This window comes from Marmota marmota, unplaced genomic scaffold (assembly GCF_001458135.2).
Source record: "Marmota marmota marmota unplaced genomic scaffold, marMar, whole genome shotgun sequence".
NCBI classification, from domain to species: domain Eukaryota; kingdom Metazoa; phylum Chordata; class Mammalia; order Rodentia; family Sciuridae; genus Marmota; species Marmota marmota.
The window spans coordinates 11,233,556-11,377,734 of record NW_026000196.1 but is presented as its reverse complement, the minus strand read 5'-3'; positions in this window follow the sequence as shown (position 1 = coordinate 11,377,734).

The window sequence follows — 144,179 nt, the reverse complement described above, 5'->3', positions numbered from 1 at the left end:
TCAATCCTCACAGCCATATGACCACGGGGATGCACTGTGCTCTAGCTACACCTTTCAGTTCTTATTCTTTCTAAAACTGAAATCCCAGGTCTCTCTTCCCGAAGTGAAAGGGGAGATACTGGGGAACAAAATTGACCAAATTATGTTGTTATGTTGTGTGCACACATGAAGGAATATATAGCAATGAATCCCATCATTACATATAATTATAATGTGTCAATAAACATTTTTTAAATATAAAGAAAAAAAGTGATTCATTCCAAACCCAAAATGCTTCCATGTAATTTTTTTCTAGACATTTCAAAGTAATTCTGAAAAAAAAAAAAAAAAAAAAAAAAAAAACCTTTTACAACACCATGGTGTCCTGCTCTTGATGTCGTTATTTATAACAAAGGTGTGGAACCATTGCCTCTTGAAGTCAAAGAAAGTTGCCTGAGAGTGTGTTAGGTGGGGAAAGGGGGATAGGTAGAATAAAATAAAACTCCAATGGCCTAACTCAAGGACTGTAATTGGGTGAGCTTTCAGATCACAGCAAGATAGCAAATACTCAGTCTCCAAAGCAGTTTTTCAATGTTTTTTTGTGTTAAAGCAATGCACCTGGGGATTTTTCTTTTTGACTGCAACGAGATCAAATCTAGTTCAAGCAGTGGGTAATTCTAGCATTTTCAAACACACGGGACATTTTCTCACCTCCACAACAATATCTAAAGTAGATACACCACAGGTAGAAATGGCTCTAGTGCTCAGTGGGTGTCATTAGAGACTTCCAGCTACTTCCAAACACAGTTTCAAAGCAGCAACTGTAAACCATGCAACATAAAGTTTCTAGCTCTGCTTTTAAGTTGCTTTCTATTTGTTGTTATTGTTGAAGCCAAAAGTCTGCAATAAATCACTTTTGTTCTTGATCTGGCTTCTGTTCAACTGAGAAAAGACATATAATCATATGCTGTGTTGGTATTCAGGGTAAAACCTTGAAAAAAGACCTTTGATAACAGTGACTGAGCAAGAGGAAGCAGCTGAGTGTAATTAGGCCAGCATCCTTGTGCTTTCTGCTTGTTCAGACTGTATGCGAACCATGGCCACCTCCCTGAGGATGACAGTCCTCTCCTGACTACCCTGGTCATTTCCATGGGCTCTCTGGCTACCTGTAGAATCACCGTACTTAATGGTGTTTTATCCAAACACTAGAAAAGACTTCATGTATGTTGCTATGGTTTGGATATGAGATGTCCCCAAAAGCTCATGTGTATTAGATAACACACAAAGGTTCAAAGGTAAAATGATTAGATTATGAGAGCTATAGCCTAACAGTGGATTAATCCACTTGAACGGATTAACTTGAGTGTGAGTGGAGGAAGCAGGTCGCTGGGGGTACACCTTGGGGTTTACACTATTTTTCTCTAACTCTTTCTCTGCTTTCTGGCTGCAATGAGCAGAGCTGTTTTCTTCTGCCACACCCTTCTACTGTGATGTTCTGCCTCACTTGAGGCCCACAGCTGTGGAGTCAGTAAACTCCAAACTGAACCTCTGAAGCCATGAGCCAAAATAAACTTTTCTTCCTCTAAGTTGTTTTTGTTAGATTTTTTTTGATCACAGGGACAAAAGCTGACCAAAATGTATGTTAAGTCATAAAATCTCAGGCACAAAAGAATGAATTGCCTTCAAACACCATCTTCGTGGGAACGTTTTAAACAAAGGATGAGTTGGAGGCAACAGTGTTTGGCCCACCCGCTCCCTCATTGCAGGAAAGGGCAGTACAAACAGTCCCTATAAAGAGGATGGACAACGATTGGGGGTCCAAAGAGCTGGCTCTGCCACTCGTCACCTTTGTTTTCTCGGCAAGTAACCTCCCCTCTCTGAGACTCAGTCTTGTATGTGTGAATTCTAATCATAAAATAATAATGACAACCATGCCCTGAGCATAGGTGTGAAATGATGTTTCAGGCATTTTGCTCAAAGTACCTCTTCCAACTTTAAAAGCAACCCTATGAAAGGAGTGTCCTTATTGCCAATTTCCAAATGTGGAAACTGAGGCTCAAAAAGATGGAACAGTTTGCCCAAGTCATATAGGTAGCACGTGTGGAAAGAGGATTTGAACCCTTGTCTGTTTTCTAAACTCATATTCTCTCCAAAAGTAATGTTGTCCTTCTAGAAATATTCTTCTGGGTAGTCAAGAGAATCATTTGAGAGAAGCTATAAAAACTGCCTTAAATGTGCAACGTGAGTGTCACACAGCACTGTACAGTGTGTTTCATTTAACAAGGTGTCAAAAATGGTCAGGGAAAGGAGGAAGGAAGGAAGTTTCCTGTAAGTAGAAAAAGAAGTCGAGACAAAGGTTATTTAGAGTCGTCTGGGATTCCATGGATGAGTAAATAATCGCTGTCATGGGTTTCGTACAGGGTGATTTATAATTCTAGAATTCAGAATCTTATAAGAGGAAGAAAAGTTCAAAGAGACAGCCGTGGTGGTCCAATGCCAGGTACTGCCATGGGAGATGGTTTCAGGCACAGTGCCCTGGGATAACCCCACAGAACCATGCACCCTGCACCCCTGCCCAGCTTCCTGGATGATACTCTTTGGGGGCAATCCCATAATATGATTCCATAATTGTAATGAGCCAGAGCCAGAAGGGAAACCCTTCTTTCATGCAAAATTAGCCCTGACTCATGCCCAAATTTTAAGCTCATCAACCTCAATAATTGGCCCTCAGCTTCTGCTCCAAAGAATGTGACCTTCAGGAGACAAATTACAGGGTTACAGGATTTCCCAGCCATAAACATCCAGTCAATCGCTCCTTATAGGTGTTTTCCTCTCCTCCTGTGGAGAACTGTTAGAAGTCTTCATATGGTTAAGAGACTATTTTTAGGGGCTCTGCTCCTCTCTACAGTGTGCCCAGTGGACGGGGGGGAAACATACACGCTGTGCTTTCTTTTATTTTAATCTGATGTTCTTCCCCAACAGCTGACTCTGAACAGATGCCTTTGTCATTACTAAAGCCTTTGTTCCTTTCTTTCCCTGACTTTGTTAGTTTGGACTTAATTGATTATCAATCCTGTTTGTCCCTTCCACTTGAAATGTAAGTCACCTAATCACCAAAGAGATTAGCTTTTTCTTAGAATTTGACTACCCAAGTAGTGTGTATGTGTTTGTGTGTCAGAGTGTTCAAATAGTCATATATAAAAATTTATACAGATGTGACATATATATACACATAGCAAAAACTAACAAATCTGTCATATATATATATATATATATATATATATAAACAATACTGTGAATTTCACCTTTATGTATATACATAATGCACTAATTTAAAAAAAACTATAGCCAGATGTGATGGTGCATGCCTTTTATCCCAGTGGTTTGGAGACTGAGGCAGGAGGATCACAAGTACAAAGATAGCCTCAGCAACTCAGCAAGGCCTTAGCAACTTAGTGAGACCCTATCTCAAAATAAAAAATAAAAAAGGGCTGGGGATATTACTCAATGGTTAAGCACCCCTGAATTCAATCTCTGGTATGAAAAAAAAACTGTAACTAGAAGAAAGACTAGTAGAGCAGAGGTAAGGGAACAGAGAGAGCAATGCGGGGAGAGAAAGAGGAAGTACTCGAGACTGAATTGGAGCAAATTATATTCCATGCTTATATAATTATGTTAAAATGAACCCAACATTATGTTCAACTATAATGGACTGATTTTTAAAAAAGAGTGATTCCTCTTCATTGTGAGGAAAATTGTATATATTCTTAATTCCTCTTTAAGAAATTTGTGTTTGTCTGCATCTGTGAGTATGTAATATTTTAATTGACATTTTTAGATCAATCCACAGAAAACAATTGATCAGAGCATATAGATATTTACCTGCTTCTCACTACAAACTATGAACGCCCCCCAACCAGAGGAGGACATTTCTTATAACTGATGAACCTACTTGATTATATCATTATCATCCCAGTCGATAGTTTATATTAGGTTTTACTCTTGGTGTTGTATATGCTATGGGTTTAGACAAATGTATACCTGCATATACCATTACAAACTTTAAAAAATAATAGCAGGAGTCATTTGGCCATGGTGGTCCCAACTCTCTGACAGAGGAGCTGGAATGTTTCAACAATGCTATTCTATGTCATGCAGGAATAAGACTAACTACAGAGATAAAAGAAAGAAACTTAAATGTACCAAGTTCAAAATGCAAACCTCCAAAACCAGAAATAGAAGATTGAGATTATTTGTCAAAAATAATCTGGAAAGGAGCAGTGTCTGAGAGCAAGAAGGAAAGTTAAGTAAGAAAATAAAAAATACTGAGGCTGGCTAAGCTACAGATTCTTTTCTCAGTTTTATTGTGTAGCTGAAATAAGGTTTTTGTTTAAGAATTGACAGTTTTTTGAAGGCAGGGGCTGAACCCATGTCTGGGTCCTAAGATTTATTAGTACTCATATGAACTAAAATAAGCATGTGTCTTGTAGGAAATCCAGAAAGTCAGAAAGGAGAGAATGGAAAGAAAGTATTAGGAAGAGACTTCCAGAATTGAAGAAAGATATGAATTCTTTGTTTGTTTGTTTATGTTTGTTTGTTGGGGGATACCAGGGATTGAATTCTGGGGCACTCAACCACTGAGCCATATCCCCAGCCCTATTTTGTATTTTATTTAGAGACAGGATCTCACTGAGTTGTTCAGTGCCTCACCATTGCTGAGGCTCCCAATCCTCTTACTTCAGTCTTCATAGCTGCTGGGATTATAAGCATGTTCCACACGCCCAGCAAGATATGAATTCTTACACTGAAAATATAAAAAAAATTCTTATCCTGAAAATAAATTAAAATGAAATTATGCCTCAAAACAGAATAGTGAAATTATAGAAAATACAAAACAAAGAGAATTTTGAAAGTAACCAGAGAGGAAAAAGCAGAAGACTTTAAAGAAGCCAAACTGATTCCACCACAGTGATGTTACCTTTAATATGCTGAGGGTCAATCTAGATGTGATACCATCCAGTACCATTCAAGTAAAAGAATATGATGAAGAAATATTCTTCAACATATGAAGAAAGCAGGGAATGTCCCATGGAAGCAGGGGCTTTTCTTTCTTTTTCCCCACTACAACTGATATTTGTTGAAAGAAGAAAAGAATGAGCTACTAAAGGATTGCAAAACATAATTAATTTTGGTATAAAGCTGCTTCCATACATGTAGTAAGATTGGCCTAAGGGTTTCTCCATATACAGTGAACAGTAACCTAACTTGATATGGAAACAGACTGTAACCTACTCTTATAACAAGTGGCCAAGTCCCAGCCAATCACCGCAGCTGAGTTGTACTCCAGCACAGCTAACTGTTCAAACCAGGTTCAAACAAGGCAAACGCCAAACTGCAACCAATCAAGCTGCATCTGAACCTCACTTATGCTCTCTATATGCCACTTCCTTTTCTCTGCTATATATACAACGTGCATATGTACTGGAGCATCCAGAACCATTTTTGGTTCCAACTGCTGCCTGATTAGATAAAAATAAAGCTAATTAAGATCTACAGAATTAGATTTGATGTAATTTTCCCTTCTAATTGAAAGTGCTGCTGCTATAATTGGATCTGAATGCCCCCAAAGATCCAGGTGTTAAAGGCTTGGTATCCAACCCACAGTGCTGTTAGGGGGTGGCAGAACCGTTAGGGGGTAGAGCCTAAGGAGAGAAAGTTAGGTCACTGGGGGCATAAGAGAATATTAGGACACTAGCCCCTTCTTCTCTCTCTTTTTGCTTCCCAGCTGCTATGAGGCAATCAGCTTCTTCCACCATGTGCTCCCAACTCTCCCACCATGATGTGCTGCCTCAACAGGGCCAACCTACCATGAATTAAAATCTCTGAGACAAAATAAACCTTTCTTTTTTTTAAAGTTTTTTTCTCAGCTATTTGTAACATCAATGGGAAGTTGAGTAACAAAACTTCAGTAACATGGAAAATGAACCCAGAAAGATAGATAGTTGTGGGTAACAAAAGTAAACAAAAGGATGGGTGAACATATGGGAAATCCAAATTACAATACCCCATAAAAATCAACAACAATGATAATAAAGCACTAATCATGGCAATCCAAAATGTGGAACCACAAATTATTGGATAGAAATGACATATTGGACTGGGATTGTGGCTCAGCAGTAGAGTGCTCACCTAGCATGTGCAAAACTCTGGGTTCAATCCTCAGCACCACATAAAAATAAATAAGTAAAATAAAGGTATTGTGCCCAACTACAACTAAAAAATAAATATAAAAAAAAAAGAAGTGACATAAAAGTTGAAAAAGTGTGATGAAAGTAAACTGGGCTGGGCTTCTTCTATGTCAAGGAAAATGATTGCGACATTGATCACTTGGTATCCTCTTGGTCATGTATTCTTGTTAAAAATCAAGAGACATACAAAGTGAAATAAACCAGTCCCCAAAACCAAAGGCTGAATATTCTCTGTGATATGCGGATGCTAACACACAATGGGGGCGGGGAGGGAGGTGGCAGAGCAGGAATAGAAATTCATTGGATTAGACAAAAGGAAATGAAGGAAAGAGAGGCGTGGTGGGAATATGAAGGACAGTAGAATGAAGCAGGTATAACTTTCCTGTGCTTATATATGAATACACAACCAGTGTAACTCCACATCATGTACAACCACAAGAATGGGAAGTTATACTTCATGTATATATATTATGTCAAAACACATTCTACTGTCATGTATAACTAAAAAGAACAAATAAAAAAAAATTTTAAAATCAAGGGATAGTTGGGCATGGTAGCTCGCACCTGTAATCCTAGACTCTTGGGAGACTGAGACAGGAGGATTGCAAGTTCAAAGCTATCCTCAGCAATTGAGCAAGGCCCTAAGCAACCTGGCAAGACCTTATCCAAAAATTTAAAAAAAGAGCTGGAATGTGTCTCCATGGTTAAGCATGCTGGGTCAATCCCTGGTATTAAATATATATATATCAAGGGACACTAAACTAACAGAACAGAAGGCATAATTTTCAAACTAGTAGAAAGAAAAGGAAAGAACCAGAAACACTGAAGCTGTGCAGTAGACCAGAAAAGGAGGAGAAAGGGAAGCAGAAGGAACAGAAGCAGAGTAAATAATAGAACACAAAAAGTACAAGATGGAAACAAATCAAAATGTATCACAAATGCAAATGTGAGTAGATAAAACTATGGCAGAACAATTGAGAACATTGTAGTGCTTACTGAGGATAGCAGATAATAATTACATTGGTGCCTCACAGTAAAGTGGTTGCTCCAGATTGTTACCATTTTTAGGTATCCCCCCCCCCACCACTCCAGTATATTTTTGCTTCCAACAGCCAGCACTTTCTCAAAGGACAGCTCCTAAGGCTACTGGAGCCACTCTGTGACCTGGATGAAGAGGCCAGGTACTCATTGATGGGCAGGACCTAGACTATGCCACCAACAACTCCCAGGCTGGTAGGTAGGATGACACTGCATGGCTTACACTCCAGAGGATCAGTTTGACACTCTCCCAACTTTGCCCCAGATTGCACCCTTCCTTGGCTTTCTTATTTTGCTCCCCAATTTTGCCCAACTGTTTGAAATTTCAGGGTTTCCCTCTAAGCACACCTTGAAGAAGCATTTGTATATAAAGCATCAACTCTGGGGCATGCCTTGGGGGAAACCCAACCTAAGACTTTGCACATTCACTAAATAAAGAATTTTATATTACTCCCAGAACGAGCCCCTACCATAGTGTTCAATGTAAATAACACATTTTAATAGTATTAATGGTTTTAATGCAAAATAAAAACATATTTAATTGGGAAGGAAGAAAAATTCCAAACTATTTTTGTAGTTAGCTTAGCTAACAGATATTGGCTTTTGCAAAAGACCCTTCCTTCTCATGGTCTTACTCTAAACATAAGTTCCATAATATGATTTTGGTTAAGAAAGACGTTCTGCTACTGGCTGAAGTCTTTCTCAGTGCTTACTAGTACCCGCTTGCCATTTGAAAGAAAATTTCAGTACCTTAGGAGGTGGCGTCCAAACCACAAGAATGTTCCCACACTGAGTCACTTAGCTACTAGAACATTAGTATTTTAGAGTTTTGGAACTTTTTTCCCTTCAATATCCTTAGAAGTCTGCCTTGAATTGTGTAATCAATTGATGATTGTACATAAAACTGTTAACATGTTTTTAAGGGTAATCATATGGCATTTTTAATACCTTTATCTTAAAGCCTCCTTCTAATAACCATTACAAACTTTATTTTTGTGGTGCATACAATGTTTTTAAATAAATTATCATTGTGCATTCATTATCTTCTTTTCCATAAAAAGAAAATTGACATTGTAGGATATTAAGTATGGATTTTTATTGAAACTATATTTTACTATACTTAAGGAATATTTTGCATATAGTGAAATATACAGGTCTAAATGATACAATTTAATACAGCTTTGATGAATGCATTTACCTATGTAACCAATGTAAGATACAGGGCATTTCTGTCACACCAGAAATTTTCTTCATTTACCTTCCAACAATATTCAGCATCCAATGGTAACCACTGCTGTCATGCCTTTCTTTGCTGGAACAGAAATTCTGCTTTAGAATGTCATGGAAATTGAACCAAACATTATGTACTCTTGTATCTGATTTCTTTTGCCTGGTATACTGTTTTGGAGATTCATCTATATTGCTTTACATATTAGTAGTTTATTACTTTTTTGCTACCAAGCAGGATTCATTGAAGGACTATCTCACATGTGCTTATCTATTCTGGTATGGATGGGCATTTGGGCTGTTTCTTGGTTTGGGTTACTGTGAATTATGCAGCTTTGACCCTTCCTGTATAGGTCTTTTTGTTGACATATGATTCTTAGAACAAAGAGAATGTTGCATTTCATTAAAACGAAAAGTTAGACCCTGTGAAAGACATAGTTAAGAGAATGACAAAACAAGCCACATAATGGGAGAAAATATTTGCAGATCATATTTTTGATAGAATTTTTAACATCACATATGCTTTTATTTCTCTTGGGCAATACAAGTATTACAGTATACATACTTGAAGTATGATATAAATAGATAAATTTAACTTGATAAGAAGTTGTCCAACAGTATTACAAAGTGTACTTTGTACCACTTTAAACTCCCATAGGAAGTTCATGAGAGGTCCTCTAACTCCAGATCCTTGCCAACACTTGATATTCCCAGTCATTTTAATTTTAGCCTTCTCGTGGGTATATAGTAATATGTTATGGGAGTTCTAAATTGCATTTCCCCAATGATTACTGATGCTAAGCCACATTTTTGTGCTTAATTGACATTTGGGAGGAAACATCAATTCAAGTCTTTTATCCATTTTTAGTGGTATTTTCTATCATTTTATTTTTGCATGGTGGGAATTCTTTATATATTCTAGATTACAAGTTCTTTGTTAAATATATGATATGCTAATATTTTCTCCCATTATGTGGCTTATCTTGTCATTCTCTTAACCCTGTCTTTTACAGAGCAGAGTTTCAGTTTTAATGAAATCCAACATTCCATTTAATTTTTCTTTTTGGCTGCTGCTTTTTATGTTCTAAGAAACTTTATCTACCCCCAAGGTTGCAATGATTTTTTTTAATCATTTTGTTTTCTTCCAGAAAATGTATAGTATTAGCTTATATATTTTTGTTCAGATGGTCTACAATCCATTTCAAATCTATTGTATATGTTGTAAAGCAGAAGTCAAGCCTATTTTTTCTATATAAATATCCAGTTATTCCCACATCATTTGTTAAAAAGAATTCTTTTTTTTAATAAATTCCTTTGGCATAGCACCTCTGTCAAAAATCGATTGACTGTGTATGTTTGGGTATATTTCTGGGTTTTCTAATCTGTTCCATAGATCTGTCAATTCTTTTGGCAATTCTATACCATTTTGATTTCTATAGCTTTATAATAAGTCTTGGAATGAAACTGTGTAAATCCTTCAACATTGTTCTTTGTAAAAATTATTTTGGCTATGATAGAATCTTTGACTTCATATAAAATTTAAATCAGCTTGTAAATTTCTACAAAAATGCTTTATTGGGTTGTGTAAAACTTATAAATTAATTTAGAAGGAAATGACATTTTAACAGTATTAAGTCTTCCTTTTTACTTAATACTACTCTAAAAATAAATAAATAAAGCACCTGTAGTTTAAAATTTGAAATAGGAAGTAGAGGTGGGTGGAAAGCTTCCTAACTTTTAGTAGAAATTTTATTACTTGCTCAAAAAGTCACTTCCTAAATGCTCCTAAAGCATTAAAGGGAACTAATTAGAGATCATTGCCAAGAAACTGTAAATGTCTCAGGATTTTCAGTCTGGATCCACACCTTAACCTGTTTTTTTCATTTAGCAACTATTTATTAAGTGCCTGCCATGTGTCAGGCATCACTCTTGGCACAGAGAGCACCAGTATGACTAAAACAGACAAAAATCCCTGCCTTCATGAAGCTCACAATTTTTAGTAAATAATTTCCAACACTTCTATGCTTAAAACCACTGGAAGGGTCCCCAATACACCTGCATTATTCCAGATGTTGTTGAGCATTACATATTACATGTAATGCAACACAAAAGTTAAAACGGATAACAAGACTTGTGTGTATATGTAAATATATATTTTTAATTATGTATATAATTAATTTAAAATATAATCACATAATTAATTATAATTAATTTAATTAATTAAAATATATATTTACATTCACATATATGTGTATATATGTATTTATACATATAGATGTAAAGAATCATCTCTAAACTCACTGATTTATGATTTAAAAATAGGGACATATTTGATCTTAGCTCCTTGTGGAAGGACAGGGCTTAAGCTTAAGAAGGAACGAAAGTAATGTCCAGAAGCCACTGGTCTCCATCTTTTCACTGTTTCTGTGTAGAAAACCCACACTTATTAACATACAAACACTGCTTTTTTACTACTGGACAAGTACTGTTTGCACAACTGCTTTTTTTTAGGTGAATTAAAATAAATATAAAAAAGGAAGGAGCTTTTGACATGAGTAGTAAATCAAAAAAGGAGGAGGTCAGGAAGAGGATAAGGAAAGATGTGAGTGAGCTGAGAGCCAGGCATCAGCAAGAATCAGAACTGTTCTGACTTCAAATATCTTTCAGGTACAGACCCTCTGTTGAACAACACATATCTTTCCCTGATTCCTGAATACTGATTTCTTTTTTTTATTTTTATTTTTTTTTCCTATTCTCTTCCTAGTTTGCTATTTAGTAGCCTGGTGTGAAATAACTGTTTGGTCATTGCATATGCATTTCAGAGCATCTGATCTTCAACCTTTGTAGAAAAACACATTTCCATTATAAATGTGTTTGCATCTTCTGGTGCAGAGGAAGCGGTGGGTAGAGGGAAGGCGATACAAAAGAAAGGTCATCCTGGGGGAAATACAGCCACCCTGCACTTGCATATCTGTGCAGCTAATGAGCTCAGATTCAAACCCAGCAATGTATTTTGTGCCTTCTAGAAATGAAAAGGAAAGATACACCTATATATATATGAAAATTATGCACCAAGAATCCACTAATGACCACATATTTATAATCTGGAAAAGATAGGATTATCAAAATCTTAAGTCTCTCTGGCACTAGAAACTCACATATGTTTTAAATGGAAAATATTAATCTATTTCTAATACATTGGCTTTAAACTTTCTAATTTTAATGAGACTGTGAGCTCAGGCTGATTGATTTAGTAATATAATATACTTAGGCTCCAATTTTTAATAATTCATTGCTTATTGCAAGGGATCCTTTTTGGGTAATCCCACCCCATTCTCATCATCACCTCATTACTGCTGGGTTCTTCGCATCAATTCCTTATTCATTCCACATGCAGAAATTAATGAACAACTCAGAACATCTTTTATTTTCTTTAGGGGGAAATAGTGACTTTGGCAGGAAATGGGTATGAGCAAATGGAATGACAGTCTAGAGCAAAGTAGCCCTTTTCTGTGTGGGATAAGAGACCAGAAGATGATTCATGAAATGTCTCAGACTGGAACTTCCAGAGCAGGGAAGCCTTCCAAGGGCCAAAAGGGAGGAAACTTGTGACCTTTCCTCTAGTTCCAAAATACAGAAGTTAAAGTAGACAATTAGACAAGAAGTAGAGACCGGACCATCTTGGGAGCTTGATGCAAATTTGCAGTAAAGTTTAGGGGGAGAGCAGTGTTTTCTCCCATGACACAATGATGCCTATTCTATTTGGGGATAATGAAAAAGACATCACATCCGTTACATAAAACCATCCAGGGATGACAAAGCAAATCACAGAGCAGGCCAAACACATTTTGCTGAGGCAATGTCTGTGGATCTCTAGCTCCCTTCAGTGATCCTCTGGGAAATCAAGACGGAAGATGGAAACACATCCAACATACTTAGAGCTACAAAATTAGCAATGAAGATTCTTGGAAAAGACCTTGAGGTCATCTGGTCCAACCTTCTAATTTTACATATTTGTTGAACAAATAAGGCATAGAAAAGAGAAGTGACCAGCTTAGTATCCAACTAAGTCACTGGCAAAATTGTGTCTAGAAACAACCCAGGTCTCTGATTGACAGCACCATGATGCTGTCCCCTTGGGCCCCTGCCCACTCCAGTGCCAAAGAGGAACATGAGCTTTAACAGAAAAAAGAAAAAAAAATACTTTATTAAGATATAATTCACAGGACTGGGAATATAGCTCAGTGGTACCGCACTTGCCTAGCATGTGCAAGGCCCTGGGTTTAATCCCCAGCACTGAAAAAAAAATCTCTCTATATATACATATACATGTGATATATATGTATAATATATACATATATGTGTGGTTGTTATATTATATATATAAAATATAGCAGAAATTTCACCTATGGTGAGCACACAGTTCAATGGTTTTCTTCTGAATATTTGTTATCCCCAAAGGAAACACTGTACCATTATCACTCCAACCCTTACAAATACTTGACACTAAACAAGCACTATTCTGCTTTGTTTCTCTATAGATTTGCTCCTTCTTGACAGCTCATATAAGGGAAATCATACGGCATGTGGGTTTTGTAACTGGTGTCTTTTACCTGGCACATTTTCAAGGTTCATCTGTGCGGTAGCCTTCATCACTACTTCAATCTTTCATGCAGGTGAATAATATTCCATTGTATGGTTCTACTGCATTTTATATTTCCATTCATCAGTTGTTGAACAATTGCGTTGTTTTTCCCTTTCTAATTCTTATTTAAAAGGCTGCTATGAGCATCTTGTACAAGTTTTTGTGTAAAGTATATTTCAATTTCTCTTGGGTACCTACCTAAGAGTACAATTGCTGGGTCAAATGATAATTTTACATTTGATCTTTTGAAGCACTGGACTATTTTGCAGAGAGACTGAAGCATTTTCCATCCCCACCAGGAATATATGAGGATTCTGATTTCTCCACCTTTGCTAGCCTATGGTTTTATCTGTTCTTTTTATCATAACCGTCCTAGCAGATGTGAAATAGTATGTCAATATGGTTTTGGGATTTTGTTTCTTTAATGGCCAATAATGCTGAGCATCTTTTCGTGTCCCCTCTGACCCTTTTTATACTTTCTTTGGAAAAAGATGTATTCAAGTTTATTGTTGTTGGGGGTTTGGGGTTTTTTGTTTTGTTTTGCTTTGCTTTGCTTTTTGTTTTGTACCAAGGATTGAACCCAGGGGTGTTTAGCCACTGATCCACATCCTCAGCCTTTTTTTTTTTTTTTTATAAATGAAGGAAGGAATGAACGAATGAACAAACAAATTTACAGGCAATCATAACTTGTGCAAAGTAGACCATGTTCCTTTATGTATCCATAATTTATATGCAATTGAAGCTATAAAAATCCTGTTCTTTTTTTTTTTATTGTGGGTTGTTCAAAACATTACAAATTTCTTGATATATCATATTCCACACTTTGATTCAAGTGGGTTATGAACTCCCACCTTCACCCCATACACAGATTGCAGAATCACATCAGTTACACATCCATTGATTTACATATTGCCATACTAGTGTCTGTTGTGCTCCGCTGCCTTTCCCATCCTCCACCCTCCCCCCTCCCCACCTCTCCCCTCCCCTCCCCTCCTCTCTCTCTACCCCCTCCACTGTATAACCCTGAGGGTCTCCTTCCATTACCATGCAATTTCCCTTCTCTCTCCCTTTCCCTCCCACCTCTCATCCCTGTTAAATGTTAATCTTCTTCTCCTGCTCTTCGTCCCTACTCTGATCTTAGTTACTCTCCTTATATCAAAGAAGACATTTGGCATTTGTTTTTTAGGGATTGGCTAGCTTCACTTAGCATAATCTGCTCTAATGCCATCCATTTCCCTGCAAATTCTATGATTTTGTCATTTTTTAATGCAGAGTAATACTCCATTGTGTATAAATGCCACATTTTTTTATCCATTCGTCTATTGAAGGGCATCTAGGTTGGTTCCACAGTCTTGCTATTGTGAACTGTGCTGCTATGAACATCGATGTAGCAGTGTCTCAGCCTTTTTTTAAATTGTTTTTTTTTTTATTTTGAGACAGGTTTCCATTAAGTTGCTTGGGGGCTTGTTAGGTTGTTGAGGCTGGCTTTGAACTTTCAGTCCTCCTGCCTCAGCACCGCCACACCTGGCTCCTTGGCCCATTTCTTGATTGGAGTATTTGTCTTTTTATTTTTTAGTTGCTCGTGTTTTCTGTGTATCCAGACATCTGATTTACAACTCTCTTATTAGATATCTGATTTGCAAATATTTTCTCTCCATCTGTGAATTGTATTTTCACTTTCTTCAGTGTCCTTTGATTCATAAAAGTTTTAAATTTTAACCAAGTAGGATGAGTTTTGTGTTGTTGCTTGTGCTTTGGGGTAATATCTAAGAAAGTGTTTCCTAAACCACAGTCATGAAGATTTACTGTCATGTTTCTCTAAAAATTTCATAACATTAGTTTTGAGTCTTTGATTTATTTGAGTATTTTCCCCACTGTGGAACTGGGGATTGTACTCATAGCACTTTACCCCTGAGCTGCATCCCCAACTTCTTTGTTGTTTGAGACAAGGTGTTGCCAATTTGATGAGGCTCTCTCTAAATTGCTGAGGCTTGCCTTGAACTTGCTATCCTTCTACCTCTGTTGCCCTCGTCACTGGGATCACAGGTGTCCACCACAGTGCCCAGCTTGAGCTAAATTTTGCATATGGTGGGAAATATGGGTCCCACTTCATGCTTTTACACACATACATCCAGTTGTCTAGACATGGTTCGGTGAAAAAAAAAATTATTCTTTTCTATTGACTTTGTCACCCTGATTGAAAACTGGTTGGTCACAGATGCACAGGCTTATTTATGGCCTCTCAATTTTATTTTATTGATCTATAAATCCGTCCTTATGCCAGAACCACACAACCTTATTATTGTAGCTTTATAGTAAAATTTGAAGTTGGGATGTGCAAATCATCCAATTTGGTTTTTCTTTTTAAGTGTTTTCTAGGTATTCTAGACCCTTGAATTGCCTTATTTTCAGATCAGCTTGCCAATTTCTGCAAAGAAGCCAGTTAGGATATTGCGAAGGATGATATTGAATATGTAGAGCATGAGTTCTTGATAAAATGTTATTAAAATGAAATAATAGGGACAATAGTATATAAATCTCTTTTATTTTTTCAGACATTATTGACCCTTTCTTATTTGAGTAGTAAAATCTCAGGATTTGTAATCTAATAAGAGAGGAAAGGGAGCTAACCAGTCCTGTTACTCCCACTACCTACTGGTCCCCATGGTTGGGCCTTTTAGGTAAGTTTTGCCCACTGGATTCTCATGATCATCCTGTGAGAGGCAGTGTTATCGCCACCTTACCCCAAGGCTTCAAAGTTCAGAAAAGTGAGATGACATACTCAAATCGCCACAGCTAGCAAAAGAAGCCATATTTTAACCCATACCAAGGCTTTTCCGACATGCCCAAGGGCTGAAGAAACTTCTGTTACTTCTGACAAAAGCCAACATCCTAAAGGTACTTTAAGGATCCCCTTTTGCTGACCCATAGAATGATCTTCCTGGGAAAGAATATAAAAGAAACTTTTGAATCTTTTCAAGAGCACATTAGTGAAATGGTCCCCAGTTTTTACCTCCTAAAGAATATGATGTATACTTGAGTCAATTTCATTGCATTCAAGAAGTCTTCAGAAAATTCAACCATGAATGTTGTATTTTACTTTGGCATTTGCAGCCTGCATTTGTAACCATCAATAGTTGTTTCCCAGAAGAATTTATGCACTCCTTGAAGTTAAAAAGGCTAATTACATGTCTTTAGGCTCCAGAAGAGAAATCTATGATAAGATGATCTAAATGGAAATGAATAATATTTTTTAAATGCTTCATTAATAAATGAGTTCGGAAACCTGTAGGTTAAACAAAAGCAATCAAGTTTCTTTATTCTAAGACTTCTTCTTTCACGTAAGGTTCATGCAATTCTAGAATAAGCAGAGATTCTCAAACATGTTAGATACTCATGAATGGGCCTTCTCATGGAACCAGAATATCATAGAACACAAATGACTTTACATTTCACTAGTAATATTTACCCTGAATAAGTCTAATGTTCACCACTTCCTTCCCCCAGTCCTACCATCACCATCACCATCCAAATTTGTAAAGAGAAGCATACCACAAATACCCATTTTAAAAAGTACGTAAATATTTAGATGACTTCACTTCAAATGCCCCATATGTTGTTATATTATGAAGAGTGCTACATATTTTATATTACATAATAAATTCGACCTGAAAGCTAATGTTAAGAGAAGGTTCACCTCTTCACCCAAATGTGTGCCATTCCTTTTATACTAAAAGTTATATCACACAGTTTTCACTTTTGCCTTGATTCCTAGGAATCTAATCTAAGTCACAGTCCATAATATAGTACATACTGGACTCTACGGCATTTATATTCAGTCTTTATAAAATTATATTCATAGTTCTGTTTTTGCTTTTCCTATAGTGTTCTGACTTTAGATTCTATCTCAAAATCTTATTTGTAGTTGGGGCAAAGGGTTATGATTAACAAATTAACAAGTAATTTATATCAAAACAAAATTACATTTATATCCATTTTTAATCACTTCACTGGATGAAAACTTTTGTACATACTCTTAAAACTTGTGAAGGCTGGGTTTGACATCCTGTGTATTCAACAAAGACTTGTATAGTCACGAAAAGTATTTGGAAAGGTCTTGGGAGGAGATGCAGATCTAAGGCATACCTCAGTCCAGCTCAAACTCAGTTACAATGACAGGCTGCACTTCTGTAGAGACCCACCATATGGACAAAGAAACTATTGGCCCAACAAAATAAAAGCAAAATCCAAACCAAAAAACAGCAATGGTCTTAAACGTAGCTCCCAGTCAACAGTCACAGGGCATATCAAATCACAAGCATGACTTTAGTGGTGCTTGTGAGTCAGACAGGCAACTTTTAGAGTTAGTTTGTAGGATGAGTCACAGTTAATTCATTCAACAACGATTAATGTTCCTCTAGAACAAAACTAAAGATGCCACTAAGTGAGTAGATTGATTAATAAGTAAATTAACATGCTATATCCGAAAGCAGTGCATGTTCGGTCTTGTTCCTCAAAATGAGGGTTTGAACTAGACTTTTTAAAAAATTTCTGACTGGAGAGACTTCTGAATACATAAAAGCAACATTTGATCTTGATATGTTCAAAGTTGTCTTTAATGAGTGAAATATTTTTTCAATCCTAATGCCAGGATGTAGAGCCACTTTGGGGGCATCAATGTTGTATGTAGAGAACAGAATTTTTTTTAAGAAAACACATTCATATTAAGGAAGAATAAAAATTCATAGAAGATAAAATGCCCGAAAAGGCACAATTAATTTTTTCTTTTGAGACAGAGTCCTCAGGCTGGTCTCTAATTCCTGGGCTCAAGTGATCCTCCTGCCTCAGTCTGCAGGGACTACAGATGTGCATTACCAGACCAGGCAACACAATTTTTAAAGTTCCTGTGCTGACCAATGCTTGCCTTTATCCGCCTCACCATGGTTAAGTTCCTTAGAACTCATGGAAGCATTTTTAAAATAAACGGAGCTGTATCATGCCTTAGAATCCACAATTTCTTACCCAAATCTGACCAAAACCTGTGTTCTGTCCTTCAACCCTTGGACCAAGGAGTAAAGAGCCCTGCAGACTGGCTGAACCAAACAGAGATGTCTGGTTCCCAAAGATTGGTCAGGTCCAGGAGTATCCAGTTAGGACTTGTGACACAGAAAATTTAAAAAAACTGAACAATGTTAGGAGCAAAAGTTAGAGAGCATTAACAGTTTCTAGTCGTAGAGCAGGATTGAAAAGGTTTTTGTTGTAAGGGAACAAGATGGACCATGAGTGTGTGTGGTCTGCAGCGAGAAGAGAGGTGCCGTAGAGAGGATGAGAGGGGTCCAACACGCAGGCTCCATCACAAGTCCTGACTGCTGTTTAAACTGTCTTCGGTCCTAGGTCACATTTAGAACCATTGATGGGATAGGGGTTATTGTTTGGTTTATGCAGGGGCATGGGGCGATCTTGGTTTTCCAAGCTGACTTTAGAGATTTCTCTCCATTCTTCAGTAGCTGTGGTCAGTGAGTCCATTGAATCCCTGCTGCACTCATTACATCCTTGCTGCACCCTCTCCTCACTGTAACTACAATGAAAATCCTCCTGGATTATATAGCCTGCCAGTATAACTTATGGATGAGTCAAACCAGTAAAGCAAGGCAAAAACCCCAGAAACCATTTTTTTTAATATAGCCTTTTCTTACTATATCAAAAGTTAGATAGGTGCAGGCACCGACTTCCTCACAAGACCCCTAAAGCTGAAGAAATAAAACTGAGAATCAATAAGTGGGATACCATCAAATTAAAAAGTTCTGCACAGCAAAGGAAATGATTGAGAAGTGAAGAATAGGGAAACGTCTTTGCCCAGCAATTCCTCTGACTGAAAACTTATATCCAGAATATATAAAGAATTCAAAAACCTTAACACTAAAAAAGAGCAAAAGAACTAAACAAACTTCTCAAAAGAAGAAACACAAATGGCCAACAAATATATGAAAAAATGATCAATATCTTTAGCAATTAGGGAAATGCAAATGAAAACTAGACTAAAATTTCATCTCACTCCAGTCAGAATGGCAATGATCAGAATATGAACAATAATAAATTCTGGAGAGGTTGTGGGAGGACAGGTATATTTGTACATTGTTGGTGGGACTACAGACTAGTACAACCACCCTGGAAAGCAGTATGGAGATTCGTCAGAAACCTAGGGATGGTACCATCATATGACCCAGCTATCCTACTCCTTGGTACCTTCTCTAAGATTTAAAGTCAGCAAACTACAGTAATACATCCCCCTCAATATTTACAGAAGCACAATTCACAATAGCTAAATTATAGAATCAACCCAGATGCCTGTAAATAGATGAATAGATTAAAAAATTGTGGTTTATATGCACAATGAAGTTTTTACTCAGCCATAAAGAAGAATAAAATAATGGCATTTGCTGGTAAATGAATGGAAATGGAGAAAATCATGCTAAGTGAAATAAGTCAGACTCAGAAAATCAAGGGTTGAATGTTTTCTGTCACACGTGGAAGCTAGTGCAAAATAAGGGAAATAAGGCAGTGGGGGAGGGGATAGGATATTATAAAGACCTAGGGACATCAGTGGAGTACATGTAAGAGAATGAAAGGGAGGGAGGGAAGGAGGGAAAGGTAAAGAAGTATAAAAGAACTATGGAATGAATCTAACAAAACCAGGTTAGGTACATACATAAATGTACCACAGGAAATTTCACCTTTATGTATATTTACAACGTACCCATTAAAAATGGGTAAGGAAGATCAGCAGTATAGAGAAAAGAAAGAAGGGGAGAGAGGAGGGGAGGAAAATGGGGGAATGGGGGTTGAAATCAAATTCCTTTTCCTTGAAATTTTGTCCAAAGGAGTCCAAATACTATATATAATTATAATGCTCTAATAAAATGTGTCTATGCTTTAAAACTGTTACAAAATTTTGTCATGAATATATTTTAACATACAAATAATGAAGTTGGAAAACTATTTTCCCTGTGAACAACAGATAAGAAGTAATATCTAAACAATGCAAGACACCTTTACCAACTGATGAGAAAAACAACTGAATAGGAAAATTAACAAAGAATATGAATAGTAAGTTATAGAATGGGCAAATCCAAATGGTAATTCTATGAAAACAACACAAACCATTTTTTTTTAATATTTATCTTTTTAGTTGTAGTTAGACACTATACCTTTATTTTTATTTTATTTTATTTTTATGTGATTTGAGGATCAAACCTAGGGCCTGGCACATGCTAGGTGAGTGCTCTGCTGCTGACCCACAAGCCCAGCCCCAACATAAACCTTTTAACAACTCAGAAAGTGCTAAAGTGAGATGGTCTAGAGGTATGGTTCAGTGAAAGAGTGTTTATCTAGCATGCATGAGGCCCTGGGTTCAATCCCCAGGACAATCAAAAAAAATTAAAAATAAATTTTAAAGTAATACTGACATAACACACTCATTCATTTGACAAAACTTATTTTTTAAAAGTTAATGTTTATTGACATTATTATTCAAATATATGGGAAGGGCCATGCTGATATACATTGCTAATTAAAATGTAAAAAATGTAGATTTTTTTCTTTTTTTCGAAAAATAACCAAGGGGGGAAAATCCATTAAAATTTAAAAAGACCTAAAAATCTGACTTCTGTTTTTCTATTATAGAGAACTCAAAACACTAAAATATACATGCTTGCACACAAAGGCATATCAAAGGCATAGAGACAAAGTGAAGGTCCATAAATAAGAAGATAGTTCAATTAATTATGGCATTTCTGTGTCATTATTATAAAACCACTAAGAAGAACAAATTAGAACTAAACCAATTCACCCAAAAAGATTTATATAGGACATAGTTGGATGAGCTAGGCATAGTGAAAGATGTTCTTCAGCAGAATCCTTTTATTTCCTTGTGAAGGTAACAGTGACACATTTTGCCCACACTCATTTCTTGTAATGAGAACATGCAGTATTCGTCTGTGTCTGGCTTATCCCACTTCACATAGTGTCTTAGAGGTTCACTCACATTGTCATCAATGACAGCTTTCTCTCTTTGTGATGACTGAGTAATATTCTATTCTGTTTGCCACATTTTTGTTTCAATTCATCTGTCAACGAACGCTCACTTTGGTTGTTGATATACCGTGGCTACTGCGAATAGTGACGCAAGGAACATGGACTGCAGACATTGCTTCTATATAGAGGTTTTCTTTCCTCTGGACACGTATCCAGAAGAGGGATTGCTGGACCAAGTGAGAGTGCTAATTTTAGCTAATAATGTTTCCCACGATGGCTGTCCCAATTTCCATTGCCACAATAATGCATGAAAGTTTTCATTTTTCTATGCTTTCTGCCAAAACTATCTTTTTTTTTTTTGTCTGTTTATTTGTTTTACAGTACTAGCAAGAGAACTGACGTGCTTGTGCATGCTAGGAAAGCACCTCATCCCTGAGCTAGTTCCACAGCCCTATGTATGTATGTACGTATGTATGTATGTATGTACGTATTTTTTATTAGGCAGAGTCTCACTAGATTGCCAAGCTGGTTTGGGGATTTTTGTTTGTTTGTTTTTATTGGTTCTTTTTAGTTATACACGATAGTAGAGTCATTTTGACATAATAATAACAGCAGGGAATATATCATATTCTAGTCTAGAGATACCCCAGTATCTCTCCTTCCCCTTCAAGTTCCTCACCCCCTGCTCCCTTCCCTCTATTGATCTTTCTGCCACTTACCTATAGTTTTTTTTTTCTTTAATTAATTTCTTGTGGAGTTATAAATGGTAAGAGTCACTGTGGTATGTTCATGTATGTACATAGGAAAGTCATGTCAGATTCATTCCATTGTCTTTCCTTCTCACATCCCCTATTTTTCTTTGTCTAATCCACCAAACTTCTACTCTTCCCCTCATCACCCCCCATTGCAGGTTAGCTTTAACCTATCAGTGAAAACATTCAGCCTTTGATTTTGAGGGATTGGATTATTTCAAAATTAGCATGATAATCTCCAGATTCATCCATTTACTGGCAAAAGTCATAAAGTCATTCTTTTTATGGCTGAGTAATATTCCATTGTGTATATATACCACATTTTCTTTATCCATTCACCTATTGAAGGGCACCTAGGTTGGTTCTATAGCTTAGCTATTGTGAATTCAGCTGCTATAAACATTGCTGTGGCTGTATCACTATAGCATGCTGATTTTAACTCCTTCAGATGTATACTGAGGAATGGGATAATTGGCTGAAATGGTGGTTCCATTTCTACTTTTTAAAAGAATCTCCATACTGCTTTCCAGAGTGGTTGCACCAATTTTCAGTTCCACCAGCAACGTATTTCTCCATGTCCTTTTCTCCACAACCCCACCAACATTTATTATTACTTGTATTCTTGATAATTGCCGTTCTAACTGGAGTGAGATGAACTCTCAGTGTAGTTTTAATTTGTATTTATTTAATTACTAGAGATGTTGAACATTTTTCATATATTTGTTGACCATTTGTATTTCTTCTTTTGAGAAGTGTCTGTTCAGTTTCTTTGACCATTTATTTATGGGGTTATTTGGGTTTTTTACTGCTAAGTTTTTTGAGTTCTTTATATATCCTGGGTATTAATGCTTGGCAAAGATTTTCTCCCATTCTGTAGACTCTCTCTTCACATTCTTCCTTGTTTTCTTTGCTATAAAGAAGCTTTTAAGTTTGAATCCATTACATTTTTTTTAAAATTTGTGATTTTAATTCTTGAGCTTTAGGAGTCTTGTAAAGGAAGTCAATGCCTGTGCCATTATGTTGGAGTATTGGGCCTATCTTTTCTTCCAGTAGGCACAGGGTTTCTGGTCCACTTTGAGTTGAGTTTTGTGCAGGGCGAGACAGACATTCAATTTCATTCTGCTGTATAGATTTCCCTTTTCCCAGAACCATTTGTTAAAGAGGATATGTTTCCCTTAATGTATATTTTTTGTCACTTTTGTCAAATATGAGATAACTGTGTTCATATGAGTTTGTCTCTGTGTCTTTGATTCTGTTCCATTGGTTTTCATGCCTGATTTGGTGTTAATACCATACTGCTCTTAATACTATAGCTCTGTAGTATAATTTAATATCTGGTATTTTGATGCTTCATGCTTTGCTTTTCTCACTAAGGATTGCTTTGGATATTCTGGGTCTCTTATTTTTCCATATAAAATTTTTTTTTAATATTTATTTATTTTTTTAGTTATCGGCAGACACAACAACTTTGTTGGTATGTGGTGCTGAGGATCGAACCCGGGCCGCACGCATGCCAGGCGAGCACGCTACCGCTTGAGCCACATCCCCAACCCCGTCCATATAAATTTCATGATTTTTTTTTTAATGAAGAATTGCATTGAATCTGTATAACACTTTTTGAGTTTTTCCAACTTCCAAGGTCTTTTCAGTTTCCTTTCTTTAGTTTTCTACAGTTTTCATTGTAAAAGTCCTTCACCTCTTTTCTTAGATTGTTTTCCAAGTGTTTAATTTTTTAAGACTATTATGAATGGAATGGTTTTCTGTAATTTCTCTTAGCAAATTCATCTTGTAGTATAGAAATACGATTGAGTTATAGTCAACACCTGTATCCTGCTACTTTGCTTAATTGATTTATGAGATCTAAAAGTTTTCTGGTGGAAAACTTTTTTTTTTTTTTTTGGTCTTCTAAATATAGGATTAAGTCATTAGCGATCAGAGACAGTTTGAGCACTTCTTTTCCTATTCAGATTCCTTTAATTTCCTTCACATTTATCTGGGCCCAGATGCATTTGTCTCTTTATCAAAGGGAAACTCTTTCCCTGAAGCTTACCCACCTCCTACTACCACCTCCCTTACCACCAGCATCATGGTCAGACACATACAAGAGCTAAGAGAAAAAGAAAGTTCTGGTATAACCTCACTGCCTCTGGCTCATTCTCCTGGTTCCTGATTGTCTTTGGTTTGCAAATCTCACAGTCTTTATTCTTCTACATTTCCTGTCCTTCTGACTTCAGGCACCAGCACCACATAAAGAGGTGGTAGCCACATGCAAATTTTTTAACCTGCTCTAACCATTGCAAAAGGTTATAATGAAATCATTGTTTATTATATATGTATATATTGCACAGTTCTGCTTTTTTAATCAAATTCTGTTTGATGCTTCACTCAAAATAAGAGGAAGGGAAATTAAACATTTCCTGAGATAGAATTGTTTAATATCCAAAAAAAAATTATTTTGAATAAAAAATGTGAGACTATAGGAAAAAATCATATATTGTTAAAGCAATGAAATTAAAATACAGCAATACAGAGAGGAATTTTATAACATCTAGTGAAATTACATATACCTTTACTCTATTTAGAAATAGTCCTATGAATACACTGGAAAGAATATAAAATGATTTATGCCCAGGCCTACTTCATTGAGGAAAAAATTGAATAACACATGATTTGCAATAATCTAGATGTGCATCAGTGGGGAACTATTTGAAAAATTTTTTAAATCCCAATAAAGGAATAGTATGGAACTGTCAAAGAGTGTTATGGTTTAAATATGAGTTTTCCCCAAAAAACTATGATGTATGAGACAGTGCATGAAAGTTTAGAAGTGAAATGAGTGTGTTATGACAGCCTTAGTCTAATTAATGCATTAATCCACTGGTATGGATTAACTGGTCATAATTATAGACAGGTAGCTTTAGGGGCATGACTCTGGGGTTTGTATTTTGTCCCTGGTGAGCAGAGCTCATTCTCTTCTGCTTCCTGTTGCCATGTTCTGAGCTCCTCTCCTCCGTCATGTCCTTCTGACTTGATGTTCTGCCTCATCTTGGAACCAGAGGTAAGGAGTCAGCCATCTATGAACTGAACCTCTGAAACCATGAGCCAAAATAAAAATTTTCTCCTCTACATTGTTCTTGCTAGGTCATTTGGTCACAGTAATGAAAAAGTTCACTAAAACAAAAAGAAAACTAGGTATAACTCCATATATTAGTAGATTTTACTACTATAATGTAAATATAGTAGAAAGTGGAAAATGTACCAATATTTATCTAAGAGTGAGGAATATACACTTATATACACATATGCATACATATGTATACATACATATATTAATACACACCCATAGATATAGATAATTGTATTTCATTCACTGGTGGAAAGAGAAGACAGCATTTTGTAAATTTTATCTATGGGAAAAGAAGGATACAAGAAACAAAGATAGAAGCTACACTTCTCTGAAAATCTTTTGATTTGATTTTGAAACCATAACATTATTTAATATAACTATAGAACCAATTTACATTTAAAAAGTTATACCTAGAAATTAAATGCAAACTAATATAAAAGTAGCTAATAAATAAAAATATTGAGTTAGGAACAGAACCATGCAGAGAAAAACTATTCCAGTCAAAACACAGTGATTATAAGTATCCAGTACTGCTGTGATACTCCAAGGAAAAAAGCATTTTTCTTTAATCTGAAACAATTTTTTTTAATGTTACTGCACTGTAGCCATACATAATAGCAAGGTTCATTTCAACGTATTTATAAATGCATAGAACATAGTTTTCTCTATATCAATCCCTGATATCCCCTTCATTTCCCTCTCCCACCCCCTGCCCCCTGATTTCTTTCCTCTACTCTTGCTTTTCCTTCTACTTATTTATTTTTTAATTGGAGAATTATCATTTTAAATAAAATTGGAATGCATTGTGATATATTCATATATGCATATAGCATAATTTGGTCAATTTTATTCCCGATTTTCTTCTTGTTTTCCTTCCCTGCTTTCTCATCTTTGTTCCCCTGCTTCCACTCTACTCCTTTCCCTTCCATTTTCATGAGATCATCTTCTTTATTCCTTTTTTTTTCTTTCTAAATTCTGCATATGAAAGCAAATATCTAAACCTTGACCTTCTAAGTCTGACTTATTTCACTTAACATGATGTTTTCCAGCTGCATCCATTTACCAGCAAATGCCATAATCTCATTCTTCTTTACAACTGAGTAGAACTCTACTGTATATATACACCACATTATCTTTATACATTTGTCTGTTTAAGGGGAACTAGCTAGTTCTATAATTTGGCTATTGTGGATCATGCTGCTATAAACACTGGCATGCATGTAGAACTGTACTTATGCTCATTTTAAATATTATTAGTAAATATCATGAACTGGGATAGCTGGGTCATGTGGCAATTCCATTCCTACTTTTCTGAGGAATTTCCATGATGCTTTCTTTAGTAGTTGTACTAATTCACAATCCCAGTGTTAAAATGTTCATTTTCTCTACATCCTCTCTAGAACTTACTATTATTTGCATTCTTGATGGCAACCATTCTAACTCGAATGAGGTGAAATTTCAGTGTGATTTTGATTTGCATTTTCCTGATTTTTAAGGATGTTGAACTTTTTTTCATATATTTTTTGGCCATTTGTATTTCTTCTCTCAAGAAATATATCTATAGATCTTTTGCCCATTTATTGAGTGAATTATTCATTCTTTAGAGCTAAGTTTTTTGAGTTCCTTATGTATTTTAATTATTAATTGATTGTAGACTGTAGGAAGAGTAACTAGAAAAGAATTTTTCCCATTCTGCAGGATCCCCCCTCCCTGCTCTGAATTGTTTCCTCAGCCATGCAGAAGTTTTTAATTTAATATCATCCTACTTGCTAATTCTTGGCTTTGTTTCTTGAGCTTTAATTGTCTAAATAATGATGTCAATGCCAGGCTCATTACGTTGCATGTTGTCCCTTTGTTTTCTTCTAATAGTTTCAATGATTCTGTTTTAATTTCTAGGACTTTGATCCACTTTGAGTTTTGTTATTGTTGTTGTTGTTTGTTTGTTTTTAATGCAAGGTGAGAGAAAAGGATCTAGTTTCATGTGTCTACATATGCATATCCAGTTTTCCCAGTGCCATTCACTAAACAGTTTATTTTTTCTTCAACATATATTTTTAGAACCTTTGTCAAATATCAGAATGGCTGTAAGTACGTGTCTCTGTGTCCTCTGGTCTATTCTACTGGTCTTCACGTCTGTTTTCATGCCAATACCATACTGTTCATACTGTTTTCTGACTAGAGCTCTGTAGTTAAATTAGAGATCTGGTATTTTAATGCCTCCAGCCTTGCTCTTCTTGCTCAGAATGACTTTGGCAATTCTTGGTCTTTTATTCTTCCATATGAAGATTAGGAATGTTTTCTCTAGTTCTATGAAGAATGGCCTTAGCATTGAATCTCTAGATTGCTTTAGATAATTTGGCCATTTTGATGGTATTAATTCTACCTTTCCATGAACGTGGTAGGTGTTTCCATCTTCTAAGATCTTCAATTTCACCCTTCACTATTTTATAACTTTCATTATAGAGGTTTTCACCTCTTGTTAGATATATATTTTTTTAGCCTATTATGAATGGAATATAGTTTTCTTGATTTCTTTATCTCTGAATTAATTATTGTATAGGAGAGTTATTGATTTTTGTGAGTTTATCTTGTACCCTGCAACTTCACTGAATTTGTTTTTTAGCTCTAGAAGATTTTCTAAAGAAGTGTTTTAGAAGATGGGAGGGGAGGGGAGGGGGGGATAATAGAGGATGGGAAAGGTAGCAGAATACAACAGTCACTAATATGGCATCATGTAAAAAATGTGGATGTGTAACCGATGTGATTCTGCAATCTGTAATTGGGGTAAAAATGGGAGTTCATAACCCACTTGAATCTAATGTATGAAATATGATATGTCAAGAGCTTTGTAATGTTTTGAACGACCAATAAAAAAAAGAAGTGTTTTATTTTTTGTTTGTTTGGTTTTTTTTTTTTTAGGGGGGGGGGGCAAGTATTTCTTTCTCCTGCCTGATTACTCTGGCTAAATATTTAAGAATTGTATTGAATAGAAGAGGAAAATGTGGACATTCTTGCTTGTCCCTGATTTTAGAAGAAATGTTTTCAGGTTTTCCCCTTTCAGTAAGATGTTTGTTTGGGGTTTATGGTATATGGCCTTTATGATATTGAAATATATATCTTCTATCACTAATTTCTTCAGAGCTTTTAAAATTAATGTATACTGACTTTTATCAAAGATTTTTCTGTATCTATTGAGATAATTATGTGGTTTTTTTTTCCTTAATTCTATTTATGTGATGAACTTATTGATTTGCAAATGTTGAACCAAACTTACATTCCTGGAATAAACCAATATGATCACCATATACAATCCTTGGAGGGAAAGGGGGAAACACCGTGCCTGCCCTCAAGGAGCTCACAGTCTAGCGAAGATGGCAGATGTGCCAGCTCACGTGGGACCTGCCTGGTGGGCTGGCACCTGGCCAAGAGGAGGCAAGGAGGGAGGAAAGTTCTTTGCTCTGTTTAGGCAAGACCTCTTTGAGGAGTGGGCAGTACCTCTAATGAAGTAGGGGATAAAATAATTATCTGAGTTGAAATTTCTGTGCATCATTTGCAGTATTGGTGCTAGGTGCTCTAGGATTTGAGGCACACTTTCCACTGAGGAGTGTTAGGGTGATGGCTAAGAAGTGATTTCACCTGATTCCTCAAGGTAGAGGGTGCCTGATGAGGAGACCAGGGCACTGTGATTTAGCTCATCAAGAAAGGAATGAGTGGAGAGTGGAGAGAAATAGCCAGTTCCTCTTCTGAATTGTTCCTTTTTGATCTAGAATCCCCCATTTCCTGTTTCAGGAGGATTGCATTTTTTTTTTAAGTAGAGAGCTACTTAGGAATCTGTGGGAGCTGCTTCAGGCCAAATTTGCAGACCACTTCTGGCTGTCTCGTGACTACTTTACAACAGGCATTTCCATGTCCACATCTTTCCCACACTTTTCATTTTATGAGATCCAGAAAAGGATGAGACTGTTTTTTCTCAAAACAATTCAGCTAAGAAAGGCCTCTAGAGGACATGAGGACCAAGCCTTCCGTTTTACAGGTGAGGATACTGAGGCACATCTATGAGGCCCCCTGGACTTGGGCAAGCTTGGGCAAGGATCAGATAGAGCTGGGACTCAGAGGGTGGCCCTTTCAACACCCTGTCCAGATTATTTTTCCAAGGCTGGGCAAGTTGCTGAACATGAGTCTTGTGCTTGAGTCTGTTAACACTGTCTGTGGGTGGGGTGGCCATGTGGATGGGGCCCTCCTGTCCAGGCCAGCTATGCTGAGAGCTGGGTAAACAACCAGGTGACTGAAATCTGAGGCAGGACGGTAAGGTCTGAAAGAAAATCAGCGCTGGTGATGTGTACCCATATGCTCAAATGCTCATAGTTCACACACACAGCCCATGGCTGGCCCGCAACAGCAGACGGTAATTTGCCTAATATCTACAGCTCCACTGAGTCACAAGTGAGCCCCCATCTCTGAGCACCTCTACTTGGCTTCACCATTTAGGGCGTGTTCCTACAAGATAATGCTGTCTTCCTATTCTACACTGGACCCCAGGTAGACATTTGATCCCAAGGGCAAGGAAGGTATTAGTGGCCACAAGTGCCCAGAGTCTCTCTATGAAGAATTTCATTTGAGAACTGCAAAGACTAGGTCAGGCTGCTGTGTTCTATGAGGGTAGAGATCACGCCATGACCTCTCTAAGACTGCAAATGTGGGGACAGAGAGCCACAGAAAATCACAGATGTCCCAAGGAGAAGGGAGCTGAAGTGCTGGACACAGGTCACCTGATAGAAGACCTGTAAGCCACGCCAGGAGGGCACGGGATGAAGGAGCTGAGGCTGCTTTTCCCATTTCTGTTCTCTGTTCTGTGATAGTCTCCTTTTCTGAGTGAAACCAAGTCCTCGTTGGCCAGTGCTCATCTGGCTGGTTTTTGGTTTTCTTTTTATACAGCTGTGCTATGCTTCTCCAAGGCAAGTGCCCTTGCCTGGGGATATATCCCAGTAACCCGAGTCCTCTGAATGGCATAGTGGGGTTAACCGTCCTGGATCCCAAGGCATTTGCAGGACCACAGTGCCAGCCAGTGATCCAACTCACTGCACAGACCTCCCCCAGGAGAGCTCCTGGCCTGCTGAGGCCCATTTCTGTCAAGAAGCCTCATCAGCCAATGGACAGTTGGCCCAATCATTATGAGCTGTCATGAGAAGACAGGGGTGTCTCAGGCAAAATGCTCTCCCTATTTCCCTTCATTTTAGAAAAAAATCAAGGCACTTGTGCAAGACTCTAATAGGTGGGGGCTGTCAGGAAGACTGCTATTTAAATGGCCAGAGAGATGCTATCGCCAATTTTATGTTGCTTATCAGGGAGAGAGGCCTATTATGGCTAGGCAGAGAGGACAGCAAGAATGGGAATTTGTAGCAGATCCAGCAGCTTGGACCAATAAGTCCCATGGGGTTTACATCTGCAAACAGTGGTACTTCAACTTCTTCTCCTATTTGTATTCCTTTAATTTTCTTCTCTTGCCAGGCTGCTCTAGCTAAAAATTTCAAGAACTTATTTGAATAGATTGTTGATGGTGGACATCCTTGTCTTCTTCCTGGTTTATTTTGACAGTTTTTTAAAAAATTTGCTCTGATGTTGGTTATGGTTTTGTCACATATCACCTTTATAACATTCAGTTACATCCCTTCTATCCCTAGTTTCTTCAGTGTTAAACATCAATGACAAAGACATCAATGGGTTCTAAATGTTGTCAGTCTTTTTATTCATCTATTGAGGTGTATTTTACTCAGTCATGGTATATAATCTTCTTAATATGTTTTTGGATGCAGTTTGCCAATATTTTCTCAATGATTCTTATATCTATGTTCATCAGGTATATTGGTCTGTAGTTTTCTTTCTTTGATGTGTCTTTTTCTGGTTTTGGTACCAGTGTGATACTGGTTTCTTAGAATATGTTTGGGAGTGCTTCCACCCTTTCTATTTCATGGAATAATTTGAGGAGGATTGGTGTTAGTTCTTCTTTAAAGATCTGGTAAAAATTTAGCTAGGATCCATCTGACTCTGAGGGTTTTTGTTGTTATTGGAAGACTTTTTATTATTACTTCAATCTCATTGCTTGATATTGATCTGCTTAGGTTTTCTATATCCTCTTGCTTCATTTTGGGTAGGTCAAAAGTTTCTAGAAAATTGACTATATTTTCTATATTTTCCAATTTATTGACTGATACTGTTTTCTGCAACTATATCCTTGTTAGCTATAGAGGAGTTGCTATTTAAAGACTCTTTCATATATTTGGTAGACCATAGCATTAGTAGTTATTTGGATGTCATTGAGAATCTGAATTCTTGACATGTCAGAAAAGAGATTGAGATGTAAAATTGATGTAATTGAGTAGAGATTCTATTCTTAAATTTGAACTGAAATGTTAAAATGAATTTATCGCTTACTTTGTCTTTGAAAATATATCTTCTAGATCTATCCTAGAAGTAATAATCAACTCAGTAGTATTACTCAGACTGTGGAATGTGGCAAAACTGTCATTAACTGAGAACCACAGTGCCAGCCAGTGATCAAGAACATAAGAGAGAAGACAAAAATTACCAGTCTCATGAAGAGAGTGCTGTCATAGCTACAGATTATAAAAATATTAAAATAATGAGAATGAAATATTATGAACAACATATGCCAATAAACTCAGCATCTTAAGTTTAAAAAGAAATCCTTGAAAGACACAAACTATAAACATTCATTCAGAAAGAAACAGGTAACCTAAATCTCCCTGTATCAGTAGATCTCAGTCAGGAAAATTTTGCCTACCAAGAGAACTTTGGCTATTTCTGGACACACTTTTTGTTCTCACAGCTGGGAGTGGGACCACTGGCATCCACTAAGTAGAGCCCAGCAGTGCTCATTACCAAACTTCTACAGACAGAATGGTCTCCAAAAACAGGAAATATTTGGCCCAAAATGTCGATAGTGTAAAAGTTGAGAAGTCTCATACTATATCCATTAAATAAATTGAATTCATAATTAAAATCTTCTGACAAAGAAAACCCTAAGTCCATTTGTGAATTCACTAGTTAATTATAGCAAACATTTTAAAAATACCAATTCTACACTAACTAGTTCAGAAAATTAAAAGGGAAGGCATTCTACCCAATAAATTCTCTGAGGCCAGCATTAATCTACTACCAAAACCCAACAAAGACATTATGAAAGAAAGAAAGAGAGAGAGAAAGAGAGAGAGTTGGATGGATGGATGGATGGAGGGAGGGAGAGAGAAAAACCACAGGCCAATATTCCCCACAAACACAGATGCCAATTTTTGAAATATCAGTAAGTCAAATCCAACAATATATAATAAATCACAATATCCCATGATATAGTGGGATTTAGACTAATTCAAGAATGCAAGTTTCCTTTAGGATTCTAAAATCCATCAGTGTAATTCATAATATTAAAAGACTAATGCCTTTAGGATTAGAAAAACTGTAGGATCATCTCAATAGATACAAAAGAAGCATCTGACAAAAACTAATTTATTTCTGATTTTTTTAAAAAAAAAAAAAGCTCTCAGTAAACTAGAATAGAGGGGGAGATGATCGACCTGATAAAGGATATCTTCAGAAACTGTGACTCACATCTTACATGATGAGGAAAGACTAAGTGCCTTATCCTAACATCATGAATAAGTTCAGCCTTCTATACCTACCACTCCAGTTCAACCAAAGGGCAGGAGTTATAGTCTCTGAAACAAGACTGCATAAGTGAAAAGTGAATTCCACCTACATCAATACATAAAAGATGTCAAGACTGAAAAGAAAACAAAATTGTCATCATATCTAGATTACATAATTCTCTATGAATAAAATCCTAAAAGCTTCTACAACTAATAAGTGAGTCATAGTTTGCAGGATAGAATGTCAACATACAAAAGTCAGTTGCATTTCTCAATACTAGTAGCAAATAATCAGAAACTGAAACTAATCTCAAATGTCCAATTTTGATAGTATCCAATCATTAGAGATTGAATGTATCAAAATATATAAAAGATTTATATATTGACAGTCTCAATTATATATTGACAGTACTGAGATATTAGATAAGATATAAACAAATGGAGAGAGATATCAGGGTGGATTTTTTGAGAAAATTACAAGCTAACTATAAAATTGATATGATATTAAACAAAGGCATTGGAAATTTATAATGCAAAAAACCTAGAACAAACTAAACAACTCTGAAAACAAGAAAAATCATTGAAAACTATCACAAACGGATTTTTAGACTTACTAGAAAGGTACAGTAATTAAGATAGTATGATAATGGTACAAAGATAAACAAATAGATCAGTGAGGGCTATAGATGATACAGGACTATAGCCACACCTATGAAATTAATTGGTTATCAACAAAAATGCAAAGGCAACTCAATGGAGAAAGGAACCTTTTCAACACATCATGGTAAAGCAACTGTAAACTACATGCATAAAGAAAAAAACAAAACTGTTAAGGTGTCCACCATTTATTAGCCATCAAGGAAAAATGCCAAAACCCTAGTATGAGTTTAATCTGAACTATTTCTTAAAAGCACTAATTCTACTTTTATTTCCAAATGATCAGAAATAACAAGCTCCTTCCAAAGATGACATAAACTATTCTTTTCTTGTCCTGAATTGAATATCAGTATTTCTGATGGATGAGAGAAAGTTAAATCTATTTTGATAGAGAGAAGAAAACTAAAAATCAATGTCTCCAAATGTTCTGGATTGTATCTTCCAAAGTTTGAGGGAATTTTTTTAAAACTTCTAACTCCTCTAAGGTTATTTTTACACAGATGTAAGTTTCCCTTCTATTAAAGAATTATTTTTAACTATTTCTCATGCTATTCTTAATCTATTCTTTGCCATTGTCATAAATCAATAGCTTTACTGAGGACACCGTATATCCAACGATTACATTGAACATTTCCTGCTCAGACATACCCAAATGTAAAACTGTAACATACCACGAAACTGTTAACCATCCCAAAGAGACTTCTAGTTTATGGAGATTTTAAACAGCAATTTCCATTAAAAGTAGCAGATGGAAACTGTGTTTCAACATAATGTCACTAAAGCATTACCCTAGAATTAGTTTAGCAATGATTTTTGGTCCACATGCAAGATGTAAAACACATTACTGCAAATCACTATGTACTATGTCTTTTAGTTTCCTGTTCTAATTAATTAAAATACATGACTTATTAATTCAAGACAATTAAATAATAAACTTAGGTAAAGAACTACATGTGCATTTTGTAGTCATATTAGTGTTATAGGTCTTGCTAGTCCAAAACTAACCAAGTTCCTGTTAATAATGACTCCTTCCTAGAAAAAGATTTAAAATTATTCTGTCTACCTCCTACTCATCCTAGCTCTGCACAGAGATATTCTTTGTAGTTGATGAATAGACCCTCTTCTTGATTATGACTCTTGCAAATTTGCTTAAACACAGAGATATGAAGACATGAACTCATTTCTTTCATAATTTTATTTTGTATGTCAGTTTTCTCCAATAGACACTTAAAACCACTCTGAAATCTCAACTGTTATTTGTAATCACACTCTCCAATCCTATAATAATCCCTACCACCTCTTAATTGCCTTCTTTGGGCCAAATGGCCACAATAAACCTGAAAATGTTGTTTTTTTAAATAAGGACAAATATCAGGCACAGTGGCACATGCCTGTAATCCCAGAGATTTGGGAGTCTGAGGAAGGCAGATTGCAAGTTCAAAGCCAGCCTCAGCAACACAGTGAGTATCTTTTTCTTTATTTTTCAGAATAAAGTGGAATGTGACTCAGTGGTGAAGCACCCCTGAGTTCCATTCTGGAAATAAATAAATAATAAATAAATAAATAAGGTAAATTTCTAGAGTACTCAATTCCATGTTCACTCAGCAATAATTGGCAAAGCTAAAATTCTGACCTTTGTCCACCTGGATTTAAACCCTATGCTCCATCTTCTACATTCATATCTACTTTCTTTCCACTCCCTATGCATCTTAACAGAAGTATCACCACTTTGACTTTCTTTGATAATCTCATCATGTAGCTCACATATTCTCTTTTTAATCTGGCTCTTCCTATCATCATCACTACCAACACCCCCACCAAGATTGCCCCAACGTCATCACAACACTATGATCCCGACTGACAATCCATCAGACAGGCCAGATCATAGTTTCTGGGTCACCATCTCAGATGAAATTTGGATGAACGCATCAGAAACCTTGGCTGAAATTTGCTTTAGCAATGAGGATGTGTGTCACCACGCACCCACTCTGTGCAGTGGTAGTGTGGGTCCAGACACAACACACCAGGCTGAAGCCCATTGCTTTTTGTGCTCTCCTCTGTGGGTAGTGACTGTAGCACTTCCAGGTACCATGCTCACATTTCAAGAATGTTGGGTCTCCTTTTCTTTTAAACAAAAAGAATTTGCTAGAGTAGCCCTTCCAGCAAACATCATTTCCTTCACATCTCACCACCAACAACCAAGTGACATAACCTCCAGAAATCATTCACCAGCAAGGGGAACAGAATTGCTGTGAGTAGCTTAAACCAGTTCTTCTCTAAGTGTGGGCTGAAATATAAGTTTAGGCTGCTGTTCCACTATATGTTGCAAATTAACTACAAAGTACAGAGCTGGCACCAGAAATGTCACTAAGCACACCATAGAGTTCAGCTGATATTTTTTTCTCTAGGTAGACTTTCTTGATGGAGGAATCCATGAGTTGAATAATATTCTGATGTAACCCCCTTATCCCATTACAGATCAGCACCTTGAGTAGCTCTAAGACTAATTTAACCATGCTCTCCCAAGAGCTTGGGAAGGATTCATGTTTTTTCAATAGCAGGAGGCAGGAGGGGACACTTTAAGAAAACTAAGGTTCTCTTGGGCAGGAAGGAAGATGGGATATGCTGTTCACAAGTAGCCTCTCTCCCTCCTCCACACTCAGGGAAACAGATCTACATCTTCCCCAGAAGCTCTAGTGGTTTCTAATTCCTTTGGCCCGTCAGCTCCTTTATGAAAATACTTAACCCCACACCTTGACCCAATCAGCTGCTTGGTAATCCCACTCAGCTTTGGACATTTGCATCATCTTTTACCATAGATATGTAGCTATTACCTATGGAAACAATGGAGTTTCCAGTGCAAACTATGCTTTCAAGTCCCCATTTCTGTATGACTCTTTCACTGCCTTCAAATATGCAATGGACAGAACTGTCTTAAAACCTAAATACAGAAAACTTTAGATGATCACATTGCCTCCCCTCCCAAACACATTTGCATCCCTTCTTTCATTGCCATATTTATTTTTATTTTTTTAGTTGTAATTGTCAGTACCTTTATTTTTTATTTATTTTTTTATGTGGTGCTGAGGATCAAACCCAGGGCCTCTCACGCACTAGGCAAGCACTCTACCGCTGAGCCACAACCCCAGCCCCTCACTGACATATTTCTAAAGCTGGAAGTCTATTATCTTCTCTTTATTTCATCATCTTTAAACTTCTCACCTCTGGAAATCGGGTTTGCATCCCTACCACCCCACTAAAAATGAACTTCCAAATGCCATAAAACTCCTAATGATCAAATCCAAGTAATTTTCTAATTCTTGGGGTACTATTTACTGCCTTTCCTATTCACTCATCTTTTATAAAATTATAAATTCTTCATCAGATCCTGAGATTTTTGTTTCTGCAAAGCAGTATATGTGCTTGATGGAAGTTTATCCACAGTGTTGAAGAAAGAAAAATGAAATACCTTCTGAAACTCAGTCTACAAATTGATCACACACAGACTTTGAGTAGAGACAAGCAATGGCCCATTGCAATGGTTTCACCATTAATAAAGGTGATATTTTGTTTTATATCTTCCTTCTAAGGTTATCTTATTTCTTACTTGGTTCAAAATCCAGGAAAAGCATATTTTGTGACCTGACCATACCATTGTAGAATATGTGCATGTTGGCCTGGATGAAATTTACCTTTTCCTATTAGGAAATAGGATTCTTTATGCAAATCAATACTGCTAGCAAATACAGTAGTTGTTTAACCTACACATTCATACACAGAGAGAAATTAGGTTAAGAACATTCACCTCTGAGTAATGATTTTAATTACAAATGAATTTTTTTCCTCATTAACTAGACCAAGTAAGAGTTCTCTTTGGCAACACCTACTATATTATTTTAGCAGTTGGTCAGACATATTGTTTTTAATTGGAAGCAATAAAACTATTTTCATTAAAAAGGGAGGAGGAAGAGAGATTCTATAAATTAGATTCATATTCTCCCTCATAACAATGAATCATTAAGATGTTATTTAGGCTCTTCTAATTTCTTCCCCTGCTTAATTAATGTTGATCTCAACCCCCCACCCAATTCTCCTGTGGAAAGTAAAGCAGCTTGTTGTGTTACCAAAAGCACAATTTAAACATAGCTCATGATATATAAAGCCAAACAAAGCCAGCTCAGCTCCTCCAGGATTCCTTTGAAACCCTGGCCCACAACCAACATATTCTCCAGCAAGAAGAAAACTGTTTCACAGTATGCTTAATTACTTGTTCTTTCTTAGCTCCTAAATAATAAAAGTCAATAATCAGAGATGTACAATAATAATTTGAAACTCATGTAGGGACAAGCAGGTTAAAAGCCACTGGTCCAGGTTACATATTAATGTAAAAGAGAACAGGTTCATGATAAGATGGTCCATAGCATTAATTAATAGCTGAAAATGCAATAATCAAGGACACATTTCAATGCTTTATGACTAAAATTTACATGTTAATGATCATATAGAGAATCATAGTAATTGTTGGGAATAAAGACACTGTACTACAGAAGAAAAAGGGAATTATCTGACTTCTGAGGTTTCAAAGACAGCTTATAGGTCAAAGAGGGCCATTACTGCATGTTTCACAGATCATTTCCAAGTGCATTCTATGTATCATGATCATAAACTCAAGTACCCCTAGGATCAAGTAGGTAACAAAAATAAATGACCCTAGTCCCAGGTAACCAGTTCACTTACTTGCCCTCTAAATTTGCAATGTGGGTGAATTACAAAATTTTGGAAGTTCTGTGCAAAATGAAAATGTAATACTTCTTATTCATAATATAAGGGGGAAAAGACATTAACACTACTAAAATAAAAAGCTTCTTTCTATCTCTCTGCTTCCTCTCTGACTCTGTCTACCTCTCCCACACACCACCAACACCACTTGTCAGCGTACTTTTTATTTGTTTTGAATATTGTGCTTCTACAAGCACAGAGATGTTCTTCATGTGAGTGCAGATCCTGTGGTGTATCACCTAAAATTAAAGTTCATTGTGTTTCCTCAGCATCTTGAGTCCAGAGGTTCTCAACTGGACCTAAGCACAAGTCCCCACTATACACACACACACTACACACACAGACACACACACACCTCTTCTTGTAGATAAGGTCTTCTAGCCAAACAACCCTCTTTATATTAGGACATGACACAGGGTAATGTGTGAGGAGCAAGGTTTACTACCCTGCTAGCCCATAGCTGTATTCAAACAAACCCATGGCATCCCTCTGCAGAAACCTGGAATCACCACATCCTCCTCTGACCACAAAGCCTGTCTCTCATAGTGACTGCTTATTTTCTCTGTTCCAAAGTACAACTTCTGCTTATTCCTGCATGGCCGGTGATTTCCTCCCCCTTGAAGTTGTGAGTATATGTGGCTAATAAACAACTTTTGAGTTTAGTTGTAGTGTCTAGTGTCATGTTTACATTATCCCCATAATTCCAGGATGGAAATCTCTCTCTCCAACAAGGTGAGGATCAGGTGAAAGGTAGGTCTCTCACAGGTCCACATGCATGCCTGTGCACTTGCGATGCATGGTTCACTAACTTCCAGGATTCCTTCCTGCAAGCTGCAGAGCCAGCACACATGTCCCAACCAAGGGGAGAAAGTTGAACCAGCATTGTCTCTTACTGTAATCCTACCAACTCAAGACATGGCAAATGGGCAACTCCCATGTTTATTGAAATCTTTAAGTCAAGATATGCTAGGTACCCAGATTGGGGACAGATGAGGGTCTCATCCCTGACAAGTCACTCTCCAAATGCACCTGGGCACTGCCAGCCCAGTGTGGAGACAGTCATCTTCATGCTCTGCTCTGAAATGCTACAGAATATGTGGGTTAAGCCCTGACCACCCCTTCATCTATGCCTAGGCCCCTACTAAGGGGAGTGGCAGCAGACCCATAGAACCTGGGGTGACACATATAATGGATGAGATAGAGGCAGGGAGGTGTGGAAACAGGATCTGCTGTGTATCAAAGCTCTGAACCTGTTCATCCTCTACTGTCCCATCAGACTTCACTTATAAAACACAAATCCAGAGATCAAAATTATTAACAATTTTAAGACAACAACGATAGTTCATTAATCCTTAAGTAGGAAGCCAGGTCTATGAAGTTGGCTCTGGATCTCAAACATTTGACATACCAAGAGGCCATGTTCTTCGTTGTCTATGTTTATGTCTGTTCCTGACACATCATTTGTGCTGCACCTAGAAATCCTCTTCTATAAACTTGCAATCCCCTTAAAAGCTTCAATACCCAGACAACTTTTTCACCCTTACTGAATTTAACAGCATCATAATTTATGTTCATCCAAATGAATTTTGAATAAAACTTGTCAAATAAATGAACCTGTTAAAATTTTTAGTAATTTCATTTTCACTTTGGCTCATAGTTTCTTAATGGGGTTATTTCATAAGAATGTCTTAAATTAAGTCCTTTTGCACAGACTCAATTGATTTTGCACATTAAACACCAAGGAACACGTTTCATATCCATAAAGAAATTTGCTCTTTCCGTTTCCTGCTTCAAATATGGCCTCCTCTCAATGTATCTTCTACTATTCCTGTTTTTATATGCATGGGTACAGAAAATATTTCAACTTCCCGTTCATTCTCTACATGGAAATAGCACTACGAGCATGGTTGTTCATGGTCACTAACATCAGCCTCTGCATTAAGGGGACAGTTGGTATGGGGAGCTAGAGCCACCATTGTTCAGCTCCAAATTACCACCACGTAGAAATCTGGACCCAGGGTTTCTAGAGCTTATGAATTTTCAAGAAATTTTGATAATAAAGATTAATACAGGAAAACAAAATTGTAAATGCGAGTGACAGATTTTTATTTTTAATATTTAAGTGCTGGGTTGGTCTACACAGGGAAGACCAAATAAAACACACTTGTTATGGAGGCTCTTGGCCCACTTACAGGTTATGTTGGAGTCATGGTGAAACAAATTGCTTGCCCTCAGTGACTCCATCTTGTGGAAACATTTTGTGGGCAGGAGCACATAAGGAGAGAGTTACATGAGGTTAAGGAAATTGCTGCACGCAGCAACAATAGGTTTAAAAAGTTGCTGCACACAGCAACCACGTTCCACGCAGCAAAGATTTATCTAAGTTCTGTAAACAGAATGCCCCCAAATGATAGAACACTGCCCCAGAGAAAAAGTTTGTTAGATACAGAATATTAACATATTGGACTGATAATAATAGAGTTCCTGCACGCTGGCACATAGGGTTGTTTGCTGATGATAATAAAAGGATGAGGAGCAGAACTCAAGGAGCCTGACTTTTCATCTTATCTCTAGTTCCATGTTTTTTTATTCATTCCTCCTAATAAAAGAAGGAGCCTATCAGCCTGGGACTTTACTTCATCTTAGGTGATGTTCCCTGACATACACCCCAGCTTCAAACAACTCTATCTCCGTGTCTTTCATTTGCTGCATCCAGGGTTCAGATGGTCTGACCCGGCAACTTAAAAGCAGCATGCGCCTGCTGACCACCACTTGGTGGTGTCCTATGTGAAGGAAGACTGCTGCTCTCATAATAAACCTGTTCATTGCACTGCCTGACATGTGCCATGTCACCCTGTCATCATCTATAAGTCTGCCTATCTCCTTCCGCCAACTAAAGTGCACGTCTGCCCCTGGTAGAAAGGGCCGGTCATTCCAGGTGCCACAGGATTACCTATTAAGTGATCTAAATTCCGTTGACTTTTTCCCAGACACAACTACTTCCCAGGCACGAAGGAAAACCAAATCATAATGGAACTTGTACTCTACAAATAAATCTTTCCTTTTAAAGACTTTTGTGTATATCCTCAGTGAGACTTTAAACTCTCTAAGTTCTTTTTAAAATCACATCTATCAGCAGCAGAGGGTCAGACATGGGGACTTTATTCTGCAGATCTGGGTCCTCTGAAAGGAAATACATTAAAGAGCACCCTGGAATTTTGGAGGAAATCCCTCCACTATTCTTTGAGTTTCTTATTTATATAAGACATACATAGTATTTTACAAGATGACGAAGACTGTATGTCCATATTTGGTCTCCTGGACCTTTAAACAAGTCAAAATCCTCTGGATATGCCTCACTCTATGCTATCAACAACCACTACATCCAAGATTGTCAAATCACCTTCTGCCCTGCTCCATTACATTGGGCACAAACCATTAACTCTAATCTTTCCTTCAACAGACATTAATTGAGGACCTAATATGAACCAGGCACTGTGTGAGTTGAGGGGAGAAGGTTACAAGTCCGAATAAACCTTGTCTCTCCTCTCAAGTTACTCTCAGGTGAAAGAAAGATCATCCTAGCAACTTTTCAGTCCAGGAATACCTTCTTACAGGAGAATCAACTCCATCTCTCTATCCTCCTCAATTCTTTTTCTAACATCAACTCCTGTCAACTTCCAGAATACCATAATATGACAAGTTTGGACCAACTTAGAGTGTATTTTTTTCATGGGTTTACACTGTCCTTGTTGTCTCAGAATATGGTACCACATGGACCCTCATGGGTGTGCCCTTATTAAAGACTCCCTACCTTTATTCCATCTAGACTCTCCCTCATCCGTGGGAATCACCAATTATGGTACCTATGAACACCCATGCCTGGATTGCTCTGACACCTAAGTTATTTTTATTTATTCTGGCTGTAGTCACCAAAATAATCCAATCAGTCCATATCAATGACCACTCTGCATGTCTGATGATAATATTAGATACCTTTTAATGACATTTGCTCCACCTGCACTCTGTGCTGAACTCGTTGCCAACATGACCTCTAAAGCAGTCCTCACACATACACATACAGTGTCAGTTTGTCATTTCCACACATGCTTAAACCCTTATGGTACTTGGCAAGAAGTCATTTCAGGAAACCTGAGTTATAACACCAACCCTTGTTTGGCATTCATTCACACTGTGGATACTTTATTTAGGACACTAAATCTTGGTTCTCACATACTTACAGGTTCCCTTACCTTGAGGATCTCAGATGTGGCTCTTTCATGTTATGTTCAGGTCATAGGAGCGCTCAGTACCAGCTCAGAATCTCTCTGCCTCACCCTCACGTACCATTTCTATGAAACTGCAGCCACATCATCCTGCTGGCCTGGGGCACTCTGCTATGTGATGCCCGCAGAATTCCAATACGGGGAGAGCACAGGCCATAGGACACCAGTGCTCTCCCCTCCCCCCATCTTTTACTTTTGACTGCCTTCCTCAATCTACCTGCCCCATCTTCCTCCAGGTGACAAAGTTACAGGGTTTCTCTGCATGACCCTGTAAACACCTCACCGTAGCTTCTGCCCTTGTGTTGACTGAGCTCCTCTTTCACATGGTGGAAGAGCTTTCTATCATTTCCTCTGAGTAGAATAGAATATGTCCTTGAACTTTATATTTGCTTCTTTCTCTATTGTGTCTTGGTTCTTAATATGTTAGGAATATGAATGGAAATGATTCTCTTAAGCTTTTTATTATTATAACTATTAATATTTATTAATTGTACAAATTAGTGGATTTCAGCATGTCATTTTGATACATACATGTGTCATGCTTTGATCACATCTACCCCCTGATTGCCCTCTCTTGCTCTCTCTTGCTCTCCCCCCGTCTCTCTCCCCTGCTCCCTCCTTTTTGTTGATGCTGTTGTTTTTTGCTTGTTTGTTTGTTTGTCTCCACATACAAAAGAAACCTGTTTCTAGGCTGTTTCACTTAATGTGATTTCCTCCAGTTCCATCCATTTTCCTACAAATAACATGATTTCATTCTTCTTTATGGCTGAGTAACACTCCTTTATGTACAGATATAACTTTTTGTCCATTCATCAGTTGATGGACACCTGGACTGATTCCATATAGAGACTATTGTGAGTAGTGCCACAATAAATATGGGTGTGCAGTTTTATCCTTTGTAGGCCGACTACAATTCCATTAGGTGTATACCCAAGAAGGTGATCACTGGATCATATGGTACCTTTATTTTTACTTTTTTGAGAAACCTCCATGCTGTTTTGCATAGTGGCTATATTAATTTACATTCCCATCAACAATACATAAGGGAATTAACAATCATTTTCTCTTTCAACAAATTCTAGCTTTCCATGCAGCCTCAAGAAAATCCATCTGATACTCAAATGGAGCACTGATCTCTTTGATCTAAGTGTCCCTGAAGAAATGAATGTCTTAAGTAGATAAGTTGCCCTTTGGACAACATAATACATAGAGAATAACAATACACTGGTATAATATATTTTTTAAATATCCCAGGGTCACTAACACTCATAGAAAAAAAAAGAGATTGAAGCAACATTTATTCTTTTCTGTCTCAAAAAAAATGATCAGAATAAAATATTTGGGGGACTAAAAAACATGGAGTTCATTGCCTACCAGAATTCCAGGAGGGAGAAGGAGAAAATAGACGTGGATTTCCCACCATGCAGCAATTACTTCTGCTCACACTCTGCTACGTTCTCTGCATCATTCTTTCATTTTTTGCCTGAACACCATTATTCTAACATGAGGCACAAAGGCAATGATTTTTTTTAATTAATTTTTTTTAATTTTAATGATTGATAAAGCCGTTTATTGTTTCTTTAACACTTAGGTCATGCTTGTTAAGTAATATTTAGTCATTTGTGGCTAGTGATGACGAACCAAACTCTTGGATAATGGTTCTCTGGAATTGTGTCTTCACTTTCTAGCAGGAATTGTGTTAAAAAATCATCTTCAGTGTTTGCATTTTAATGTATTTTATTGAATTTGCATTAGAATATAATATGGAGACCCTCTCTGACCTCCACAGGATTAAATTAAACGTCTTGCTCACATGACTCTGCTAATAAGTGGTGTGATCATAATACAACCCATATTGTTACTCTACTTATAATCAGTGTTCCTAACCACTGGGCTAGACAGACTCCAAGATGAGGCTTCTTCTTACAGTGCTTGGACAACAAGATAGTTTTCTTCCCTCTCAGAGTCCTGATAACACAACGCAATCTATGACTGAATACAGTACACCCTGAGCCTGTGCCTTTCCTAGTCACGTCCCTCAAGGCACATCCCCCACCATGAAGCCCATTATTTCTGGCCATCATTTCTGAAAATCCCAACTTCCAGATCAGGTATCACTAGACAAAGAATGATCTATTCCAAAGATGTCCTGAGCAAGAAGAACCTTTGGGACAGAGCCTCATCCAGTACTATCATCAGTTCAGGAATCTCTGCAACAGGTCCCCAGGACCCTTCTGAGGCAACATTCAAGGTATTCAGTGGTGAGTCTTTGAGTCTTACATTCAATGTGTCAATTCATTTTATTTTTTCACTATATCCTTCTCTTATTTAACTTGCTCTTATTCCTAATACCATACTCTAAAAAACTGCCTAAAGCTTTTCTTAAAATGAGGCAGTAGACATTTATCAGAACAGTCTAGACTGCTCTTAACAAACCCTAATAACTAAAAACTGAATGTTAGAATAAGAAACCAACAACTAGTTTATAATGTCCCTACCTTTTGGGCCAAATGCCATTACTTCTCCTTATAAAGCCTAGACCCCTCCTCAGCTGGGAACAGGACAGAGCCCATGGGGACAATGACGGGAGACTGAGCAGAACATGTGGAGATGGCAGGAAGAGACTTCCAGTGGACTTAGACTGACCGTCCCATGGCTAAATCTGTATTCCTATTTATTGGCCTATCAATGCAGTTTCCTTCTGGGAACAGGAATATCAAAATTCCCACATTTCTCAATGTCAACAAATTTGACCTATATCTAGCCTCTAGGAAGCAGCTTGGGTTGTTAGAAAGACAAGAAGTTTGAAACTAAATCACAATATCAGTGCCTGCTGGTCATGAGACTTTACACAGTTACTTTTCAAACCTTATGTTAATTCAATTGCAAATTGAGAGAGCACTGCATCCTTCCAAGGTGATCATAAAGAGCAACTGTACAAGAACCTGGATCTGTGTAGAGACTGGATAAAGTAGACAAGTGTGTCCATCTGCTCTTCTATTGTCATTCCTTACAATCTGCCCAAGCTCTGCCTTGTAGATGTGGACAGATCAACTTATTACTAATTTGATCCTTTACACTGCCAGGTTCCATGTCTCCTCAATTTCCATGTATCAAAAGAATAAAGTCATAATCTTTATCACTATAAAGATAAACATGTCTCTGTATATGCACATCTTTATGATCACATTGTGCCAAATGGACTGACCAGGTTAAACTCTTTATGCATTAACAGAGGATGAAGGCAATTATGTGGTTTGGCATTCTCTGAACATGAGCTAGCCTTCAAGCCAGAGCCTTCAAATTCTGTTACAGGACCTACCACATGCTGGCACTTTCAATATACTCCCTCATCTATACCAACTGCGAGCTTAAAAAACTGATTTTACATTCCTAGGCATGGAGGACCTTCATATCTTGCATCAAGAATACAGCAGTTTGGGAGGTCCAATGCAGATCTCATTGGGGCAAATGACTGTTCATTTAAAAATATGCTACATGAAGCTCCATAATTGAAAACAGTAGAGCAGTCTTCAAATGCATTGTTATACTAATCGATGCCTAAGGAGGAGCTGCTTAGAAAATAAAATTAGAACCACCCTGCACTTAAGGAATTCACTAAGTACATTCCTGTTAGGATAAACTATGAGAAAAGATATTGGCACCATCACACATAAAAAATGTGCAGGCAATAAGAATTCCTACCCTGCACTATTTGTTGAGAGATTCATTTGGAGAGATTCAAACGTAAATCTCACATCAAATTTGGTCTTTGCAGAATTTGTTGTTGAAATTTCTTTTTGCTGTGCATGCTAAGTTCACTTCATATCCATGAAATGTCCTAGATTAGGACATAAAAAAATGGTTCTTGAATTTTAATTTAGCAGAACTCTATATTAATAAGTTTATATAAATCCTGTTAAGGAGAGGTTGAATGCAAGCTTTTGTGTTGAAATACACCTCCCTTGTGTTGAAATGCACACTACCAACTGGAGTATTAAATGATGAAAGATTCATTCACCACTTCATGTGAGTGTTCACCTTGGACAGTGAGTTTGATGGCCAGAGAGCAAACAAATAGGTTATCTTCAGAACCTGAAGATGGCCAATGGTTTGCATCTGTGATAAAAGTTTAGAGAGATGGGCCAGAAAGGCAGAGAGTGGATGAGACCAAGACTCATACTGGGAGGTGAAAAGAGATACCAAGCAAGATAGGTCTGAAGCCAGTTCCCTAAGTCCCTGGAGACAGAACACAAGAGGAAATCACTGTGGCTGTCAGAAACTCTTCAGGCTGGCATCTCCTAGCTGGAGCAGTGCATGCCCATGGCTCCTAATGGTGCTGCCTCCAATAAGGCATCCTGAAAGTTACATCATGCTCATGCTCTGCATGAGCTGTGAACAAGGTGACTGTGAAATATTGCCCTCTGGTCAGCACTATCCAAATATGTCACCTCCAACAGTCCTTAGATTGCTCTTCATTTTATTTGGTTTGTTAGGTTCTATTAGATTTATCGACCAAACTCCTCCAGAGTTCCTCTTTCAGCCACAATTCTTATCACAGCTTGCCCAGATTGTAGTTTATTTGTGACCAAGACAACCTGACTTCTGTTCTGGTCTATATTTCCCCAAGACCTTCAATTCTAATTACATTATTTTTCTTTTTTATAAACTCATAGTATAAAATCTATAGTCCACTTCTGGTGATGAGTTGATGCTGATGTGGATAAGATGCTCTGGGCCTAGCATTGATGCAGGTACCAGGGAAATCAAGAAAAGGGCAAAGTTTCTTTCCACAGATTTACTCATGTTTATGAAATGATATCCAGTTTCATCTCCTGCCATTTAACCCCTTTTCACAGAACATTCTTGCCACAGCATATCAATCCATGCTCTTTGAACACTTCCTGCTTCCTATCATTCCTCTGCCCATTAAATGCCTACTCATTCTTCAATAACCCAATCTAATCCAAAAATTTTTTGGATACAAATTTTCTCAATCTCTAAACAGAATTTTCTCTATGTGTGTACCTAGAGCACTTTGCACTTCTCTTTATTTACTGATTCATTTAATTGCAAATATTTCCTTTATAAATCTCTCTCTTCTTCTGGACATCATTAGTTTCTCAAGTACAGCAGTCATATTCTATCCATATTGCCATTGCTCAGGAACTAACAGCACTGACATACATTGGGCATAAAAAATTAGTTTTGAAAACCAATTTGCTTATTAATGCAAGAACACAGACAAAGTTTGGAAATTCAGATTTCAATTTGACACAAAATAACTACACAAACATCTTTATTCCACATAGCATATTGAATAAATATTACAGATGAAATGCTAGGGAACCCCCCCCCAAACATCTGGGGAATCAGCAGGGAGCTCAGTGTGAAGAATGTACCAATCTCATTTCTAAATCACTTGAAAGAACTCTCTCTATGACATAAATAAATTATTTCCTCAAGAAACATTCAAATCTTAAGTCAAATTCTTATCAGCAAAATCATCTATTTCTGGCTCCTTAAACTGTTCACTAGCTTGGCACAAAATTGACTGTACTAGATAATTTTTCCTCTTCTAATTAAAGATACATCTCAGGGATGTGGGGGATGGCTTCAGCTTTGCTTCATCTCCCGCACCACTCAGCAACATCCCCAGCAATGAGGAGTTGGGTATCAGAGACTGAGAGAAAGTCAATAACTGACAGCCAGGAAAGTATCAGAGGCATTGATCACCTCATCAGCCTTAGGAGTAGAGACAAAGCCACAGAATTCCATGTCACATTAACTGATATCACTGCTTCTGCTGGAAGGCAGGAATATGTTAAATAACTTCAAGTTAGAAATGAGGAAGGGATTTTTTTTTAGAGAGAGAGAATTTTTTAATATTTATATTTTAGTTTTCAGTGGACAACATCTTTATTTTATTTTTATGTGGTGCTGAGGATCGAACCCAGCGCCCCGTGCATGCCAGGTGAGCATGCTACCGCTTGAGCCACATCCCCAGCCCAAGGAAGAGATTTTAAGGCAATTTCATCTAACCCAGAGTTTCTTAACCTCAGTGCTGCGGACATTTGGATGGAGTAATTTTCTACCCTGTGTACTGGGGGGTGTTTAACAGCATCCCTGGCCTCTGTGCCTGTAGCAGCCCCCAGCTGTGGTCAACGAATATCTCCAAATGTTGTCAGATGTCCCCTGGGGTGGGGGATGGGGCAAAAGGAACCCTGTATGAGGATCACTGATCTCACCAACCACACACAAATAAAAATGCCACTAGAGCTGGAGTGATGGCTTAGTGGCAGAGTGTTTGCCTGACACTTGTGAGGCACTGGGTTCGAACCTCAGCACCACATAAAAATAAATAAAATAAAGGTATTGTGTCTGTCTACATCCAAAAAAAAATTATAACTTGAAAAAAAATTGCTTCTAATGCCAGTACAGAAAGTTGCCCTTCAAATGTTTTGATAATGACAAAACGTAGAATACTGTCCAATTCGGGTTTAGACAAAAGATATTGTCACCTCATCCTGGGGGAATGCTAAACCCCACTGAAAGAAAGAACATGGGAAAACTTGGACACGACCTTGGCGGAGGCCTATTTTGGGTGGGAAGTCCAGGCAATCTGCCATGCCAGGAGGCCCCCCCTTGCTTGATATTCATGGAACACATGTTACCGCTTGCTCTGATGCCAAGTCAGAAGCAAATAACTGGTGATTTCTGTTTTAAACATGTAACAAAATTCAAAGGAATGTTTTTTCCTGAAAAAGCAGGCTGCAAATATCCCTGACATACAAATAAAAGCGCTCACTCTCTGTGCCAGGGCTCAGCCCTCCCTAGTTCTACTCCACCTGAAATCAGAGGCAACTAGAAAAAAGGTCAAGTTACTGTTCATGCAACAGGAAGAAAAATATATATTTAAAATAGGCTCTTAATATAACCTTTTTAAACCCTAATTTCCTCACTTCTAAAATTATACGACTTACTTTATAGATAAAAATTAAATTAAGACATCGTATATGAAGGCATTCATTGGTGCATGGTAACTATGCAATAATTGTGTAACCAATTTGAGTATTTTTTAAAATCAGTTTCTCGGTGTTATAGTAGAATTCACATTAGAATTTATGCCTACCTCCCATTGCTTATTAAACAATCAAGAGGGTAAAGATAGAAAAACTGAAAGAACTGAGACACTAATCACTTGTTAATGTATATGATACGAAAGGTATCGAGCAAACATTTCATACAAAATAATCTTCTAATACCAACTCCATAAAATTTAATTAGTATTGAATGCTAAGTTGGTGGTTGGCCTCTTGGTATTTCCTCTCCTAAAATCACTTAACTTATAAGGTGTGTGTTATGTTAAAGAATGGCAATTTTATATTTTATCTGTTTATTAATCTCCTATCCCTAAACCCACAGCAAAGGGTAATTATGTTACAAGATTTATAATAGAAAAATAGAAAAATCAAAAACAAGAAAAAATGAAAACAGATCAAATATGAGAATCAAAGGGACTGGAATTTTCTTTTTTACTTCAGAATGATAAAAATCTTCCTAACTTTAAAATTACAAAATGAAAGTGTGTGCTTAAATAAAACATTTGTAAAATATAGAAGTCATCAATAAAAAATTAATCTCTAGGCCTAGATTCCACTGATGTTATTTTAAAGTATGTAATCAATGAATGGCAATTTTAAGCATTCAATAAATATCACAAGGTTCCCTTCCACAAACTGTTGGCACTCAACAAATTATGAAAAACAAATCAAAATGAGGCCCGGACCTGCCAACTCCTAATGCACAGAAAAATCTAATAAAAATAATAATGTTAAATAGCTATTTTTTTAAGCCACGGCAGGTGGCAAGCCAAGCGTTGCTCTCTGTAGGTGTTTTGGTGTTTTATGATGTGTATATTGTGATCTTATCCCTGAAGACAACTTTTGTTATCCCCATGTTCCCAACAAGGACACTGAGGCTGAAAGATAGTCAGTAACTTGCCTACACCTTAGTGGAGCCAGGACTAGAACCCAGGTACTCTGACTGCAGAGTTTGTGTTCCCATCCACCAGGAATTCCGCCTCAGTAGACTGGATAATGGATGGAAAGAGATGGGGAGATTCTCCTAACCAAGTTAGCACTGAGACAATAACTTCAACCAGTTGCCATAGTTTGAATGTGTTCCTCAAGGGTATGTGGGGTGGGAACTTGGTCTCCATATAACAATATTGGGAAGTAAGACCTATGCAAAATATCAGGTGATTTGGTGCAGCCCTCAGAAGGAATTGATGTGCTTCTCATGGGATTCCAGTGAGTTCCTAAAAGAAGGTTGCTATAAAAAGTGAGCCTGTTCCCTACCTAGTTTCTGGCATCTTCTCTCACCATGTTGTGTCTCCCTCTTATATATGATTCCACCTTGAAGTGACACAGCCAGAGGCACTCTCACCATAGCCAGTACCATGCTGTTTGGACTATTACCCTCCAAATTTTTTAGCTAAATAAACCTCTTTTCTTTATAAGTTTCTCAACCTCAGGTATTTTGTTTTAGTAGCAGAAAATGGACTAATAAGCCCATCCTGTGACTAACACACCAGACCACTTAATGATGATGCAGAATTTAGTGCCTAAAAAATTAGTCTCATGCTGGTCCCAGGTAGTGAAAATGCAAGTCATGAAACATGGCTCCCTATAAGTAAATATACCATCCTCAAAGAGAACTTAGCAAGTAGGAAAATCAAAATGAATCCTTTGTCCAGAAGATTCTTCTCTGTTGGAGATTTTTAAGTAAGTCTATCTCAAGGATAGACTTCAGGAAGTGGATGGCCACTATAATATTATATAGAGAATTTGCTGTGCATCAGGATTCAGAATCTTTGGCAACAGAAACATAGAGCACCATGTTCAATGCAAAGAAGAATGTGAGTCAGGAGCCTATTAAGGCCAAGGGCGGAGGAAACTACTCAGTGGTAAAGTGCATGAGGCCATGGGTTCCATCCCCAGAACCACTGTGGGGGAAAAAAAAAAATCACTTTTAAGACTAGAATCCAGTGGAATCTAATTTTAAAGGAGCATAATTTCCATAACCAACCCCAAAGCAATACAAATATCAATATAGTCGTACACTGTATTCAGAATGGCCAAAATCTAGGGGTGAGTATTTCAATGTCTTCAATTTAGCCCAGACTTTTATCAAAACATCCACTAGATGACTAGCAGGCACCATTACAAGTGCCAGAAATTCTCATGTCAATGAAGTTCCTGCCTTCACAACTTATTATGGGATTTATATGCAAGTAAATATTAACAGTAAAATAATAAAGAATGATAAATATTACTGTAAAAGTATGAATAACATTAAAAGAAATTAGAAAAGGGTATGATAATTAATTAATCCTGTCATGAAAGCATAAAAAGTTCCAGATGCAAAGGCGCTGCCTGGCAACTGAGTAACAGCACAGCCTACAGACGTGCCTGAGAGGGGTAGACGGTCCTACCTTCCCAGGAAAGAAACATGGGAAGGAGAGGCCAGATGCTGTCTGTACCTGGCATGCGGGCTGAAGCAAAGGTACAAGGCAACCACTCAGTCTTTTAAATACCCCGTAGAGAATAAGGAGAAGCACCAGACAGCATAATGCCAAGAATGAGGAGGAGCCTGTTCTAGTTAGAATGAGCAGTCTGAAAGCAGAAAGGAGACTCCAAGGGAGCCAGAGGGTGTGAGAAAAGCAAGACCATTACCATCCTCCAAAAGAGGTAAGCCTCTGGGCACTACAAATAAACAAGTAGAGAATTCTGAAGTCACTGGAAGATACAAATCAGGGAGGAAAGGGGGTCATCCATAAAGGAAACTGGGTGCTATCTGGCCCAATGAGAAGTGCCCCAATATTTCTACACCTAGGAAGTGTTCACATGCCTGGATATGTCTTATGGGGACACTATATTAATTCCAGGAACGCTTTTATGTCACAACATTGGAGAAGGGCATTAGCACTCAGGAGCATCAGTGCTCTGGGAGGCACTACATTGGGCATTTTGCACTTTTTGCACATGGAATATTCCAGGAGCTCCTTGGTGTTCTTGCCCAGTGACGAGGCTGGCCATCCACTTCTTGTATGTGCTGGCCCAGGGGATCCATCAAGAACAGCCTCACATTGCTCTGTTTCTCTCACCCAGCAACAAAATGAATCACTCTTTTTGTGACATCAGCCCTACAGATCAATTCACTGAATTAAAACAGGTCCCACTAGAACAAAACACAAGCCGAGGGTTTCAGATCTCTTTTCCTCCCACTGGTTCGCCCAGATCAAAAACTACTCCAGGATTGCTAAGGAGAACAGCTCAGACTCCCTCCTCCCTTCCCCTACCCCCAGCATCACTTTGAGATTGAATAAGGCCAGACTGCCCTTGGGGACAGGCGCGATGCTCCTGAAATGTCAGAAGTAACACTGCAAGCCTCCGACCCTCCACTGCATTCTGTGCCCTGGGTATCGATTTCAGACACTGTTACAGGAGCAAGACTGAAAGCGTGTGCTTTTGCAGCTTGTCGGGCACTGGGGCCAACCTTTGATATGGGACTTCACACCAGCAGCCTCCTGTCTGGAGCCTGTGAAAACAGAGCCAGGCCTTCCAAGGCTTGTTTCCTCACTCCCTGAGATTCGATCAATGACACAGCCAGACAACATTTTCATTACTGTGACAAGAGTACTTTGGAGTGCTCTGGACAGGAAAAAAAAAAAAAAAAAATGGAGAGCCTGGGCCATTGGTGTGCACAAGATCCAAACAGAATGAAAATGTCAGCGTGCTCTGACAACTCCATCTTTGGTACCATTTTGGGATCTATTTCGAGAAAGGCTGAATTCACTCCACAGACATGTATTATACATCGTGGTAGGCTTTGGGGTGGGGAAGAGAAAAAAATGAATAAGAGAATTCCCAGCCTCAAAGAAATCTGCAATCTAGGAAGGTAAATGGATATGGATACCAATGCTAGCAGAAAGCAATCAAAGTGGGTGAAGAAATAAGAAATGGAGGATCTGGTCTGACCTACTTTTTGTGCTCTGGGGTGAGTAAACATTTTCATTTTGGTCCCAGATGCATTATCAAAGGAGAGAATATTAGGATTAGAGAGGATGTTACTGTTCTGCCACCCTACAGACAGTGAAATGTTAATATCAAACAAGATGCTGAACCTTAAGCTCATTATCAGATAGATCATCCACCTGAGTATTCTCCCCACATTTTAAATAGAAATGATATTTGAGTGGTTAGATTAATTCCAGTGCATTTTTAGAACCCCGTGCATTGAATTCAAGATGGTTTCGCAGGCCATCTTTTTATGAAAAGGCACACACTGTGAGAATCAAGTAACCTACAAATAGGAATGTGGTCCCTGAGCACAGAGGCTGTCTGATAATGAAAGTGACCTTGAGGTTTCTCTCTTCAACCTCAGAGAACCACAGGAAGAAAGAAGCAAAACTAATGGTGAAAATAAAGTAAGACAGGTGTTTAAAATGTCTAAAACGCTATCTATTTTTAATGATCTCGGATGCCAGAAACCCAAGGTAGGAAGGTCAAGTTTAAAAATAGCCGGTGGGCCTTTATATGGTACCATATTTCACAAAGTTTCTAAACTTTCCTATGTCAATTTTCATCATGTCTTAAGAATATTAGTGGCCTCAGTGCTTGAGATTAGACAGAGAACAAGGAGAAGGAATACTTAGGGGAAGACATATAACCAGAGATGACAGAACATAAGCTCAATATGGATTCACTCAGTAAAGGGAGTCAAGGTCAACCTGCACATTGGCAGGACAATCTCAGGCCAGATACCCATGCATTCATTTCATTCAACCAACAGAACTTTACTAAAGCCCTAATATTCACCAGGTACCAAGCCAGGTAGTTGAGATTCCAGAAGCTTGTCTCCTGCTAGGATCATGTTAGGAATGCCTACTGATTTCAAACTGTGGATAAAAACCATTTCACAAATATGTGCAGGAGCTTCCCAGGTAAAGAAAGTAGAGGAAGGGTCTTCCCAATGAGGATCAAGGGTGTGTGGAGGGGCCAGGCAGGAGGGAGGAGCTGGTACCATGTCTCTGGGAGGAATATGCTATGAGCAGAAGATCTGACTCCATACCACAAAATAAGGCACCAATAACAAGATCTTGGCAGCTCTGCCAAGGACTTTAGGCTTAATTCACTCAACAGTAGGAGTGCTTTCAGATACCAGAGAATGAAGCACTGTAGTCCTCCAGGATGGGCTGAGTTTTGAGTGGACCTTGACCTTAGCAGAGCATACAGCATCCCTATAATGCCACATCTAGGTTTCATTTTTCCATGTATTTATTCGATAAATTTGCATCACTCCCTGCTCAATGTCAGGTTCTCTGGAAGGACTTACAGGAGAGTTGGGAGGATAAATAATAGTCATTGTAATTCATCAGAAAATCCCCATTTCAGGGACCCTTGACCTAGCCCAGAAAAAGGAGTCCACTCCTCAGAAAGTTGATGCTGTGAAGTTCTTGTCTGTGTCTCACTAGGCAAACCTTACTTGGTTGTAGGCCAAGCTAGCCCAGTAGCCAACCTCCCACTAACCAGGGTTGCCAGTTAGAGTTACTGCATCTCCCACAGATGTGCACCCCTGCCTCAATGCATACTGATGGGAAGCAGTGCAAGTCCTTCTGCGTGTGACAGATCTAATTCCAGAGTCACCCTTTCCCCTGTCAATCTAGAGCAACCTTGGAAGCTTGTCCATAAAACTCTAATTGGAAAGGGAAACAAACACATTTCATCCAAAGGAAATCACAGGGCTGTGACTGAAATCCATCATTTTTGTCAGCTGAGGGAAAATTCAAGTGCAGCTCCTGTATATAATTATCTATCACGTCTTGAATACAAAATTACAACCTTCACAATTTAGAAACATTCCACACACAAACATCATAATAATATAAAAGGATAGTTGGACAATAGATTCCATAAATAAAATAGATACATAGGAGAGGGAATTTTAAAATTTTTTTCATTTTGATACGCATACTACAAATTTGTAATCATCCTTAGAACAGGATTTTTATATTAGATTTCTTTTCTTATGATAACAAAATATCTCCCACTGTCACAGACTCACTCAAAAATTACCAGGGACAGAGAAAAATAACAGACTTAAGAATCAAGATGTATGCATTATTTCTTAGATTCTGTAACAAACTACTTTTTGAAGACAAATTGATTAATCCATGCTTAATGTTCTCATCTGTAAAACACGCACAGTGATGTCTACTCCACTGAACTTCCAGGCTACTGCAAAACCACTATATTTAAAATTAAGAAGTTTGAGTTTGGATTTGCTACTAACTTGAAAATGACTTTTGGGTAAATCACATAAACTCACTGAGACAAGGTAATTCACCACTGAAGGGACCCTAATTCCACCACCTCATAAATTTGTCCTGAGAGTTAAGGAGAATAAGACAAAGTGAGTGATAAACCACAACTACTTATCATAGCAAAAAGTATTATTACTCAAGATAAATGAAGATCACGAGTAGGATCTTGCAACTCTAGTACTTTGAGAAGCACGTAATGCTTCAGGTTGCTATTGAATTTTCTATGCAGCCAATCATGCTGTGTATATTTTTCACAACCTCTAGAACACTTTAGAACTACCTCCTTCTATCACCAGTGAGCAGAAGACTGGAAGATCCCAAGCAGGAGAAAGTCTAAACCTCTCCAGCTGCAGTGCCCTGAAAGCATCTTAGGAAGACTGGATAACACTAAGCCTCAGCAACTGAGGAGCAATGGCCCAGGACTATGTCTATGCTAGGAAAGGGGAATGGAAGAATAAGGAGCTCCTTTTTTTTATGACTCAATAGCAAAAAGTGTTTCACATCATCTTCACCCTGCTGTAACCAAGCAAATTTAGGGGTCAGGCCAGGATTCACTCAACAAGAAGCAGATAGAATCTTTCTAGGCTAATGACACAAGATAGATATTAAACTTCAGAGTAGTATTTGGTGAAGTTTCAGTTCCCATACACAAGATGTGAATCTCTGTCACTGTTAAGGTTTGGATCTAGAATGTTCCTCTAAAGCTCATGTGTTGAAAGAATAGCTCCCAATGCAGCAAGATTCAGAGGAGGGGCTTTTAGGCAATGGTTGGATTATGAGGCTTGGACTTCATCAGTGGATTAATCCATTTGATGGAATAAATGATATCTGAATGGAATTCTGGGAGGTAGGACCTAGCTAGAGAGGACCCAAGAAGTATTTATCTTGTTTCTGGCCCCTTCCCTCGGTCCCCTCTCTTCCTGGCCATAGTTTAGCAGTTTTCTTCTGCCCCATACTCTTCTGACACACCATGACATTCTGCCTCAACTTAGGCTAAAACAAATGGCACCAGCCACCATGGGCTGAAACCTCTGAAACCATGAGCCCAAAATAAACTTTTCCTCCTCTAGGTTGTTCTTGTCAGGGATTTTGGTCACGATGATGAAAAACTGACTAACACAGCCACCCTCAATCCATTAGATATTCAAATGTACTCAACCTTCTCCAAATTGACCCACTGATCCACAGCACAGTTGGCCAAAATAAGAGAAAACGTGTTGTACCCACATCCATGAATATCCCAGCATGCCAGATGTGTTGACCGGGATCAGTAGAAATGGCCCCATCATGTTTCCCCTTTGACCTTACTTGGAGCAGTGTATGTGTACATCTGCGATACCCCATGCCAACCCAAAGCACGGGGATGCGGGAATGGATTTCACAGTTGAAAATCCCCAAGGTGACTTTTATGGCTCTGCTATAGTAGTTCCTTTTTTAAAGGTCAAGATTTACATATTTATTTTGACTGGTGCTACTTGGTCTAATCCTCAGTAGGAGAAGGAGAAGGAGGAGGAGGAGGAGGAGGAGGAGGAGGAGGAGGAGGAGGAAGAGGAGAGGAGGAGGAAGAGGAGAAAAGGAAAATTTTTAAAAAAGAAAGAAACTGACACAAATACATTAATCCTTTGCAAATGAAATCTACAACTCATTTTGAGAAATCTCCCATGAGGAACTGGATTTGATTTTGTTGAAAGGGAGAAGAAAGAGTGACATTTCAGTTCAGCTCCAGGCACCCAGGGGGCCAAAGAGCAAGTCCCACAGAAGAACATCTGGTTGGTGAACACAAAGATACACAACACCTGAAGGCTCCCCAAGTGTTTACCAGATAAGGGGTTGTCCATTATCCATACAAAATATGTTTTGGGGCTGGAAACAGGTGGTTGATGCCAAGAAAGCCTGTAGTGATAACACAGCCTGTTTTTCTTGGAATCCTCCCCATCCTAGCATGGGCAGCCCAAGCTGAGCCAAGTCAGTGCTGGAACATTCTTCCTTCTAGCGCCTCTTTGCTGAAACCTCTGCAAGTCTGGAGCTGGAGAATGAGAAAAGGGCGTTGGAGGATGATAGTGCAGGAATGACTGCTGGACTCTGGGATATGGCTGTGATATTATTTATTCCTCTGTGTTGATTCTCTGGCAGAACTTTTTCATTTCTTAGTCTCTGGAAGGAGTTGCACGTATCAAAAACAACACCAAAACAAGACATTTGCACACCCACACTTACAGGAAACCTTACCCCAGGGGCCAGAGTTCTTCTGAAGGAACAAGGAGGCCTGCCGTGCACAGCTCAGCCTTTGGCAGCTGTGGTTGTCAGCTCTCAGCACAATTTATTGTGTCCTTCTTTGAAGCACTTTTGGCTGAGAATAAAGCATCCCCAAAGAGACCCAGCTGAAGGCAGCGTGACAGTGCTGTGGCGAGGAGTTCCCACCATGAGTCAAGCCTTCTCATGGCTGAGGGTGGGGGACAGACCAAGCACCACCCCAGTCACCACCCTGAGTCAAACTGCAGCAAGACTCTATAGGCACCATGAACACCATTGGCTTGAGGACAACTTAAAGCCTAGAATGGAAAGGGGAGAAAAGGTGTGTGGAAAAACAACAGCACTCACAGGTGAGTCCCCAGCTTTAAGCCAGTCTCAAGGATTAGCTTTTCACATGCCTTTCCTGCTATGATTCCCAAACAACCCCAATCTCCTTATTTTGTGGGCTAGAGAAAGGAAGAACTGTCCCACGGTCAAGGTACTTCACCAAATGGCAAAGCTGGGGTTTCAACCCAGGTCTGCCTGGCTCTTCTCTACCACATCACACAGTCTGCAGAATGGAAGGCTAACATGCCTTGATATCTCTTCCGCCTCTAAATGTGTTCCAAAAGACCCAGCGTGGTGCTGGGTTGCTTGTGTGTTTGTTTCTCAGATGGCGGAAGCTGGTCTTCCTCCCCTCCTGTGAACCTTGTTATCTCACTCTGAGAACAGGAAGATAGTTAAAAAAATATGGAGAGTGTGCCGGACTGGAAATAGGAAGGGCCGCAGCCAGTCTTTCCTCTGTGCTATGGTCCTCAGTTCACACTTGGCTCGAAGAAAAGAGTCGAAATACGGGAAAGGACGTTTCCTGTATTTTTTAAGGATGCACAACTTCTCTCTAGAAAATGAGAGAAACCAATCAATAAGGACAGAGGAAATGAAGTAAAGCATGGCTACGGAAAGAACACATGGATATGTGTTTGTGGGGGATGTGAAGGATGGAAGGGCCCAGAGGTGCCAAATAATCAAATTACATTACATAAACCAGAGTCACCAAGAATCCACCAGGCCTTGAATTGGCTACCCTTTGGGAATAGCCATTTTGACTCACCTGTCTTCTGTTTAAAAACACAAGATAAAAGCCAGCAAATAACTGTTAAGTTAGAGCTGCAACCAAGCACATGTACCTGCAAGGCTCACAAAAATAAATGTGAGCGTCTGCTTTATGATCTTCCACCTGTTATTAACTCTGGTCCTCTTCATAACCCTGGCAGAGAACATTGATGTGTGTGTGAAGGGCAAGGCAGGCTTCATGAATGTTGCCTAATACAGGATTCAGAGTGTGGTTCTTCCACCCTGCTTGTACTCTACCCTAGGTGTATTGATCATCTTCTCTCTCCTCTTGCTTCTCACCGTGTGTTTTAGGCAATCTACTAAATAATATTGTCTGAACACCTTGATCAGGTACTTACTTGAGCCTTTCACATTCCCTGACTTCTGTAATAGACTGCTTGGTAATGCACCTGGAGGGCACCTTTGCATGAAGGTGATTTCCCTCTTGGCACATGACCTTCAAGACTCAGCCTACCTTTAGCATTTTGTGATTTTTGGTCCTCAAAAGAGAACACATATTGGTGGAATGATTCAGTGCCAAAGAAAACCAAGTAAACTTGAGAAGATTAATATGATTTTTTAAGACAATATTTATGAATTACTTTGTCATTGGAATTTGTATTAATTTAGTTAAAATTTGTACAGTGTACTTTGAAAGTTAGCCTGCAGTCAATATTTTCACCATTCTCAAAGTCCTCTTATCCTGTAGAACCTCTGTGAGTGTCACTCTAAACCTTAAAACGTTCTCAGAACAGATACGATTACTCTTGAGTTTAAAAGTAAGTAAACTGTTCAAGCAAGTAGCATGAATTGCTTAAAGCTAGGTTGCTTTTAAAAGATGAGTCTAGATGTAGAATACTAAACAAACATTCTTTCCACTATACCAAGTATACATGAAAACACATGTAGATTCCTAAGCATATGTAGTAAAAATTGAAAGAGAGAGAAGAGATAGGAAAGGAGAAACAGAAAGAACTAAGGTGGGTAATGGATGATGCACTATGTATTTTACATATATGGTGTATATATATGCACACACACACTCTCACTTGAAGTCATATTTTCTATCCAACAGTGTTGTATGTGTTTTATGCACAGCATTTTTTTTCTTCAAGATGCTAGGAGATGCTGTCATTTCATCATTGATTGACAAATGGGAGATTCAGGAATATTTCTTCAGTAATATGCCTGATGATAAGTAGAAAACCCATATTGCCATCCTAGGTCTGCTGACCCAAAGACCTATCTTCTAACATGAAATCATTGTAATTATTATTATCATACCTATTCATTATCTATAAACTTTTTGACTATTTCAATGTTTCAGGCAGAGTTTAGCCTTCTACATACACTATCTTAGTTTTTCTTCAGGGGATCCTCAAGAAGTCTCTGCAACAAAATGTCTCTTTCCCCAAGAATGAGAAGTTCATGTGTGAACTATAAATGCAAGGTTTACACATTTACAATGTGCAGTGAAGAGCAATGAAAATATACTGCCGAGATGGGAATGGCCTTTGTGTTAATCAGCTTTTCATCACTGTGACCAAAATACCTGACATAAACAACTTAGAAGAGGAAGGCTTTATTTTAGCTCACATTTTTAGAGATTTTGGTTCATGGTACACTGGCTCCAAGGCAGAAACACCATGGCGAATGAGCATGGAGGAGGAGATCTGCTCAGTTCAAAATATCAGGAAACCAGAGATTGGGGAAAGGGCCAAGACAAGAAATACCATTCCAATATTACTCCACTCAAAAAGAAAGAAGGAAATACCATTCCAGGGCATGCCCCAGTTACCTACTCTTCCAACCATGCTCCTCTGCCTACAGTGTTCACCACCTCCCATCGGTTCCTTTAGCCATCATTGGATTAATCCACTGGGGAGGTCAGAGCCTTCAAGATCCAATCACTTCCCATAAGCCCCACCTCTGAACATTGCTTCACTGGAACCAAGCCTTCAATGCCTGAGACTAGAGAACATTCCAGATCCAAGTCATAGCAGTCTTAACTTTTGATGTTGCCTTCTAATCTCTTCCAAACTGGGATAAGAAAGGAAAGCTATGAACCCAGTGATTAGGACTTCCCTTGGCAGAATCAATTAGGAAAGGAAGGCACTGCACCAGGCACAGTGACACAGGCCTGTAATCCTAGCAGCTTAGGAGGTTGAGACAGGAGAATTGAAAGCTCAAAGCCAGCCTCAGCAAAAGCAGTGAGACCTTGTTTCTAAATAAAATACAAGATGTACTGAGGATGTGGCTGAGTGGGCAAGTACCCCTCAAATGTTCAATACCTGGTACCAAAGAAAAAGAAGACCAAAGGCAGTGTGTGAGCCTTAGCTGGATTACAATTCTTACCAATCATACATGAAAAGACATGAATATGGACTAGGTATTAGATAACATTAAAGAATAATTGGGTTTTTATTTTGTAAGGTATGATAATGTTACTGTGAATATATATCTTTAATTATTAGTGGAGCATACATCCAAAGAGAGTTCGTTATACATAAAATTCATAATTTTTTTCATTTGTTCTGAATACTTTAGAAAAAAATGAAACATAGCCAAAGAAAATGCTAATAGTTGTTCCCTCTAGTTGATGGAACATAGTTGTCCATCATAATATTCACTCTATACTAATTCTACTTTGGTGTGTTTGAAATTTTTATAGTAAAACAGAAAAAAAAAAAGTAGCCAAAGAGGCTTGAAGAGAAAAGCAGGAAGGAAGCCTTGAGGGTTCCTTAAAAAGACAAGGAAAGGGATAAAAACAAGAAAAGAACTCTCTGGAGTAGAGGGGCTTAGTCTGGAGTGAAGTCGGAGAATAAGAAGGATGTAAATGTTATTGTGGGTTTATCATTTCATTGCATCTCACCATCACCCCTTGGGGTGCACATAATTGTGCTCAAGTACACCAAGGCTCAGGGAACTAAAGGCCCTGGCCTGAGATGCCACAGGACCCTGAGTCAAAAGGGATGAGTGGTGAGGGGACTAGAGAAACCTGTTGGGCAGGGGCTTTGGACCCAAAGGAACTTATATAAAAGCAACATCTGGTTTCCCTTCATATTAATCTTCATTTGAAGGTAGAGTACTATAGTTTAAATATCTATGAAAATCCAAGGTTTAAAGAACTAAAAATGAATGCATTAGCTTGAAAGACTTCATCCAAAGGTTACTGAAAAGAAAACAAAAGATGAGTCACAAATGAGAATGCCCCAAAAGGTGCTTTGCAAATTTTCTAAACCTATACCAACCACAACCTCACTGCAATTACCCCCAGGATTTCAGATAGTACATGCAGTTTCTGTCCAGAAAGTCCCTGACATTGCAATAATTTTTTTTTAATTTGAAATCACAAGAGAAATGGGGATGAGATGGAGGTGGGAAGAGGAATGGTCATTTAACTGGGCAAGGACACATCTTGGTGTGGTCTTTGAGGAAGATGCTAACCCAAAATGCAACAGCACTGGAATGATGGTCTCATATTGAGGGACCTTCTAGTTCTGTGCAAAGTGATCTTTTAATAAGGGTTGGAGGTTACCCTGATTTCCTTTCTCCACTAGGAAAATCGATTCTTATATTTTCCTTGAGCCAGATGTACAGCTCTATGCCAAGGCTTCCTGTGTAAGTTTTCATTAAATTTGATTAGCACCCCATCCACCACAACTGGAGCGCTCTCAGAAACTTGAAAAATAGAAGGTTGGGTTTATGTTTCAGTTGAATGCCTTGCCCACTGTGTGGCCTTGGGCCAAAAGGTGACCTACTTGTGTCCTGATAAGTCGAACTAGATGGAAAGTTGAATTAAAAGCAGGAACCTCACTGAAAACAGATGCTCTAGTTTGTTTGTTTTTTTGTTTTTGTTTTTTCTTTTTTTGTAAATAAGTTGGGAGTCCAAGGGGAGAAAGGAGTGATCAGTACCTTTGAATATTCAAGAGCAGCTCCAAGCTGAGGAGCAGAGTGTTTATTTGAACCTTTTGCATCATGGCCACTAGAGGTAGGTTTGCTGTGGTCAACCTGGCTGCCTGCTGAGGAGACCTGGAGCAAAGCACTTGGCACCATTAGGTTGTGGAGACCCTTTGCATGCACTATTGGACCATGCTTGGCCTCCTGTTACATAACTTAGCACTTGAACTAGAGCTCCCTTGGGCATCATATTTGTTAAAATATCCCCTCTTTGAGACATTACCGGTTTCAGACTGTAAATGGCAAGCCCCCTTCTCCATGTATGTTTTTGGCCAGAGCCTTCATTGCTACAAAGCATCTAATGTGTAGGATTTACATTCATTCCCCACTAGAATGTAAGCCCCTTGAGGAAAAGTACTTTTGTCCACTTTCTGAGCTGCTATATCCCCAGTGCCAGGGACAGTGCTAAAAACTGGTTTGTTTCCTCTGGCCTTGAAAGTTGGGAAAAGTGAGATCAAGGAACACAGGGAATCTGTTAGTGAGATTAATAAACCGTTGCTCCAAGCAATCTTTAAATAAGCAGAATGCATCACACCAAGGGCTTTAAGTGTGGAAGAGTGAGATGACAGAATGCTCCTGATAACATAGCAACTGACCCATGAAAGGTCAATCACTCCTGCTTTGTCCTTGTCTCCAGGATCAACACCTTCCTATCCATCTCTACCCTGGGACCAGGAGGAGCTTTCTAAAACACAAACCTGACTTCCTTTTTCCCCTAGTTCTGCTCACCCCCTGCATGAGAAACACCAAATGCCACAGAAGGCTCTTCTTGATCTGCCCCATCCACACTTTCTGCCCTCTTCCCTGGCCCTGCCTCCGTAGTAGCCCACGTGCTGGCCATACACTCTTCTGCACTTTGCTGGACATGTCCTCAGAAACATTGGTCTCTGCTCTTCCCTTCCCAAAACGCCTTCCTCAGCTGGCCAACAATTTTGGTTTACACCGCTGAGCTCCGCACCATCTGCTTTCTGAATTCTTTCTGATTTATTGCTCCCCTGTTCCCCCCAGAGGTCCCTCATGCATCTGGGGCAAAACTCTGTGATACTGTGCTGCATTGTATTGTAATCACTTGGATATTCCTCTTCCCTGCTAAAGGGGAAGAGTCCCAAGGACATTAAGAGAGACTTATTTCCTTGGCCAATCCAGGGCCAGAAAAGATCCCATAGGAAAAAAATCCTCTGTAACTATTGAATGAGTGAAAAATCAACTCTGTGTCCTTTTTCAGATTTAACTGGTTTCAATTGCCTTTGCCCCATGCGTGTGTGTGTGTGTGTGTGTGTGTGTGTGTGTGAGAGAGAGAGAGAGAGAGAGAATGGGAATTTAACCCAGGGGCACTTTGCCACTGAGCTACATCCCTAACTGGGTTGTTTGGGTTTGTTTTTTGTTTGTTTGTTTTGTTTTTGTTTTTGTTTATTTGTTTTTTACTTTGATAGAGGGTCTCACTCTTTTGCTTTCAGGCCTCACTAAATTGCCCAGACTAACCTTGAAGTTATCTCCTGCCTAGGCCTCCAGAGTTGGGATTACAGGGGTGGGCCACCACCTCCAGCTACAGATCCTTTTTGCATATCAAATGGACAATTTAAAAAACCATGTAATACTGAAAAACAGCTCTTCCTCTGTCTGAGGTTCCATCTGTGTGACAGTCTGTGGTTCTGTAATTCTGAGATACAAAATTAAGATTAGCAATCTGAATCTCTTGAGCAGAAAGGGCTAAATCAGGCAGGTGCTTGGGTGACCAAGGTGTCCTACTGGAAAGTGTGAGTGTAAAGGTAAGAGAAGAGGAGGGAGGGTGAGGCAGGGCACAGCAAAGGAGAGAAGGAAGCAGCCCCACACACAAGAGCCCAGGGGAAATCAAGGCCTATGGGGGGCTTGAACTTTACCTCCACTCCTGCCTCTTGTTCCCTTGGGCTCTAGGGCCTCCTGGTGTCTTCCACAGTTGCCCCCTAGCCATCGCCACTAGAGCCCAACTCTTTTTAAGAGCAGAAGGTATGTGCTTCCCGCCTACCTGCAAGATGGGCTTTCCATTAAGAATCAGCCCCTTTGGGCTTTCTTGGAGCATGAAATAGTACTGAATCAGAACTTCATGAGTCTTACAAGTATCCACAAGATTCTTCATGACTCCTTTTGTCATGCCTGGCAAATGCACATATTGCAACATGTTTTTAAAAGCTGGCCTTTGTTTCCAGATTGAGGGCTGCAGAGAGAGGGGAGAAACACTTTCATGCACTAATTTTCTTCAAGGTAGGAAGAACAATTTAGAAACAAATGGATGGATTTTACTTTTCAAATGGAATACACTGAAGAAAGATTTGTTTTCCTTCAGCCTGTGGGGCTCAGGCTCTGAGAAGAATTAGCAATTAGGCATTTGCTCATCATTGCCTTGAAAAACTCGCCTTTGAGAAGAAAGCAAGGCAAGTTCCTAAGAGGGGGCAGCTAAGGAAGGCAGTGTGCCGATTCAGAGGAGCAGGAGCTAACTCAGAGCCTGGGGTTGGGGGCCTTTGCCTTGTCAGACCCTCAAATCTTCCCCATTCCCTGCTTTCATTGCTTCCTGCCCAGCCTGCTGCCATTCCCGTGACAAAACATGGTCTTCTCCTGCCTCCCTGAGAGTGAGCTTTCCCCTGTGTGGCTCCCCTGCTGCTTAAACAATGGGTCCAAGAGCCGTGTGGGCAGGGACTGCGTGTTTCTTTAGTCAACCGTGTGCATTGGCCCCAGCACCCAGCCAATGGAGCAGAGCAGGCACTCAGGAAACGTCTGTTGAAGGATAAGAGCCAGGCTGCATGGTTTTCTTTGTGAGTCCTGATCCCTTCGCCTCGTTTCTAAGCCAAGGAAAGGTAGGCCAACACCCCCAGAGTGTACTCTTCAAAATGCCTTTGCAATTGTTATCAACCAATTGACTGTGAAAAAGAGTAGATTCCCATGACTGTAGAAAAGAGCGGGGACTTGCTTGGACAGCGGGCTCAGCAAACCCACTGGTAGTGATGGAGCAATCCACAGAATGCCCATCCTAGGGAACTAGGTGGGGAAAAGATTACTAGTACCTTAGTCATTTTCTTTATTCAAGGTGGGAGCTTTGTTTGGGCTGGTTTGACTCATTGATCTTCCCTAGAGATCATATCTCTTACTTTCAAAACATCCAGTGTTTTCAAACCTCTTTTACCTATTCATCTCCTTTTTTTTTTTTTTTTTTTTTTTTTGGCATGTGGTTTAACCTTCTATTAAGATTTCATCAAGATGTTTGACAGAATATGCTTCATGCATAAAATCCTTCAACTCTTTATTCTGAGGGAAATGAAATCAGAAGTTATCCTTGAAATAAGGTCTAATATTCCATATGGATGTAGAATTATACACACACACACACACACACACGTATACACACACATCTGGAATAAGATCACAAAAAAAAAGAAAAAAAAGATATAGATAAACTCTCCCAGGCATCCATTAAAAAAAGAGATATTTGTAATTATTTCTTTTTAGAATAAATTTGTGTGCTCACCAATCTATAAATATACTAAACTCCATAGAATTGTATACTTTAAATAAATTGTGTGGTGTGGGAATTGCACCCCCCCAAAAAATTGCTGACTCAACAACAACAACAAAAAACTTATCATAATAATAGTAGAACTATTATACAATTGTTTTTAAAAGTTAAGCAATTCTAACAACCACTTCTATAATATTACGATAGTAATAATATTACAGGGTAAATACAATATCACTAGTTAGAAAGGGAAATATTTGAAAAGATGATAACTTTTTATCTTTTGATGTAGTTTTACTGTTTCAGTAATAATCTTCTTAAAATGTTCCATTGAAATAAAGAATGAATTTTCTGTGTATAATTATGCAACACCAATTATTATATTATTGTTGCGATTTTATTTAGTTAAGCCTACATGCTCATTATAGATACTTTTAGTGGAAAAGGGACCCTCTCTGTTAACCAGGTTGGTTAAGCTTAGTTAACTTTGGTTGGCTGCCCTTGTTATCCCCATAGCAATCTATTATACCCATAGCAATCTATTCCAATAAAACATTGCAAAGAACTACAACAAAAAATATTTGTACAGTACCACTTCTAAACATAGACATGAGAAAACAACCTAGGTAGGTATGTAAATACACATAGATATATAATAGAAAAATTACAAATGGTATATGATGTAACCTTTGGATTTTTTCTTTTTTTTTAATCTTTTAATTAATTTATTTATTTTTATGTGGTGCTGAGGATCGAACCCAGCACCCCGCACATGCCAGGTGAGCGCTCCACCACTAAGCCACAACCCCAGCCCAAATTTTTTCCATTTTTACAAAACAAAATCAATCAAATATCTACTATGATCACAACCCTTTTAAATAGTGTGATGGTTTAAAAGGTAGGTTGGTGCATTATTTGAAATTTCTCCCTTTTTAAATAAAACTGGAAATCAACTCTGTCCCCCTTGAGTGTGGGTGGATCTAGTGAATAGAATATGGTAGAAGTAATGGGTGTCAGTTCTGATCCACTGTAGGGTTTCAATCTCTCTCTCTTTTTCTTATCTTTTTTTTTTAAGAGAGAGAGAGAGAAAATTTTTTAATATTTATTTTTTTAGTTTTCGGCGGACACAACATCTTTGTTTGTATGTGGTGCTGAGGATCGAACCCGGGCCACACACATGCCAGGCAAGCGCGCTACCGCTTGAGCCACATCCCCAGCCCATAGGGTTTCAATTCTTTCTCTGTTTCTCCCTCCTTCTCTCTCTCATCAAAGAGGGAAGCTACCTGCTATGTTGTGAGGATACTCAGGTGTCCTGTGGAGAGACCAATGTGGTGAGGAGCCCAGGCTGGCCAGCAACCACATGCATAAGCTTGGAAGCTGGTCTTCTGAGGGAGGCTGGTGACAGACACCTGAGCTGTCTAGGAAGCAGAGCCTTCCCTGGTTGTGCCTTCAGATGACTGTCACCATGGCTAGCAGTTCCACTGCAACCTCATGAGTGAGACTGATTCAGAACCACTCAGTTACGCTACTCTAAAGCTCTTAACTTTATGAAATCATAAAGACATGCGCAGTATCCCATATAGGGCCTTACACATAAAAGGTTTTGCAGAATTCACTATTTTGCACATCAAGAGAACCATAAACAAAAGGTGCATCTGAGCAGTTGGTTGGATCAATAAGCTGTGGAGGGCCTGCCCAACCCACTCACATTCACTGGGTTCATAGGTACCACAACCCTTATGGCAATTTCTTCTTCAGAGAAAGCATTCTGCTAACTTGCTCTTACTAGAGTTAATTTGTCACTGCTGAAGAAAGTTTACATGGACTCAAAATTCGTGTCCTCGTCTGTGAGCCTTAAGATTTTTTTTTTAAATCCTCAAATTATTTTCACAATAGGCAAGAAATGGAAACAACCTGAGTGTCCACTAACTGATGAATGGATTAAAAAATGTACACAATGGAATACTATTCAGCCATTAAAAAAATGCAAACTATCAAGGCACAGCAGCACACACTTGTAATCCCAGTGACTCAGGAGGCTGAGGCAGGAGAATAGACAGATCACAAGTTCAAAGCCAGCCTCAGCAACTTAGTAAGGCCCTAGGAAACTTACTGAGACTCTGTCTCAAAATAAAAAATAAAAATGGCTGGAGATATGGTTCAGTGGTTAAGCACCCTTGGGTTCTGACCCTGGTACCAAAAATGGGAATGCAATCTCGTCATTTGCAACAATAAGGATGTAATAACGGAAGATAATTATGGTAAGTAAAATAAGCACTGCATACTCTCATTCATATTTAGAATCTAAAAATGTTGATTGCCCACAATTTGAGCACAGAATGGTGGTTACCAGAGACTGAGGAGAATAGGGAGGAAGAGACAGAAAGGGAGAGTCCACAGGTGGGTATTAAGTTTCGGTTAGATAGGAGCAAGCAGCTCTGCTATGGCATCGCAGTCAGGTGACTGTAAAGAACAATAATGTATTATAAATTTTAAGAAGCTACAAGCAAGGTCTTTGAGAGTTTTCACCATAAAGGAATTATTACTATTTTAATAAATAGATACATTTAACATGATTTAGACATGATGTAATGTGTACATGTATCAAAACATCACATGGCACCCATTAATATGTATGATTTTGTATTTTTATATATCAGAAAGAAAAACTGAAAAAAAAAAAATCTTCAAATTATGAATGTTCATTTTGCTCCTATCTAAAAATCAGTGTCTGAATTTAGGAATGTGTATTTCCAGGCCTTCCAAAGCAAAGGAACAATACCAACGGGCACCCAAAGTGTGCTAAAGAAATAACTGGATGGACACTGCGGCTGATTAACTGGGTGCTCCCTGGACTTCCAGGTCACCGGGGCTAATTATTCTTAAACACCAATTTGCGTTTAATCCCAGTGTGAATCATGTCACTCCAAAGGTGGTATGTGCTAATAATGGGACATTTATCCCATTTCATCTTTCAAGGCAAAGGACCTTTTCGGTTTTTAATTAAAGATATAAAAAAAAAAGATGAAAGTAGGTGAACCTGGCTGAATCAGGGAGCGTGTTTTCAAAGAATCAGCTATGCTCCTCTGACTCCTTTTCTGGCTGCAGAGTAGAGCAACTGTGACCATCATGGCACTGCCAGGAGGATGGGCTGCAGCATCTCCCAGGACATACCTGAGGAAGAAGGCTGTCACATGGAGCAGTGATGGCAGCTCACTGTGCATTCTGTCCCCTGGACAACTGGTGACTTGAGCCCAGTGTGTACGCAGGTTTGACCCTTCTCAATAAGGGAAAAGGAAAGGAATTATAAACTTCCAAACAAAGGTAAGCTTTGATTTTGGAAGTCTAGCAAATGAGCTGCTCATTAAGACAGACAGGATTGATACCACTTGAGTCAAATCAATTCAACTCATTGGCTAGACTTCGCTTTAAGCAAAACAGAAAAGAACATACTGGAAAGAAAGTTGCTTAGAGAGTCAGTCACCTCAGGTTCTCATCCTGTGTCCATCACGTACCAGCCCCATGAAGTTAGCCAATTCTCTTGCTCAAACAGCTGGGAAACGATTGATAGGTCCAAATCTTGTGATCATTTCTATTTTCTTTGATAGGAATCTGGTTTTAATCCTCAAACTTTGGATGTCTATTTCCTACCTAAAATTGATCATTGAATTTCAAAGGGTGTGACTCCAGTGTTTAGTTGCCTTCTCTGTGAACTAAAAGGATTGTACTTGTCCAGTGGTATTTAATTATGAATTAATAATTAATCAAATCTCCTAAAAATATTGTCATGGTTTGGATTTGAGGTGTGCCCCCAAAAGCTCGTGTGTTAAGCAATGCAAGAAGGTTTGGAGGAAAAATGATGGGGTTATGGGGGCCTTAACCTAATCAGTGAATTAATCCCTGAAGGGATTAACTGGGTGGTGACTGGAGGCAGAGGGGGTACGTTTCCTTGGGGTTAGGGATATGGGTTATATATATTTGATACATTTGTATCTGGCAAGTGAAGTCTCTATCTCTATCTCTATCTCTCTCCTCCTGATCATCATGTGAGCTACTTCCCTCTGCCATATTCTTTCTCAATGATGTCCTGCCTCACCACAATCCCTTAGGAATGGAGCTGGCCTTCTATGAACTAAGACTTCTGAAACTGTGATCCCTTACATAAACTTTTCCTCCTCTACAGTTGTTCTGGTTGGGTCGTTTTAGTCACAGCAGNGTGTTTATTTCGAGCTAGCTCGGTCCTCCGCAGGCACACACAGCAACTGGTGACGCTGAGAGGCCCCAGCCCAGGGTTTGCAGCAGTTTTATACATTCTTTGGAGAAGGCAGGGACTTCACATACATCATAGCATCTCTTAGCAAATCATCACACACCGCGGGAAAATCAAATAACAACTCTAAAACATGATTAGCACATTCACTGGCGGGAACAAGTTGGGGAGGGGTGATTGGTTACTACAAGAGGGGGATTCATTTGAACTCATTGGTTTAAGCCAAGAGGGGTGTTCATGCTGAACTACATGGTTTCCCAACACGTTATCAACCACCATAAACTACTGGGAGGGTCATCTGGCATCCCAGGTATTTCCCTGTCTCATGCTGATTGGTGGCTGCTAGGGGGTTACTATGGGTCTCCACCTAGCCTGACTGAGTCAGGGACACCTGGCGCAGCAGATCTCTCCTATTATTTGTAGATAAACAACTTAGCAGGGTGGGAATGTGCCTAGGAGTGCTCTGTGGGTCTTTCCAAGGACAAAGGTCATGTCCCTTCCTTGGACAGGCTTTGCTCTGAGGTAGAGGCTGGTTTTTCACTATAATCAAAATCCTCTGTAGGTTTTTGCCTTAGTGCCATGGGGTTGCTATAACAGTGGACCATAAACTGGATGTCTTCAATGCAGAAATTTATTCTCAATTCTGAAGGGAACAAATCCAAAATTAAGGTGTTTTCAGGGTTGGTTCTTTCCGGGAACACGAGGGAAGATCTCTTCCAGGTTCTCTCCTTGGCAGCTTCTCCCTATGTCTCTTCACCTCCTCATCCTCTGTTTATTTGTCTCAGAGTCCAAATCTCGTCTTTTTATAGGTATTGGTTTAGGGCCATCTTAATGACTTCACCTTAACCTGATCACCTCTGTAAAGATCCTAGTCTAAATAAAGTCTCACTATGAGTATTTGAAGCTAGAATTTCAATGTATTTGAGGAATCAGGAGTAAAATTCAACCAATATAGCCCTTCTGTATAACAATTTGAAGCAGCCATACTAAAAATTAGAGACACCTCATAAAGATAGTGTTAAAAATAATCACCATAATGCTGAAAAGCAATTTATTATGGAGATCACTAATTCCTTCAGATTCCCCCCCCCAAAAAAAAACTATAAAAAATAAAATAGAATAAAAAGGGGCCACATGCCTAAGTGCCTAATCACCCTCGTGCCCAAATCTCCCTGTTGAACTTCAGCCCTTATGACTCCATGGCCTTTTCTCTCTTGCTTCTATTGTCTTAGACCAAATTTGTCTAAATTAGACTTGTGTTTAAAGTAAACCAGAGGGTTTGATTACTGCTAGGCACATCCACCAAAGAAGAGTGCTTTTAGAATCAGGGTAGGTGAATCAGGTGTGAATCTCACTATGCAGCCCATGAAGCCAAAAAGAACAAGTTCACCCATGAGGATACACTCAGAGAATGGTTAGGATGTCACATCTGGACTGAGAGGCGAGGGGCTAGCCCAGGGGCTGAGCCAAGTTCAATGGTCAGAGAAGGACACAAACAAATGATAAGATCACCAATATCCAAAGACTAGAGTATAAATAGTTTTAATAGGAAACACCGAGTTTTACAAAGCTACCCTATTACCCATTCACACTCCCATCCACAGTGTCTTGACAGTCCCAGATGGAGCTATAAACCTGGAAGCAAGTTGCCTTGAGCATCTTGGTGTGTTTGATCCAATCTCATGGGTCCATCTGAAGGGATGAAGAAACTTGGAATACACCAATTGACTCCACATGGAGCTATTTTCTAATCTATTTTCTGATGGTCAGGCTATTCCCTCCTATAAGAACACTGGGTGGAGTAGAGTTAGTTGAATATGCTAATAGGGAAGCAAAAGCTAAGAAAACAGCAACTGAATATCAAGCTGGACTCTGCCAGATTGGCCAGCCCATTGGATCTGGCTAATGGGCTTCAGGATCAGAAGGACTGACCAGGGGTCAGCTTTACATTGTACATAAATACAGATGCCTCTGGATACCTTCTTTTGGGGAAGTCCTACTGAGTCAGGTATTTCTCAGACATCTACTTCCTCCTCCGTGCGCAGCCATTTAACAACAGTCTGCAAGTGCCTCTGTTTGAAATACCAAAGTTCTATAGGAAAAGTGCCTGGGAAGCAAGAAAAGTGCTCTTGATTCTCTCAGGAACCAATTTATCTGTGCAACAAGGACTCAGGCTCTTCACTTTTACCTGTGAATGGCCAGTGGGTGGCTAAAATCAGGATTAAAGCCTTGGCTTCTCTGCCTCCATCTTGCATCAGCATCCTGTGCCACTAGTCACCTAAGATTCCAGGAACAAATCTGATAAACCCCTCCACCCAGGGCAGCAACAACTTTCTTATCAGGGACAAGCCTCCACCTGACCAATCCTAAGATAATGATGGACAGATCATACCCCATCAAGATCACCTGATTGGGTAGCTGTGAAAAGCCTCCAGCTGTGCAAACCCTCCAACCCTTGCTTTCATTCCCCTTTCAATAAAACCTCAAAGTCATTGTCAGCCTCCCCAAGACAGGCTAAGGACATAGGTGCCCTTGTCTTCCTGACCTGGCTGCACTGGTTAAAGTTCCTTTTGTGCTTTTCACCATTCCCTGTTCTGTTTGACTTTGGGTGTCAAGGGCCAGACCTGGTCTGTTGGATCCCCAAAGTCAGGTCTCTACCCTAGGACTCTGGGAACATCAGCACACACCAGGAAACATATTCCCTTCCTGTCTATTATGAAATCAAATGAAAGGTGAAAAACAAGACCAAGTCTTTAAAAAAAAAAAATCGCTAACCCTAAGTAACCTTGCTTACTCCTCAAAGACAAATCAGAATACATCAAAAGTAGCTACGCGTCCAAAATACTAGTTTGCTGAAAAAGAGGGCAGCAGGAGAACACACTTAACAATATATTTATTAAACAATATGTCAAACCACAAAATTGCCACAATTTAAAAAATCTTAATTGACATTATTTTCAACCCTAGAATGGGGCAGTGCTTCATTTCATAAAACAGAACAAGTGTTCCAAGAGCCAAGCAGAGGAGGCTGGCTCTATAGACAGAAAAGGGCTGAAGAAGGTAAAAAAAAAAAAAAAAAAAAAAAAANGTTTAAATTCTTAAAAATTACAGAGAGACTCAAAAGAAATTTTGTTTCTCTGTATTATAACCTATCATTATTTATCATATAAAAAATTAGAACAAAAATATTTATTTTAATACCAAATAATAATTCAGTTACATTAACATAAACATTTTTTAAATGATATTTCCCAAAACAAATAAAAAAGTCTTGAATAAAGAGTGACACTTAAAATTTTGCAAATCACTTTACTGCTGCCTTTAATAGATGACAGCTGCAGTGTCAGACCTGTTTCTGTAGCCAAGCTCTTGCTTTGGTTGAAGTTTACAAAGAAAATCTGGCTTTGCCCAGATATAAAGTTGGAAAACAGAGGAATATATTACTAGGTTTTATGGTTAACTGTGGACATTCTTTCAATACTACCACAAAATTCAATAAGTAGTGGTCTCTTTTGTTTAATATTTTTTAGTTATAGTTGGACACAATACCTTTATTTTATTTATTTTTATGTGGTGCTGAGGATCGAACCCAGTGCCTTGCATGTGCCAGGCAAGTGCTCTACCGCTGAACCACAACCCCAGCCTCTGTGGTGGTTTCGGAATCTGAAATCCTATCAATGAACTTTTTTCCGTTATATTAAACAATCTGCTATATTAAAATCCATCAGTCAAAAACTGAAACAAAAGCACTCACTGCTCCATCTTGTACTTCAAATGGATCTTTTTACCCATGCTTGATTTTGTAACATGATGCACTGGTCATCTGGAAGATGAGGTAAATCTCCAAACCACATTTCATGTAATATTAAAAAGCTACATGCAGTGATGTCACCATTAATCTCATTAGAAAAATCAAATCCCAATACTTAAAAATTAGGTAGACCTGCTCTGAATCCTAGTTTAGCTATAAAACCTTAGTTAAGTCACTGAAATTTTCCATGCTTTTACAAACATAGATAATGCCTATTTAGTAAGATTATTTAGCATGGCATATGATTGTTCAGTAAATAAAATTAATGAGGGCTGGGGATGTGGCTCAAGCGGTAGCGCGCTCGCCTGGCATGCGTGCGGCCTGGGTTCGATCCTCAGCACCACATACAAACAAAGATGTTGTGCCTGCCGCAAACTAAAAAATAAATAAATAAATATTTAAAAAAATAAATAAATAAAATAAAATAAAATTAATGATATGTAGTTCATTAAATAGGAGTAACTATAGCCAGCTCAGCACAAACAATGGTGACTATATTCCAACAAATGAAAGCTCAGTTACAATCACATAAATGAATCTTACTTTCAAATGCACAAGCACATGGTTATTAATGCAGGAGAAATACATACTATACATGAAGCACTGTAATTATCTCACTATTCTTCAGCTTTTCCAGTTATAATCATTACTTTTAACCACTTACGAGGGGTTGGTCAGTTTTACTTTTCTTGCACCTCAACTTCCCCTCCAGTGAAGTAAGGATAATAGCAGTCAACATTTACTAAGGATTTACTATGCACCTGGTATTATTCCAAGAATTTCACAAGTATTAACACACTTAATCCCTCAGCATAGGTTTGTTAACACGACTGCTATCCCCACTCTACAGATAAGCAAAGCACTGGAAGTTAGAGAGCTTCACCTCTTTTGGAACATGAAGTCTATGGATAACAAACTCTAGTGCTATTCTGACAACAATCTTTCTGATACTGAAGCAATCAGAGAAAAACAGATAGAATGAAGGTAAAGAAAAACAGACTGGGAAAGATCTAATTTGTTTGAGCCCCTAAATCCAGCTATCTTGGAGACTGGAATACCCTAGGCCTTGCAGTTATAATGCTTAATCCATTTCCTTCCTTATAGCCACTTTTTATTGGGTTTCTCTCCTTTACAACTATTGAGATTCTTCTTCCTTTTACTAATGCACAAATATCAACGGTCTTGAAAAGCTTTAAATTTTAATCTGCCCATCATAAGCACCTTATATATTTAAGAGAAGGATATTTAAAATAGGTATGATACGATAATCAAATTAAATTTCTTAAATTTTGAAGCCACTCACTCATTAAGCAAGCCATTTGAATTACTAAATTACTGAACTGAAATTACTAAATTACTAAAGCCAACTTGAATTACTAAAACATGTGCTCTGCTCTGCCTCCCTGTCCTCCTTCAGTGGCTCCTTGGCAATAGTATCTTCTCTACCCAAAAAGAGTTACATATCAAGGTCATTACCAAGTCAGAAAAGTATTAAACACAAGCAGATATACTTGTGTGAAGAAGAAACATGGAAATATAATAGAGGCCATGAATATTCTGAGGTACTTACTTTTTATAAGAGTTAGTCTTGAAGGCAGAACTAATGATCATTTTGAAATATAGAGGGAAAACTTTGTTATCAGGTACATTGAGAAATACAGAGTGAACATAAATTCAGTTAATTAAAGAGTTAATCTATGAACTGCAGTCTCTTATTAATTCATTTCTGGAGTTTATAGGGTAGTGTTTAAACATTAGTTCGTTATTTTTAAAAAATGAACTCAGAAAAAATGGACATGCCTTTATCTCCTTTTCTTTCACTTGAAAACATATATATATTTTATACATTATTTATTTATTTATTTATTTATTTATTTACTTACTTATTTACTTATTTTTGAGTGTGTGTGTGTGTGTGTATCTCCAAATGAAATGAACTCCAACAATCTCAGTGTGAGCTCAGTGACTATGTAGTTCCCATTAGCTTGGTACTGGGACCCATTACAAGTCCTGAAAATTTAGACTTGTAATAATCTCAGAAAGGCTGGTACTTAAAGCTCTCAGATTACTGAAGTGCCAAATAAAAACAGTCCTTAATTTAGTTACCTCTTATTTAATCCTATCAAAAAGCAAAAAATTCAATATTCATTTTTTTCAAATCCAACATTTAGTAAACATCCAATGTGTATCCACTCTGAGAATACTAAATACGTAAAATATAAAACCTGATGCTTCAAGAAATTCATTTTCTAGGATCTAAGAAGGAAAGGTTCCCAAATAAAATGTAATATAATTAGTAAAGGCTGAAATACAACTATGAAAACAAGAGAGTCCAGAAATAAACTACACTTATATGGTGTCAACTGATTTTTCAAGGAAGGTGCCAACCTGAATGGAAAGAGACCAGTGAGTACAAGATGGTAAGCAGAATTACAATAGTCTCTACCTGAGAAATTATGACAAACCTAAAGCAACATAATTCACACACTTCATGAAGCAAAACAGGTAAGGAACATGGGTGGGCTAATGGGAAATTTACCCTCAGGATCAGAATCTGGCTGTGGTACAGGAGATGGCAGGAGGGCATAAACTATTCTTTGACCCTATGAGAATGCCAAGGGAACTCTCTGACACTATTGATCCATGGAAAGGAATCCTCCATAGCTGGACATCTTCCTGGTAAATTCTGGGGAACTGGGGTGCCCAGACCTGCACCTGAGAGGATGCTGTGTTGTCTCCAGCTTAGTATAACTAAATATTATAACTTGGAGTTACACCTACTAGCTTCTTTCTTACAGTTTTATCTGCTCCTTTTGAGAGAACCACGGTTACAGAATTATTCTCAAGTTGAAATGATTCTCATAAGCGAGCCTCTGCCCCCAACTACTGTGCTCCTACCAATGTTTCTTCTTTTGGTATTGGGGATTGAACCCAGGATATACTGAGGTATATCCTCATTCTTTTTATTTTTTTTTTTTTTTTTTTTGTACCAAGGATGAACTCAGGGGGCACTGTTTCAGTCAGCTTTGTCACTATGTGACTAAAAGATCTGACCGGAACAATCGTAGAGGAGGAAAAGCTTATTTGTGGGTTCATGGTTTCAGAGGTCTTAGTTTATAGAAAGCTGGCTCCATTCCTTAGGGCTTGAGGGGAGGCAGAATATCATGGCAGGAGAGTGTGGCAGAGAGAAGTAGCTCATATGATGATCAGAAAGCAGAGAGAGACACAGAGAGAGAGAGAGAGAGAGAGAGAGAGAGAGAGAGAATCCACTTGCAAGATTCAAATACCCCATAGCCACACTTCCAATGAATCACTTTCTCCATCTACACCCCACCTCCTGTTACCACTTAGTTAATCCCTATCAGGGAATTAATTCACTGATTAGATTAAGGCCATAACACAATCATTTCTCCTCCAAACCTTCTTGCATTGTCTCACACATGAGTTTTGGGGGATACCTCACATCCAAACCATAATTTTCTGCCCCTGGCCCCCAAAAGCTCACACTCATCTGACAATGCAAAATACATTTAATCCATTCCCAAGAGTCCACATAGTCTCAACAGTTCCAATATTGCTTAAAATTCAAATCCAAAATCTTCTTTAGAGACTCAAGGCAATCTCACATTGTAAGCTCCTATAAAATTAAAAGCAATTTTAATTTTATAGGAGCTTACAATGTGAGATTGTATAATGATACAGAGTAAATATTTCCATTCACAAAATTAGGGGCATAGAAAGAAGGAATAGGACCACAGCAAGACCAATATCCAGCTGGGCAAACAAGTTCTGTGGCTCCATGTTCAGCATCTGGTACACATGGCATCATGATATTCTCTCCAAAGGGCTTGCAGCCCAAGTGGCCTTTCAGTTGGCTTGTCTCTCTGCTCAATTCTTGCAGCTTTCCTAGAATGACATCCCACATTACTGGCATTTCTTAATCTTAGGGGTCTCCACTGCAGGTTGGGCTTCCTCCTCACATCTCCACACCTTGACTTCTCAGGGGGTGCCCACAGGGACTCCAACCCTGCAGCATGTGGTGTTTAAATTAAAGTTGGGGGAGAGGTCAAATAAGTAAATAAACAAGTTGTTTTCCAAATGGGTGAGTGATACAGAAGACCAAGCAGCGTGGTGTGGTGAAGTGATGGGAGGGCTACAGGGTTGGGAGAGAGAGGGGCTACTTTAAACCCTGATGTCAAAAAGGACACTTTTAGGAAGCAGCAGACCAAAGCCTAACTGTAAGAGTCAAATACATGGACAGATCTGAGGCCACGTGATCCATACAAAGAGGATCATATCCAAACACCTTGTGGCAACAACAAGCTCATTATTTCCCAAGAAAAGAAAGCAATTCAGCCTGGCTGGAAGAAGAAGAAGAAAGAGCCATGTTATGAATATCAGGAGCAGAAAAATAAAATTGGGTCTTGGATACCCAGAACGTGCAAAGCAACTACCCTCCTGAACTGGGAAAGACCATCTCCCAGGCAAGTAACAACCACAGAGGGCTGTGTAGGAAAGTGAGGTGCCAGGTGCCTGACCACACCCTGAGCTGCTGTAATCCTTACTCACTCTAATAGCTGCTTTTAGCTGAGCACCATCCAAATCACTTAGCAGGCACCATCTCACTAATTCTTTCTAAAGTCCGAAGAGATAGGTTGCGATTTCCAGTTTACAGATGTTGTGAACACTGAGAATTAAAGAGGGTGAGTGGTAGACCAGAGCCACATAGCTCCCAAATAGCAGAAACAAGGTTCTAGGCCAGGCTGAGCTGTCACTACAGAGCTCTCATTTTATCAGATTATACCATGACCCTTCTGCCCAGCCACTAGCTGGGAACACGTGCTCTAAGGATCCCACTCCCAATCCCATTCATAGGGGACAAGTCACAGCACCTCCCCACACAGGACCTCTGGCAACATCGGGGCAATGCCTGGGTTTCCCCACCCCCTAGCCTTGCCTTTTCGGATCCACGTACCTTAAAGCACCTGAAGAGTTGCTGGAGACACCACGATGTTTCCCAGCCCAGGTCACTACTCGTATCTTCTAGCTCTTTCATTAACCTATGAAGTATCCATAACTTAATACAATCAATGACATAATTTTCAGAAATTGTGGTTCTTTCTTAGTATTCACCACCTATGAAAGGCACCACCTGGGAATCAGTTCACCTTGCTGGGGGACTTTATCTCCCTCACCACCGCTGGAAACAACGAAAGCCCAGTTCCTGGACATTGATAAAAGGAATATCTGTTGTCTCTTGAAAACTTATTCTCCATGAAATGGAAATCATAGCACCTGTCTCATCCATTGGATGAGGCGACTCGAGATCATAGATATTAGATGGCTTTGTAGCCTCTAAAATTGTGTGGAAGCAGCCAGGCAATGTCACATAAGCTACGTGAAAACTATCACCTGGTAACAAAGTTCTGTTGCTACCTCCCTGATCTGAAGCCATGAATCAGAGATAACACCCAGGAGAACACTGATTAGTAGTTGTGGCTTCCAGTCCATTACTGAAACCAATGCCTTTAGAGTCAACCAGAGAGATGTGAGCAATTGTAAATGTGAGGTGAATGGATTCTTTTTATTTTTTATTTTTTTTACTTGAAATTGACAGATTAGGAGCCCTGCACAATTTTAAAATAACCCCCCCCCAAAAAAAAATTTTCTCTTTTATGTTACTACTTGTTTTCCTAGTCAAAAGGTATTCAGTTGTGAAGAATAGAAAGAGAAGCATTTGGCAGAACACAGGGGCATATTGTGACCTCAATCCCCAGAAGACACATAGGCCTTATGAGAGATCTGAGGTCATTGGACAAATAATTTTCTCTACCTCTTTTTCCTTGGGGGAGTCACTTGAATTGTCATATCCTCCAATTTCTTCTCTTAAAATGCCCCCTTCCCTCTTTTTTTTCCTCCTTCCTCTACGTCTCCTTGGGTGCCAGTTGCTTTTTAGAGCAGCTCTGTGCTATGCCCAGGAATACGCCAGTCCCGTTATTTGTTCTCAGGGCATCCTGCACCCAATTTTCTTGACATTTATTTCCACAATTGTGTGTCTGTCTCCCCCACTAGACTAGCCTCCATGGGGCATCTGGTATCCCTCACTCACCTTCCCAGCTGCAGTACCAACCCAAGTGACTACTGTGCTCAGCACCAGCCCCATTGATTACCATTCTCAGAGAACCAATCAAAAGCACATGAGGGAAAGAAGGGTAAAGGTGCTACAGAAGTAGTAACAGGAGCCTGAGAAGCCTGCATGGTCCTCTGAGGTTAAGTCCTGTAAAATTGATCCCCATTAGGGACAGGCCAACATGCAAACCCCACCTGTGTTCAGTCCACCATCCCACTGTCAGGCTGAACTGGCAGAGTGTCAGTGCTCCCTTAGCTGCAGGTTTCTGGCCTTTAAACAGCACTCACCTGGTAAGCACACAACATCCTCACTTACCAAGCGCTTGTGGTCTGGAATATAGCAAGCTACAGAAGTGACACATACATGCAGTGGGAGGGGTCCAGGCAGGAGCCTCATTCTAAAACATAAGTCCTTGTTCTCAATGCAAGGGTCCAGTTTGCCTGGTGCCTTTGAATCCAAAGTTTGGCAGCTGCAATCTGAGGCAAAGAGTAAGGTTAGTCCCTGAAATCAGCACACATGGGTTCTTGTCCTTGCTTTGCCATTTCCTGGCTCAGTGATCACATCCAAGTCTCTTCCAGACTCCAAACCTTAGCTGTCACTAATAAAATAATAATACAAGTCACAAGTTACATCTAATTTTTTTCTAAAACTCAAATGGATGCTATTTCACCTTCCATTTTAAAGATTAAGATGCTGAGCTCTGTGATATGAAGTAACTTGCTAAGGGTCACATATTTAAAAAGAAAATGAGCCAAGTTTCAAGTTAAGGGGAGCTGCCCTCTGAAGTCCAGGCTCTTTCATTGAAAATGCATTGCCTCCCTTATAAAGCCCCATTGATTACTGTTCTCAGAGAACCAAAAACACATGCAGGAAAGAAGGGTAAAGGTGCTACAGAAGTAGTAACAGGAGCCTGAGAAGCCTGCATGGTCCTCTGGGGTCAAATCCTGTGAAACTGATCCCCAGTTACGGACAGGCCAACATGCAACCCCCACCTGTGTACAGCCCACCATCCCACTGTCAGGCTGAACTGGCAGAGTGTCAGTGCTCCCTTAGCTGCAGGTCCCTGACCTTTAAAGAGCATTCAACTGCAAGGCATGCAGACATCCTTCCTCAGACTTTCCCTGCCCGACAGATTGCCCCAGGACTCTGTACAAACGGGACGGCAGTCAGTCCTTGCAAAGTGCCACGTTGCTGTGGCAGCCACACAAACTGCTCCACCTCCCATTTCTCTTCATCTAGAATTCATTATGTCTCTTTCCATGAAAGAGAAACCAATAGCTGCCCTTGACAGCTGTTTTCTCCAGGGTCATTCCCTCCATCCACCCAGCTAGCTACCCTTTCTTTGGGGATTTGAGCGATGTAATGTTATCACTATCAATTTCATTCAATCCTTCCAGTGTAGTCTATGGGGACTGGGGAGGCAGCCAAGGCAAGTGGCATTAACTCTTTATGCACTGTGCAAGCCAGAGAGGGAGGGGAAAGGACATAGAGAGCAAGTTTAAAAAAAAATAAAAACTTGCTAGTACAAAGAAGTAGAAGTAGACTGTGGAAAGTAGACAAGAAAGAAAGAATGACCAGCAACTAACTTAGTGTTCAAATGAACTTGGACCAGACCCTGTTCCAACACTGGATTCAATGGGCAGCTCACACAGTACACACCTCAGATGGGATGGATGCTCAGTTACCAACATTCAAAAGGCCAATATACCAGAAAAACACTTGTCAAAGAGGGAATCTATACCTTTCTACCTCTATAAAGCTCAACCTAACCATTTCACTGTGGATAGACCTCAGAGAAAACTCAGACCCATTTGAATGGTAGAAAGGATTCTTATACCAGGAAATATTAGGCAGTGGTTAGAGAAGGCAGACTCAAGTTTTCTGAGAATTGACTGAAATGACTGGCATTTGTCAAGCAGGTTCATTCAACAAGACTGAAAAGCAAATACAATGATCCCCATTTCTTTGAATGGGTAAATAGTTTCTTGGAATTTCAGCCACTTGTCAAAGGCCATGCAGCTCAGAAGTAGAGAAGCTAAGATTAAAATAAAGGGTGAGACAAGTGATTCTCATTGGGAGCAATTTCTCCTCCAGGAAAACGTGGCAATGTCTGGAGATATTTTTCATTATCAATGTTGAGGTGCTGAGACTTGTATCCAGTGGGTAGAGGCCGGGGATGCTGTTAAACATCCTGAGACACACAAAACAAACCTGCACAGTAAAAATACTTCCCATCCCCACCTATCAGTAGTGTCAATGGGTTGTAATGACCCTGAGCCCAGGAGGCTGCGAGGAAGCAAACCAAAGGCAAATACAAATTATTCAAAATTACTCAAAATTCCATGTGATGTTTCATCATTTCTGATCAGGGCCTTGGTGCCCCACAAATCTAATGAGATGTAGGGAGAAGAGAATTTCCAAGACTTTTGTTAGCTATTCTGATGCAGAATTGTACTGATTTGTCTGGTTGAAACCTTGCGGCCCAAGCTCCAAGTGTGGCTTTGAGATTTCGTCCCAAAGTTCTTTGTGGGGCTGCATGAGATTCACTGAACATGCCAGAAACATCTTTTAAATAGTGACTGAAAAAGAAAAGCTGCCTCACTAAAAATAAGGAAGGAAGGAGGGAGGGTAGGAAGGAAGGAAGGAAGGAAGGAAGGAAGGAAGGAAGGAAGGAAGGAAACAATTCAGGTGCACCAAACTGCATCCAGAACTCTTCTAAAAACATCTGTGCTTCATCAGACCCAGAGGGCTTGAGTCAGCTGGGTGTTTATCCAGGTTCTTGTTCTGTGACAGAACATCCCCCACACAGGTCCAGAAGCAACAAGGGGATTTCCTCCCATTCTTGGAGAAAACACTCTATTTAAATACCAAGGGGAAAAAAACAAAAAACAAAAAACACCTGGAAACAGAGTAGGGTTTGAGATAAGGACTTCTCACCCACATGCCTGGAAATGAAAGGCCCTATATAGTTAGGAGGTAAAATGGGAAACATATTTGGTGGGGGTGGGGGAAGGGACTGGAGAGCTTAACCACCAAGCCACAATCCAACCTTTCTAGTTTTTGAGACAGGGTCTTGCTAAGTTGCCTAGGGCCTCACTAATTTGCTGAGGCTGGCTTTGAACTTGGAAATGTATTTTTTATGAACTAATTTTATCTAATCATTTCCCTGCCCCAAACCCCACTAAGCACTTGCTAAAGTCAAAACAAGACCCGTGGCTAGTGGGGCCCTTCCTGGTTTGACTCTATGCAGGCTCTCCCAGCTCCTTCGAGGCAAAGTCCCCCATTTCTGCCTCTGTGGCTTTGGCCATGCCGTGCCTTCTCTCTGGAAGGTCCCCTGAAACCAAAGAGCCCCACTGTTCTGACCCTTGGTATGGCTTCATCAGCATCCCTATAGCACTGAGTTTTCCTTCTGTAGTCACTCCATGGAGCTGTGAGCTTGGCTCCCTACCTGAAGCTTCCCTAGCTCACAGGCAGAGCCCACCTCATAAACTTTTGCACCCAATGCTAGTGGACAGCAGAGTCTCTCCAGTAAGAGGGAGGGGGGATGAAGAAAAGACAGTTGCAAATTGTCATGAGTGGTGATAGATACCAGAGAACAAACTGGATGACACCTCTAAGTTAGGTCAAGAGGCATAGGAGCCGGAAAGCTTAGGTTATCTCAGACCTCAGTGATGTCGTTACCCTGTGCCTGTGACTTAATCTCTCCAAACCTCATTTTCCTTATCTGCAAAATGGGGAGATGAAAAACAGTACCTATCTGGAAGGATTCCTGTGAGGATCACCGAGATAATGTATGCAAAGCATTTCATTAACACCAGGCCAAGAGAAAACATTCTTGGGTGGGGAGGCTCCTTCTTTGGTAAAGATGACACTGAGACTGAGAGCAGGCATTTTACTTTAGTTAGACAGAAACAATCTACAGAATTAAACTGATGTGTCTCCATCTCCTGAGGAGAAGGGAGAAATTGAGTTCAGCCTTCTCTCTGTGGTCATACAAGAAAGTGATAATAAGTGACCACATATGGGGGTTAGCTTCTTGGCTTCAATTCAACAGCAAAACAATAACCAAATAAGACAGCCAGACAAACACAGAACAGAATGAGTCTAGCTCATTGCAGCAACTTGACGTTGACTTCATGATCTTCTTCCCAGCCAGATGGTGTGCTCTAGGGAGAGTCCGAACTCTGGGGAGAGAGAGCGTGGCTACAATATGCCCTCAATAACCAACTGCTGGTTGAGGGGAAGAGGAGGTACCATCTATTTTCTAGTGTCTGCGATTCAAATGGTAGCAATGATTGGTGCAAGAGGGAGAGGCTACATGCCTCAAAAATTGGCATGATCTTCTGTGCTGCGGGAAATGCAGCTTTATTTTTTAAAAATATCGATTGATATTTTTTTAGCCATTATCAATTTCCCCTGAAAATGGGGATCTGATTTTCTATAGTAGAAGTGATCATTTTAGGCAGAACTACAAGATGCCTTTCATCTCAAGAGTAAGAGCTTCTGCTGGAATCATGCTGCCCCTTTATCTCTCCACCAACCCCCACCGCCTTCCTCTCCTCAGCCGCCCCTTTCAGCTCTTTAGGAGACCTGCCCTCATCCCCTTCTCAGGTCTCCACTGCTCTGGGGAGGCAGAGAGCTGTAACCAGACCTGGTGTGTGATGGTATCAGCAGCCCCTGGTGACTGGCACTTTGACTAAAAGCCTCCTGTTCCTCTGCACAGTGATTGAGTTTCCCTCCCCTGGCACAGACCTCCCTTCCTTTCAGAGGCAGCATTAGGGCCAAGGGGCTGCCACTCACCCTCACCCATCGCCTGCAGAACCAGCTAACATGAATCTGCATTCTAGTCTGAGTTAGGAAGTCTCCCCCAGTTGGGCAGATAGTTCTGTTAGCTCTAGGTAAGATGGGAGGCCATATCCAGAGACCCATGGGCAATGGAATTTTCTCCCCTCTGGGAGACCTGTTGAAAAGTGGGGAGTGGGATTGAGGTAACACTTGACACCACCAATAAAATCTGGGCAGTGCCGAAGGAGATCCTGAGAGATGGGAGTCTGAAAGCAGGAAGCTGAGCAAATGCAAAGCCAATTTCCTGCCCTCAATGAATGGTGATAAAGGTGGACAGGAGATTAGGACAATCAAAAGAATTGGAGGACTAAATGTAGACTCTTAAAAAAAAAAGCACAAATATACCTAATGAGACTCTAAATGCTGATAATCAGCAGCGAAAGAGAGAGGGCAGTATTAAGCAATCCAAAGCTTTGCTTGCAACCTTTGTACACAGACTCCAAAAAACTCCCTTCTCTTGAGGTAATGCTTACATCTCTCCCCCAACCCCCCATATCCCTGTGCTAATTGACTTGTCACTCATCCTATGCAGTGACTTTAAAAAGATGACTTAGCAGAGCTAATCACTCCATGAATGACTCCAGAAGGACTCCACTGACCAAAGGCAGTTGAGAGGCCATCAGATCCAATTTCAACAGAAAACTTGGCCATTGCATGAACCCACATGTCTTCATTTAATTTCTAAATAATAATAAATTTAGAGTTTACCCCTCCAAGGAGAAAGGAAGGGTTAGCGTTTATTGCTATCATACTATATGTTTGGCACCTCCCAAACATCCCCTCATAGAATCCATACACTGCCTACAGGGTAGTTTCACTCTTCCCATTTACTAAAAATCCTAAACTGGAAGTCCTGGCCTTGCCTGGACTTTGGTAAAGATGACACTGAGACTGAGAGCAGGCATTTTACTTTAGTTAATAAAGTAAAATGTAATGTAATCTTCCTATCTCACCCCTAAATCCACCAGTCACCACATCCTGTCACTTTTACTTTCTAAGTAATTCTGGACTTTATTCCACCCTTGCTCAACATCTAACTTGTATCGACATTTCAAAACAGTGTAATTATCATCTCTTCCAAGGGGCCCAGATAAAGCCAAACTCTGTCCTCTTTTCAACCACATCACCTTATTATCTTTATTGTAATGCACTATACTCTTTTTAAAATGTTTCTGTCTCCTCAAATAGATGGCCAACAGTTTGCAGGCTCAGCTTATGTTACATGCCCCAGAGTGTAGCTCTCTGTCCAGCACAGGTGGAGTGAATGAGGAAAATATCACTCAAAGAGGTTAGCAACTCTGGGCACCCAGATTGACCTGCTGCAAAGCCACCATGTTTCTGTCGACAGTTAGCATATTGTTAGACCTCCAGCTTGTATTGGCTACTAGAGATTCTGCAGTTCAGGTGATATATAAGTGTCCCCTAAGGAGGCAAATTGCAATCTCAAGCGTATGTTTCTATAGAATGAGTATAATGGATCGATGCTTCAGTTTTACTTTACAAATTCCGTTCAGCAACATCATAGCTTAGAAAATTTTTTCATATACTATCCTAGAAAAGTAATCATCCTTGATTCTGAGTTTCAAGTGATTCATTCATAGAATTTTAGATCCCAAAGTGTTTGATAAGTATTACTTGTCTAATGTTCATAAAAATCCTATGAAGTGATAAATATGATCATCATTCCCGTTTCAAATCCATTCTTTCTGTGATCCTGGAAAGTTTCCAAACCAACCAAAAAATGGCAAGCAGTTCTTTCAGAGACAGGAAGTATGTAGATATATGAAAGATCAGGATAAGAAATAAACTTAAGAAATGGCCCAGCTGCCATTGAGTATAATAAAAGGAGGCAAACAGGAACTCCCTGATCTATGGCAGAACACCTGCAATATAAATCCAAACCAACAACCATTATTTGGTCATTTAATTAGGATTAACCCCTTACTAAATGCTACAAGTAAAAGCAGGCACAAAGTTCAAACTATAGGCGGCTGATGCTTTCAATGCAACTGTGTTAACCGAAGCCTGTGCTTTTGGAAATGGGCAAAATAAAGATATTTTTCAAATATATATAAGTTTCAGTTATCTTAGTGCCTAGAAAATCAATGACTGTTTATATTTAATAAATCACCATTCTTAGGTAATCTATTAGTCTATCAAAAGAAAGAAACTAATAAATACATACGTTTATCCTAGGAATGCAAGGAAGTTCCAAGTTTTAGAAATTTATCTGTGCAACTCTGTACATTAATTAACAAAATTTAATTTATTAACATAATAAAGGACAAAACCATATTATCATCTATAACTGGTGGGAAAGTATGTGATAAGTTCAAACACAAACTTTGGATATCTGTGTGTATATTTTTAAGCAGCTTATATTTTGAAAACTGAAGAAGAAATTCTTCTAAACCTGATAAATGCACAAACCCATCATCACTATTACAAAATAATTAAACATTTAAACTCTGAATTAGATATCTAAAAGATGTGAAGCCATGGTCAAACTCCTTAACCTCTCTTTACTTCAATTTCATTATCTGGAAGATAGGTATTATGAGAAATGGATAAAGCAAATATTTCATTGAGTTACTATTCTATAAGCACCAGTATCTCTATAAATATGTAGCAGACAATACACCTAATGCTAAAACCTTAGAAAATTTTTCATTAAATTTGGAGATAAGATTATTATCAATTTATAATCATTTATTATATACAATTATCATTTATTGCCCCATTGAATGTAATACTGGTGGTGGACCTAACCAAAGCAATAAAACAAGAAAAAGAAAAAGAAGAAGAAGAAGAAGAAGAGCTATAAGTAATGGAAAGGAGTTGACAAAATAGGACCAAAAGCCTTGGAAAATGGACTATGTGTGTTTAGTCAAGCACAAATGGCTTTCTTAGGCCTTTTGACCACATTGAAAATGATTTACTTACCCAAACTGGTATTCCATAAGGAATTTTCTTCCCATAAACTGGTCACAGCTGGCAGTTGGCCTGGAAAGTCTATGAAGCAATTCACAAATGGATGGGGTGACCAATTAATGAACAACAACATTGTGAGAAAGCATGTATCCTCACCCAGAAATGATTTATATCCATGTTAATTTTACCAAATAGGGCTGATTTTGTGAGACTGCTATGGCAAAACTTAATTGTGGTCTTTGTGGTTTTTATTACTATTTTCTCATGGCCAGGATTCTCTGAATAAGAAGAAAACTGACTAATCCCAAGGCACAATTTGTTCAAGATTGGACAGGTTAAAGATTACTATCGTTTCGTACCCAAGCAAGTAGGTGGATGTTGCTTCATATTGGTATCTTGAAGCTCCTCTCCTTGAAAAGTAAGTTCCATTGCTAGGGTACCATTAAGCCCTCAAATCAGATGGAATCTGGAATTTCTAAAAACTGATCTATAAACTCCAATTATAGAAAATATATGTCATATGGCAAAATGACATAAATGAAAAGTGATTTTGTAACATTTATAGATGTATAGCTATGTTAAACCTTAAATTTTAATTAGTTACATAATAAGTTAAATAAAGCTTTTAATTATAGACTTAATAAAAAAACATGTAGACAAAAAGTATTTGGGAAAGAATAACTTGAAACCCTTAATAATAACAGGGATTGGTTGGCCAAAGGAAAAAAAAAAGTAAATTTGATTCAAAACAAATGAGATACATAGCTCAATGCATCTTTCAGTACCTGTAAAAAACTGTTAAGAGATGGTGGATAAGAAAGGAAGAAAGGAAAGAACCATAGCTCAGTTAGAGGATTTCCAAAAATTCATGAAGATTTCCATCCTTATTGAATGATTCGCTGTCTTAGATCAGCAGTGTGTTAGCATGCTCCATTTTGGGTATTAAACTTTTGATAGAAATTACAATAAAATACCTTTGGAAATATTTGACAGAGAAGCTATGGCAAGGGGGCAGATTTTGTGGAAAATGTTGGCAGCTGGTCTGTACCTTACTATTCCAGCTTCTTCAGAATAGTTTGACCCTTAGTGCAATGAGTTATATATATAAAACCTGATGTGTGTGTGTGTGTGTGTGTGTGTGTGTGTGTGTGTGTGTGTATATATCCTGATATAGACCTATTGACCAGATATTTCCTATTGACCATATTAAATTTGTTTCTCTGAAGAACTCTGAATAATACAGTCAGGTTTTTGCAAAATCATCCCTAAATAGATGAGGACTTTCCAGGGATCCATTTGTACTGATTTCTGATCAGGGAATGTTCTGTCTCAATCTATTTTCTTTTTTTGTCCATTGATCACTTCCATTTTATGTACTTTAACCCCACTATAGAATAGGAACTAATCACTTATTCTTTCAGGGGTTACACATCAAAATAATATTTAAACTGAGAGAATCCTCCTCACCATCCTCCTGCCCTCTCCTGCCCCTAACTCCCTGTCCCACTGCCTTCCTGTGTGTTGACATGGTTTGTATTCATATCATCTTCTTACCAAAATATATCCTGTGGGTTAACTGGGGACACTGGAAACTATGTGTGAGTATCCTAGACCCAGGTACTTATGCAATGGAATAGTATGATTAGAAATTGATTAAATAAGAGATACAAGAATCATAAAATAATCAATACCTATGTACCCACTTTCAAGTTTAAGAAAATCAACAATAGTCTCTGAAGTATCTTTTGGTCCCTTGAGATAACATACATTCTTTTCTCATCAAAGGTAACCACTGTTCTAAATTTTGCTTTCTGTAGTTTCACCATATTGTTTACACATACATTGTTTTGATTTTTTGTTTACTTTCAATAATGTGAGGTATTCTATTACTTGCTCTTTCTTAGCTCAAACTTATTTTTTTGGTTTCAACCAGTCGGTTACATGCAAGTACATTTTGAGTTCTAAAATAAGCCATTGCGCTACTGTGCATACTTATCTATTCTGTTACTAGTGGACGTTAGAATTATTTTTAGCTTTTGTTATTATCACCTCTGCTGTTTTGAACATTTTTTAGATCACTTTGAGTACACATGCAAAATTTCTGGCTTAACTGCTTTTCTGCTATTATTTTGGGGTGTTTTAGTATTTTCTTTTTGTATTCCACAAGATACTGTTTTCTTACATGGTCAAAACTTATATTACTCCACAATATTTTAGTACTTTTAATTTGTCATCTGGGATAATTCTCTAGCTACCCAAGTTGAACTATCAACATTTTACTTTATGAGCCAGGTGTGGTGATGCATGCCTGCAATGACTGCAGAGGTTGAGACAGGAGGATCACAAGTTCAAAGCCAGCCTCAGCAACTTAGTGAGACCCTTTCTCTAAATAAAACATTTTTTAAAAGGGGGTAGGGATGTCACTCAGTGGTAGAGTGCCTCTGTGTTCAATCCCTGGTACCTAAAAAAAAAAATTTCTTACTTTATGAACAGTCTAATGGAGGGATAAAAAACAACCAAACTCTGTTTTTGTGAAGATCTTGTTACTTAGTTGTCCCCATTTATGAAAGATATTTTTGTTGAGTCTGTAATTCTAGATTGACAATTACTTTCTCACAGCCCACAATATTAGATCTTGAAAGTTTTATGTCTGTTTGTATGCCTCTTAAAGTAATCAATTGATTTTCATATTCTTCTTTGAGATCTCCTTGTCTTTATTAATATCCAAATGTTCTATGGTTTTTCTAGATGTATATTTGTCTTTTTCTATTCAGGATTCATTTGACATCTCAAGTCTAAGGATTGATGTCTTTCAGTGTCCTTGAAAATTATCAACCACTTCCTATTCAAATGTTGCTAGCCCCCTGATTTTTCTTCTTTTAAAAATCAAATGAATGAGACATATACTGGAAAATTTGCAAATCCTTTGTGTATTTGTATGTGTGTGTATAAAAGTGTGTACACATACATACATGTATACATAAAAAATGTATGTATATATGTCTATATATTTATTATGTATATACCTAAGCCTATCATATTTTTAAACATATTTATTGTTCTCACACCATTCTGGATAATTTATTCAGATCAATGTTCTGGTATAACAAATTATCCCTTCAAATATGTTTGGTGAGCTGGGGATATAGCTCAGTTGGTAGAGTGCTTGTCTTGCATGCACAAGGCCCTGGGTTCAATCCCCAGTACCACACACAAAAAAATGACACAACTTATAAAAAAAAAATGTTTGGTACTAGTTAACCTATACATTTTTAAATCAGCATCAATGAGGTATAACTTACATACAATAATACTCACCAATTTTGTGGGTATATTTCAACAAGTTTTGGCAAATGTACATACACTGTTGTACAACCACATCATGAGAGAATATGTGTCAATCACCACCAAAATGTTGCGCTGTAGCACTGAGCAATTAATTTTATACTCCATTCCTGACCACTCATATGTAATTTTGCTCTGGCTAGAATATCACATACAGGAAATGCTACGATATAAATTCTTTCATGTCTGTATTCTCTTACTTAGCACAATGCAGTACCTTCAGCATTCATCCATGCTATTGCATATCAGCAGTACCTCCTCTCTTACTGATAAGGAATATTACAAAATATTCATCCTTTCAGTAGTTGATGATCATTTGGGTTGTTTATGTTCCAGCTATTATAAAACAGCTATTATGAATATTTGAGTACAAGTATTGTGCAAATACACATTTTCATTTCCATTGTGCAAACTTTTCCAAAATATCTATACCATTTTAAATTCCCATTTATTTAAAATTCATGCAGAATGTCATGTATGAAAATTCTAATTGCTGTATATACTTTCCAACATCACAGTCATCAGTCTTTTATAATTTTACCCATTCTAATAATATGCAATGGTATTTCATTTCATTATGGTTTGGTTTTGTATTTTCCTATTTGGGTTTGCATATGCTTGTTGGTCAATCGTACCTTTTAGTGAAATATGTATTCAAAACCTTTGTTTCAATCAGTTGCTTGTCTTTTTACTATTATTATTAATTTTGTTTTTGTGGTTGTTTGAGGACTGAACCCAGGGCCACTTAACCACAGAGCCACATCCCCAGCCCTTTTTTGCACTTTAGAGTTAGATCTCACTGAGTTGCTTAGGGCCTCGATTAGTTGCTGAGGCTGGCTTTGAACTCATGACCCTCCTGCCTCAGCCTCCCAAGCCACTGGGATCATAGACATGTGCCACCACACCTGGTTTGTCTTCTTATAATTGAGTGGTAAATGTTCTTTATATGTTCTAGATACAAGTACTTTATTGGATATCTGTTTTACTTATATTTTCTCCAAGTCTATTGCTTCTTTTCATTTTTCTTGACACTTTATTTTAGAATAAAATGTTTAATTTTGATTAAGAATGGTTTTTTACTTTTAAAGTTCTGTGTTTTGTGTACAAACCATGAAATCTTTGCCTAAGTTTTGGTCACAAAACTATCTGCTGTTTTTGACGGATGTTTTATATTTTTAGCCCTTACATTCAGCTCTGTTTTCCATTTTGAGTTAATTCTGTACACAACATGAGGTAAGAGCCAAGATTCTTTTTTACATGCCGTCACCCAATGGTTCAAGCAAGAGCTATTGAAAATCTGACCCTTTCTCATTTAAATTACATGGGCATCTCTGTAAAAAATTAACTGACCAAGTACAAGTGGGTCTATTTCCAAACTCCCTATTGTGCTTCATTGATCTATTTTTTTATCCTAATGTAAACAAACACACTGTTTTAACTACTATAGATTTATAATAAGTCCTTAAATGAGATCATGAAAGTCCTCCAAATATGCTCTTCTTTTTCATAATTATCTTTGTGTATTCTAGGTTTTTCACATTTCCATGTAAACTTTAGAATTATTTTCTCAGTTTCTTTTGAAAGAAAAGCCTGCAGACATTTTGACTAGGACTGCAATAACATATAGACCAAATTTGGGGAAACTGATATGTTAGCAATATTGATTTTTCCAATCCATGAACAAATGGTTTGTCTTTGCATTTATTTAGTTCTCCTTTCATTATTCTCAGTAATATTTTGTCATTTTTAGTGTACAGGTATTGCATACTTTTAAAAATTCACTGCTGAGTAGTTTATATTTTGATAAATTTTTAATGTTTTTTTAAAAATTTGCATATCTGATTGTTCATTGCTGGTCTACAGAAATATAATTGAGGTTTTGAGGGATTTTCTTGTTTTGTTTTGGTATTCTGTCTTTGTTTCAAGAGATGGTGCTGAATTTACTTATTAATTCTAGTAATTTCCTTGTAAGTTCCCTAGGGTTTTCTACATATGCAATTATATATTCTGCAAATAGCCAATTATATTTTTTATTTTCAATCTGTGTGTCTTTTCTTCACTTACTGTATTGGCAGTACAGAATAATGTTGAGTAAAAGTGGTAGTGAGAATGAATACAATAGCCCATTAAGAGAAGGAAATCATTCTTTCAACATTGATATGATGATAGCTGGAGGGTTTTACTATATTAAGGAAATTTCCTTCTATTACTAGTTTTCTGAGAACTTTTGTCATGAAGAGACAGTAGATGTTTATTTAAATAAACATTTTAATTTAGAAATGTCTCAATTCTTTTTTCAGTATATATTCAGGTGAATTTTTACGTCTGTTAATATGGTGAATTAAAATATGATTTTTGAATGTTAAACCAACTATGAATTCCTGGCATGAATTTACTGTGATCATGATATGTTATTCTGTTGACATATTATTAGATTTGATTTGCTAAAATTTGTTAAGGTTATTTGCGTTTCTATCCATGAGGTACATTAGTTAGCAATTTACTTTCTTGTAATAAATTTGTATTGATTGGTCTGTAGTTCATTTTCTTGTAAATAATTTGTATTATTATGCTATCAAAATAATCTTGGCCTCATAAAACAATGTTTTTCCTCCTTTATAAATGCTGTAGAGATTATGTATTTCTTAAATGTTAAACAGAATTAACAGAAATCATCTGGACCTAAAATGTTGCATATGGGAATGTTTATGACTATTTCAGTTTCTTAAGTACATATGTGGCTATTTATTTCTTCTAGGGTAGATTCTGGTAGTTTGTGTCTAATAATTTTTCCTTTTCATCCAAGTTGTTTAATATTGGCATTAAATTGTCCCTGGTATTCTTTTTTAATTCTTTTACGATTTGTAGGTTTTCTATCAAGATTCTATTACTTCAGGTATGAATCTTTGTCATTTAATTTTTTTCTTAGTCAATCTGGCTTGACTTCTGTCAGTGTTACTATTCTTTTCAATGAGCCAGCTTTGTCTGGTATTGATTTTTTTTAGACTTATTCCTTCTTTTTACCTTTTAAAAGAACCAGATTTGAATTTTTCTGATTTTTCTCTATTGCTTTTCTGTTTCCTGTGTCATACATTTCTGCTTTTATCTTTAGTATTTCCTTTCTTCTGCTGGCTTTGGTTTTCATATGTTCTTCTATTGCTGTTTTTAAGTGAAAACTTAGACCTTTAAGATCTTTTATTATTTTATAATATCAATAAGTTATTAGGGCTTCCATAACAAAGTACCAGAGACTGGAAACTCAAACAACAGAAATTTATTTTCTCATAATTCATAATGCTAGAAATTTGAGAACAAGCTTATCAGCAGGGTTGGTTGATATCTTCTGAGAACTCTCCCAGGCTTGTAGGTAGCCATCGTCTCTGTTTCTCTGCATGGTCTTTCTTCTGTGTGTGTTTATGCCCTAATGTCCTCTTTTTACAAGCATGCCAGTCATATTGGATTAGAGCCCTTCCTGAGGACCTCAGTTTAACTCCATTACCTCATTAAAAACACTACTTTCTATTACAGTCACATTCTGAGGCATAGGGGTTAAGGACTTCAAAGACAGGAATTTGAGAGGATGAAATGCAGCCAATAATAGTAACTATGCATTCTCCTGAAACATTATTTTGGCTGTATACAACAAATTTTAGTATGTAAGGTTTTTTTATTCTGCTGGAAATTTTTCAAACTTGGTGATTTGCTCCTTGACTTATAATTTATTTAGAATTATATATTTGAAGATTTTTTCGTATATTTCATATATTTTTCATTTTTGTAGGCAGAGAATATGCTTTGTTAATTTTAGTATCTTAAATCTATTCAGATTTGCTTTATTCAGTATTATATCTTCTTTGATGTTTCCTTTACACTGGAAATGAATGTGCCTCTTCTCATTTGGAGATTTATAAATAACAATCATATATATCAGTTACTAGAATTGTTCAAATCTTTTTTATCCTTATTGATTTCCTGTGTATTCCTAAATTACTGAGAGCAGTGTTGAAAGCTCCAGCAATGATTGGTTTTTGGGGGGGTTTTTTGTCCATTTTTTCTCCTTTCAGTTCTAATACTTTTATGTATGAAAAGTATTTGAAGCTTTCATCTTGGAACTGTTATATTATCATGATAAAATAACAACGTATTAAATAAGAAATGCCCCTTTTCGGGCTGGGGATGTGGCTCAAGCAGTAATGCACTCGACTGGCATGCGCAGGGCACTGGGTTCGATCCTCAGCACCACATAAAAATAAAATAAAGATGTTGTGTCCACCAAAAACTGAAAAATAAATATTAAAAAATTCTCTCTATATATAAAAAAAGAAAAAGAAATGCCCCTTTTCATTGTTGGTAATAGTCTCTCTTCTGACTTCTGCTTTTTCTGATATTGCCAGTTCAACTAGTTTGATTAGTGTTTGCACGCCATGTTTTTCCAACCTTTTGTATTTAAATTATCTGTATAATATTTGTACTTTTCCTCTAAAATGACAGAGTTGTAGATTGCTTTGTTAATTCAATTAATTCAATACTCTCTGTTGTCTGGGAAGTTTATGTCATTTAGAAGTCTTGTAATTATTAATAATTAGGTTTAAATATATCATCTTGTTTTCTATTTATTCTGTGTATTTTGTTCCTTTCTTACTCTTTTCTTGCCTTTTTTGCATTTTGAATTGCATTTTTATCTCCACTTTCAGTTTATTAGCTTTGCTTTCTTCATTTACTTTTTTGGTTGCGGTATGGTTTACAATTATTCAGCAATAAAAGAGAATAAAATCATGGCATTTGCAGGTAAATGGATGGAGTTAAAGAAGATAATGCTAAGTGAAGTTAGCCAATCCCTAAAAACCAAATGCTGAATGTTTTCTTTGATATAAGGAGGTGATTCATAGTGGGATAGGAATCGGGAGCATGGGAGGAATAGACGAACTCTAGATAGGGCAGAGGGGTTGGAGGGAAAGGGAGGGGGCATGGGGTTATTAATGATGGTGGAATGTGATGATCATTATTTTCCAAAGTACAGGTATGAAGACACAAATTGGTGTGAATATACTATGTATGCAACCAGAGGTATGAAAAATTGTGCTCTCTCTATATAGTAAGAATTGTTATACATTCTGCTGTCATATAAATAAAAAATTCACATAAACTTAAATAAAAATAAATATAAGAAAAAAAGTCCACCTTTAACTTATCATTGTATTTCTTTATATGACATTGTAACACATCACTTGTTATGTAAAAACTTTACAACTGTATGTTTTTGCCTTTTCTATTATGCTATTACCGTCTCATCTTTGACTTTGACATACATTATACACCTAATAATAAATATATTGTGATGATTTTTCTTTAAACAATTTTAAATTAGTACTATTTTTCTTTATTTCCATGACTAGCACAGCTAAACCAGCAGGTTCTGGCAAGGGTGACGGGAGATTAGAAAAAATAAAGAGTCAACACATGCAGATCTTGAAGATGAAGCTGGGGTCAGATGGAGCGCTGCTCTCTGATGGAGAAGCAGGTCTAAAGAATTACACCAGAAATCTGTATTTTATATATTTCTAAATCAGACTAAAGACTATGCAAGCATTATTCTTTGTAGTCATAAAAGTTACATAGCTAGCAATAGTATGCAGCTATTTCCTCAGTTACATTCTACAGTTGCAATGTGCAATGTTAGGAGCATTGTGCAGCTCTCAAGAAAGTCCATTGTTTAAAGTTACTAATTTGGGGGCAGATTCAGGAGCAGTGGAACTGGTTAAACATTGTGCTTATCTTAGCAAGAAAGTTCCTTCATTCCCATGATCTGCTGTGCCTGAGAATAAGGTCGAGGTTGATAAGACTCTAGCATGGAGGACATTTCCATAGCAACTGGGCATCCTATACCTTTGCACAGAAACTTTCCCAGTCACCAAGTATGCCACAGCCCTGAAGTCATCAGGGACCCCAATCTCAGACACTAGTCTCCCAGTCACTTTCACTGCTTTTCACACTTTATAGTTTGTCCCTTTCCTGGCCTCTTGTTCTGGGACTCCAGTTTACTTATTTGTATTGTTTAGTACTTTCATACCTAACATTAATTCTCTGCTCATTGATGTAGGAATATAATTTTTTTCTTCTGTGTACTGGTCATTTTCCCTAGTTTTTAATGCTACCTGTTCACGTTTACTGCTTTTTAATTCTGCAATGTCTAAATTTCTGTTAATTCCATCCAGTGTATTATTTTTCCTTTTATTGTTTTAATTTTTATTAATTATTTACCACATTTTCTTTATCCATTCATCTATTGAGGGACACCTAGGTTGGATCCATAGTCCAGCTATTATGAATTGAGCTGCTATAAACATTGTTTTTATTAGTTATACATGATAATAGAATGGATTCATGCACTTTGATATATCATACATAGATGGGATATAATTTCATTTTTCTGAGTGTACATGTTGCAGAATCACATTGGTCATGTAGTCACATATATACATGCAGTAATAATGTCTGTTTCATTCTATCTTTTCTATCTCCACATCCCACTCCTTCCTTCCCATCACTTCCCTCTACCTAATCTAAGGTAACACTATTCTTCCCTAGTGCTCCCTGACTTATTGTGAATTAGTATCCACGTATTAGAGAAAACATTGGGCCTTTGGTTTTTGTGGGTTTTACTTAACATGATATTCTCCAACTCCAACAATTTACTGGAAAATTCCATAATTTCACTCTTCGTTAAAGCTGAGTAATATTCTACTGAGTATATGTACCACATTTTCTTTATCCATTCATCTGTTGAGGGACACCTAGGTTGGATCATTGGATCAATAGTCTAGCTATTGTGAATTGAGCCACTATAAACATTGATGTGGCTGTATCACTGTAGTATGCTGATTTTAAGTCCTTTGGGGTATAAACCAAGGAGTGGGATAGCTGGGTCAAATGGTGGTTCCATTCCCAGTTTTCTGAGGAATCTCCATACTGCTTTCCATAGTGGTTGCACAACTTTGCAGTCCCACCAGCAATGTATGAGTGTACCCTTTTTCACCACATCCTGGCCAACATTGATTGCCTATATTCTTGATAATTGCCATTCTGATAGGAGTAAGATGAAATCTTAGAGCATTTTTTATTTGCATTTCTCTAATTTCTAGAGATGTTGAACAATTTTTCATATATTTGTTGATCAGTTGTATTTCTTCTTCTGTGAAGTGCCTGTTCAGTTCCTTAGCCCTTTTATTGATTGGGTTATTCTTTTTTTTTTTTTAGTTCTTTATATATCCTAAAAATTAATTCTTTATTCAAGGTGCAAGTGGTAAAGATTTCCTCCCAATCCGTAGGCTCTCTCCTCACAGTATTGATTGTTTCCTTTGCTGAGAAGAAGATTTTAAATTTGAATCCATCCCATTTATTGCTTCTTAATTTTACTTCTTGCTCTTTAGGAGTCTTGTTAAGGAAGCCAGATCCTAGGCTGATGTGGTGAAGATTTGGGCCTATTTTTTCTTCTATGGGGTGCAGGGTCTCTGTTCTAGTGCCTAAGTCTTTGGTCCAATTTGAGTTGATTTTTACGCAGAGTGAGAGAGGTTTAATTATATTTTGCTACATATGGATTTCCAGTTTTGCCAGCATGACTTGTTGAATAGGCTATCTTTTCTCTAGTGAATGGTTTTGGCTCCCTTGTCTAATGTGAGATAACTGTATTTATGTGGGTTTGTCACTGTGTCCCCTATTCTGTACCATTGGTCTGCATGCTTATTTTGGTGCCAATACCATGCCGTTTTTGTTACTATAGCTCTGTAGGATTGTTTAAAGTCTGGTATTGTGATACTTCCTGCTTCACTTTTCTTGCTAAGGATTGCTTAAGCTATTCTGGGTCTCTTATTTTCCAAATAAATTTCATGATTGTTTTTCTATTTCTATAAAGAATGTCATTCGGATTTTAATAGAAATTGCATTAAATCTGTATAATGCTTTTGGTAGTATGGCCATTTTGACAAGATTAATTCTGCCTCAGGAGCATGGGAGATCTTTCCATCACCTGAGGTTTTCTTTAATTTCTTTCTTTAGTGTTCTGTATTTTTCATTGTAGAGGTCTTTCACCTCTTTTGTTAGATTGATTCCCAGGTATTTTGTTCGTTTGTTTGTTTGTTTGAGCTATTGTGAATGTAGTAGTTTTTCTAATTTCTCTTTCAGTGGATTCATTGCTGATGTATAGGAATGCATTTGATATATGGGTATTAATTCTATATTCTGCTGCTTTGCTGAATTCACTTATTAGTTCTAGAAGTTTTCTGGTGGAATTTTTTGAATTTTCTAGATATAGAATCATGTCATCAACAAATAGTGATGGTTTGAGTTCTTTACCTATTTGTATCCCTTTAATTTCTTTCTTTTGTCTAATTCCTATGGCTAGAGTTTCAAGGATGATATTGAATAGAAGTGATGAAAGACAACATCCTTGTCTTGTTCCAGTTTTTAGCAGAAATGCTTTCAATTTTTCTCCATTTAGAATGATGTTGGGGGCTGGGGTTGTGGCTCAATGGTAGAGTGCTCACCTAGCACATACGAGGCCCTGAGTTCGATCCTCAGCATCACATAAAAATAAATAAATACATAACATTCTATGTATTTATCTATGTATTTATTTATTTCTATGTATTTATTCTATGTATTTATCTTTATGCTGGCCTTGGGTTTAGCATATATCACTTTTACAATGTTGAGGTATGTTCCTACTATCCCTAGTTTTTCTAGTGTTTTGAACATAAAGGTGTACTGAATTTTGTCAAATGCTTTTCCTACATCTATTGAGATGATCACACGATACTTGTTTTTAAGTCTATTAATATGATGAATTATTTTTATTGATTTCTGTATGTTGAACCAACCCTGCATCCCTGGGATGAATCCTACTTGATTGTGGTGCACTCTTTTTAATATATTTTTGTATGTGACTTGCCAGAATTTTATTGAGAATTTTTGCATCTATGTTCATCTGGGATGTTGGCCTGAAGTTTTCTTTCCTTGATGTGTCTTTGTATAGTTTTGGTATCAGAGTGGTATTAGCCTCATAGAATGAGTTTGGAAGGGTTCCCTCCTTTTCTATTTCATGTAATACTTTGAGGAATATTGGTGTTAATTCTTCTTTGAAATTCTTGTATAACTCAGCTGAGAATCCATAAGGTCCTGGGCTTTTCTTGGTTGCTAGGCTTTTGATGGTGTTCTTTATTTCATTACTTGATATTAATCTGTTTAAATCATGTATGAACTCCGCATTCAGTTTGGGTAGGTTATATGACTCTAGAAATTTGTTGATGTCTTTGATATTTTATTAGAGTATAAATTTTCAAAATAGTTTTTAATTATCTTCTGTATTTCAGATATGTATGTTGATACTTTTTCTTCATCTTGATTTTTAAAATTTGAGTTTTCTCTTTTTTCCTTAGTCGTGCTATTTATTTTTTCAAAGAACCAGCTTTTTTTTTCAATTGTTTCTTTTGTTTCAATTTCATTAATCTCAGCTCTGATTTTAATTATTTCCTGTCTTCTACTGCTTTTGGTATTGATTTGTTCTTTTTCTAGGGCTTTGAGATACAGTGTTAGGTCATTTATTTATTGAATTTCTATTCTTTTAATGAATGCCCTCAATGCAATAAATTTTCCTCTTAGTACTGCCTTCATAGTGTCCCAAAGATTTTGATATGTTTTATCAGTGTTCTCATTTACCTCTAAATTTTTTTTTCATCCTTGATTTCTTCTACTATATATTCATCATTCAGTTGTGTATTATTTAGTCTCCATTTGTTACAGTTGCTTCTGTTTTTTATTTTATTGTTGATATCTAATTTCATGGTTTGATAGATTGCAGGGTATTTTCTCTGGGTTTTGTTTTTTTGTTTGTTGTTTTGTATTTTCTAAGAGTTGCTCTGTGGCACAAGATATGGTCTATTTAATATCTAAAATATTAATATCTAAAAAATCTCTATTTTTAGAGAAGGAACCATGTACTGCTGCGAAGAAAGTATATTTGCTCATTGATGAATGAAATATTCTATATATGTCTGTTAAGTCTAAATTATTGATTGTATTATTTAGTTCTATATTTTCCTTATTTAGTTTTTGTTTGGAAGATCTGTACAGTATTGAGAGAGGTGTGTTAAAGTCACCCAGTATTATTGAATTGTGGTCTATTTGACTCTTGAAATTGAGAAGGGTTGTTTGATGTACATAAATGCTCCATTGTTTGGGGCATAAATATTTATAATTGTTATGTCCTGCTTATATGTAGTTCCCTTAATGTCCTCCCTGAAATGTCCTTCTTTGTCTCTTCTGATTAACTTTGGTTTGAAGTCTACTTTATCTGAGATGTGAATGGAATCCCCTGTTTGTTTACTCAATCCATATGAGCGATAATTTTTTTCCCATCCTTTCACCTTCAGCCTGTGGATGTCTTTGCCCATGAGGTGAGTCTCTTGAAGATAGCATATTGTTGGGTCCTTGCTTTTTAACCCAATCTACTAGTCTATGTCTTTTGATTGATGAGTTTAGGCTGTTAACATTCAAGGTTAATATTGAGATATGATTTGTATTCCCTGTCATTCTGATTTATTTCTGGTTTGTGATTTGTCTTAGTTTCTCATTTGGTTGAATGTCTCTTTAGTGTAGATCCTCCTTTGCTGGTTTTCACTTTTTTCCCCCACTTTATCCTCATGCTATATTTTGTTGAGAATGCTCTGTAGTATAGGCTTTCTAGTTGTGAATTCTTTTAATTTTTGTTTATCATGGAAGGTTTTAATTTCATCTTCAAATCTGAAACTTAATTTTACTAGATATAAAATTCTTGGTTGGCATCTGTTTCCTTTCAGAGCTTGAAATATATTATTCAAGGTCCTCCTAGCTTTGAGGGTGTGGGTTGAGAAACTAGTTAAGATCTGATTTGGTTTTCCCCTATACATAATTTGATTTTTTTTTCTCACAGCCTTTAAGATTTTTATCTTTATTCTGTGTGTTAGTCATTCTCATTATAATGTGCCTTGGTGTGGATCTGCTGCAATTTTGTACATTTGAGGTCCTGTAAGCCTCTTGAATTTGATTTTCCATTCTATTCTTTAGATTTGGGAAATTCTCTGCTATTATATCATCGAAAAGTTTGTGCATTCCTTTGGTTTGTATCTCTGCTCCTTCATCTATTCTGATAACTCTTAAATTTGGTCTTTTCATATTACCCCATAATTCTTGGATGTTCTGTTCATGGTTTCTTACCATCCTCCCTAGATGTTCAACTCTACTTTCAAGATTATATATTTTGTTTTTCATTGTCTGAGGTTCTGTCTTCCAAGTGGTCTAGTCTGTTGGTGATGCTTTCTATTGAATTTATAATTTGGTTTACTGATTCCTTCATTTTGAGGATTTCTAGTTTTTTTGGTTTTTTGTTTTTGTTTTTGTTTTTTCATGATCTCTAACTCTTTATTGAAGTGGTCTTTCACTTCCTGTATTTTTTTTTTATTTCCCTCCTTATACTATCCTTTACTTCACATATCAGTTTAACTATATACAATCTGACTTCCTTCTTGGACATTTCTTCTACTGTGTTATCAGTGGCTTCTGTTGTTGAAGCATCTTGGTTTGTTTGGGGTGCTTTATTCCTTTTTATTTTCCATGTTGTTAGTGTGTTTTCCCATCTAAAAGTATGGACCTAAGACAGCATAAATTCTGCCCTATAGATCTATATTGATATATACCAATATCAACAGCACCCAGTGTACACAATACATAGCCTTAAACCTAAAAGCTCCCACTAAGGTGTCTACTGCTTTCTTGCATTAAACTAAAATGATGAGTTCAATAACTATCTATAGTACAAAGAGAATATTTGTTAAAACAATTTACAATTTCAAATGGTGGATGAGAGAACAGAGGTAGTATAGTATGCAATACTCATGAGGGAGGAAGAGAGAAGCTAGAAATAAAAATTCACAGGAAGAGTGAAATAGGAGATTGGCTATTGGTTGAAGAAATGTTAGAAAGAAAATCCAAGAAAATAGACGAGAGAGGAAGAATACAAACAAAGAAAAAAAACTAAAGACATAATATAACAAAAATGCAAAACACCATTCATATATCATTGACCTCCACACACATAAAAAACATCCTGTTCCAAATATGGTAGAGAGATTAGTGAATCAAAAAATAAAATAAATCTTGCTGGAAAGTCAAACTGTCTCTTTCAGTTTTCAACAGTTTCTCAGTCCTGTCTCTGATGTCTCTTGGGATCACCAAACCCAGATCAGCCCTTGCAAACCCAATCTCTATCCCACTGATCTGGGCTTCAGATACCTCAGGCTCGGCCATGCTGCAGTCCCAAGATCTCAGTGCTGCTCCTATTGCAGAGAGGCCACCAGGAATACACTCATGCAAAGGAGCAACCCTGAGATGCAGCAGTAAGACAAGGGCCACCAGCACTCTCAGCAGGAAGATCCCAGGCTCCTCCAAACTTCAGGCTCTCCCACACCGGATCTGCAGGTCCCAGCTGGAGCCCCAGACAGAGGGTCTTGTGGTGGTAAACCTGCTGGCATCCAGGCCCCAGACCCTGGCTGGTGTCCCAAAATGTGTGCAGCCACATGCAACCAAACCTGGAGTCTCCCCCAAAGCAGTCCTCTGGGCCGTGGTAGCAGCAGTAGTGGGTGGTGGTTGTTGGCAGCAGGCAGTGTGTCAACAATAGCAGCAATTGCAGCAACAGCTGCAGGTGCAACCATGGGGGCAGTGTCACCAGGCAATCTCTGGGAGTCAGCAGCAGTGTCGGCTTCAGTTGCATCCAAGCAGCACTCAAAAAGAAGACCTCCAGGCAACCTCAGGCTGGCAGCAATGGAATCACTTTTTTTGTTTGTTAAGTTTCACAAAATTATTTTTTTGTATTTCTCACAATATGCTAATTTTTCCTATACTTTTCTTGGATATATGAAGAGTATTTATAGCACCTATTTTTAAATGTCCTTTTTGCTGTTTTTATCATCTTTGTCATTGTCAGTGAGTTTTACTTTTGTTAGGCACACATTTTCCTGATTCTTACATGTCTGGTCATTTTTGTTTCGGTGCCAGACATTGTAAATCTTAAATTTTGGGGTGCTTTTTTTTTTTTACTCAGTGTGTAATTTAATTCTGACACACATGGTAGATTATTTGGAATCAGCTGAATCTTCTCAAGTCTGGCTTTCAGGCTTTATTAGCAAGGGTTCTGAGTAGCCATTAGTCCAGGGCTACTTCAGACCCATATTTAAGGTGACACCCTTCTGAGGATTTTATCTGAGGCCTCAAGTGTTGTGCTTTCCACTCCTGTCAGTAGAAACTGAGGATGCCACCCCAAAGTGCTGACTAGTCTGAATTGAAGGCACTTGGGAATCAGCACACAGTGACAGAGGCCTTCTCTGAGGTTTCTTTATCTGACTAAATGACAGATCTGCCAAAAAGGGAGATGATTGTCACAGAGCCTCTCCCCTGGGGAGCTCACCAACCAGGAAAGATGGTGCACAGAGAAAGAGCCTGGGGATGGAAACATCGCCCAGGTCGCCTCTGCTGCAAATGGCACCTGTTCTGACAGTTCTGCATTGAGACAGTTTTTATATCTGACAGAATTTCTATCTACACAGGACAACTTTTATTCCCTCCTCTCATCCTTCCATAGCTTCTCCTTGCTGCCTCTCCAAGGCCCTCAAGCTCCTACTACCTCTTATAGCCCATAATGTTACTTAAGCTTCCAGATCTCACTGAGTTTGAAGATATTCACTTTTTTCTCTGATCCACCTGTGCTTGTGATAAATGTATATAAGTTTTCTTTATCTGTCTACTGCCCATTTATTTCATAGTCAGACCTTCAGAGGGTGCAGGAAAAGTCTTCACTCTCCCCTACAAAACCAAATTATTAGAATTTCTATTGAGCCTTGATAATTATTCTGCTCATTTCCAGTAGTTCTTCCTCCCTGGCCCTTTGGGTAATTTTAAGCATGCACAGACATTTAGCACTTAACCAAAATTTTATGGGGTCTTCTCTGCAGTTCTCCAGAGATCTTTCTATAAATGCTACTGCTTATTCTGTTACTCTATTCATACATTCTAGCCATTTGGCCTGCTCGGTGTCTTATCTCTTATCTGCTTAACACCGTAAGAGAACTGGCCTTAATTTAAGTCCCTTTTCCCTGCACTGTAGCCTGGAAATTGCCCATGGGATGCAAGCTTGTAACAGTCACAGGGCTCATTTGGTTTGTTGCTCTTGCATATGAATTCAGTCTTTACCTGCCTGAAGTCCTGCTTCTAAAACTGTTTTCATATATTTTGCCTAATTTTCTAGTTGATTCAGGAAAAGCATAAAACAATGGAATCACTTCCTGTCACTCAAATTTGATCAAAAGGAAAAATTTGTTACCATTGAGTTTTAAATTCCAATAATTTCTCATGTCTGGAATATTTGTTTGGTTCCTTTACAAATGTTCTTTACTCAGGTTCAGATTGTGCTTTTACATTTTGAAGCTTATTTAAAAAAATTTTTATGCAACTGAAAATATCAGTATCTGAAGCCTTCAAGGATTTGATGTTTCTCTGTATTAGTAACCTTCACTTAAGGTTGCTTGTTGTCTTGTATGCTTTGTGATTTATTTCTATTTTATTTATTGAACAGCTTATTTTTATCTGAGACTTAAATTCTTTGAGAATGAGGATGAAGTCTTTCAGTAGTAATAGAGCAGTTTTTACTTTGACAGGCGAATGTAGAAATTACCAGTCCACAATCCCTTAAAACTAAATTCTTAAATTGAGATTTTTGTGGGCCTCTCAGATGGCAAGTGTCGGGACAGCAAACAAAAGCACCAGTTTTTTGTACAATTTCTCAGGAAATATTAGTATATCAATTCAATTCCAAGTTTTAGTCCGACAATTATCTTTTCAATCCCCTGCAGTTCTTAAACAATGCAATTCTTTAAAATATTTTTTATTTTTTAGGTGTAGTTGGACACAACACAATGCCTTTATTTTTATGTGGTACTGAGGATCCAACCCGGGTCCGCCTGTGCTAGGGAAGCACTCTACAGCTCTACTGCTGAGCCACAATCCCAGCCCCAACATTGCAATTCTTTTGAGTCCCAGTTATATGGAGTAAGTCTGCTATTCAAATCCCTCCCTTTCATTGACCTTGGACATTGAATCCCACAAAATGTGAGACCATACAAGCAGTGGCCTAAGCAATACCTCAAAACAAAAGCTAGAAAATGGCTCCATTGACCGCACTCCATGTTTGCATTAGTGTCCTTTAATGTCTTATCCTATAAGCATTTAGGAATTTTTAAAGAGTCAGTCTAGGTACAGAGTTCATCATACTGGCAAAAACCAAATATCACTTTGTTGTTACTTTGGACTGCAGTGCGTATAGTCACTGGTCTTAGCTCTCTATGTCAGGTAACTTGTGTCTATATTTATATACCTTATTCTCATATAGACTCTTCTCTGTTCCTGGACTATCTTTATTTGTTCATTGATCCATCCTGAAATTCTTAACAACAGTCCAACACTGTGCTGTTCTAGTTACTGTATCACTGGGATCACTTCCTGTCACTCAAGTTTGACTACTTGACTATTCTGCTACTTACTCCTTTCCTATTTGCCTTTTTCTCAGCGTAAATTCAGTGCTGATCCTTCCAGGGATGTTTAGATGAAGCAGAAAGAGAAGGAAAAGAGGAAAGTTCCTACCTACCTGGCACCACCAGAGGCTGCCCACACTTTCTGGGCTTGGCAGACGCTTCCGCCTGTTTCTTCTGCTGGCACACTCCCAGGGTCCCCTGAACCATCGCCAGGATCTCTCTCCCTTTCTTTGTGGTGATCAGTACTTGTATGGCCATTGCTCTTTCTGTAGTCCCTTTCAGCTTTCCTCTGTGGAGTTCAATTGGCCTTCACAAGGGATGCTCAGACAACCCCATGATTGGCTTCACACATGGCACACCTCTTGTCCAGAGAAATGCATTCTTTGCTTCCCACACACTCCAGCAGCGTTTGTCATGCAGAGCAGCCACCTGGCATCTCATCCATCCACAACCTGGCAAGCTCACTTCTTGTCCTTGACTCAGGTAAAAACAAGGCACTAGATGACTCTGTCCCCTATTGACAATGACATTATGATGCAATGCTGTCTACATGGTTTTGTTGTTCCCAAACTTTGCTTTCAAAAAATTTCCCTTCAAAATCTCTCTCCAGACTCACTTATACCCTTGATGTGAGTGAGGGGTTGTAACCAGTTGTAGATCAGCCACTTTAAACCTCGTTCACGATGGTCAGTGTGTGGAATAGCTCTTTTCACTCAGGTGGGTCCCTGAGTGAAAATTATGTCAGTCCCCTTGAGAGGGATGCATCTCGTGTGCCAACTGAGACCCAGATCACTTAAACTGTAACTATGTCTCCCCTGAGAAACCCCAGGCTCTCAGTACAGTGGCCTCCAACATCCCCCCCTCAGAGCCTCCTCACCACAGCTCCCATCATCCTTCAACCCTGATGCTGAGTCTGCCCCATTAACCACAGCCTTTCTACAGACAGCCTGCCCCAGTTCCCATATGTACGACCACTGCCCCTTCCTCACCTTCATAGTCATACGACTGGCAGGCAAGTCCACCTCTGGAACTCCTGCGTCCTTCGTGAAAGTCGCCAAAAGCATTCTGAGCCTCTCCTAGAGGGAATTCACGTCCAGTCCCATCACCAAATGGCCTTCCTTTCAATGGTACTTTCCTCCCATGTGACCAAGTGAATGACCTTCCCTATAGAGGACACTCACGTGGTATCCCATCAAATGCTAAAGTTGACTGAAGTTCCTGGGCTCCCAAGGACTTACTGACCTCACACACCACATAATCCAGTTCTCTGGACCCCAAGATGAACAGAAACACGACAACAGTACCTCTTGTTCCTGTAGGCTCAGGCGTGGGGGCTCACCCTCGGAGAAGGTAGAGGCTTCTACCAGATTTACTGTTAGCTCCTTTTCATACTGGGCTTTTTAAAAGTGGAATGGTTTTTAAAGGACCAGAGAGTTCCCATCATAACCCCCACACGTCCTTGGCCTTAAAAAAGAGAACTAGATATCCTTTGCCACAGGGCATGTTTCTGACACATTATCTATCTTTAGATCAAGGTTGATCATTTATAAAGCACAGGTGTGTCATGGCAGGTAAGCAGCCCTCAGGTTAGTTTGTTAAAAATGGAATACAGGATGAGATGATTTCCATGGTACTTCCCAGTCTAAAATCTAATGATCTGATGATCCTAAATAATTTTCCTTTTGGTCTTTACCTTTTGGGTGATGAGATACAATAAACATTGGCAAGGAGTTGAAAGAGGATAGGTGGACATTCAAAGGAGAGGCTGTGAGTTCTGTCATCTCCTTTGGGATCTTTTTGGAGTTGGAAGTTCTCAATCATGTTGTTCATTGATCTTCACTCAACTGTGAGGATGTAGCTGGAAATTCTGAGGACACATCTGGTCTTCAAACTCTCTTTTACTTTCCAGTGGTTTCTAGAGACTCCTTGGTGTTGGAGAAAGTTGGTAATGTCAACAGCAAAGCAGGGAAATCACCTCCCAGCCATGCTCCTGGGAGGCCACCTGCCTTCCCTAGATAGGTCCAGATGGAACTTAATTAGGATTCAAAAAAGTTAATGTAAAATCCAAATTGATGTTTCTCCTATCGCCCAATGGATGAGGTGCTGTGAGTAAAAATTAAATGGCAATAAACAAGATTGCTTTCCCTTAGACTGACAGAGATCATAGTGGGATGGGGGCGTTGCAGGGGACACGTGGGGCTGGGAGGAAGTGAAGCTCTTCGCCTCCCAAGGTTTCCTCCCTTGGCTACCCAAATCTCCTCTTGTCATCCTTAGGAATGTTTTTAAAACACACATTTACAAACACATTTTCCTAAAGCAAACACATTTTTTAAATAGTCTGGATTTCTTTCATACTCTGTGGCCAGAGACCCATGAGACTGGAGTCCACAACCACCGGGTACTCCTGGCGACTCAAGGATTCCCCTAGAGGTTGAGGTAGTTCTGTCGGCTCAGTTGGCTTATTCCAAATCATAGTGTTTAAAGTGGGAGCCCACAGAACCCCTATTTACAAACCCTTCAGTAAAAGGTCCACAAACATAGTATAGAAATGGAGCAATCTTCATATTCTCAAGGTACGCATTGCTATTCCTCAGGTCACCAACATCAGTCCATAAAGGGAGGGGTCCACTGGATGGATCCTCTTAGGGAAAAGCTGGGTGACAAAACATCATCTCCAGTGCAAACACACAAAGACATTTGAAACTCCCTCCTACCTTCACCTGCTTCTGGCTTCCTCTGGCAGAAACACTAAGACACCGTGAATCAAGGAAAAAAATGCCTTTACTAGGACCTCAGACCTTACCCTTGCTTTAAAATAAAGGCACATGCCTCCTGTTTTTCTAGCAAATTACAAAACAGGTAAAGTTGAAACCAAAGGGAATGTAAAACACAACCAACAACCAATCGGTTGGTAAATTGAGTACCATTTAGTATTTTTTTCCAACTTACAAAGTTAAATTGGGAAAACAACCAGAGCTCATGCATGCTTATAACCTCATGAAATGAATTTCCTTAGCATTATTTAAGGAAGGTAGGAACAGATTTTAGCTACCTCCCTGGCTGCCCAGTGTTACCTAATCAGGGATCTGGGCTCCAACTATGCACTACAATGGGCAGCGGCCACTCTATTGCGCAGCTGATAACTTAGGAGTGGTCATAATGGCCTTCTAACCCCTAAGCCCATGTTCATCTTGCTACCTCCATTTGGAGACTGAACATCACAGTAAACAAAAGCCCAGTATTGGTTGGTGTATGGAAGATGTGACATGGGAATAGAATCCATAGCAGTAAAATTCCATGGAAGACACACAACGGGTAGTAATGTAAGACCAAGTCTGAGTAGCAATGTAAGACCAAGACTGAAGCTTATCATGTATCTAGTCAAAGTAATAGAAATGCAGGTCTGAGAGGACATCTCACAGCAGCATTAAAGAACCTGCTACATCCACATCCACTGTTATGTACAAATATAACGCACACACATACACAAAAATGTGGAAAATTAAAAAAAAAAAAACTCGGTACAAACCACAAAGCTGATACTACCTGACTTAACCTAAACTCAGCTATAAAAACAATCAAGGCATTGTTCATTGGCAAATGCTGAGTTTCCACATATTTCTGGGGGATGGAGGAGGCACACACAAAAATACTAGGTCTCTAAACACAGACGCATATACGTGTGTTCTCAGAGTTCGGTGCACAGCAGTTCAGAATCATTTGAGCTTGTTTTGACAAGCTTTGGCATAGGACATGCTCTGATTTTTGAAGCATTATGTATCCCTGAGTTGAAATGAGTTGAAACAGTAGGTTCAAATACTCAATGACTGTGAAGTCAAAGAACAGAATCTGAGTTACCTCCCACTATAAACTGAATGTTTGTGTCCCTCTCCACCTCATGATTTATATGTTAGAACCCTGATTACCAATGTGATGGTATAGAAGGTAGAATCTATGAAAGACAAGCAATAGGGATGGAGTCCTCTTGAGTGGGATTAGTGTCCTCATAAGAAGAGACATGAGAGAGATGACCTCCTTCTATACCAGGCAAGGACACAGAGAGAAGGTGATTGTCTATAAGCCAGGAAGCAGATCCTCATCAGCCACCAAATCTGCTGGCACCTTGACCTTGAACTTCCCAGCTCCAGGTTATTAAAAAAAAAAAAAAAAGTTTGTTGCTTAAACCACTCTGACTGTGGGATTTTGTTATAGTAGTCCCCATTGACTAAAACTGGTACCATGAAGCAAGACATTGTAGCAACAAATACCTAATAATATGCAAGCAGTTTTGGAATAGGGCAATGAGTTGTTATGGTTAAATATGAGGTATCCCCCAAAAGCTCGTGTATGAGAAAAATGCAATAAAATTCAGAGGTGAATATTGAGTTATGAGAGTCCTGGCCTAATCATTGCCTCAATCCCCTTCTACCATGATATTCTGCCTCACCTCTGGCACAGAGAAATGGAGTTGTCCATCTAAAACTGAGACCTCTGAAACTGTGAGCACCAAATAACCTTTTTCTCCTCTAAAATTGTTCCTGTCAGGTCTTTTGGTTACAGCAGTGAAAAAGTTGACTAAAACATGGGTAGAGGTCAGAAGAGCTTCGAGGTGCTGTGAGAAAGAGCTAATGTGGCCAAGTAGGGACTGCTGAAAGCAATCGAGGAAAGGGCTGAGAATCAAAGAGCCATAGAGAAAGCGTCTTCTCATCTCCCAGAATGTGGATATACCCATGGATGATAAAGACCATTCTGACAAAGCCTCATAAGGAAATGATGGACATGGTATTGGACAATGTCAAAGCCCATGCCTATTATAAAGTGGCAAAGACTCAGCTGAATTATCTTTGTACTCTAATATTTTGTGGAAGGTAGAACTTGCATGTAATGAAACCAGACATTTAGTGGAGGAGACTTCTAAATTATTGAAGGAGCACTGGATTTCTCTGGACCAGGTATAGACAAAGGCAAGAAGGGAAAAATGAGCTCAAGAAGGAATTGCTAAGCAAAGAGGAACCAGAACTTACAGAATATTCTCAGCTAGTCCATACTGTAGAAAGTGAGAGCACATGTTCTCAAGACTTCAAAGACTTCATCTGTTTTGTTCACACGCTGGTTTTTAGCACTTGGAATTGTGCCTGGCCTGCCCCCAAGCAGGCACTGGGGAAAAAGTGATGAGTTCATTTCTGTATCAATCACTGCATGATTTACATTTTCCTCACTGATTTGGAAATGCCACTTTTATTAGATAAAAATCACATATTCAGTGTACTCCAAGATGAAAGCTCACATTTGCAATCTGCGCAGTGACCACATTGGTGGTGGTGGTGGGGAGGAAGAGACAAGTCTCAGCAAACAGGACGGCCATTCATATGGGCTCAGAGTGAAGTCAGAGCCACCACGTGCTCCCAGCCCTGCTGGAGGGAGATGCTCTGCACACTCACTTTGCCTCTTCCTTCAGACCTTCAAAGAAAATAAAGAGCACCTACTAGTGAGCATGTGCAGACTCCTTCTGACAGGCCTCAGGGTCTCAGCTACAAAAAGCACTGAAGACCATAAGGAAGTTTTCTAGGCAGTTGAACACACTGTGACAGGATACAGAGCAATGGGGACTTGTGACAGAAAAAGAGCAATGGCCCTCTTCACATGGTCACACCTGCACCCCAGCCTTTGCATGATGATGGCAATTAATGGGGACACTTACATTATTTTCCTCCCAAAAGGCAAAGCATCTAACTACATTACTCAAAGTTCCAAACAGAAACACCCATCCCCCTAACAGCATGTAAGATGAAAACTGACCTGCACCTGGTTTTTCTCATCTTTATCATTATTCTCTTTGGCCACCACCTCCTGCTCTTTCACTGATTTCAGATTTAAAACATACTTCGAAATCTACCAGCACAAGCATTTGCCCACTTACTTTCTTTATTGTTATTTTTCTCTGCACTGGTTTCACCTGTTTTTCCAAATGAATAGTAAGAACTGCCATTCCAAGTTCAAAAAGAAGAAGAAAAAAGTCCCATTGCAGTTCTGATTGAACTGCATTAAATGTATCAGTTCATTTGGGGGGCACTGACCTCTTCGTTGGTACAATGTGAAGTCTTTCTCCCACAAGACGCTGGGTTCGCTGGGTTCGCATTCTTTTTCTGTGAATAGCATTTCCTGCTGAGTCTAGAACCTTGCCACCAACTGAGGCTGTTAGTAATAAAAGAGAAATGGCTGACCCTTGTGTCTGAGCCAACCACCCTCTGCGCATGCACCTACCCCCCACCCGACCCCATCCCACAGCCCAGGGGTTCTCACCTGCTTCCCTGCCCTCCCTCACCTCTCCTAGAGGCAGAGATGCACTTAGACATCCTTGAACTTCTGCATTGTCACTATTGCCAACATGAGTCATTCCAGAAGCTGATACTGAATGAATGTTTTCCTTCTTTGTGATCTTCGGAATCTTGTCCCGCAGGACCCTTGACCTGTCTTGACCCAATCTCCCTTTCTGTTCAAGGCCTTTGGTTTTCTCTTGTTCCTTTATACACTTTATTATTTTTTTTTAAACCCAAATCACCTTCCTTAGGCCCTCTCTTCACTACTTGGAATCATTCATAAAAATTTGCTCGTATAATTTCAAAAGCTAAAGGGCTGCTTTTCTTATTAAGTTATTTTCCAAGGACCCTGATGAAAGTGCTCCATGAGAATAAGACTCAGACTCTGCAGGGAAATAGCCCCATCAGGCTCAGGCCCCAGGTGACCCTCAAAATCAGTCTGCTGTCCTTCTGACCTTCCCCTCCTGGGTGAAACAAACTCTCCCTTCCCACCTGCTTCACCTCAAGAGGCTCCCTCTCTCGCACTCTCTCACCTGAAGGTCACATGAGAGATGGCCCATCACTTGGAAGTCTTGCTTGAGTGGCTTCAGTCCTTTGAGATGATAATGCAACTGAAAAAAAGTCTAGCAGGACATGACCAGCCCATGGTTGTGAGCCACTTCTTCACCAACTAGATGACATTTCTTTCTTCCCAAATTTTCTCAAAATCACCAACACAACAACATCACACAGAACCCCATTTTGAAACTGTAGGCACTGGCCAATGGTGACTAGAGATTTCAGTGGCCCTCTGCAATCACTAGCAGCCAGCATGTCATTGTCCATAGTTTCACATGAAGTAGAGTGAATGCAGAAATGACCACTGTCCAGCCTGGGAGTCTGGCCATTTTCCCAGAAGAGAGCTGTTCTCAGATTCGATCATTTATAGCACTTGTTTTACTGTGTATGCAAAATAAGATGCTTCTGAAAATCCACAGGTTTAAATCCTGATCTCAGAGATCCCTGTTATAGCAGAGGGACAGTCTGGCGGTGCTTCCTCAGGACACCTCTCATCTTTGGTCCTTCAATTTGTCAAACACTTATTGATGATGTGCTAGTTGAAACATTTCTGAGCACCCAGAATGAAGCATGTCTGCTTCTCTTCTTCTGAAACTTAATGGGGGGACAGTCCTTCCCAAAAAGATGTCTTTGCATTAGATCATGCTGTATACATGAACAAAATTTAACAGGTATAAACAAATAAGAGTGAAGCAGTGAGTTTTTCCTCATGAGTAAACTTGGGAGTTTGTGCCTCCATCTATGGTTAACATTTCATTTCGTCCTTACACCAGCTCTGTGCAATCACCTGGATAGGTAGGATTATCCTTGTTCTACAAATGCAGAAACTGATGTTTGCAAAGCCTAAGGTCGCCAAATCAGAAAAGGAGACCATTTTTCTATCCAAAACACTTTCCCTACTTCTCAAACATCCCCACTCCCACCTTGAGTGTCCAACACTTCATGTGACCTCATCAGAGATTTCCAGGACATAAAGTAGGAAACCCCAATCCCGTTGTTCCCAATATTATTTTCTTCACAGTATTAATCATAGCTTATAATCTTTTTTATTTATTTTTTCATCTGTCATCCCAAAAATCAATTCCATTTATGCAAGTGTCATCTCTAACTCATGGGCCACTCAGTTCCCAACCCCTGCCACTAGTCCCAGCACAAGGAAGATGTGCCAATAAATATCTGTGATATTCTGATTCCTAATTCTGTATCCCTGCCACTCTTGGGAAACAGTTTCTCTTAACTGTCCTACTAAGTAGTCCTAAAAGGGAATATTACCATTGCTTTTAATCTTCAACATGAAATGTACTCTTTCTGAGCAGCATGGAGCCACATCAATGGGACATGTGGTTTGTGTATACAAAGTCCAAGCATTTCAATAAAATTTCAATAAATAGGCAATGCCTGATAAAATTGTAGCAATATTAACTAGCATTTTGGCATTTATGATGTATCTGGCAGTTCTAACTATTCAATACATAAATTAACTCATGAGCCCCTCACAACAACTCTGTGGGGTTAGGGATGACTTTACTGTTCCCATTTTACTAAAGGGAGAAATTGAGGGCTGGAGATACACTATTGGCTGCCCAGCCTTTGAAAAACCACTTTAAAATTATTCCTTCAAGGTCATGATGGCCTCCTCTGGTGCTGATAATGAGTCTTCTGTTGCCCCCTGAAAACACCACCACTGCAGCCAGGGCCTCGAGCCTGCACCTTTACAGGATGGCACAGCCTCCATGAAGGATTCACCAAGAGGGACTCAAGTTGGGGCCTTTCTGCAGTGACCAGACACAAAATGATGGCTGAATTCAGTGCTTAGAAAGGAGCCTTGCTGCCAAGTTCCTCCGTGCTGCCCAGGGGCTGGCACAGGGTCACTGCTGGGCTGCCTCTGTCTGCTGGAGCTGTCCTTATTCCTGACCTCCACTGGTCCTTCCAGGCTTCTGTTAACCCGTCTCTCCATATGCTCTTTTCTCTGAACCCCTTGGATGCTCTGGGAAGATCCAAAAAGACTGGAGCGAGTGAATTTCAGAGACCCTCCTGAAGCCCTCCTGCATTTCCAGTAGCAATCCTACAGCCCTGGCAGGCTCCCTTCTTGGAATCTCCAGAAAGACACTTACTGGTCTCTCTGATTCTAGCCTCTCCTTCCCTCTGACTTTTCTCCTACCTTTTAGACAAACAAACCCCTGTTTCTTGCCTCTCTAGGAAACACTACTATGCCAGGTAAAGAAAACAAAAGAGCTGCTGCTCAGGACATGGCAGGCCATGTGTTCTGGCAATTTTGCTGACCTCACTCTCCCGATGACCGACCACTCTTCTCCTTCCACATTTCTGCTGCACTCCTTAATTTTCTGGCTTCACTATTTATAACCTCCTGGACCCAAGGTCCTGCAAACAGAAAAAGTGCTGCCACCCAATCTCTGACTTCCAGGGGCTTCTCCATGCCTGCCCCTACCCCTCATATGTTCCTCTCACTGCCACCAAATCTAATGTAGTTTGCCAGAGCCTTCAGCGGTCCTCCTGCCTCCTGGGCCCTTTTCAGGGGACATACCTTCTCTATATCTCACACCCAGCCTAAAGGAGACACGTGGGTGAGGATCATCTCCGAAGTGTAAATCACTATGGTAAGAAAGAGATACTCTTTCAAGGCTGTAGGGACACCACACTTTCCTGGTGTCCTTCCTACTTCTCTGGTTTCCCTCTTCATCCTTCATCAAGAGTTCAGTCTCCATTGCCCAACCCCAACCATACTCAGTCTTTTCCAGCCTTTCTGCTTGGTAAGCTCACCAGGCCTGTGACAGGTGACTCACCAATTTTGACCTACAGGTCAGACGGCTCCCATGAGATCCCTACCCAAATATTCCCTCCTAACAAAGTCATCTCAATTCAGCATGCCCCAAACTTAACACTGAGGATCTTACTCTACAGATGAGCCCTCCTCCAGGGTTTGCTCTCACCCCAAGGGACCCCTGAGCCCCACAGCCTATCATTTTTCCTCAATCTGGGTTAATTTTCAAAACCACTTCTGCCTTAACCCCCTCCATTGCTCAGGGGGCCTCCTGATCAGTCGCCCCTCTCGTCTTCTCTTAACAGCAGCTAGTATCTTCTCTTTTAAAAAAAGAATACGATGTACTCATTGACTTCCTCTGTGCAAAATCTTTCAATGGCTCCCCAAGTCTTCTAGGATAAAAGCTACAATTCTGAACCTGTTCTTCAGGTTCTCGCAGTATCTTGGCTTCCTTTCGTGTCCTCAGCTAGAAGACTTGTCTGATTCTCTCATTCCAGCCAAATATCCTCAAAACCTGCTCCCTGCATGCAGGCTGACCATCAGCCCAAGAGCTTTCCGAGGGTAAAGGTCCACTTCTGTTTACCTGACCCTTTCTTTTTATCCCCAGTACCTAGCTAATGCCTGGCATATAGATGTTGGATAAATATTAAACAAATAGTAGGTGAATGAATGAATAAGATTAAACTGACTTGTTCTAGCAGTACCAAGAGGTGGCAGAGTAAGCACTAGAGCCCAGGGGCAGCTCTTAATTAGATGGCTCTCTGGCTGCCACATACAAAACATCTGGGCTTTATTAAAGAGAAAACTAAGGGAAAGACCTCCAATTTTCCCAGTACAGACAGAAGCCCAGAAGAGAGCTGGTGAAGCCTGAGGCATTATGGGTGGTGAGGTATGAGTTCATGTTTCTTAAGAGTTAAATACATTTGCAACCTCAGGGGACGCCATCATAAATGACATATTTTCACTGTTTCTTTGGGCCGTCATTAGGGCCTTCCTTCCTTCTCCAAGACCTGGCCCCAGCCCTAAGAGTATAGAAGCAGAAGTATCTGCCACCTTAAAGTGGGGGCTGCTTCTGGGCACCTGCAGCATAGGGTCCTGGGTTGCCTAGGGGGTTGGGCCAAGTAAAATAGTAGGAAGATTTGGACCCCACTTTTCTTGGCAGGGTCATCCAATGTGTCCATAAGAGGATTCTTCTCGGCGAAATAGTGAAGCCTTGGAAAAGGTGTCATGCATATGGCCAGAACTGTCTTGAAAGTTTGGTTAAAAAATCAAATAACCACGCACTCATATGGCAAGTGTGTACTAAGTGGAGACTGAGCCCACTCCCCGGGGTGAAGTCAGACCCTGTCTTCAGGGACTTTTAATCTCCTAGTTGCAAAACCGGAGCACCAACCCCTAAGAATGTTAAGAATGGAACGTTCTGATGACAGTTGAAGGCAGCAGTTGAAATTAAGGCCCAGGAAGAACAGAATTCACAGTCCAGGGAGGCACAGATACTCCAAAGAGGAGCTTAGAGAGTGAGATGCCCTGCAGGCCCTGCAGTCAAGAAAGGCAGACAGACCGAACACAGTTACTGGGGAAAGAGCAAAGGAAAGAGGGATGAGTACAGGAGCCTGTGACGACAAGAAGGAAGATATGAGAGTCCAGGATACCCAAGAAGCTGAGGACCCAGAGGAATCTCTGCACCAGAAGGCAACTATAGCTCTACTGAGGGTCCCACCTGGCACAGAGCACCCAACCTCTTCCTCAGTCACTGAGCTAACAAGTTCTTTCATTTGGAGTTTTCCTCTGTCTAACAGGGATGAGCTGGTGCTTTGCACAGGGTATTCACTGGGAATCAGGACAATATCAAGTCCAGATGCATCTCTAGAGGCACAAACCAGAAACAAGTTTCAAATACTAACTAAACACATTCATTCTTTCATTCAACAAATACTTATTGAGCCCTTATTATGCACTGTATAGTAGGAATATAAAAGCAAGCAGGACATCTCCTGTCTGACAGAGACTATAAAGAACTCCATAATGCTGATCTGTGATAGGTGTTTTAAAAGGCAGTGTGTGCTCTGTGAGAGTTGAAAGCCTCAATCTAGTTTAGGGTTTCTCTATGAACATGAAGCCAAAATATGAAAGATAAGTAAAAAATTACTTAGTTGAAATGGGTAAGAGGAGGAGTAAGGGCAGCAGTAATCTAGATGGATGGAACTTCATTAGCAGTGCCTAAGTGCAGGGTAAGAAGTGTGACATATTCAAGATGCCAACAGAAAAATAAAGGGTAGGCATGGGTCTAATCATGCATGTTCCTACAGGTCTTGTCAAACGTTTGTTTTTGGAGTTCATGTTGAATTGTTCTGGTCTTGATGCTGAAGGCAAAGACACAATCACACAATGGCATTGCAGAGGTCAAGTACAGAGGGTTGGAACATGTCCAACACTATTGAAAATGGTTTGTGTGGTTGTATGCAATACAAAGTCTCAGGGAGTCGTGGACCATAACCCGTCACTATTAAGGAATCTGTACTCAGTATCTATTACGGAAAGAAAGCATCGGGCATCTCAAGATGCACAGAAACTTAGTAAAGGTTAAATTATGGTTTGACCAATGTCAGACCTTAGCCTAGCTTTGTTGTGTATGTACATGTGTACATCACTCTTCAAACCAAATCTGTATATAAATGTAGAAAGGATTGGAATCCCATCTTGCCAATGAAGAATGAAGGTTTAGGACAGGTACATAGCTTTCCAAAAGACAAGGGAGAAATAGGCAGAATGAAGACTAGAAACTCTTCTAGCTTGTCTCACGTTTCTCTCTAACATAGGCCTAATGATGCTTGGCATTACCACCTGTCAAGAAAATAAGATAAACTTACTCCCCCAAATTCATTCCTGTATGTTCATGAAAGACTTGGATAATATACAGACAGTATTTCACTCAGAATTTGCAAGTAAATATATTAAATACTAAATAAATTGCCATTCTCCAGACACTAAAATGAGTTACTTTTAAAGCAAAGAGTTTCTCAGAATCATAAAATGAAATGGCAAGAATAAATGGAGGGAGAACTAAGTATGTCGTGGTGAGAATAAAAACATATCCAAGTGGCGTTTGGATATGCAGAACTAATTAATACTCATACTTGTCTGTCACAGAACTCGAAAAACTCTTGGTAAAAAATCCACCTGGAAGATAAAAGTTGTCATGTACATCAGAGGACTGATGCACTTGGCCATTCCAGATTGCAGAAGAAGCAACATGACAAGTACTCTTCAGATCATGTGGAAATGACTTGAAAGGGGGAGGGGATCCTTAATGATTTGGAAAAGAGAATCTGAGAAAGGCAGACATAGACATGCCAAGTTGTGGATGAGAGAATGAATGTGAGAGCCCCTACTCCCGTCCTTGGGTCCTCCAATGGCTTCTTCTTACCTCTTAGTGCTAACAACCCACTAAGTGCCAGAGCTCCTCAAGAAAACTCAGCTCAAATTCCAGCTGTGACAAAACTCCTCAGGGGATCCCTTGCCCCTGGTTCCACCACAGCTCCGTGTTAGGCACCTCACTGTCCCTTTTCTCTGAGCTTTTGACAGACTCCCTTCTGCTCCCAAATCCAACCAGCTGTATCTGTCTTATCTTCCCAGCACCCAGATCACTTCCTCCAGTTTGCACATACCAGAAACTGTAAAGTCCCAAGGAAACAGTCTATGCATCATGTGTCCATTCCCAGTTCAATTAAAGCTTCTAGGGCGTGGCCCTTCCCAAACCAGGCACCCCTTGTGGGCTTCCTCTGCAAGTGCTCATGGCACCTTCTTGGTACTAGGAAATTCCAGGAAGAGCGCCTTGGAGCCTGAAATGGCCCAGCTGTTGGTTGTTCCATGAATAGGCAGAGGCACTCCATCCTTTGGTCCTGACTCCTTCTCAAACATGGCTCATCCCCACTCTGTGTTACTCCAAAATGAGCTGGACTCCAAGGTGATGCTCAGGGAAATGCAGCCTGTCTCCCAGACTTCATTTGGAATTTGAATTTGATCTGAGAGTTCCTTCTCCAATCCCCATCTCCCGTTTGGGAAGCTTTCCAGGAGTTGGCTGCTCTGCTGTGGTGGGGGAGCTTTGCCTTCAGCAAAGCCTCACAGAGGGCAGGCTGCCTGTGGGCAGGGTGCAGCCCACATCCGCCTCTCTCTGTGGCTATCTTCTCTGCATCTCATTTCTGGTCCTTCCCACCTGCCTCTTGTCTCTTGGGGAGCAGAAGAAGAACTGAGCCCCAGGGTGCCTACAGGAGTTCTGATGGGAACAGGAGAGGGGGGTAATGTCAGGTCCTGGGTGGGGCTGGGTTGTCCCTGTCCCCAGGACAAGGCTGGTGGTTGGACAGCAGACCCAGACAATAGTTTTTGCCCACTTTTCCTTTGCCAGACAGAGCACCCATCTTTCATCCCACACTCCCTTTTTTCTACCCAGAAAATGCTTTCTACAGAAGGGACCATCCCTGACCCCGAGAATCCAATGGAGACCAGGTTGTGACCCTCACGCCAAATGGCCAGGGCTTTGTCTCTTCCTGCATCCTCACCAATTCTTTGAGCTTCTTTCCTCCAAACTCTACCCAAGAAACCTTCTTAGTCAGCTGCATGTTCCTTTCTTCACTCCTTTTCCTACTCATTTTGGGACGAATCCTTCCTTTTCTCCTTTTCCCTTATTCACAGAGGCCCTCCCCACCCCTTTGCTTCTTTTTCTGTAAGATGCTTGGGAATTAAGAAAGATGGTATTGATCCTGCTTATCATAGATCTTATTTTTTCTTTGCTTATACTCACAGCCCACCCAGCTCACACGGTCCCCAGAGATGATGTCAGGCTGGAGAACACGCATCACAACAGTACTTCCTGCCAGAGACTGTCCCTTCCTTCAGGAAGGCTGCTCTTGACATTGCTCTTTGTTCCCACTCCTATGTTGAAACCTGTGCATGTGTCTACAACCTAAGACATGCCATCATTCCAGTCAGGAGATAGTCTGTTTTGAGGCATTTCTCATTTCTTAATGCTGCATTCTTCTGTATGTCAAGTTGGAAGGAACCTCCTAGAAGTCCCCCAAATATCTCTTTAACTCCTCACCATATTAACTACAAGCAACTGAGCACCATGCTCAATTATAGGAATTCACAAAGGCCCAAGAGAAATCAAATTGCTTACCAAACCAGTAGGGAAACTCTGGAATTAATATGGGGTGAAGTTAGGGGCTGTATTTTTATTTTAAATCCACTATCAGTTAAAAAAAAAAAAAAACAAACTTGGCTTGATTTAGCAAATTGAGTGTGTGTTTTTCAAGGATACACTATAGCTAAGTAAGCACACAACACCATTTTACAATTTGAAAAGCGTGAGGACTTCAGTGGGTAAACACAGTATATGAGTAAAAATGGAATATTATTCATCAGTTAAAAAAAAAGTAAAAAAAAAGGAATGAAGTACTGATTCGTACTGCAACATGGATGAACCTCGAAGACATCATGCTAAGTGAAAAAAGCCAGTCACAAAAGGCCACATATTATATGACTCCATTTATCCAAAATGTCCAGAACAGACAAATCTATGGAGACAGAAAGAGGATTTCATTTTTGCCCTGGCTGAAGAGGGGGGTGGGAAGGGACTGCTAATGGGATAATTGTCTCCCACCTGTAAAGATTACTAAAAACCATCGAATTGTACCCTTTATATGGGTGAGGTCGTATTACATCCTAATTATATCTCAATAAAGCTGTACAAAAGGAAAAGAAAGAAAAACATGAGGACTTTAATCTCTCTGTGTGTACAAAGAATCGTAATTGCAAAATTGAATACCCAAATATTGTCACCCACCATCCAGAAATGCAATGGCAGAGGGTGGGGTTTGAGTGGGCTCTCCTCTCCTTTTCTCAGTGTTTTCGCCTCCTGGTTTAGTAGTGCTCCCTTTCGCCTTAAGGGTGATGTGAAATAAGGAGGAACTTTTCATTCCTTTGCTCATTTATCTTGAGCCCACCTTTTTGCAGAGCTGATCCACTGGCATGTTTTTCCTAATGCCGAGGTCATGGCCCTGCAGGCCTCCTCTTTCCCCCAGGAGGGCAGTCCTCCCACTAACTAGCCTGAATCCTCTCCTCTCTGTCTGGGCCCCTTGTTGTGGTTCTCTGGCCACTCAACTCTGGGATGGTCTCCAGGTCCAGGGCAAGCTGGGAGCCAGGTCATTGATGGAGCTGCTGTCTGGCTATTGCAGTTGGGGAAGGAGCCAACAGAGGAGGAGGAGGAGGCAAATTAAGAGACCCAGAGAAGTTCCTCTTCTGGGATGAGTCCCGGCCCTCTCCTCCCAAGCCCCCCAAACTGATGCATTCCATCCCTCCTTCCTCTGCTCAGGGCTTGCCCTTTCCAAGGTAAATTATCACAAGAGTGGGGCCTTCAGCGTCTTCTCCTATGAACTTGACTTTGATGATGGGTGTTGGCCCCCTTTTGGAGCCTGAGCCCTGTGGTCTGACACTGGATGTCTCACTTCCAACATCTGGTTATAAAACACTCAATAGCACAAGAGCTTGCCTGCTGCCCACAGTGGTGGGGTGGGCAGAGCCGGCGAACTGTCCCACAGAGGTACTCCTAAGCAAATTGGTAACGAGGCCCTAAAGTGAGCTGCACAAGCTACTGCTAGTGTAAGCAGCTGGTTCACACTCAGTGTGTGGCTTCCCATTCTGACCCCCTGAGTGCAGTTCCCAGCCTTCTTGCCCAGGTACCTGCTGTGCCACTTCCAGAAAGGAACTCATGCTACTCTCCTGAAGAGCTCTGCCTGGGGACTGGAAGGATTGTCCCCATCTCCAGAGAGGCCACTGGAAGGAACCAGCTTGTCCCCCCATCCCCTGCTGACACATGTACAAAGACCCTGTTTCTCTCATCTTCTGAACTGAGGAAGCCACGGGTGTACAAAAAAAGGAGTTTGAGGAAGAAGGAATTCTCCAGCTTGAGTCTTTTTCTGCACATTAGATGCAATTAGGGTGCAAATACTCTAGGCAGGATTGAAACTCTGCTTTTGCCAAGAGTATTTAGGGGGGAAATTGATGGTAAGGAGAATCACAGAAATTCTGCGTCCCCTTTCCTCCCATATCAGAGGAGCCAAGGGCTTGGTGATCTCTGGTTTACCCTCCATCCCAACGCCCAGGCTCTGCCTGTCTCCCTCTCCCTGGGGAAGCAGTTCATAGCAGGTCTAACAATCAGGTCCTGATGCTGCTATCTGCACCAGAACTTAATTTTTAAAAAAAATTTATCTGCTCTGCAGAGAGAAACCAGAGCCGCAAATCTAAACCTTGTAGAATTTTCAAAGCCTTTTCATTCCACCAATATTTATGTCATTATGGGCCAAGTGCAAGGATGAGAAGCCAATCAAACACAGTCCCTGTCCCCAAGGAGTTCACAGTCTAATAGTGAAGAGGAAGGCACAGGAAGCTCTAAGGAAAACCTACATCTCATTAGGGCCTCCAGTCCAGGAAGCAACACCCCTTCCTTTGAATTAGCAGATGGCTTAAGCAATTGCCCTTCAGGAGAGAGAGGGAGGGAGGGAGGCTTTAGGAATGACCATTCCTTTGTAAATCTCTTTGCTATTTGTGATGAGCTACACAAAGGTATACACTCACATCTTAGAGGTTTGGCTGATTGGAATATTTTCAGTCAAATGATAAGACATTTAGGTTCAACAGTGAAAGATTTGAGAGCTTGCCTCAGTTCCCTTTTGCTTTTCCTGGGATGCAAAACAAACAGAATATAAATAGCAGTTATCTTTTTGTGCAAAGGATGCGAACAATATGAAGCTTGAGTAAGGCAGGTGTCATTGGAACCAGTTCACTAAAGCACTGTCAAGGGCAAAACCTGCTGGAATGGGAATAAGATTGTTTATGCAGAAACTTAAAAGGAAGGTATTCCTGGCTCTGAAAATGGCTTAGAAACCAAGTTCCTACTAAAGTAGGAAAAAAAATGGCCTCTTTTAAAAAGGCAAAGGCTTTAATTACTTCATCTGAATTAAGACCTTAAGATGCCAAATTCAAATTACTCCGATGTTTGAGAGTTGGGTCCTGCCCAACTTTCAAGGGTGTGGATCATGGCAGACTTCATAGATTCTTGAGAATTATAATTTTCTATTTTTCCTTTTTGAAAATTCAGATCTGTCCAATGAAGATATAAGTCTAAACTGGCCACATTTCAGAACACTGATAATAGAATTAGAAAGTTCAAAGACCTGTCTCTAGCCTCACAGTCTGGACCTCTCCATCCTACCTTGGGATTTCCCTTGGATCTGCTCCAAGCCCTGACGATGCTTCAGGCCTCTGCCATTCTCACTGTGGCAGAAATAGTGGTCTCCAATCCTTCTCCAGAATTCACCATTCAGGCTGCCCGACAACCCTTCCCAGGAAGGGTATGCCCCCCAAACCTTAGCTGGTCTGTAATCTATCTTCACTCCCCCTCAATTCTGTTTCCTGACAACTAGAGATACCAACTTGGAATAACGCAACCCTGGTGCCAGTTCAGCCTCCCATCTCTGCTCCTCCCATGACCTGGATATTTGAGGCTCTGTCACCACCCATCTCTCCACATGCAGCCAGCAATCACAACAAGGTTGCCACCAAGGAGACCTTTGGGGTCATCCCTAAGCAGCCAGCTGGTCTTACAAGAAAGGTAGAGTTCCTGCTTGAAGAAGCCATATCCTCCGGACCTCATACTCTCAGTGCTTCATGCAACCAGTGTTCCAAAACCAGATAAGGACACATCAAGGGAAGAAAATTAGAGCCAATGTGGCTGATGAACATTGATGTAAAAACCCTTAATAAAATTTTAGCAATCCGTATTCAAAAAAAAAGGAGATTATACATCATGATTAAGTTCATTTCATAAGTTTGGTTTCATTGCAAATAAATAAATTCACGGCATACATAGAATTAAGGACAAAAATCACATGATCATCACAATATAGAAAAAACCTTCGACAATTTCCGCATCCATTCATGTCAAAAACACTGAAGAATTTAGGGATAGAAGTAACTTACCTCAACATCACAAAGGTTATATATGACAAACCCAAAGCCAACATCATATTGAAGAGGGAAAAGCTAAAAGCATTTCTGTTAAAAGCAGGAGGAAGATAACTCTCATATTCAATATAATTCTTGAAATTTAAGCCAGAACAATCAGGCAAGAAGAGGAAATTAAAGGAATACAAGCAGGAGAAGAAGTCGAAGTACCACTGTTTGCAGATGATCTGATCCATTTCCAAATGACCCAAAACAGCACCCACAGGACCTTTTGGTCCAAGCTGCTGGATCTGTTACAAGTTCCCATTTGGGCTGTCCTCTCTGCCTAGCGAAAACAGGCCTCTCTCCCTGCTAAGCAACACAAAATCTGGGAAAGTGTCTCTCTGCCTACTGAAGTAGAAGGCCCTCTAACAGAGCCCACCTATTAGAGTCTTGCACAAGTGCCTTGATTTTTTTCTAAAATGAAGGGAAATAGGGAGAGCATTTTGCCTGAGACACCCCTGTCTTCTCATGACAGCTCATAATGATTGGGCCAACTGTCCATTGGCTGATGAGGCTTCTTGACAGAAGTGGGCCTCAGCAGGCCAGGAGCTCTCCTGGGGGAGGTCTGTGCAGTGAGTTGGATCACTGGCTGGCACTGTGGTCCTGCAAATGCCTTGGGATCCAGGATGGTTAACCCCACTATGCCATTCAGAGGACTCGGGTTACTGGGCTATATCTCCATGCAAGGGCACTTGCCTTGGAGAAGCTTAGCACAGCTGTATAAAAAGAAAACAAAAAACCCGCCAGATGAGCTCTGGCCAACGAGGACTTGGTTTCACTCAGAAAAGGAGACTATCACAGAACAGAGAACAGAAATGGGAAAAGCAGCCTCAGCTCCTCCATCCCGTGCCCTCCTGGCGTGGCTTACAGGTCTTCTGTCAGGTGACCTGTGTCCAGCACTTCAGCTCCCTTCTCCTTGGGACATCTGTGATTTTCTGTGGCTCTCTATCCCCACATTTGCAGTCTTAGGGAGGTCATGGCATGATCTCTACCTTTGCAGTTCTCAAATGAAATTCTTTGTAGAGAGACTCTGGGCACTTGTAGCCACTAATACATTCCTTGCCTTTGGGATCAAATGTCCACCCTGGGTCCAGTTTGGAACAGGAAGACAGCATTATATTGTAGGAACACGCTCTACATGGTGAAACCAGGAAGAGGTGCTCAGAGATGGGGGCTCACTCAGAGATGGGGGCTCACTATTTAAGGAATAAGTTTGATGTTTGAACAGTTTGATCAATAACAACTGTTTTGACTTCTGTCTTATAAGCTTCACTGCTAACTGCCAATTCTTTTAAGCCACAAGTTTCTCATTCTCAATATCCTTATATGTCAAGGACAGCGAGGAAGTGTTTTAAGTTTTTCAGGAAGAGTTCATGGTTTTGAAATCTTGGGCTCTCCCTTCAAAATGTATATGTTGAAACCTAATTCCTAGTGTGGTGCTATTAGGGAGGGGAGGCTCTTGGGAGGTGACTAGGTCATAAGGGTGGGGTGGGTCCCTATGAATGGGATTAGCTTATATCNGGATGAGTCCCAGCAAGTGGGATAAATCTAATTAGAGATTTTTAATAGTTAGTGTACATTGTTTTAAGCTGGTTGGTGAAACAGTATGATACAGACCATAATATAAATACTCTAGGACTTTTTCTAAGGAATCATTCAGTATAACTTTAAAGTCCTATTGTTCCAAACTCAGTTAAATGCTTCTACCTTGGCCTGCAATAAGCGTTAATGTCACCCAGAGGTTGCTGTCATGACCAGGCTGGAGTGGGATGTGGGTGGCGGGTTGAAAACAGGTGCTCAGGTGTCGAAGCAACACCACAAAAGATGGATTTTTTTTTTTACGCTTCCACTTGTGTGCTTGCTCTCAGTGATCTCATTGTCCCATAACAGTCTCCAATGGACTTAGGAGCCATCATCTCACAGATAAGTGTACATTGTTGGGATGCATTGCTTATTTTCATCATTTCAGCTCCTCCATCCCATGCCCTCCTGGCGTGGCTTACAAGTCTTCTGTCAGGTGACCTGTGTCCAGCACTTCAGCTCCCTTCTCCTTGGGACATCTGTGATTTTCTGTGGCTCTCTATCCCCACATTTGCAGTCTTAGGGAGGTCATGGCATGATCTCTACCCTTGTAGAACACAGCAGACTGACCTAGACTTTGCAGTTCTCAAATGAAATTCTTTGTAGAGAGACTCTGGGCACTTGTAGCCACTAATACATTCCTTGCCTTTGGGATCAAATGTCCACCCTGGGTCCAGTTTGGAACAGGAAGACAGCATTATATTGTAGGAACACGCTCTACATGGTGAAACCAGGAAGAGGTGCTCAGAGATGGGGGCTCACTTGTGACTCAATGGAGCTGTAAATATTATGGAAATTATCATCTGCCCTGCAGAAACTAGAGTCTCCAGAGCCAGGTGACAGAAGTGACAGGCAGGGTCTCCAGAGGAGGCCAGCAGGATCAACTGCTGTTGAGAGACATCTCGAGGGGTAAGGACTGCAGACAGCTGCAAATATCCAGCTCAGAGAAAATCTTGGTGAACGTTGTTGCAGGGAGAAAGAAACAGAATCCCAGCTCCCTGGGCAGAGAGCATGTAGACAGAAGGGGAGGGGTGCATTTAGAGGATGACTGAGAAGTTCTCAAGAAAAAGGGAACTGGAGTGAAGGGAAGGACAGGAGGTGGCCCTGTCAGTGCACCCATGTCCACGAGGTCATGGAGAAGTGATCAGGGGGGGTTCAAGGATGAGCTCATTGGAACTTTGGGCCTCAGTTCTGCAGCTCACCAAACACGTGACTCCCCTCTGTGCCTCAGTTTCCTCTTCTGCAAAGCAAAGGTGGCTCTTGTTTCACAGGGATGGTATAAGGATCATATATGTCCCCCGCTTGATCTGCACTGAGTTCATGATAGGGGCTCAATAAATGGGACCACTTTCCCCATGAGGAGAAGCACATCCTTCCTTTGGGTACACATCACCCGCGCTGATTTTCTTTCAGACCTTACCGCCCTGCCTCAGATTTCAGTCACCTGGTTGTTTACCCAGCTCTCAGCATAGCTGGCCTGGACAGGAGGGCCCCATCCACATGGCCACCCCACCCACAGACAGTGTTAACAGACTCAAGCACAAGACACATGCTCAGCAACTTGCCCAGCCTTGGAAAAATAATGTGGACAGGGTGTTGAAAGGGCCACCCTCTGAGTCCCAGCTCTATCTGATCCCTGGTTGCAAGCTCGCCCAAGCCAAGGGGGCCCCATAGATGTGCCTCAGTATCCTCACCTGTAAAATGGAAGGCTTGGTCCTCATGTCCTCTAGAGGCCTTTCTTGGAAAGGGAGCTGAATTGTTTTGAGGATAAATAAACTCATCCTCTTCTGGTTTTAATAAAATAAAAAGTATGGAAAAGATGTGGACTATTTTAAAGTAGTCACAAGGTAGCCAGAAGTGGTCTGCAAATTTGGCCTGAAGCAGCTCCCATAGATCCCTAAGTAGCTCTATAGTTAAAAAAGAAAAAAAAGTGGGGGAGGCAATCCTCCTGTAATAGGAAATGGGATTCTAAATCAAAAGGGAACAATTCAGAAGAGGAGCTGGCTCTTTCTCTCCACTCTCCACTCATTCCTTTCTTGATGAGGTAAATCACAGTGACCTGGTCTCCTCATCAGTCACCCTCTACCTTGAGGAATCAAGTGAAGTCACTTCTCAGACATTACCCTAACACTCTGCAATGGAAAGTGTGCCTCAAATCCTAGAGCGCCTAGCACTAATACTGCAAATGATGCACAGAAATTTCAACTCAAATAATTATTTTATCCCCTACTCCATAAGAAATACTGCCCACTCCTCAAAGAGGTCTTGCCTGAACAGAGCAAAAAACTTCCCTCCCTCCTTGCCTCCTCTTGGCTAGGTGCCAGTCCACCAGGCAGGTCCCACATGAGCTGGCACATCTGCCATCCTCGCTAGACTGTGAGCTCCTTGAGGGCAGGCACGGTGTTTTCCCCTTTCCCTCCAAGGAGCAAGCACATTTTCAGACAACTGATCGACAGATGACCAATAAAAATTTGATATGTGTTTTAACTGGTATCTGTCCGGGATATGACAGATGAATGAGAACTGTTCACAGAACTTGAGAAGAGAGTCAGAAGAAGATTTGAGGGGTAAAGACAATTTGGTGGCTCTGAGTTTGACACGCCCCTGGAATTGCCAGGTGAAAGGCCCCCTGCTAGATAAAGGAACCTGGACATCCAGAGTAGAGCTCATGGGAGCGAGCAGGAAAGTGTTTGGGTGGCCAGTTTATTGGGTCAGCACAACAGGCATGTATGAGAGATGAGCCTAGAGAAGAAGCATTGCGAGGGCACTGGGGCTGTAATTCTGGAGAAGTCCATTTCTGAGGGGACAAGAGGAGACCCTGAAGAATCATGGAAGAAAAGAGAGGAGGGAGTTTCAAGAAGGAAAGGTTGGAAATTGTGTAGGAGTCTGTAACAGAGTGGTTTTGAGAGAGACGCAGTAGGCAAGGGCAGACCAAAGGCAAAGAAAGAACAGGCAACGAGTAACCTTCTACCCATAGACTGAAGGATGCTGAGGAAAACCCACCCACGGAGTGGAGCGAAGTGAAGCTTTCTCATCAACAACAACCAAAAAAACAAAAAAAAAAAAAGCTTGTCATGGGAGCCTTAGCAAGTGCTTCACTTTGTTGTCTTTTTCTATTGAAAGTCAGGACTCCCCATGCTGTAATTGTTAACCAGGAGACCAAGAGCTGAGATTTTCCAAGACTTGCTTAATAAGCTCACTCCTCATTGCCAGCAACCTACCTGCTCCCTTGGAGCTGCTACTTATGTACTGTGGGAGAGGAGCAAGGGAGACAGATTTCATTATGGAAAGTCTCCCCAGAAGGACCAACCAGAATCCCCATGATCCCTGTGATTTTGTGTCTATTGCATAGTGCACAGAAACAGTGTTGGGGTTGTCGAGGAGGCTGATATGGCAAAGCCTCTTCCCCAAATCAGCAGCATCACCTTCACATATGCAGCCTGGGAGATGATCTCCCAGGCACTCGAGGCCCCTCTTCCTCTGCATCTGTCTGCTCGAGGGGTTTGGGAAGGAGCAAAGAAGGAAATAAGAGATGGCAAAGTACCTGACCTCTGAGAACTGGAAGTCTAAAGATGGGGAACAAGGAGTATGTGGCTTAAGCAACTCAGAGGAAATGGAGAACCATATACAAATGCATCCCCTTGATTTTTTGGAAATGGCCAGAGTCAAAGTTCTGGGACACTGAACCTGCCTGCTGCTAGCCTTGAATAAGGACCATAAACTCTCTGGTTTGTTTCTTTGTCTGTGAAGCAAGAAGAATTTTTCACAGGTTTTGCGCGGACTGCAATCCCCATACTCTGAAGCACAGTGGTTGACGCATACTGTGACTGAGGAGTTGGCTCTTATCACTGTGAATGTGGTGTGGGTATGGAGATAACAACAAATCTAGAAAGACTGGCAGGGAAGACAGAAGTGGCTTCTGAAAGAAAGTGGAAATCCAAGTCAGCACTCAAGGATGTGCATGGTTCTACCTAAACAAAATCTTTCCATCCATCCCATCCATCCATTCATTCATTTATTCAACAAACATTTTTGGAGTGCCTACAATGTGCTAAGTATATTTGGAACACTAGGAACACTCAAAACCAGTCTTTTATTTAATCTCCTGTGTTATTCAGGGTTTGGGGTCCAAGTAATACAGCTTAACAATCATGGTTTTCTAATCGGATATTAGAAAGCAAGCCAAGCTTCAAGCCTGGTAATCACTATTTCCCAGTTCCTTACATGTATCAGAAATACCATAGAGAAATGTCTGTGGAATGAATCTCTGGAGCCATTTGTAGTTTTGTTTGGAGAGGTCTTTTCTTTTCAGCTGCTCTGGCTTTTCACAGGGTCAAGTATCTGCATCTTGCAGGATTTCTGCTTAAAAATCTGTCTTTTCTTCTCCTGTCAAATGGCATGTAATGTGATGTTTGCGAAGCCCTGCTGTTGAAGCTCTTCACTGGAGAATCACTCTTTGCTCCCCACAGGGCACTTATTCTTCTCCACAAAGGGCAGAGCTGCTGAAAGTAGGGAGGATGAATGTGACTTGGGGCAGGAAAAGTGGGGGAGGGAGGAAAATTTGAAACTTTTTAATTTTTTTTTTTTTTTTGCTGGCCAGAACCTCACTTTTAAAAATATAAAATGTTATAGAATTTTATCGGATTGGTTTTGTTCTTTGGGATCCAGTCTCATATGTCCCATTTTCTTAATTTCTCCAAAAACTTGAGTGTGTGCTTTTCCACTTAGGATCCTCTCTACAAGAAAGCCAGCAAGTAGCTCAGACCCGCTCCAAATAGAACAGCAGCTAAAATTCTTGGAGTTTGACAGTCTTAATAGTCAGCTCATGTTTGCTGGAGTTCCTTGCACGTGAAACCTCATTGTGTACTCAGGACAGATTTTTTTTTTTTTTTTTTTTTTTTTGGTCCTTTCTCCTAACTTGTGGGGCCTGGAAGATCCACTGCAGTACCTTCGTAAACTGTAGGTTGTAGGTGGCTTGGATTGCCTGAGCCACACTTAACCACCCTCTCCAGGTAGCTGGCCAGAAAGTGCACCAGGGTACCAAGTGGTTGTCTTTATAATCTAGTGTACAAAGCATTTGAAAAGCAATAGCTGAGGCATGTTTTTTAGTATTTCTCGGGGATCATAATAATGGTGTCACTCCTGGGTGTTTCCCGCATGCACCTACTCATACCATCTTCAAAAGTGTCATTAAGTGCCTTCCTACTTAAGGCTGGTGCATGAACAAGCAACATTGCCATTATCCAGGAGCTTGTTAGAGATGCAGAATCTCAGGTTCCACCCCAGGTCAACTCAGTCAGAATCTGCATATTGACAAGTTGATGTTCAGGCATTTTCCAACTTGGGAAACCCTGCTGTAGTTGCTGCTTTTATAGGCACTTTATACCTTGTGGGGACAAGGCACAGAGAGGCTAGGTCACTTGGAAAAGAATAAGCAGACAGGAAGAGGCAGAGCTAGGATCCATACCCAAGAAGTCAGGAACCAAAGCACCATGCTTCTTCATACCACAAAGGCTGTCACACAATTACACTTAAATTTCTTCCCAGAGTAATTCCTTCTTCCCAGTCCCTGCACAAGTCACGGCTTCCTCCTTTCTGCCGCCACTGTCTATCCAAAGCACTGCTTTCAGCATCTCCCTAGCACAACCTATTCAATGTCTCCCCAAGACTTGGAAGATCAGGTCTACATCCTTTTTGCTACAGGGTAAGACTTGTAACAGCCTGGCCCCTGGCCACATGGCAACTTCATCTTCCAGCTCCCCCTGGCTTCCCACTCATGTATTCCAAACTCAGCACCACTTTGCATCCTCACCGAGACCGGGTGTGTTCTCCACCTGGAAGGCTCCCCCTTCTCTACGTGGCAAAAATCAAGTCTTTCTCCAAATCTGAGCCAAGTGTCATTTCAACATGAAAGCATTTCCCCATTCCCTTGGCCAAATTTTATCATCTTGGGTCTTCCTCTCTCATGGTCTTTAGCTCATGCCACTTTTGCATGGGCAAGGCCACAGGATATTTGCTTTTAAGCCAACTGTTCTAACAGTGGTGGCTGCTTCTCCTATGGGTTGATGACCTGTGGACTTCTTAATTCCATTGCTGAATGGGGAGAATGGAGCATTTGACACCATGAACCCCTCTGCTTGGGTAGAGAAAGTGCCACCTTCTAGATTGATTTTTCACTTTAATGGGCCTTGGAAGAAGCAGCCCAGGTGAATAGACAATTTTAAAAGCCACCAACTTCCCTCTCATGGAGCACAGTGTTGCCACCAAAACCATTCCCTTGGCATCATGAGACTTGGAACAGCCTCAGTGTACCATTCCTTCTGACTGCAATGCTTTGTGAGCTAAAAATCACATCATCTGGGAAGCTGAGATCCAGGCTATCTGGCATGGTATGCCCCAAGCCCTTCATGGTAGAGAGGGAGTTATTTTGGTGGTTCATAAATTTGGCTCACCAATTACTCTATGGCACATTTCCTTTTATAAAATTTTAATATATTATGAATTAAATAAAAGTGTTAAAGGGTCTTCAGGGAACTCTAGATACTTTTTTGGAGGACTTCCTAAATATAACACAAACTCCTGGGGACCGTATTTACCCACTTGGCAGCACTTCCTCCAAAATATTTGAAGAAAGGGGAAAAAAGTAGTCAAAAGACTATTTCAGAAGAGGGAATCTGAGGAACATCTCCACTGTTCATCACGAGAGAATGTGCCTACTTAAAGAAAACCCCATTTCAATACTCTTTGAATTTTCAAGTCTTTGTAATAGTCCCATGTGATCTCAGGGGGAGAAAGGTCGGGTGGAAGGGGATACCTAGGAGGATGTACAAACTGTTTCTACTGTTTGGAGACAGTAGAAAGAGCCTGTGCCCATTGGCCACAGAGCTTGTTTGCCCAGCACTCAGAGTGGTTTGCCCTCCATACTGGACACCTGGCTGCACACCTTTATCTATACTCATCCATGTACCAGTAGTGCTGTCTAGAGCCTGCACACTGGTCAGTCACTCTGCTGACGTGGAGTAGGCCTGCTCTAGATCTGTGCCATGAAAGGCTGCTCCCCACTCCAGGCCACTGGGAGGCCCTCTCTGCTACCTCTCTCACCATGAAGAACCTGTGCGATTCAAAGGCAAGTGGCATGTAACGTATCTGACCCAGGGTTTCCACCATCCAGGTGACAACAGGCAATTCTACTCCATTTGTGTGTCTACACTCTGCCTGGCACCTAGAAAGTACTCAATAAATGTTTGTTGGATTAATGGGATGAATATAGTTCCCTGTGCTTGTATGAACATTAATTTGTGATTGTGCACAAACCCAAGAGTCTATTCATACATATATACTCTCTATTCCCAAAGCAAACCCAAATATTCCTTTATTAAAAGGAGGCAAATTCAAAAAGATAAGAAAATATTGAGAAGAGTCTTACAAAGTCCTCCATTATTGGGAAAGTGATAATAGTAGTTTCAGATAAAACAGTGCCTCTGGGGCCCATCCAGTGGGTATGAAAAGGTAATGCAGCAAACCCAGGTGAGTCAGAATTTTGCTTTAGGTGAAGTAAAACCCATTAACAATAGGTCTGGGGAAACAGGCAGAAGAAGAGGGTAAGAATTTACATGGATATTAGGAAACACGATGGAGTGAAATATTGAGTTAGAATGGACAAAATTTGGGTTTAAGGCAGCTCTCACACCCAAGTCTCACCTCTTGCTGCTGCTGTTAGTGTGTCTTTTTTTCCCCCAAAAAAGAAGACTCTACAGTCTGCACCAGAAGAAAATATGTAGCCAAAAGGAAGTTGGGAAACACCACCTAAATCACAGGGGCCAGCCAAGGCACAGCCCCTATGATACCACTGCTATGAAACATTGCATCACAGCAAACAGCAACAGAAATAGATGCAATGAGAATAAAATCACCATCCCTGAATTCTGGGTGTCAGAAACCTAACACCTCTGTACTTAAAAAATCTCTGTACTTAAAAGGTCAGAGAGACCAGCAGTGACCTTCTAACAGGAGGTATACCAATGTACACCACTTAACAGCTTGGAGTCAAGCTGCTTCAGCAGGAATCCTGCATCCTCATTGACTACCTGTGATTCTTAGTCAGCATCTCTTTCCTCCTCTGTCACACGGGGATAATACTGCCTTATGAGGTTGTCCTGAAAGTGAGATGGGAAAAAATTGAAGGACACATGAGTTAATATTGTCAAGTACTTAGAAATATGCTTGGCACTATTGTTAAAGAGCAACATCTGATACAGAAGTAATGAGTGTGATCAGGAAAATATATTTTTAAAAATTGATGTGACATTTATATTGCCTTCTTTTGTAAAGTGTCTGTTCAGTCCTTTCCCTGTTTTCAATGAATGGTTTGCTTTTTGTTATTGACGTCAAGGAGCTTTTCATATGTTCTAGAGATAAACCCTTTGTCAAAGGTGTGTATTTGAAATATACACATTAAAAGATGGTCAATATCATTAGTCATTAGGGAAATGCAAATTCAAGCCACAACGAGATAATGCTTCATGCACCTCCTGGGATGGTTAAATTTGAAAACAGATGACACAAAATGTCAGGGAGGTTGTGGAGAAACTGCTACTCTCATGCACTGCTGGTGAGAGTGTAAAATTATATAACCATTGCGAAAAATAGTTTCGCAGATCTTATAAACATTTACCATGTGCCTTGGTAATAGAATAGCCCTAGAATAAGAAAATCATGTGTTTACACAAAGAGTTATACATTATGAATACTCACAGCTGCTTCCTTCTAATAGCTAACCCTGGAGACCCATCGGTGCCCCCACAGGAGAATGGATAAGCTGTGATATATTGATATCATGGGACTGATACAACAACGAAGTGTTAGTTCATGGACAGGAAGTTGAGCAAAAAATGCCAGACACCAAAGAGTGCAGACTGTGCTTCACAAGTTCAAGACTAATCTGTATGGACAAAAATCAGATCTGTAGTTACCTTTGGGAGAATGGGGGTTGATTGAAAAAGGTCAGAAAGGGACATTTATGGCAGCAGTTCTCAACCAGGGGTGACTTTTGTCCCCCCAGGAGCACACAACAATGTCTGGAGACATTTTGGTTGTGGTGCTACTTGAATCTAGTAGGTAGAGGTCCAGGTTTCTATAAACTGGCCCCTGATGTACAGGACAGTCCCTTGCAACAAAGATGAAGAGTCCCTCACAGGCCAATAATGCAGAAGTTGAGATTCTTGGTCGAAGATAATAGGGAATGTTCTATATCTTGATTGGTTACATAGATGTCAAACATATTGACAAAATTCATCAAATTGTGCATTATGCTGTATATTATTATATCCCAACTTAAAAAGACATTGAACAAAATCATAAAAGAAAAAGAACAAGATCAGGAAAGTGATGCTTCCTTAGACACAGTTTTGTTTGGGGTTTTTTTGTTTGTTGATTTTTTGTCTCTCAAAAGCTATTTTGTCTGATCTTAGTGTAGCAACCCTGTCCTTGGTTCACTATTTTCACAAAATATATTTTCCATTCTTTAACTTTTAGCCCATGTGTGTCTTCAGATCTAAAGTGAGTCTCTTACAGATAGCATATAGTTAATTGGATCATGTTTTAATCCATTCTTATATTTTCTGCATTTTAATGGAGAGTTTAATGCATTTACATTTAATGTAATTGCTGATGAGGAAAAATAAATTTCTGCCACTTCACTATTTGCCTTCTATGTCTTACCTTTTTTTTTTGTCCATTAATTATTCCATTTTGCTTCTTTTTAAGTTTAGTTTTATTTGTATTTCATTTCCTTTTCTATACATTTTTGCTATTTTCTTACTGGCTTCCTGGAGATTCCCATTAACATCCTTAATTTATACCAGTCTGGTTTGCATAGATACCAACTTAGCTTCAAGAATATCTGAATGGTCTGCTTTTATACAGTTCTGTGCTCCCCTCGCCCCATTTTTCTATTATTATTTTTTATTTTTGGTGGGGGCAGGTACCAGGGATTGAACTCGGGGGCACTCGACCACTGAGCCACATCCCCAGCCCTATTTTTTTTGTATTTTATTTAGAGACAGGGTCTCATTGAGTTGCTTGGTGCCTCACTTTTGCTGAGGCTGGCTTTGAACTCATTTTCCTCCTGCCTCAGCCTCTGGAGCCACTGGGATGACAGGCCCCTCATTGTTTTTATTGCCACAAATCACAACTTTATTTATGGTATGCCTGTGGATCTCCACATTTTATCCTATCTGGAATTCATTGGTTTCTTAGGATTGTAGGTTTGTATCTTATCAAATTTGAGAAGACTTGGGCCTTTAGTTCTTCCCACATTCTTTTATGTATTTCAGTGTTTGATCATGTCCCACGGGTCCTTTTGGCTTTGTTCATTGTTCTTTTTTCCTTCTATGCCTCTGAGTAGATAATTTCATTTGAACTACTCCCAAGATTGCTGATTCTTTTCTTCTGCCTCCTCAAATCTAGTGTTGAATCCCTCCAGTAAATTTTCAGTTATTGTACTTTAAAGCTCCAGGATTTCTATTTGATTCCATTTAATAATTTCTATTTCTTTCTTGATAACCATTCTTCTGGTTTCCTTTAGTTTGCTGAATATTTTTAAGAATGGTTGATTTAAATTTAAAAGCCTTTGCCTCATAAGTTCGATGCCTGGACTTCCTTAGGAACAGTTTCTGATCTTTTTTCCCTGTGGAATTGGACATACCTTCCTCTTTTCTTTGCACACCTCACAATTTTCTTGTTAAAATTTCAATATTGGACATTTTTAACATTATAACGTAGTAACTCTGAAAGTCAGATTCTGCCTCCTAGCATTTATTTTGTGACTTATGTGGGGGACTGTAGTTGTAGTGACTTTCCTAAAATGTTTTTGTGAGAACTGTGTACTTTGTCATGTGCTATCACTGAAGTTCCTCTTCCATTAGCTTAGTGGTCAATTGGTGATTTGACAAGAGTTCAAATATCTGAAGACAAAATGAAAAACAAAAACAAAATCAAACAGTCTCCCAATGTTTGCAGATTACCTGGGAACCAATGTGCTCTTTCCACCCCGCACTTCTCTGCTTACAATTCTGCATCAGCCTTGTCTTCCTGTCATGCACAGCCTACATACCAGCCCGGTCAGCAAGCCAGGGTCTTCTCAGGTTGCTCTGAGTGCCCGTCTAGATGCAGGCATGTACTGGTTTCCCCATTATACTGAGGAGCCTTTCAAAGCCTTGACTCACCATGTATCTCCCTCCTCAGTTTCCTTCTTCCCAGGATTTGCAGGCTGTCTGCTACTTGTCTCATTTGTTGTCCCTAAACCCAGGAAGAACTAGTATATGCTTTGGACAACCACCATCCAGGAGGTCATTCCAATCCCAAGAGTGTTCTGTGGGGATGAAACAAAGACATGACTCAGCCAGTCCTTCAGGGTACCACCAGACCGGTGGAAACACTAGCCACAAATTCTTAAGTACAAGGCCCGAGTTGTCCCTTTTGACACCAAAAAGCCACGTTGAGACCATGAGATGGTGTCAGCTCCCTGGCCACTGCTGAGTTGGGGAATGGGGGGCTGGGGGGGGAGGGTTAGAGACAGTTGAAACAAAAACTCCACAACACTGTCACAAAAATTTAGCAGTTTCTCCCATCATTAAGTGCCCTTTTGTTTAAGCTTTTAGATTCTCAATTTCTGGAAGAGTTGAATCTTACAGTTTAGTAGTAGAATTGCACTTCAGTAGAAGGAGGAACACTTACAGCCTTCTACTCCACGGTTCTCAGTGACATTTCATCTTAAACTTTTTTTAAAAATGTCCATCTTTAACATGTTGGAATTTTATTGACTGTTTGTATATGATCAGCTTTTCTTAAAATTTGGACAGTAATTTGAGAAAATGTTTGTATCCTGTAGAACATAAAATTCTATATCTAGTAAATTGAACTAAGTCATTTATTCAAATATTCTTTACATAAAGTTTATTAGCCATAGATGAACACTGCAGTTAGTTCTACTATTGCTACTAAATTTTTACCTTTTCCTCAATATTTCTAACTACTTTGTATTTTTATGCTGCTATTCATCACAAAGTAATGCTTTCTAAATGCTCACTGTGGCTTTCACACGTCAGTCCTTTGTTTCATTTAATGCTTTGTGCCCCAAATTCTATTTTGTCTAATAATAAAAATACCATCTGTGCTTTGTCTTTGATTTTTTTTTCCCCACATCTATTTTTTGTCATTTATTTCACTTTTAAGTTCAACATGTAACATTTGGATTTCTCTGCAGTCACACAGACCCTGATTAGACTTTATGGCCAATTTATTGTCGAATGACTCCACTTCTGTCAGTTGCCATTGGTTTTTCGTGCTCCCCTGCTCTCTTCCTTTTTGGGTTTTTGTAACAACAAAAACTCTGGTCGCTCGATGCTAAATGCTATATATATATTTAATCCGCTGATTTACAGCTGTGCCTGTTTCTATTCTACAAGTGATTTCTTTAAAAAGTGTACTTGAGCTCCTTTTCCTCTAATTTTCAATGTCAAAGGGAAATGGCATTGATAAACCTACCCTGTGAGCAATGGGGTTTAGCCCACCTTTTCTGCTTTTTCTTCCTTGCTTTTCCTAATTCTCCAGGTTGGGTGTTAATACTCTGTGAGTTAAGATTTATATTTTAACATCATTTATCTACTATTTAAGGAATAAGTTTGATGTTTGAACAGTTTGATCAATAACAACTGTTTTGACTTCTGTCTTATAAGCTTCACTGCTAACTGCCAATTCTTTTAAGCCACAAGTTTCTCATTCTCAATATCCTTATATGTCAAGGACAGCGAGGAAGTGTTTTAAGTTTTTCAGGAAGAGTTCATGGTTTTGAAATCTTGGGCTCTCCCTTCAAAATGTATATGTTGAAACCTAATTCCTAGTGTGGTGCTATTAGGGAGGGGAGGCTCTTGGGAGGTGACTAGGTCATAAGGGTGGGGTGGGTCCCTATGAATGGGATTAGCTTATATCAGAGGCTAAGAGATCAGAGTTCTTCCCTTCCACTGTGTGACAATAGCTGCAAAGTTCATCATCACCCCGAGGTGAGCAGAGGGCAGTCCGCAAAGCTTGGTCAAGCTGGCCATCTGATCTTGGACCTCCAGCTCCCAAACTGTGAGAAATGAATTTCTGTTGCTTATAAGCCACCCAGTCTAAGGTTTTTGTTATGACAGCCTGAATGTACTAAGATACCACCTTCTGGGTATTGATTCACTTTAATTCCTCAGAGTGACCGTCTTCTCTTCAAATGAAATTTTTAAAATATATCCAGTAATGTTTTCCTCCTTTTTCTCACTTTATACAGGAAGATCTTTGTTTGCCCAGCACTGGCATTTGAGATGAGTCCTGTCAAAAAAACCTAAGGCCTCTGATCATATCATTATGGCCCAAATTAAGAGAGAATGGGATATTTTGGGGGGGGGAAAAATGTTGTGTTGCTTTGCTCTTTGAAAGCCACAGCCATTGGGAACTACAAGGAGGATCCAGAACCAACAGCTATTAGAGCATGGAGCTTTGTTAACATGTTCCAGAAATTCTTGTCTGCATTTTCAGGATTTACTCAGGCCTCAGCACCTACTGGTTGTCTGGAAGAGCTGTCCTTATTAGGAGTCAGCCATGCATGCATGGCTACTCACAGCCCATACTGACAGGAAAGCACCCTGCAGAGGCTCCAGGCCATATGGCTTCAAGACCTGGTGAGCCTCCAGGAAGTATTGGTGGGATGGAGAGGAGCCCTTCTTAAGCTCTGAGGTCTACACCTTTTGCTAGCCCTAGCCCCAGCCCCTCCAAGGAAGAGGACATACAATGTCTTCTCTGAATCCTTTAAAGTCAGCTGTGTTTCAGAATTCAGAAAGACAGAGGCAAAGCACTGCAGGGGGGAAGAGCGGGTAGCATGCATGAGGTCCCAAAAGACAAGAGAAAGAAATAGAGGTAGGAGGAGGAAGATTGTGATATCAGAAAAGTATCTTGTGTGAGTATCTTGTGTGAGTTATATGTTTAAGATGCACCCACCATGGCAAGGCATCCAGTCAGTCATTGGTTAAGGGTTGGGTAGGAGGGAAGGAAGGCAAGCAAGCATAAAGTTAAAAGCATAAGAAGCTAAGAGATCAGGTACTTTTCAGCACTTCGAGCTACATAGGCACAAAATAGACTTCAGTAGCCTAAGGGAAGCAGCACATCAAGAAAAGACAACAGGTCCCAGGTGCTGGGCCTGGGAAGTGAACGCCCATTAAAACAAAATTACTAAAGCAGATCCCAGGGTTCACAGAACACTGCAGGCAGGTTTCAGGGAACCTCTTGAAATCAAATGACCTGCACACAAACAGGATGAGTCCCAGCAAGTGGGATAAATCTAATTAGAGATTTTTCATAGTTAGTGTACATTGTTTTAAGCTGGTTGGTGAAACAGTATGATACAGACCATAATATAAATACTCTAGGACTTTTTCTAAGGAATCATTCAGTATAACTTTAAAGTCCTATTGTTCCAAACTCAGTTAAATGCTTCTACCTTGGCCTGCAATAAGCGTTAATGTCACCCAGAGGTTGCTGTCATGACCAGGCTGGAGTGGGATGTGGGTGGCGGGTTGAAAACAGGTGCTCAGGTGTCGAAGCAACACCACAAAAGATGGATTTTTTTTTTTACGCTTCCACTTGTGTGCTTGCTCTCAGTGATCTCATTGTCCCATAACAGTCTCCAATGGACTTAGGAGCCATCATCTCACAGATAAGTGAACATTGTTGGGATGCATTGCTTATTTTCATCATTTCACCTACGGAAATTTTTCCTCCTGTGTTCACAAAGTCGTGACTATGATCCATCACATTTTGCATCCTCCAGTTTGGGTACCGGTTTTAAAAACAAAAACCATGTTTTTTTCAAAATCTACTCCCCTTTTGGAACCTTGGACACAGGCCTGTACCCAGCAGTTTCCCTGAGCTCTCTCAAGCAAAACTTCCCAAGCAAACTGTGTCCATGTGCAAGGTGTGAGTCACAAGGGAGCTTCTCTTCAATCCAGAAGCAGCAGAAATCCCCGAAAGCTTCCAGAACATGGATGCCACACTACAGCCTCAAGACAGGGTCTACTTTTTTCATTCAGTGGAAATCAGGGAGAGGAAGAAATGACATGTGTGTTCCCAGTTGCCCTCCTATGCAAAAGTCCTGCTTATAGCATCTAACCCTGGAGGTGTGAGAGATTTTAGGAGCTGCATGCTTTCTGATAAGGCTCCTCCTTCACTCATCAAGATCTCTTTATTATCACCAAGAAATTCTAAGAGACTTTATGTTACTTCCCACAGCTTGGCCCTCTTTCAGCAGGAAGCAACTTGGAGAAGTCATTGCCCATTTTCCCATAGAAATGGAATGGAAAAATTGGCAGTGGGAAAGTGTAACAGTGGCCCACTTTATGATTTAAATACAGCCCTGTTGCTGTGCCACTGCAGTTTATTTTTTAAATGGACATGTTTCTTTCTCTTCCTCTCTGCCTGCTCCTCCCTAATCTCTCCCCTTCCCTAATCTCAGGGAAAAGAGGGGGGGTTACCTTTTAGGCAGATTTATCTGTCCCTAAGTACATACCCACCATAGGAATGAAGTAATCCAGACTTTGGGGGTGGTGCCAGAAGATGTCAAAAATAACTATCTCTGAAATTAATTAATTAAAATTAATTAATTAGAATAAATGTTTCTAGATGAGGAAGTATATTTCTTGTGCTAAAGTCCAAGATGAAAGAGGACAAAACTAAGAATGTAAACTAAGTTGTGAATGTCTAAGGTCTGCAGAAGGTAAATCTCAAAAATTTGTTTGTGATTAAGTTGGCTATAATTAGCATGAAGTTATTTGAACTTTACTGTATTGATGATATGAAGCAAGGACTGAAACGTTGATCTGCTCTTATCAAGATAATTTTCTTGTATTTGTTAGGTTTTAATACTTGTGAAAAATAAGTCTTAAAAGAGGGCTTGTACTTGTTTTTAAAGTCTTAAATGGTTACTTTGTAACTGGTTAGACAAACAACTGTTATTTAGGTTATAACAATATAGTTGACACCCTAAATATATGTGACTAGGTATATGTATGCATCTGAGAACTGTATCTGTCTAAACTTTACCTGAGTATTGTGTAAAGGTTTATAAAATGAAAGTTTAGTGGCAAGATAACCAAAAAGTGCTCTCTTTTATAAATTGTATCTGACGTAGAAGGGCCACACTATCATTTGAAGACCTGTCTTATATCTGTATGCTTTGACTAAGTCAATTTCATCATTAATACTGTTTTCTAAATGTATAAGAGATTTAAG